We start from the raw sequence: 144,179 nt of genomic DNA, 5'->3' as shown, positions 1-144,179 counted from the left end.
CTTTTAGAGAGATGCTCTGTACCAGACAGGAAATCTCCAATTTCAGATTTGGGGCAGGAACCCATATATGTCACGACAAGATCCAAGCACCCCGCTGACTTCCCCATAAAGCGGAGGTCACTGAACCAGTCCATGTCCTGAGCTGGGGAGATTTTCCTCATTTACACCCTGACTCTGCTGAATCACCAAAGCCTTTCTTGTTACAAACTGCTTTTCAACCCTCAAAGCCCAAGAACAGGGCTGGGAAGGCTATGAAATTGTGGGGTTTGGACTCACAAGCCAAAAATAGCTCAGGACGATCTAAACACAGACCCAATTGTATTAAAATTGAACACCACCCTCTACCATGCAATGTATTTCTTGCACTTTGAGTCTATACAAAGACTAAGTTTTATTTAGCTGTAAGGTTAGATTGTTTTTACAAACTAGCCAGCAGGACCATTTTGACTCCAATTTGGCTGCATTGGGAAGGAAAGGGCAGCATCTTTTGGGTCCGCACAAGCGATCTCTAGCATGCTGCTTCCCAGAGCTCCCAGAACAGCAGCAGTGAAAAAGCCGGATGGCCTTTCTTCCCAGCAGATAGCAAGGAGCAACCTGTATTTTTGGGTATCCCTCGAAGATGTGTTTCAGCTCCTCACACATCTCCGCAGGGTGGTAAGAGGAGCTCAGTGAGCACCAAGCAGCACCCAAGCGATGCCGGGGCACTGTCAGGAGCTGCAGTCGTACATTCCCCAGCTGAGCTGCAGCAGGAGCAAGTGCCCTGGGCTTCAGGAGGTTTGAAACTCTTTCCTGTGCCTTCAAACCTCAGTAGCTAACGGTCTGCGGAGGCTCAGAGAACAGTCCCATCCAAGGGAAAAACAGGCGGATCGCGACGCTGCTAAGAGGCTGCTGGGCTGCAGTTTGCACCAAGGAACCAGCTATTTCCCCATCTTATCTTGTCCTAGAGTTGGGCAGTGCAGTTCTTCAGCTGGCAAGGCTTTCCAGAGATGCTGCTGAATACCCAAGTAAAATGCAACCTCTTAAAATTGAACTTTATCACTGAGTAATGAAGTATACGCAGGAGTTTTGATTAAGTAAGGCAAAACACCCCATTGAACAGAGGTTAAAGGCGTGCAGGTTCCCCTTTGAATGAGAAGGTTTGTACTGCGTTATGAAAAAGCCTATTCTGGTTGGTTTGGGTTTCTTTTCATAATACAAACAGCTACAGGCAAATGATCCTCTACCAAAAGCAAGCACACTGCCAGGCATGATACAAATAGTGTGATTTGTAACTAAAAGGTAGCAGCACGCCATGAGCGAGATACAGCTACGGGCTTCCGCAAGCTTTCACAGATCTGTTCCAAAAGCATAAATACAGACACAACTCAAACTGTGCAAACTCTTTCTGCTGCAACTGCGGTATTGAACACCTCATTTTTGTGAGCATGCGTGTACAGACACGTGGACGGACACATGGACAGAAAAGCAAGGTAAATTGGCGCCCCAGAGTGCAAACTCAGATGCTCCTCCAAATAACGAGGAATTTTATACAGCTCTTTTTCTTCCCGTTTCAGTGTTTCCAAAGTCCTACTTTGCCTGACCCACACATTTCAGAAGCATTCACGTTTCCTCAATAACATGCATGACAAAACAGACACAACACACCCCCAGGCTGCAGGGGCTCCTTGGGCAGCCCCCGGGATGGGGGGGGGGGGTCTCCTCCCCTGCACAGGACACAGGCTTTGCTCCCCGCAGCCAGAACAGCACTCAAACCCACCCACGGGTCCGCTCCAATCTATAGCTCCCTCCAGACCAGTTTGAAACAAAAGTTTCACTTCTGTGCAATAAGGGAAATCTTCCTAATAAAGCAAGTTAGGAAATCCCTTACAACTGCAGCTTTGTCTCAGGGAGGAACCAAGCGCTGTAAAACGCGGGATAACCCCTGAAGTCAAAGCTTCTGGCACAGCTTGATGGAAAAGAGTGAGGGGAGAGAAGAAAACAAAGGAAAAAGATGAAACTGTTTTGCTCCCATTTTCAGCCTACTCCTACTGCATGTTTGAACCAACATTTATTTACCTCTTAATTCCGGACTTTAACAGAACTCACATGCTGCATCAGGCCCCTTACCAATCTACAGAACCAAATTTATTCCTGTAAACCTAAACTTAAAAAGCACCCAACCCAACTTCTGCAGAAACCAACGGAAGCCTGCATTGAATTTAATACCTGGATAAATCCCCGTGGGACACCAAGGGGGGGAAGAGGCAAACAAAGATGTGTATGGAGTCACCTAACAGAAGCTGTTCCCTCTTACTCCCTTCATTTCACAGCAAAGCAGACTCCTAGTCACACTGCAGAGCTTTCAGATGAAGCAAACACTGCTATATCCACCCTTCATTGAAAAAAACAAAGTACAGACCTTCAATTTTCACAGGGGTTAATTTCCAGTACTATGGCCCCATCCTGTCTTGGAAGTAATTTGGTTTCTTAATTATACCTATAAAATAGAGACTTGCTCCTTACATAATTAAGAACAGCACAATTGATAGATATCTATTTCTGGCCAATGATATCACCATGTTTATGTAGGAAAATATCCAGAGGGGTCCAAAGAAAATGATAAAACCCCCCTAAATTACTCCCAGACTTCACCAATATGAATGTATTTATTTGCAATAATGATTGCAGCTTTATGCTAGCAGATGGGCAGTCCCTGAGAGGATGATTTGTTTCCCTTCTTTCCTTACTTCATGATGTATTTTATGATTTCAGCAGGTCAGTGGCTGCCATGTGTTTCTTTCTAATCGGCGAGTGCTTTGCGTTTGCCTCATTCTTGGCAGCCACAGTATTTACCAAAGAGATCAGACACGGACAGATGATGGCAGAGATCCAGACTCCTTGAGAGTTCAGCGCTTGGATGTTGGCAGCAAATAAAGATATATGGGTTGCTGTTGTTGGTTTCAACTTGCAGGGGCTTTTTCCCTCATTATATTTCAGTTTATATGCATCTGTGTGATATATATTTGTATACGTGTGTGTGTGCATGCATGTGTTTAAGTTCTCTTTGCAATACCCTCCCCAGATAGAATACAGATGAGCTGTTATCCAGAGAACAATAGATGTCAACCAGATTACTCCCCCCCCCCCCTTTTTTAAATAGGCCTGGTTTGTTATAAATCCTCCATGCCCATTAACCTCTGAACCACACTGATGATATCTCTTCCGAGCTAAATTGCCTGTATTTCCAGACATTTGTTTGTTCACTTAGAGGTCTATTGGCAGCAGGAGGGGGAGAACAGCCCATTACTGAATACTTCTCATGGATTATAAATGAAAATTCTTGCTCTACTGGTAAGATATTCTGAGACCAGTAGTTAGTGGACAGCTCTAGTTTAGACACTAAGGGTGGAGCATGACAGTAGGAAGTTAATCACACTGATACCAAAAATACTGCAGTAGGAGAGAGTGGGAGTTCTTGGTCCTTCTCCACAACCGAGTCCTAACCAGCAGGAACCTCTGCGCCAATGGCATGAGGTCACCTGCTAGCTCGATATTTCTCACTGCAGTGCTGGCAGGGGCCAGCAAGCAGCCCAGAAAACCAGAATCTGCAACACAGGGGCCGGCAAAAAGGGGGAGGGGGGAACAGATGAGGGGATAGGGTTAGCCCCACAATTTTCTGACCCTTTGGTTGCATGTCTGTTGCCCCACAAGGGCTAGGCCAGCTCAAGTGGCTAATAAATCTGCCAGGAGCTTGGCAACCTGACACAGTTAGCAGGGTCATTGAGGAACCACTGAGGACCATGGGGAAAGGTCCCCTCAGGCAATTCCTTTCCTGCTCTTTTTGCACTCGCTATTGTATAGGTCCAAGCAGCCTGCTTGTCCTTCCTGGATGTGGAGTCACCTGCAAGGATACAGCATGCAAGGCTGCTGCGCTGTGCCTCTGCCAAGGGACCATCTGCATCCAGGCAAGGTCCTCATTGTCTGTTGTGAGGCTCCTCAGTACAGCTGTTCTGCCTTTCCCTCTGTCCACATTTTTTGATGCTATGTCAAATTTGGATCATACACTATCTTTCTCCCTCCAGGAAGAGAAATTGCTTGGTGGCCTTGCTAGAGCAAGATGGTATACATTATATATATATAAAAGCAAACTTTTTGGCAATACCACAATATATGTTAAGATCACAGAATTCAGAAGTGACATTAGTTGTAAATTTGATTTCCTTCCCTGTAGCACAGGCTGGCCTTTGCTACAGCGGCTTTACCCAGAGACCTTGTCCAAACTACGGGCTTTGTCTTTCCAGGTGGCCTTGTACAGAGTTAGGCCACTGGGATAGACATAAAACCCCATACGCATGAGCAGCTCTTAAACAGCCTCTGACTAGACCTACCATCCAGTTTCCTAGCAAACCCTACCTTAGCACTTCCAGGAAGCATTTCAGCTTGTTGAAGCATGCTGATCAGCATTTGCCAGTATCTTGACTTTAAAATAAAACCTCAGAAGCAGCAAGAGCACTGGCATTTCCAGTGTAGACCTCCTGCCTTCTTTACTGTTATAAATATATGCACACATTTAAACATATGGTTCTAAAATAACATTTTTACTCCTACACATCATTACGCCCATTTCAGCATGGCTTCCACCTGATCTGTTCTGGAGCAGAATTTTTAGCCTTTCCCAAGCACCCTGGATGTGGAGCATGTGTCTGCCAAATGCTCCAGGTTATGGGAACAGGAACATTCCCCCTCCAAATTGCTCTGGCACACCGCTTGCAGCAACCCGCAGGGGCTGCTCACCCAGGCTTCGCTGCTCATCCTGCAGACTTCATCACAGGCATCATCTATCTTACAAGGATCATTTATAACTTCCTGCCCCATGCATCCTGGTTTGTCTTGCTCTCAGGAAATGGGTCCTACATCATTCATGCAGAGTCCCACTGAAATTTGGAGAACCTCTGCTGCCTAGAGCTTATCATGCCCTACTCTGACCTGTATTAGCTAGTGTCCATGCCCTGCACAGTACCATAGGGCACCCCAGTTACAATTCATACCTCATCTCAGCTGCTCTGTGGGCCAAAGTCAAAACCCACAACACAGCACAGGTGACAAGCCCAGTTAGTGTATGTACAACTGCACACCTGCTTTCCCTGTGCAACTCTAGCAGCAGCAGCACACTAACATCCGATTGTCAGCAGGTAATTAATTTTTTCCCCTGACTAGCAGAGAGTAGGAAGCTCTAACAATCCACTTTCAGATCATTCATGTTTTTCATGCTCTCTCAGTAACAACTCCCGATTTCCATGGCAACACTTGCATACTTTGCTACGTGTTACTTTTGCTTATGTGGAGCACTATTCCCACACACCAGGATGACCAAGCTCCTCAAATATCTAACAAAAAGCTTTGGCACAAATAAGCACTTAGCTGTCTCCATCCCACTGCCCTAGCCATGCATCTGCACATCTCACACTGCCTCGAAGAAAACCATCTCACATGGACATACACTACTGTCTGTTCCAGATCCAAGAGCTCATTTTAAGCTTGGCTGTGGTTTCTATTTTAATCCTACACACACATTTTTGGAAACTCACTAAACCATTAACACATTTATGTGAAAGGAAAGATAGTGGTTAGCATTCCCTCCCCCACCCTCATTTCTTTTTGTGTCAATTTTTTGGCTCACAAGTTGCAGCAGAACGTGGTTACAGCCATGCATACAATTCTAGCTGGTGTGAATTCCTTCACAGTATAAACTCAACCTACCTCCGCCTAGCTTTGCTTTTCCTCCATTGCTATACTCACTATTCTACCAGCATTCCTGTGTTTGTAGTGAGACAAGTGTCATGAACTTTATCCAAAGCACCCTGAAGCCAACACAAGAACTTCATTTGAGTTCAGCACATTTTGAGATAGGCCTGTTTTAAGGGTTCATTAAGAGAGCCTTTCTGCTTGATCCAACCATTCTGCATCTTTTCTACACCCATCAGAATATTTAAAAATGAGTCATTTCTAATGTAAAGAATAAGCAATTGTTACATTTATTTTACTGTAACTCATACCTCAGCAAGAGCAGGCTTTGATGGCCAAGATGCAGAAGAAACCAGATAGTTCATCAAGTGGACTTGGTTCAAGTTTCTCTCATACGATCAAAGAAAAAAAAACAAGGCTGCTATGAACGGAAGTTCTGGCCAAACTGAGAGCCACTAGTGTTTCTTTGGTGAAAGATAACTCTGAACACATCCCATATCCATTCTGGGTAGTCTGAGGGAGCCAAATTTGGCACTTCTAGACTTAGAGTGAAGTTATACAGGTTGCAAGTCTGTTTTGACTGGTTTAATTTTGTAGTCACCTATAATTTTGCTAGTGGAGAAGGTGATCTTTGGATACTGGCTTTTCCAATAACTGGCTTGCTTTACTCAGATGCCTTTCATGGGCTACTTTAAAGTATTCCACAGGAAGGATCAGAAGGCCACTGATTCAAACTGAAAGACCAAATTTATGGTCATAGCAAGGCAAAATTAGGGTCAATCATCTGCAAGCAGGCCACTAGAGAACAGAAAGCTCCTGGTCATGGAAGCGTCCATCAGCAGTCTCCTATGACCCTAAGACTGTTTGCATCTCATTTTCCCCCTGAAAAGGATGTACATCAACAAGATACGTGGAGGAGAGAGTTTTATATATATAGCCTACTTCATCAACTTTCTTCATGAGTTAATGTAATCAATCATGACAGACAGTAGCACCATCAATACAGAGGGCTCAGCAGAGCTAGAGAACTTAGTGTGCTCTTTACTGGTCTACACAGGGCTGCTCAGAAAACCAATATATTGATTAAAAACCAAGGGCTTTCCCCTTGACTTACAGCAGCTATGAAAATAAGACCCAATTCATTTTGGAAAAAGCTGCTCAACATCTCTGTCACTCCTGGCCCTGCAGGACTCCTACCTGCATTTTTGAAAGCTGTTCCCAGGCTACTACGGGGTGTACTTTGCCATTTCTCTCCTTCCTTGAAGGTTGTTCCTTGGCGCTGGGGAAATTTTGCAGCTGCCAGCAATCCTCTGAGCTGTGCTAGCAAGGAAGGACTGTTTCAGGAGCTGAACTTCAAGAGAGAATAAGCTGAGGACCAGAGAAGAAACAAGCTGCTTCTTCAGCTAGGGCAGGGGGTGTTGAGAAACTAGGCCAAACACTCTGTAGATTAAGGTGAAAGACAGTTAAGGCAGCCAGCAAACATCAGACACAGCTGACAAAACCTTGTCATAACACATTTCTTAACAGAAAGAAGCAATTCAGGCTTACACCAACATTCAAACAAAGAAGTTCCAGGGGATGGGTCTGCATGGCCTCCAAACACAAGCAAGGCTCCAGAGCACAAGAAACACTCTCACAAGGCAGAGAACAAAGACAGACGCTGGACTTTGCACGTGCACATCCCCAGCATATTACCACCAGCTACAGGTGTTCACCACATGAGCAAATGAAAGTGTGCCTGCAAGAGGAGCAACAGGTCCGTATTGGTGAGCAATTTTCTCTGGATGCACTTAGACATCTGTTCCAGGTTAAGATTGTTTTACTTAAAATGAGCACTCAGATATTTAAGCAGGTGAGTGGCTGCAGGAAGACAAGGTAGTAAGTGGACACATGGTCACTTACCGAGAGAGGCAAAAGGCAGTCCCATCATCAAGATGGGCACCAGATCACTTCGCAGGTTATGTCAAGGAACACAAAGACTTGCATTGGTTGCAAATCAGTAGTGCAAGGTTATTGTCACCACAAGATGCAGAGGAGTGAGGATGTGAGAGCTTTGACTAATTGGGATAAAGAGGATGAAAATTGTTAGACTAATTCAGAAAAACTGAGACCCAAGCTTCATAGCTCAGAGGCACAAGTCCTTTGTTATAACGGCAAAAGACCAGCTCAGATGACTTATTTTCTGTAGTTAGAGCACTTTCACCAAATCAGCCTAGCTAGGAAAGGGTCATCAAGCCTAGCTTACCTCAATATTCTGCAATATACGAGGTTGTTTCTAAAGCCCTATGAAAAAGCCTGAAGCCTAGATTAACAGCTATCCCATTCAGATCCATGGAGTACCCAAACGCAACCAATAACCATGCAAAAGAGTGAACTAGACTCAAGTACAAGAAAAGAACAGCTTCAAAGGTAGAACCTTACGATACACACAAACACCTCAAATATGACAAAAAACACATTAGACCATGAGATAACCCAACCTTGAGGCTGAGGAAGCTGGAGGAAGCCACTCATGTGGATGAAGCAAAACAGATGTAAAAGCAGTACAGAAGTTTTCCAAGAGCCCATGAGTAAGGCAGAGGCAAAAGGGCCTCCTTCAGTGCAGCACAGGCAGAGGGTGCAGCTTGTCCTCAAATACCAAAGCGTATTTGTCTGGAATCAAGAGACACTGCTTTTGTTAGCCAATGGTATCCCATACCTGCAGGTACAGTAGGACAAGCCCAAGCCTTTTGTCAGGGTGGAGCTTTAGCTTTGTGAAATCCAGCATAAGGTAACAGGATTAGTAATAGTCCAGCTTATCTATTGCAATATCCAACTCTTTGCTCCTGCATCTGGAGATATCTGGTTCTATTGCAAGGTGTTGCTTGTGTATGGGAAAGACTTTGGAAACCCATCGTTTGCCTTAGTTCCACAGTATAGACACACAGGACAACATATAGAAAGGCAGCTGGCAGTGGCGTGCCACTCGTGGAGCAACAGGACTTTGTGGCCTCTCCACTTCCCTGATGTATAAGCATGTGCCAAGTGAGGTCGCACTTGCTAACAATCACGGCTACATAGCTGGGGGGAACACACTAGACTACCTTATCTGATCACCAGGCTGTAGATATCACTAGGTGCAGAGGTCCAGTTACCATGTCAGATTATACAGCCTGTATTATGCAGGAGTTTAGATTTTATATTCTTAATGGGTCCTTGCAGCCTTTAAAAATCTAATGCACAAAGCATATGTAAAGCCCATTACTGTCAGCAGATACAAAATGGACATCTCTTGCATAGTTCCCATCAGCCTTTTTATTTCTTCAGTCTGAATCACAAGACTTGGACTGCAGTACCAGCCTGTTGTTCTTCAAAGGCGAGAGCACAGGGATTTCATATAGGGTTCTAGTATGGGTTTTCCCCTTTTTCTTGAAAGTACTTTATTCTTTCAGTGCTTCAATTGCAAGATTTTAATACCTTTAGCTCTGTTTCCCCTTTTCCTGCTCTGCATTTGATACTTCAGCCCATAAATCTCTGCAAGCACACAGCACAAAAACAGATAAAGAAAGCTGTATAGTTATAAAGCATATACTGAAAAGAACCAACATAAAACCCACCCAATGCAAAGATTATCGCCAACAGAAGAGGAAGGAAAAGGCAGATTAAGTGTTGCTGTCAATGTTCAAGACTTGGGAAAGGTGTTGTGCTATAGCTTAATTAAGCTACAGTAGATAATAAGCAGAGATGTATCATTTTGCTGATGGAAAAGCCCTTGGAGAACAGATGAATAGAGGCCAAGCTAAGTATGAGATGATTTTTGCAAACGTACTCCGTCCCAGTGAACTCTGGCTCCTCTATGTATATCTGTACCTCTACCAGAGATGCACATTTGGAAGAGGCTTCGCAGATCCATCTGCTTTAAGGAGTGAATGCCCACCTCACCTGGTCAACCTCTCCCCTGCACAGCATGCATGCAAAACCTACCAAGGCATTTCCTTCCACATCTGTGTGATGACGGCCATTATTAGTATTAATAACTGGCACCACTCTATAGATTCAGCTCTTTTCCTCTGGGCAATGATCTTTCTTCCTCCCCCACACTCACTTTGAACCTTTGTGGGTAATGCACAGCCAGCTGATTTTATATTTATCTCAGTTCTATTTGTATGACACATTTCAAGCAAGCTCTGGTGAAAACACTACAAAGCCCAAAAAGAAACTCATGCTCATTAATAACTCACATCACCTCCTCCTTTGCTTCTTTAACATGTTGCTTTTATTTGATCTAATTGCAACTCTTAGCATGATTAATCACAACATTTTTGTGGGGAGCTGGGGAATTTGATACCCCTGTCCTCATATGGATTTGATCACTTTCATGCCGAGTCCAAGCACACTTCCTGTGATCTTAATGTAAAAGCTTAGCATCAAGTCATCCTCCTCATCTGGTACACGCTAATTAATGTTACTATATTCACCTAGGTCCCAAACAGGGATTGAAGTCAGATAACATGATTCAGTCTTGGGAGATAGACTTTCATTAAGAGAAAAGCTTTGTTTTCCTGAATATAGGCTTTTTCTCCATTTCACCTCTGGATCTAGGCCTTTTAGTAGACTAAGGGTTCACAGCAGTCTTGTACACAGAAATTGTAATTGATTCTATTTTCTATAGTGTTTATCTGTTTTAAGTTAAGTTTTCAAACACAAAGATAGCCATCAAAGCAGCCTCCTCAAACAAAACAGCAACTTTCACAATATCTGCAGCATTAAAAGTATGTATTTTTTTCATTTGGTAGTACTACCACTAAGTGAATATATCGGCATCTGAACACCATCTCTGTCTTGCAGGAGGTAGTGGCCAAGCTCCCATGGATTTTAATGAAGCATGAGTTGAATAAAACGTCCAAGAGCATCAGTATATGTTTCTGCAGCATCATCTGAAGGTCACATTTTAATATTTAATGATGACACAGCCTTGCTTTCCATTTTCCTGGTGGGAGCAGCATTACTGCAGTTAGCTCCTCCAGCAGAGGTGGAAATTTTCCCAGTTGAATAGGTGATGTACTGTAATCACTTTTCAACTTCCAAACTAAGAGTCCAGTTTGTTTCTAGTGAAGGGACTTCCCACCCTCATCTACTCCCACTCGCAAAGGATGTCAGATTGGATTAAAACCACATGGACACAAACAAGCATCTCTTGCCCGCTCACCATCCCAGGCTGCATATTCTCCACACCATTTGCATTACAAAGCCCTTTAATTAAATTGTAAAGGCCTACTGATTATCACCTACTCAGAAAAATACCAGTTGAAATAAGGAAATTAACTGCCAGTTCCTACTCAGCAGGCCCAGAGTTTTGTCTTTTCCCCTGATAGATCTCCTACAAGTGCTACTCCCCTTTTGGTGCTTCACCAGATGTTACCACTTCTCCATGACAGGCTGCAAAAATAAAGAGCTAAAACCCAAGATCCAGCAGGGTGTGCTGGGTGGGGAGGGGGCCTTTGGAGAACTATCCAAACCCACATGGATATCCAACACTGCTGCACATGCAAAGGGGCAAGGGTGCAGGTGACCAGGCTGAGCAGTGCTGGTCAAGGGGAGCAGCACAGGAGCCTCTCCTCCACCAGGCCCTCCACAGGAAACCTTTGCAGCATAAGGAAGGAATGAAACTAGAAGTCTGGATTCAAGACAGACCCAAGCCCTCACAGAGACAGGAGACACTCAGAAAGCCACCCTCCCTGCCAGAGCTATGCTCTAAGGACAGACATCAGTACCACAACTTCCCTTCCCTTAGCAGCGGTGAGCAGCAGGGTGCAGACCAGCCTTCAGGAGCAGAACAAGGCAAGTCTCACCTTCCCACACTAGCGGGCATGAATTTGGCCAGCTGCCTGCTTAGCTGCATAGTCACCCATTGACAGTAAATCACTCCTGCTCCAGCCAGAAATAGCTGACTGGGTAAGACATGCACAACTGCACAGGCAGAAGGTGACAAGCGTGTAATAACGGGACATGATGCTCCTCAAATCCTCTGCCTAAAATCTCTACTTGTTTACTCAGAGTTTTACACACACATGGGTCTGCGATTCTTGGTAGCCCTGGCAACAGGCTGCATGCGGAATAGCATCTCCAAGTTTACAGTATTCACCAAGTGACAGATTCCCCCAAAATACAACGAAAACACAGGCTTTGAAAAATCCTGCAAAGTGCAAGATACCACTGCCAAAACTGACACCTCGCAGGTTCTCACTTATCTCAACTGGTCTCTACTCCAATGCATTTTCCAGGTGCCCAGCCTCCAAACCCCCCCCATCAATGCTCAAGCAAGATTCGATTATAACAAATTCTCTTGAAAAAAAGCATCCTTTTCCAAAATCATAGGGTTCCCCCCATCATGTATTTTTGAATTAAGAAAAAAAATTTTGTATTAGAAGTCAAAGCATACCACTCTAAAATAACATTAAAATGCATTTACACGAGCACATATGCCATGCTCTTGACCATTACATAGAAGAAAAAAGCAGGGTCTGTAGAAAGATTGTCACTTCCACCAAAATAAGTTTCAAGTAGCTACAGATAAGTTAATTAACAACATCGAGATACAAGGAATAAAAGGAATATAATTTTACCTCTAGCCTGTAATTTATTATCTAACCATACCCTTTCTCTAAGTTTCCCATTTAGATTTGTCAGGTATAATGGATGGCAAAAGCCTTATGTCTTCTGTTGATACGATATATTCAAAAGGGGTTAATAGAAGCTTTCACACTCACGTAAAATGGGTTGTGCAGAAGAGCATTAGCAGACAGAACAATGTCAAGGCAAAGCCAGGACCCAAGCAGGGTGTTTGCCTGTGGGTCCAGCGCCTGCACTAACTCATTTCACCCAGACCATCCCCATCACTCACAGCACAAACGCACCAAACACGCTCACCAAGCCAAGGAGACAAATCTGCCCAAAGGTTAAGGAGGAGCCAAGGTTGTTACTTTTCATGCAATATGTTATGCTACGTGCAGTCATAAAACTTAACAGCAATGTAAAGCCAATTTTGACTTCTATTATAGATAAGCTTCTGAAGAGCATTTTTGGTTCAGACACTGGTAAACCCCTGCCAAGCCAGCCAGTTGTCAGCTGCCTGCCCTTGTCCCAAAGGGCTCCTTGCTCCTGCAAGAGAAGGACACTGCCAGACAGCCCACCGGTGCAGAATGGGTCCTTGCTCCCACTGCGCATCATATACCACTTTCTGCTGAGGGTTTTTTTTTTTCCCACCCCTTAGTCAGCCAAACATGTACATAGGTGAGTTGCATCTGGAAAGTTTGGGGTGCCTGGAGCCAAGCAGCCAGCAGCAAGGGGGGTGCATGACCATACAGCACAGCAAGAGGCAAAGTCACTCAAGGCACATCACGTGCCACTTCATACAAAATGAAGTGCATCCTCCTAAAGAGCAGCAGGGAACCAGCCTCCCCCTGAAAAGGATAAGAGCCAGTACCGATATAGATGATCAAAAGTATATCCTCATCAGTGGTGGAGGGCAGACCATACACCAAATTCAGTCATCTTTCCTTCACCTCAGCACGAAGGAACCCAAACAAGACACAGCGCCTCACCCATCCTTCCTGCCCATCAGGACCCAGCCCACAAGACTTCTAGCAGATTTTAGATGAAAAAGCACATGAACAGCATGAAAGGTGTCTTCGTTTCCCACTGTGGTAGCTGAGCATCTTAACAGGGCTGACTGTTATAGGACATCGCAGCCCACTACAGAAAGTGAGAAATCATAAAGAAAGGGGAGTACACCTGACCTTCTCAACACAATCCGAATGAAAACGGGCTGTTATGCTCCACCTGGACATACTGCAAGGACTTTCAGGTTTGGGGGAAATACAGTAACACAAGCTGTGATGGTTACAAGTGGAAAGAGGAAAAAAGCAACTCCCAGCATAAAAGAGCTCCTCAAACCAATCTGGTGAGGCACAGATCCGTGCCTCACCCAGGGCAGCACAACCACCAGCCCCTACCTGCAGCCGGGCCCAGCACTGGGGGGAGCTCGTACTGCCTGCTTCCCTTCTGGAAGGGATCCAGCCTATCTGCTCAACACACACCGTGGTCTCTGCTGGGCAGCAGCTCACCTCTGCGTTTATTCTTCTTTCTGTTGAATTCAAAGGAAGTTGCATCTTCTCCATCGCTTGCCACATCAAGCGGTTGCTTTTATGCAGGTTTCTAGTGCAATCAGGAACCAGTCCCTTAAAAGAAAAAGACAAACTATGGTCTAGTTGTTTTGTTCTCCTTGAAATATGAAGCAGACATTGACATACTTGCTGCACAAGATCTACTGGATTTGGGGATAACCAGGACACTACAGAGGCTTCAAGTCGCAATGCTAGACAAAAGTGAAACATTTGCTTATAATCAAGTGACCAGTTCTGCATTTTCACCAGTTTCTCCTGTACCATTTATAAGATTAGGATAAGGTTTTATTTACAGACTCAAACTTTCCTGTTTCACCCTGAAGAAATACTCAAAGGGTCGTATGTTTAGTGTTCCTTCTATTCTTCTAGGCATTTACATTTATTTTGATTCATTGCTGCAGTTAGCCAGCTCTAGGTACCTACAGTTTTAAACACACTCACAGCACATGCATTTCAGACACTTAAATTAGCTTTCCTCTAATGGCCTCCCTAGAGCCAGAATATCTTCATTCCCATGTGAAACCCAAACATCCTGGGATCAAGACCACTTACACTTGACAGCTAACACTAAGTTCTCAAAACCCCTCATGCAACCTTATGCAAGCATGCCTCATAATTTTGGCACATTTATGGGAAAAATCAGAGCTGATTACAATGGACTGCTTTACTATAAGGCTTTGTATACAGGGTCTGTTTCGCCACTACCTTATACCTGGGCATTATTTACTGCCTGGGAGAGCCAGCAGCCCCCCAGCCCCTTCAGAGCTGGGCTGGCTGGCAGGAAAAATTCACCTGCTGGTCCACCAGACAGCAGCACTTTGCATTGCCCAGGTCCCTTCACATTATTTGTATTCAGGACAGAAAGCACAAGCTTTTTGCCTACACCCAAGCCCTCAAATTTGCATGCAGATTTTAGACTGGACAGGCTGTTTAATGCTAATGTAAACTAAAGAATCAGCTCTAGGCTAAGGATCTGAACCATACTGCAGGACCAGGGCCCAAATGAACAGAGCGCCCACTGTGTTTTTGCCAGAAAAAAAATGAATATAGAGCAGATTTCCAACAGAAACAAGGAAGAGTCCTTCCCCTCTTAAAATGCTGAATTTCAGCTTTTGTTGGATAAGTGTTTAACAGCTCTGAGCATTCATCACCAATCTCAACACTAGCAGCTTTCCCTTGAACAGGTGAGATAAGTGCATGCATGTGCCTATATCTTATCTTCAGATTTCCAGTGACTTTTCAGGTGTTATTCTGGTGGAAGAGCATTTATTACACCTCTTGAAATGTGTATGTTGTTCCATAGGTTTGAAATATCACAGGACAAAAAACCCTGCAAATTCAGAGTCCAAAGGAAACGGAGCAGGATTAATGAAGGGACTCTCCCAGAGACATGCAATTTGTTGTTTAGGAGCCAACTAGACGTAAAAATACCACGAGGTTAAGAAGCAACACAAGGACCGCAATCATAGCAGACATGTCACATGCGACAGGGACATTAACAGAGCATACTAAACCTAGCCCTTGTTAGCTATCACTCAGGTTTGCAAACAGAGCATGTGCTCTCGCTTGGGGATTTCTGCAAGAACTCTTCCTGTCTGCTCCAAAACACTGGGTGCACAGCAGGGTCCTCCCTTCCTCCTCAGCTGGGATGAGAAACTCTTCCTTTGTCAACTTCAAATTCTGCCTTTGAAGCCAGTGAAGAAACATGAAGATACAATCCTGGCTACTGCCCTAGAACCAGCCTTTCTTCCCCAGCTTATCTCAGTTTGCATATGCAAAGACTACAGACAAAACATCTCCGAAAGCAAACAGACAAGCACACACTGAATTCCCACCCAAAAAAATCAATGGCTAAAGCAGGCAATTGTAGTTCAGTCAACAGCAAGGTTTTTATTTTTTGCAAAACCTAAAGCAGAGGTGGTTTGGAGCCATTGGTAACACATGCCTCTGAGAAGCTCCCACTCCACCACAAGTTAGCAAGGTCTTGGGGAAGAGGGCAGCCTAAGGCCAGTTTGGGAAAGCCCTGCTCTTCCTTATGCATTTCCCAAGTGGTACCTCAACACCACCTTTGGCAACACAGCACACTAAATATCCACAGAACAGACATAAAACACTCGCTTGGAAAAGAAAAAACAGCCCAGCTTTAGACTCTGGGAGCTGCATACAAAAAGACGGGGCTGAGATTGTCTGAGATGCAGGTGGCAAAGCAGGAGAGTGCCTGCAAACGAGTGTTCCCCATGTTCAGCATTTCTCCAATCATTTTCATATTAGCATATCTAAGTGCATATAATTTTCACATCAAAGAGTAATTTTTTTCTTAGGTATTTAAAAAAACAAAAAACTAGGATTGAAGTAGAAAATAATTTCTTTGCTGAAGTCTTCCAAGCAGCTCCTCTCTATGGTATGACAGAAAAATTACAGAGGAGACAAGCATTTAGAAAATTCTTCCATAAAATTCAGATTATTCTTGAAGCATAAGGTAAAAAAATTCAGCCAAACTGGGGGGGGGAATTCAGTAAAAAGCACCCTGAATATCAGCATCTACTTCAAATGCAGCCCAACATGAATACAGCTGTGGAGACAGCATCCTTGCTCCCAGCAAGCCGTGGTCCAGGCACATGGCCACCCACCTCCCAGTCCATCTTTCTACTCCAGGAGCAACCTGCACCTTCTCCCCCTTGTTTAGGGGCTAAAGACAGTGCAGGCAGAATTATCAGCAGGTAGGTCACAAAGGGAAGAAAGAGCTGGAGACAAGTCCAAGGAGGAAAAAGTTGAAGAGCCAAAGCCACGAGCCCACCTTGCCACCCACCAGCCCTTCCTGGCTGGGGTGGTCTCCATGCAATAGCTGGTAGCATCTCTCCTCTCCACACCAGTCATCCTCTGTTCCTCTTTCTGTGAATAGCCCTTCTGCTTTCTGCACCCAAGCGCAAGCAGCATGCTCTCATCCAGCATGGCATGGACAAGCACCAAGCACTTCCCGCCAGCCCTAATTGGGCCCTCACAGAGTCTGTTACTCCCCATGCCTCTAAGCTTCTCATCTTCAGCGCTCTGGCTCAAGCAATCTCAGAAACAGGGCTCAGGCAGGAACTCTCAGTTAATGAGATTTTATTAAAAGACTCTATTACAAATAGCCACTTAAACAAGTGAACCTTTGGAGCCTTGAGTCCATGATGTCAGTACTGCGGCTGGATATTTCCCAGGAGTATTAAACCTGATGCTAATATAGGTCTGCTCTATATGACAGCTATAAAACTCCTTAAGCATACCAGGCAGGAGGCCAGTGTGGCTTTTTGTTGCCTATCAGAGTTTAGCCAAAAGTCTCATGCAACAAGGCAGCAGCCAGCAGGGGACTAGGCAGGGGTTTAAGCTGTCTTGCTCCATCACTAGGCTGGAAAATCCCTCCTAGGCCCTTTGCATCCCAACCCACCTTTCCCCTCCTCAGGTGGGTGGCCCCAACGTGTGCCCAGCATGTGGGGCTCCAGCCACAGCAAAGCCCCCAAGCAGCACTGCATGGATCCTATCAACTCACCCAAAAGCATCCATTTTTGCAGGCTTGGCTTCTGATCCACACTCCCCAGCTTCTGCTGCAGAGGTTTGCAAACCTGTTCCTCTCTGCACACACCTGCCCAAGGCCACACATGTCCATAGGCGGCCATGTGCCTGTGGCAAACATTTGCAAATCACACCCAAGAAACACGAGGAATGCAAACAATGTTTGCCAACAGTAACTGATATTAAAACTAACAGTCAAACTGGTTCGCCCCACCTGCCAGCTGGAAAGCAATATGCACCAGAGATAATACCATGTATTAATCATTTCAGTCTGCAACTTTCCACCAATAGGTGGCACTAGCAATTTTTGGATACGCTACAACATGGTACTTTCTGTTCCCTTTCCATGAAGCATCAAGCCCAACGTTAGAGAAAGGTGGACAGAACAGCTATTCCAATGGCAGCACCCAGCCCCACTCTTTTTGGTTTTTTGGAGTTAGGGAAAGGTTAAAACACCTTCAAGCCAATTTTTACTCCCGAAATAAACTCACTTTAAAGGAATACGTCTTACTGAGCAAGTCTTTCTGGAAGCAGTAGTCCGATCTACTTGCATGCATCTGTCAGAAAAGTGTGTTTAAAATGGAGGCACAGATTGAGCCTTGATGGAAGGCAAAGAGCATTAGGACAAGTTAAAGCACAGCAAAAGCCCAAACTTCTTGTAACTGAGCAGTCTAGCCAGTAGCGCAGAAACACCTAAGTTATAGCCTAACGTGGTTTAAACACATGCCTTTTTATTATCTTGATTAGGGTATCCTACTGAAGAAAGTGTCAAATTATGTGTGTGCCCAAGACACACATGCCCGATTCTTGCACACACACAGTAATAAAGGAGGAGAAAATTCAGCCAAGGGAAGCACCGTAGCTTTGTGGGGAAACAGGCTGACAAGCAAACTACCACCAGCAAAGTCCCATACAGATTACAGGTGCACAGTACCTAATGACTCCAGCTTACAACTCCATGCAGCTGAATTCAGTCTGTATAAATTATTAAAGAGTCTGCAGAACATTACACAGTTCATGTAGTTAATGATTATAGTTCAGCATCTAGGTCAGATATAATTAGATGTTACATTAAAATAGCTTCACAGAGCCATTTATTCTGATTTAATTACTTAAAATGATAGTATAATGAGCAGTGCTTTCAAAGAAAAAAGAAATCTTTTAATGAGCTCATTTTAAGTTAATATACAGCAAATTAATCATTTAACAAAATGCAGTAAAAAGACAAGTTCATATTTTAAAATATGTTGTTCCCATGTCAAAGGGGTTGGTTTAACGACATGCTGGGAAAGATGCACAAGCGGGTGGCTTTTGAAGCAACATCACATCCGAACTATTGTACATCTGGAACATCTTTAAAACATATTTTCTTCCTTCCCCAGATATACCTGCTCTGTCAAAGCCCTTTGAAATACAACCTGAGCAGCCGATTTATGGCCAAACTGTGTCTTATTCCAGTGTGAATCAGAGCAGTAGCTGTGCCAAGCAGTTATCCAAAGTAGGTGAGCTAGTGATGAAGGGTTAATCACAGACTGGTTCATTAATCATTCAATTGCTGGCTTGGAAAATTAGCTTTCACTTGTTTGTTTGCTCAAGAAGCGATAAGCCCATTTCCTTGGTAGCTCATCTGTTTTCTTTCCTTTTTGCGTTGTTTTAGAGATTTTAATCCTTTCCAATTTTTGTAATCAGTCATTTCAGTCTTTTAGCAGGGCCATTCACAAATAAGCAGCAATTATTAGACAGAAAGCAGACAATTCTTTGTGGGAAAGGCAGCAGGCCCTGGTTCATAACCCTGGTGGGAAGCAAACACATTTTTTGCAAAGCCATGCTCCCTGTGCAAAGCATGCAACAGGGCTGCTGGCTGCTCTCGCTGCACAACAGCTAGCGCCATGCCCAAGCTGCATTTTCCTTCTCTCCATAGCCAGAGCCACTGCATTTCTGCTGCAAACCAAACTGTTCTTGCACAGTCATTCAACTGACCATCTCTACCTGGTTAAAAAGTCAGTCAAAACAGAGACCTGCTCACAAATTGTAACCCCAGCCACGACCACTTACCCTCTCTATCCCTCACCTCCAGCCACAGGATTGCTCATTGCGGCTCAGGTCCTCCTGGCCCTCTCACATCACTAAGAGAGCCTTGACCTTTTATTCTCTGGAGAGAATTTAATGAGATCCAGCTATTACAACAAGCCAGCAAATTAGCTCTGTTCCCACTGCCCAGCACCAGACTACAGTCTCCAGCTATATATTTGCAGGCCCAAGACAGCATCCCTGGCAGCAGCGGGTACCAAGGGTGCCCAGCACCTACAGGCTCACATGGAAACTGTGGGAACAGTGTCACTGCAGAAGCAATTTGTGAACCAGTCCTACCTACACAGCCAGGTCAAATAAGAGGACCAAATGGCTGTTGAGTAAAGCATTTGGTTCAAAATTTCCTTTTGGAAGTGGCTAAAGACTGTGTTCACCCTTTTGCAAGAAAATTGAGTTAGAAGTGAAAAGTTTAGAGATGTTTTTGGAATAGGGCAGGAAGGTTCCTACTCCCTAACCAGATTTTCTCCATATCAATGAGAGCAGCAAAAGCCTCTCAGAGGTTTGCAAATGTTTTTATACAGTTGCCTGCAAAACAAGTTTGGTTTTTGTTTTGTTTTTTTAAGTTCAGACATTATCTGGATACCTTGGCAAAAAATGAGTAGAATTTAACTATAAAGCAACCACTACTCTTCTCCCACTAGGAACATAAATTGGGGCTGCACATTTCTTTCTTGACACAGAGTCTCTGTTCCCAATTAAGTAACACTTTCAAAGGCTTCGCTTCCTCAAGAGCGGACATAAGAGCAGGAGCCAGGTGCCACGACAGTGTTTGCCATCTACCCTACAGGTGGTTACAGCAGGCCAAGCAGCCTTCCCACATCCTTCACCACAGCTTCAGGCCACCATGACTTCCTGACTGCTGGGGTCATAGGCACACCCATGTCATTCTCTTTTTTTCCTCTCTTTTTAAGCCCTGACCCAACAAGGGCTACAAAAGCCAAAACCACCATGGTGATTTGCCCAAGCATTTTGAACAGCACTGGCCCAAAACAGGAAATGCACAGCCGAAGTGCAGGCGACTCCACCTCCTCTCCCAGAGCCCACAGCCCGCGCAGAGCTTCAGATGAGCCATAACCTGGTCTCGAAACACCTCATACCACCACTTCCCTTCTTGTCCGAAATCTGGATTTCTAAGAAAAAGGCCACATTTCTGAGCTTTAAAGCCTCAACATGTCAGGCAGTCATTAATAAGGCTTGCCAGACAAATCGGCCTGGAGAGATAATAGGCTCAGAACAATTAGAAAAAGCATTTTCTACCACAGAATATTTTTCTTGTCATATTCACCGTAATTATTTCCCTAAACGTAGATCATTTTATACCATGCGGGCAGCAGTGTTCCAGAGCTAATCAGGCCATATGTTTCCACATTTGGAAAAGAAAACTAATTAAAAATAAATGAAAAAGGGGGGAAAAACGATTTGTAAGGAGGACTAGTAGGTTTGGGTCAGAGGAACGGTGAAGGAATCCTTTAGGAATGTATACATTTATTCTGCTCTGCGTTTTGTTTGCAGAATTGTTTCTGGCAGAAACCTAAAGAAAAATATGAACCAGATGTACAAGGAAATAGTTTCTTCATCAGAAAGAAGAACAGCTCTCTGGCTGCCAAGAGATTTTAACCTTTACATTTTAGAAAGGTGATGTTAAAAATATACTTCAAACATGGCTTCTTCCTCAGCAGAGCTTTGGGACAGCTCTGTTGCAAGAACTTCTTCTGAACATGGCTACAAAGATGTCAAGAGAGGAAGTCACTGCTTGCAGGAGAGATTCAATACTCCGAAACTTGGTTTCATTCACATTTGCAGCAAGCACCAAACATTTTGATGTTTGCCACAAAGCAGCAGGGCCATCCCATCCCAGATGGGTCCATCCCCAAGCTGAGACCCCACGGTTCCCAGCAGCTGGGCTGCAGCAGCATGTGGTCCCAGGAGCCAGCTGCCCACGGCCAAGCAGCCACAAGCCAGCACTGCTCAGGCAGGCTGCCAGGGAGCTGGACAAGACACCTGGCAGAGAACCAGAGCAGTTGCCTTCGGGTTTTTCCGGCCACTTCTGATGATTTAACACTCAGGGGCTCAGTTATGAGCCACAGCCTTATCACACCAGGTGTTGTACAAAGCAGTAGCAGCCCCTTTCATGCAGGGTTTGGGAGATAACAAGCCAGAAAGAGCCAAGCAGGTCAAGCAAGAAAATGAAGGTGACAAAGGCGAGAGCAAGACCCAGCTAAGCAGCAAGGATGGAGGAGCTCCAGGGCTGGGTTCTTCAGGTGGTCTCACAGGGGACTTGGCAAGCTCTTCCCTGCATCTGGCAGCTTGGAGGAGAGCGTGAAAGAGTTAGTGGAATATCTCATTCAAAACCAGCTGTTTACAAAAGACAGGACACAGAGTGGGAAGAGCCCAGGAGCTTCCTGCCATCTTCTCCCTGCCATCTTCTCCTCGGAAGGGACAGTGTTCAGCCCATTTCTTTTATTGCCTTTTGCATTTACCCTCAGCACACAAAGCAAGTTCCCTCCTACCTGAGGTTATTCATCTCTTGCCTACTCTCCTGGGACCCAGAGCTGCCACAGGTCAGGTGTTCAACTGCATGACCACAAGCTCTGAATGGATGGACACAGCTAGATAGCAGCCCCACAAGGCTAATAACCCAGGCTGGAAGCAGTGCTGCTGTGGTTGCACCATGCAGGATGGAAGCACAAACCACATCTCTGCTGACAAAGATCTTTCCCCATTGCCATCTTGGAAAATGCAGGAAAGCACCCTGAAATGAGCCAAGAGATTTATTGCAGCAGCATCTGAATGGAGAGTGACAAGCCAAATTAACACACAACAATCAAGAGAATAGATACTTCACTGCTCAGGTGCCATCATGCCACTTCATGGGGGCTGCAGTCCTGGCTGTGCCTGAAGGGCTGCTCCCCACCGCAGGCTGGGCACTCTGCACAAACTGCATTTTCCGTGGTGCACCAAGGGATCTCCACTGAGAGGAGATGGAAAAAGCCCAAACCCCCAATTTTATGTCAAAAACCCTGTGCTCCAGCAGCTCTTGAAGCAGATAACAGGGGAGATCAGACATCTCTTCACATCCTGCTTCTGCAGGAAAGGAGATTGCAAGAGAAGCCTCCTCCCCAGAGGAGCCCCGCTGCTCACAGCACTGCCACGTGCTACAAAACCATCCCCTTCTGCCTCCCCTTGCTCCTGCTCCACGGAGAGCCAGGACTGGGGACCCAGGGCTGCGTCAGGAGAAGAAACCACCCTATCCAAATGGAGGACCATCATGGAAAAGGGACCACCAGGAGGCTGCTGACCCATGTCAGGTCAGCACAAGAACCCTCTGGAAGTGGGAACCAAGCTCTTGAGGCTACTGTTGCTCCCTGCACTCACCCTTGCCTCTCCCACTGCTGGGAAAGGATGCTTTTTATCCCAGAAACAGCTTGAACTCCCTGATACTGCCATCCCTGGAAGCATTTGAGGGTGCCTCAGGGGAAAGGGCCTTCATTTCAGCCTCCTAGGCAGGTATTTTGGGCAAATATCCCCCAAGTCTCTAGCTGCACTCAGGTGCTCCAGGCACACCACAGCCTTTGGAGCACAAGGGCTGGCCATGCCCCAGCCTCCCGGAGCACCGTGGCCTGGTCCTACTGGAGGGAGGGCTCCCACCAGAGCACAAAAGAATCAGACCAGGTCAATGGCTTGAAAGGGGAGTTTAACCAGAAGTCAATTAGGACTGGAAGAGAGCAAGCAGGATTGAATGGGGAATTTTAATCCCGTTAAACACACCTCCAGGCTTTAAGTAGCAGTACCTTGTTATTAGTAATTTTGCCAAGGGGAATCTTTCTCACCCTTAGCCTCACTCAAGCCTTTTCTCTATGCAAAAAGGTCACACAGGCTTTCTTGTCTACTTCAGGGAGGTAAGAAACTCTGATCCCTCCTAAGTGCCAAAGCTCTCCCAGTACTGATGGCACTTCAGACACTTCACACCTTCCCAGGCAGTGCAGGACCCATCCAGTCGCACAGAGCTCACCTGTACGTGTTTGATACCCAGGCTTTCCTGCTTCCCTTCCCCCTCAAGAAAAAGCTTTTTTGAATTTAAAAAAGTGCTGACATCTTTGTCTATTGAAATCAGAGTGCTCGTAAGAACTGACATGTTCTCCTGATAGAATTTCTCATGAGGATTTCCCAGACCCAATATGAAGCAGTGGGTCAAACCCAGAAAAGCTGGTCTTCAGGAGTCCAAGAAGCTCAGGTTCAAGCTTCCACTCTCAGGTTAACAGCCTTTCTCACCAAGCCATCACCTCTCCCGCAGAGGTTTGTTTTCTGGAGTGGATGAAGTTCTCTCTCAACTGTTTTTATTCCAAAAAAGTTTCTTAGCTTTAATTTGGATATAGAAATCCTAAGAAAAATCAAGACCTCACTACAGTAGTATTACATTGTCTTTGCTTCCTAGCCAGCCCTGCTCGAAAACAAACAAGTGCTGCAACCTCTAAAGCTGGCTCAGCATATTTGCCTATTCATCTTAAGTCATGACACTGACACAAAAGCCAAGACTTTCTTTTTGTACAGAAAATTGACAGTTTTATCTGTTTGGAAGCCAACAGCATTAGCTTCCCAGGTCTATCAAAACTCCCCATAAGTTTAAAAAGCATAGTTGTATTTCATAAAGCATCTAAAACAAAGATTTCACAGGGGACATCAAGAAGAAAAGTTAAATAGTGCATGTTTCATGGCAATTGGCAAATTATCAGGTCATTGCTCCAACTTCCACAGACATCAGCAGCCAACAGCAATAAAAATACAGGTTTTGGTCCCAGGAGCTTTAAAACTATTTTCCAGAGTTCAACTCCATGACAAGATGCTCACTTCGACACTACAGAAGCACTGAGCTGCTTAATTAGAATAACACAGATGCAGTTTAGTCTTTAAGTCAATCAGAATAATAAATATAGCACCACCAGATTTCTGTAACAATTACTCAAACTTTTTTTGCTTTCCTCATGTTCTAAATGCATTTTTCTACTTTGTCAGTACATAACCCTGAAGAATCTGTTTTTTTTTTTTTTTTTAGAAACAGTGGTATTACTGTACATAAGCACACATGGTTTATTGCTCTTTCAGTTCCTTGGGATTTTTACTATTTAACTGTTCTAGCACCAGCAAAAAAACTCCAGGTGTACAAATTTCTTTCAGATTCCCTATCTGATAGGGCAACCAGCATACTTAAAGGATACATATCTCAAACCTCAACATTTACTAGACAGTAATACCAAGAAAAAAAACAGAGGCTTTTCTAATACAGAAGAACTTAAATCCAGGGATTAAAGGATGTTTTAACCACACCATAATCCTGTAGGGAGGATTTTTCTGTAGCTGGCAAGACCAGCTACCAACAGGTCATTCCCCAAAATGCTCTGTCAGGCCAACCCAGCCTGCACAACAAGGCATTCCCAGCCAGCAACAGGCAGGATTTACCCCCAGGAGGCCCAGCCTGGCACATCCCACACTGCGAGCAGCACTCGGGTTGCAGGCACTTGCCCTCCCTGCTCAGCAGCTCATACCTACCCCACCATCATGGGAGCTTGCCAAGGACAGCAGCCCCAAAAGCCAAGAGGAGCTCCGCTCACAGAGCTCTTGCCACACAGATCAGGATATGAGCCCCTATGGGCACAAGGGAAAATCTACTATAACTGTAGCTTTTCTGGCCAAAACAGGGCTCTGCCCCATGGACCTGCTCAGAGAAGAAAACTGCCTACTTTCTCTCTCTCCCTGGACTTCTTTGAGGGCTGCCACTCACAAACCAGCAATTGCTCAAAGAGGTACCTAATAAAAAAAAAGCCGGAGGGACAGCATCTTCCCTGGCAGGCATTATTAACACATTACATCTGGGTAGGCTGGCAGTGAGGTCAGGACACTCCTGGCCAGCAGCACTGCCAAGACAGCCTGTATTTTTAAAAGGGACTCAGCCTCCCCATTTCACTTCCCTGCTGGAAACATCTGGCACACTTGGCACCTACACACCAGCAAATACAGCATACCATCCTGCTCACGGGCACAGCGCCACCGGAGCAGATGGGCACAAGCACAGGCAGCCAAGAGACCTTGTAACAGCATCAAGTGCGCCTGCTGAGAGCAGGATTTGCAGCCAGAGGTGTTGAAAGAGCTAAATTGCCATGCCTATGGACACCGGCAGAGCAACACAGAGGGGGTTGTCCAACCCTAGCAGGACCACAACAAGGAGGTGCACGGGCTGCAAGTTTATCTTTGCAAAATAGGGTTAGAAACCCACTCTCTATTAACCTTAGGTCAAGCTTAATAGCCATTTGGAGGTGTCAGTATGTCTCCATTAAATATACACCCAGGACAGCTGCGCTCCTCACTTCAGTGGGACTACTGGAGCCTTCTTCTTCAAAGAAAGGGCAGAAGACTAATTGCACTAATTAGCTTTGCCCTCATGATTTTGGTGGCCAAGCAGAGAACAGAGCCTCACAGCGGGTCTGGAAAGGAGACGTCCAGCAGCGAGGTGCACACACAGACCGGGAGATGGTTTGGCACACGCCAGCCCGGGCCTCAAGACCGCTCAGCCCCGAAACGCCAGCAGCAACGCATTCTCCATCAGTATCAGCCGGGAAAACACTGCGGCCAAGAAAGAGCGAGCTGGCCCGTCCCGCGCGCCCCGCTGAGCACAGCGTGCCGCCGCCGGCCCGTTTGCTTGCCTCCGCAGGCCATAATGAGCCCTTTCTGACAAGTGATTGACTCGGCCATTATATTCATCGCCGATCGGAGAAACAAACACGCTCTGCATAAAAAAAAAGATCTCGCCTTTCTAAACCTGCAGGCGCTTCCTGTGGGAAAACTTGGCCCGTCGCTCAGAGCGGGACAGAACAGCACAGTCCGAGCTATTCAGAGGGGTTTGTTAGGAGTTAGGAGCAGGACAGCGATTTCCCTCCTCTGCTCCCATTCTTATACCCTGCTCTGCACTTTCTTCAGCTAGTACTTTAAGGGAAAAAAAAGGCAATGCAACACACACCCAGAACGAGAAAGGAAGGAGAGTTGGCAGGAACCAGCATGCCTGCACTTGTTTTAAATTTTTATATTTATTAAAATACTCTGGAACTCTCCTGCATTCCAGCAGCCTCTGGAACAGCACTGAAATAAGTTACATATTAGGAAACACTCAGCTTTCAGCAGCTCTGGACAAATGCCTTTCCTGAAGGGACCAGGCAGAGATGGACACAGGAGTAGGTCACCTTGTGGTTAAAAGTATCTGTAAAAAATTGATATTTTTGGGGCAGATCTATGGTTTGAGCCCTTTTCAGAGGCAGGAGCCAGCCTCAGTTTGCCTTATTTCTAAGCATGAGGGTGCTGGGTTCAGCATGTTTCAAGCTTTTTTTTTTAAAAAAAAAAAAAAAGGATTTAACCTTGCCCATGCAAGAAGCACTCCACATGTAAGGGTTCCCCTTCCTCGGGCAAGGAAACTGCATTATCACATGCAAGCACCTTTCCCAGGGCAGGGAGAGCAACAGGAGCAGCACAAGGGGAAGACACCTCTTCCTTCTGCTGCCACTGGGGCCTCCGGTCCTTCCCACACAGCAGGACAGAGCCCAGACTTGCCAAAACACATGGGAACAGCAAGAAATGGGGACACAGCAGCAAGCTACACCAGCAGCACCATGCTTCCAGCCAGGAAAGGGCTCCAGCAGGAGATCCCAGCCCACGGTGCCACAGCTCGCCCACGGCAGCATCACTTGGTGCTGGATGCTGGGGCCGAGCCAGCCCTGCTGGGGCGCATCCAGGCACCACTGGACTCAATGGGAACCTTTCCATGCAGGGCCAAAGCCAAAAAAACTAACGAAGCTGATGGGAATCTTTCCTTTGACTTTTAAAGGGTCTTTTCATTCTAGCCAAGTTGTTTCCCTAAACCTAAACCACATTTGATACTGATGCTTATCACTCTCATCTTTTAACCCTCCCAAAAAGATTTCATTTCCCACTGGCTGATCATCCTGTTATCTACAGCAACAGGTTGGGAGAATATTGACATCTTGTATTAAGGCTTTTTTTTTTTTTTTTAAACTGAGTTCTATTTTTAGTGAGAAGTGGGATTTACACTCTCTTGCAGTCATCCTCCTGGTTCCTCAGCAGCAAGCATACCCACCAGGAGGACAACCTGGGAAAGCTCTAAATGCTACCGCTACTTCCATGTTAAGCGCTGCACACCAACAGGAGGGGAGCACCCTGCTATGGGCTCCCATTTCAAGCAACCACATTACAAACATCCAGTCCAGGACACAGAGCACCCACTGCCCTACCTGCAGTAGCTCCTCTAGCAAAAAGAGGAGCTAGAAAAGATCATGAAGAACATAGCTAAACACTGGAAATCCACCAAAAAAAAAAAAAGAGAGACTGACACTACTAGCAGTATCCTGATCCTGAGGGTCTCAGAGGACTAAGAAGTAGCCCAGACCATAGCACAGTTTGTACAGGAAGGCAAAACACTACCCAGACAGCCCAATTTTGGAAAAAAAAAAAAAATATATCACTTGCTTCCAAAGCAGTTTTAAATCTAAGCCTCTGAGCAAGACAGCAAAGAGGTGCTACAGAGATCGTTAATACCTGCAGGAGCACAAACACATGCTGCCCAGCCACCTGCCTTTACCTACCGCCAATCCCCACCACTCCAGGGGAAAACATAACAAAAACTTTCTAAACTAAAAGCTAAAGAAGGAAAAAAGTACATAAGTTTTATTCGAGTGAGCAGCAGAAAGCACAAAACCCAAAATGCAAGTGCAGAGCAAACAGCCAGCTGAGCAGTCCCCTTCCCAGCCCTGCAGTGCCAGACTCACCTCCCACCTGCAGACATGCCCAGCCTCCTCAGGACTGGCCAGCAAGAGGTCCTCACACACCTGAAGGGGCCTCATTTAAGCTGTGCAGGTAATTAGCCAGGTGGCATGCATTTGCAGGCTTCTCCCGCAGAGGAAGAGACGTGATAGCTCAAGATAGGGCTACCAAAGGCCCAGCCTCAGGTGGGGCTTGCTCACCACTTGCAGTGGTCCATGCTGCAGAGCGTAGGGTCCACCTGCTCTGCATGAGCTTTTTAGGGGGAGATATGGGTAAGGGAGACAGCCTAGGCCTCCTACTTTGGTCTGCTGGCCTCTAAAATTTCTCTCTACACTTACACACAGGCGGTGCCTTGCGTTGAGCCCGTTCCAAGGCAAGAGAGAGGCTTGGGTGCGCTTTCTGGAGCGCAGCAGGCAGCGGCCCTGGCCACCAGCATCGAGGAAGAGGCAAGGGCGAAAGATGACGTGGGGGGAGATCGTACCCCCTCGTGCCTCCCTGTGCTGGACATGGGGATGGTACAGCTCCCGTGTGTCTACAGCACCTAGTACGCCGAGTTAAATTCACGGGAGGGCCCAGCTTCCTTAGTCTTTTCCAGAAAGCGCTGCTCTGCCCCAGCCTACACCTGAGAAAGGTGGACTTGTGTCCTCATCTCTCGTTGGAGCCTAAGGTCCACCTACCGCATCGGAGAGGGGCAGGGAGAGGAAAACTGCTCAGGTTTTAAATAAAGGGTATTTGGACTTTTAGATGAGAACGGATACTTTAGAAAAAAAAACATCTTTAGGCATAACCGCCTGTCTGCCTCCCCTTGCCCACCAGAAGAGGACTGGGCTAGAAGTTCATGGCCAGCTCGGGGCCCGTCCTCCCTCGCAGGGGCCGCGCGAGCTGCTCCCTTCTTCGCCCACCAAGCCGAGGAGATCCGGACCTCCAAAGCCCGGCCGGCTGCTCGCCGCAGCCTTCGCACGCAGCGACGCGAGAGGCGAGCGGGGCTGGCTGGAGCAGAAAAACATTTCTTTTCAGTTAGGCTGAATGGGAGCAGTGGGTGGCCGAGCGCCCGGGAGGAAATCGGCTGGAGATCAAAGCGATGCCATGATGTGAAAGCCGCTGTGAAAATAAGCGCCCCCCCCAAAAAAAAAAGTGATTTAGGAAGAGATCCAAAGTGGACCCAAGGGAAGGAGGGAAGGCACATGAGAGAAAAAGGAAATAAAATTGCAGGAAGTTGCTTAGGCAGCTGAGAAGGAGAGAACAGGGAAAAAAAATGTCTGTGAAAATACTGAATGAGGAAGGAGTATTTTACACAGGGTAAAATTTTCCATACCTGAGCAATACAGTTGCTGAAGTCCCTCTGATTTGCCATAGTCCCATTAAAAAAGTGCATCTGCTATCCAAAATGAAAATCCAAAGCTGATTTAAAGAGTACATGCCGATCTTGGAGACATGGCTTAGAGCAAACAAAAGAAGCTGTCTGTAGGTACAGCAGGCAATGGACCTTTCGGCTTTCAGATCAGGGGAAAAAAATCCGGTAGATGGATCCATTTAACTGAATTTGCCAAACGCACGCGGCTGATTTGTATGCATCCTTCACCCATAGCTGACTACTAAAAAACACACTACGGATATCACGAAGTGTCACAAAGTATTGAAAGTATTGAAAGTGCCCAAGAACGAGGCACTGCAATGAGGACACGGATTTCATTTCTTCCCTTGCGATTACTTTCACATGGCTCTATCTTCTTCAGCAGCTTTTTAGTCCCCAAACTTTGGAGATTTACCTCTTACACTTAATTTTCTTTTTCAGTCGTGAGCATTAGAACCTCTAAGATAAAAAGAGGCCGGAAGAAAAGAGAACCCTTTACCTGGAAGAGGTGTGAACAAGAGGAATAAGAAGACCTGAAAAATAAAGGTACAAAGAAGGTATATTAAAAAACTCTATGTTCCCAAAGAGTGATGAAATTGGTAAGCAGTAACCCAAAAAAAAGCCCCCCAATCCTGGGATGTACTTCCAGAAAGCATCAGAAAGTCTGTGATACTCATGACCCAAGGAACTGGGAACATCCAGCAAAGAGCTGCAATTTGTTCTTGATTACCAGACTATAAGCAATTGTGCTACTGTTGAAAAACTAAGAGAGAGACCTACAAGTGAATAAAATCCCTCTAGCTCAGTGGAGCAAGAATCTAACTCAGTTCCCTTCCAGTACTAATAATTAGAAGGACTTTTGAGGCCTGAGGGGGAGATTAGGTTGTTTACAGTTTTGCCTTTATCACATAAACTAAGGTCTATCTGAAGTCAGCACAGATTTCCCAGGAGGTCCTCGCCTCCCGCTGGACGGGTTCTCCACCTTGTCCAAGGCAGCAGGAGTGCACCTTAGACTATTACATAAAATTGCTTTTAAAGGATACAAAAGGGAAATAGACTGAATTAGCCCAGGAAGGAAGATCAGTGTGCAAATAACAGCACCCAAAGCCTGCCACGAAATCACACCTGGAAAAGAGAAGGAGAACCGGGAAGCGTTCCTGGGTCAGAAATGGGACCTCGCCACGGACAAAACAATAACGGTGTCTTCCGCCTCCTAGATGCTCCTCTGAGGTGGAAGGCAAGAGAGGTGGAAATTGCCTTTCCTGTTTTAATGTTTCTCTCCTGGTTTTGGAGGGCTTGTGTTGTTTTCTCCTAAATGAAGCAATATGGGACCTTAATACGAACAGCCCTCGGTGAGTTTTTCCCCCGAGGTGACAGTTAATTGCATTTGAAGGACTGCCCAGAAAGGGTGTTTCTGCAAAAGCTCTTTCTTCAGCTAATCCCCTCCCCCATCCCATGTCATACTTTACATCTGAAATTTTGAAGCTAATTTTTCTGTAGCTTTTGTGAAAAGAGCGAATGATTTATAAAGGTAGTAGTTGCCCTGGAAAGAAGAGAGGGCAGGTCTCTGGACATGACACACTGGCCCTCATTTAACTGTTTTTTACTGCACCGTGACAGGGACCTGCTCACACTATTTTACTCCCTTTGACCAATTTATTCCACCCAAACTAACACAAAACTTTGCTACAGGAAGGCTCCTCCCTGCCCAAGGCATGGAGACCAGCAGGTCACCTTGGCGGGCAGGACACACATGAGAGTCCCGCGTGGCTCCAGGTGGTCCATAAATGTCAGTGCATGGTGGAGCGGACGAGCGGCAGGGCAGCCCTACGGTGCAGGTGCTGTCCTAGGCCCCACAGCCAGCCCGTGGAGCTAAACAGCCTCCTCAAAAGCAGAACACCACTTGATCCTCGTTGCCTGAAACGTGGCACTTTGTTGCATTGAGATGCCAAGCATGGTCCCCCTCTGTCCTACGGCATAAGTACCTAATCCAGATGGTAGCAGGGGGCTTTTGCAGGTCTGGAGCCCAGGTCCACCGGCCAAAGGTTGTCCATGGCTAGAAGCTATATCTGTGCCTGGGGGACAATGACACTGCACAGTTTGCTCAGGGCCTGGGGAGAGCAATGAGATGGAGTAGCTCTCTTTTCCCTTTTTCCAAGTCCCTGCCCAGACTGTGGTCTCCAGGCCACAAGAGCTGGCGCAGCTCCACAGCTTTCCTGGTACCCGCCGCACCACGACAAAGTCCAGCAGGCACGCAACACTCCCGTGTGTGGGCTGCACGCTTCCTCGTCCCTGCCGATGTCTAGGGAAATAAATGCCTTCGCGCCAAACACAACACAACCAGCAAAGTTCAGAGGTGAGCATGGCCTGGTGGGAACGGTTCCTCTTTCAAAACTAACAGGATCCATGCGGAGAGCCTTCGCTTAGTGACCAATTTAACCCATTATCAGCTTCCAGAATTATGACATTTGAGGACTAGGCAGCCGAGAGCAAACGAATTCCCACTGCTCACGTGTGGTAGGTGACAAATGGTCCTTTTTAAGCAGCTCGATCTGAGCGCTTTCTGGGTCCTTGACTTTTAACTTGTGACTTTCGTGATAATCTGGTCTATTTGGAAGCTGAAAACTGACGGAATATTGTGTATAGGTGAAAAAACTCCGGTGACTGAGAAGAAGGGTCTGAGAACTGAGAGGCACGGAGGTGGGAAACGACTTACTGCTTCGCAATAAAAGCTTTTCAAGAAAGGAGAAGGGGGGAGGAAGGGGAGGCCGAGGGAAGAAAAGAGCAGCAGGAGGCCGTTTAACAAAGGAGATTCTGCCCAAATTGCCAGCGAGAGGCCCACAAGTCAGCAGGGGGCTCACAACAGGGGAAAAATGTTCCAGCAACCCGAAGGATGTTGCGAGAGCCGGAGAAAGCAGTTTGCAAAGCGGGAACAGCCTTGCCTGCCGGCTGGGGGCCTTTCCTCGTTTTCTGCAGCGCTGGGAATCGCTGTCGGCCAGGCGTTTTGCACAGGCGGCCCTTTGGCAGCGTCCCGCTGTATGGCCGTCTCCCGGCTTGCCGGCAGCCTGGCCCTCGCGGAGAGCCTGCAGCCCCTTGGGCACCGCGATGCCTCCGGCGCAGCTGCGCAGCTCAGCTGCCCTCCGCGGTTTTCCCTCTGCAGCAGGTGACACCGAGCAGATCCTTGGAGCAGGGGCGGTAGCTTGCCCGAGTGCCACAGCCATTCTGTAAATAAGGCTTCGAAGCACCCTTCTGGGTCGCAGCAATAAAGAGCCTGACAGCAGTGTTGTGCCGCAGGCTTTCCGCCGCCCTCCCATCCCTCCTCGCTGCGCGCCCCGGCAGCGATCACGTCCGAGCGCGCAGCTTGGGAGAGCGCTAAATGTTTAAGGAAGGATGGAGGTAGCCGACGAGCCGGCCCCTCTTCAAAGGCAGAGACTGTCACTCCTGACGTCCTGCGAGCTGCTCCCTGCACAGCGCAAACCGGTGGGTTGCTTCAAAGCCTACTCTCTCATCTGCTGTTTCCCGTGTGTTTGCGGACAGATGCGGCTATTTCTACTGTAGCTGTTACATCAGTGTACATACGTGTTAAAAAAATAGACCTGCCACTTTTTATTGAGCAGCACCCCAGTTCACAAACAGGCCAGCCTGCGAAACGGAGAGTAAAAGCTGACCTGGAAATCCCTGTTTCTTGCTGGCAACTTAAAAATCACTGCGATTCAATAGTGAATATTTCAGCGCTGTCGGAAGCCACGTTGCCCACAGAAGAGACCTCCCGGGCATCGCCAGCCACCAGCCCCCGCCAAAGCAAAGCTGCCAGGGAAGACTTTGAAGTCATGTCCATTCTTCTCTTTCAAAACCCGATTTATAGTCAAGCTTGCTTCCAAGAGACTGATGAACAAAAGGGCTGGATCAGCTACTGTATAGTCAGAGGGTGAAATCCTGGGTCTGTCAAGGTCGGTGGCAAAACTCTCATTGACTTCAGTGGAGCCAGGGATTCAGCCCTGGTCTCTACTTAGTTGAATGCACTTTCGCGTAAAAACCACGTGTCTCGAAGAGACAGATGTTAACTGCGACTTTTCCTCCAGCAAATGTATGCCACAGTGACCCGCTAAATGAGGTGCTTCAAACGGTCGGAGCTGGGAGTCCTCACGCACAAACACCCCCCAGCCCCTTTCCACAGGAGTTTAAACCTCGCAGAGTTGCAGGAAAACCCAGTACATTAAAAGAAAGGAGCATAAATTATTTCAGCCTTGGGGCAGCAGTAACTTGCCTTCCTGCCAACGAGCTCTGTGGGTTTTATGCGTTAGTTTACTCTGGTGATTAATAAAACGTGCTATACTTCATGCACCTTGTCAGCCTCCGCGTCCGAGAGGGCCCGCGTGCCCCGAGAAGCGGCACTCATATGCTTAATTACGCGGTTTGCACTTGACTTTGTGCAAGGAGCTGCACGTGCCAGACTACATGTGCATCACTCACACTTCTCGCTTTATTGATGTGTGAGACAGACCGCACGCCTGACGCCGGTTTGAAGTTAAAACCAGGTGAGGCTTCACTGAGCCGGTGCGGATGCTGGAAGCACCCTAGCTGCGGCAACGGGGCACAGGACGGAGACTTCCCGGCAGGAGGAACCGGCCAGCAGCGGGCTCCAGGTTGCCGCGGCTGGATGGTGCCCGTCGGCCAGCCCTGACCGCCGCGGACGGGTCACGGCTGGAGCTGCGGCGCCCCGAGCTAACCCTGACTTTGCTGGAGAAGTACCTGTTTGCAACGCTGTCGGCCTGCGCTTTTTTATCGGCCGTGCGTTTTCTAGCTGAGCTCTCCCTGTGCCTGCATCCGTCAGCCCCCCGCTTATCTGCATCCCGGCCAGTGCTGACTCCACGTTTTAAAAGCGGCAGGAGAAGAAACGTCACACACGTGTACTCCAGCATCACCGTATGTCAGAAGCTCAAGGTCCTCAAATACACCTCCCCGGTGATTTTTATGCATTTTACCAAGTAAGCAGTTTTGCTCTTAAATTTTCCTTTGCAAACACTTCTTTTGGAGCTAATCTTCGGGCGCGGGAGAGAGACAAGCCCGACGGTATGGGAGACTGAAATTTGTTGACTTCCACAAGAGCCAGCCCGTTGCACGCCAGCAGGCACGGCTGTTAGATGCTCCCGTGATAACTGCCTTATAAACGCCTCCTGGAGACAGCCTGCCGAGCGGTGGGCACGTTTGTCCTCCCAGGGTGAGGGGACAGTGTAGACCGCGGCCATCTGGCACACCGCGCGCTGGCTTCCCCTGCAGCCCAGCAAAGGGGGAGAGCAGACACGGAGCCGGCTGCATGTACTTGCCCCAGCTCTTTCCGCAGGTCGGACTTACCTCCGCTTTCCAGCTATGACTCACTCGACCTCACACCTCCGTTTAAGGAGCGCCGTGGCCAGAAATGAAAAAGAAACGGGTCGTTGTTTAAAGGCGCGCCGGCGGTGCTTTTGATCGGCTTTGGGCACGCTGAAGGAGTGAACGGGTGCTCGGCGGGGTCCCCGGTGCTGGCTCCTGCCTTGCAGGCTCGGGCACCCGTTAACCGCCCAGCCTGCACCCTGCCGGCAGCTCCTACGCTCATTTAGGCAGCAAAGGTTAATTCACAGGCACTGCAGGTTTTCAGCCTTTGTTGTAGGGTTAAATCCAAAGAGGAGATTGGATAATTTTCGTAGGCTCTGGTTTTTCAGATAGGGCTTCCTCAAAGGTGCAGCCTGGAAAGGGGAAAGGTTCGGGTGGATGTTCTTGCGGGCTCTGGAATAAAACACGCTCCGTGCAGGTTTGCGTGGAAATTACGTTTTCTGATGCACCACGAGAGATTTTTTGCTCTGCTGTTACAGAGGATTTGTAACGGAGATTTAATCTATTATTGATTATTGTGTTATTAAAAAAATATAAATAAAATTAAATTAGTCTCTTTGAAGAGCAAGGTGATTTATTTTAATAAACCCTTCGGTTTCACAGCAATTCTTAAAAAAGTCTTTATTGCTGTTCCCTTTCCCCAATACAGCTGTGACTGCCAGAGACAAAGTTTTGCTCCCGCGCCGTGTTATATCTCGTTACTTCAAACGGCGAATGAGCGCTAGAGCTGCCGTGATTAGGTCGCCGTCACCTCTTTCTTCCCTGCCTTGCCAGGACAGCTCTGTCGCCTGTTGGCGCTCTGCGATCCCTTCCCCTCGCATCCGTCTCCGGCCGCATCTTTCCTCTCCTCCAGTGACTTCAGCTGCCACCTGGGATTCCCTTTATCTTATTTTCCATTGGAAAAAATACATAGAAAAACACAGTATTTTGATTATAATCCGATCGATTTATAGGATCTGGTAGATTAAACACTCCAGCTTGAATGCGGCTTTCGCCGGCCTTTGGGGCAAGGACTTTGAGCCGCGGCAAACGGCGTCACGTATCGGTTTGGGGCTCGGGCGGTCGGTGGGCGGCGGAGCCGAGCCACCGCGCCGGTGTGCCCCGAGCCGCGCGCCCGGCCCCCGCCGGGGTCAGGCGCGTTGCGCGTGTTTTACGGCATGCGTTTTTACAAGCAAGCCGATATTAAACCCAGGGTTTTTCAGTAAAACGCGTGTGTTAGGGTTCACGTCATAAAAAGTGCACAGGATATGCAACGCAAGCAAGCCAACGTTGTTGTTGGAACCTTACTTTTCGGCCCACTCTATGGTTTGTTATTTTAACGGCAAACCTAAGTCTCCTTAAAACCGAAGTGCTACTTTAACAGGGGTTTTATTTTGCATCTTGCGCAATTAAGCTTCTCAGCAGTGGCTTGGGATAAAGGTGCATTAGCCATCAAAGCCTTGCAGCTCCGTTTTCCCCCCTTCACCTGGAGGACCCCAAACAAAACTATGCAGATGTAGATTAATTTACAAAAACCTCACTTAAGGTGAAAAGGCCTGTTAGCTGTAATCACTAGATTCCTAACAGATGTTGCGTACCCTTTCACAGCTAACAGCTCCACGCTATGACATCTATTGTGGCCAGACATTTCTTTCATAGCGGAGCTCAGGAAAACACTTGAATCCCAAGGAAAAGAAATTAGAAACCATTTCATTTATAATGCATTTAAAGGCAACTTTGAACGTGGAGCTGCTAAGAATGGGCTTGTCACAAAGCATCTAACTACAGCGCTTTCAAACGCTTCCCTGCCTCTCCACGGGCCGAGCAGCTAAATCCCAGCTCGGGAAGCTGGAGGGGAAAACACGGTGACTCGCAGCATAGCATCACCCTCCTCTGAACCCGCAGCCTGTCCGGGGGGCTGAGCCAGAGAGCCGGCGACAGGCACCGATGCAGACACGTTTCCCGACGAGCTGCGACTTGAGCATCCCACCGCGCCTCCTGCGAACACGCACCGCCTCCAGCTCCTGCAGATGCTGCAGGAAAACACCTGAGGTGCCCAGGGTTGCAGGTAAATAATTGGTCTGAGGGAGCTGATTAAAAATATACATATATTTTTATATATAAAATATCTATCTCTATATATATTTTATATATGTGTGTGTGTGTTTATTTATTTATTTATTTATATATAAAATCAAGCCAGTTTCTGACCAGATTTTAATTCTCAACAGGCAGGCTGGAGAGGGGATGCGTTTCAGCCATTCTGCCAGGCAGACTAACAAACAAACACACTGGAATTATGATTTTGTAATGGGACGATGCTTTCGGAGTCGCTCAGTACGAGCTTGAAAAATGAAGACATTCCCATATCTTGCACAATGAAAACACTGCTGTGCAGAAATCGTTGGGTTGAAGCTCCATGCCATAGGTCTTACCGAGAGGTTTTCTGCCTGTGCAACAGATCCCAAAGCGCCGGTGCGAGGCTCTCGCGAGCGTTAACTCCCCTGCTCCACAGCACAGCACGCTGGAACTGAGGACCTCTGCAAACCCTTCCCGTAGGGACACAGCGGCAGCAGCAACCCAGCGTGTCACCAGCCTGGCCAGCAAGCGGCAACTGCGGTGGCTCTTCTCCGAGTCAGGCTACTATGGTGCAACATGAGAAGAACAAGGAAAAACTGGCATTTTATTCCTGTGCGTACAGATTCCTGCCCCACCTGGAGCACTCAGGTCTGTCTGCTGATGCCTAGATGGGACCTGCAGCAAGCTGCAGCTGCTACCAGACCCCACGCTCAGGAGCCAAGGACACCACAAAACCCACCGGCATCCCAGGCTGGCTTGTGGGTTGGAAGGGTTTAGCCCACATTGTGGGAACCGCTAATAAAGCTCTTCTCTGTCCTCCCCTAAACCGAGAAGCTGAAGGCTTCTCGAACCGAAGAGCTCAGAGACGCCTTTCATCTTTGTTGGCCGCAAAAGAAGTCGTTTTACAGTACAACCTCTTGCTCTGAGTCCCTCGCTGCAAAGCCGTGCGGCACGAAGCCACAGGCAGGCGCAGACCCGGCACCCTCCTCGGGTTCCTCGACCGCTGGGCAGCCAGTAAGCTGTGCTCGCTATTAAAATCTCATAACTCAGGTCAGGTGTCAGGTGGCTTTTACAGTCTAACGGAGCACAGTGTCCTCTTATAATAAGCCATTGAGAGGTAGGGGGCAAGAAAGCGTTTCATAGAGCCAATCTCAGCAGGGTTTTTGCCCTTGCCAAATACTGCTGCCCCCAAGACACTTTTTTGCTGCATGCACCTAGCAAAACAGAAATCACAGGCCAGCAGTGAAGGAGTAACTGTCAGGTAAAGGAAGGGATTGGACTAAATGATCTCCAAGAGATCCCTTCCAAATTGAATTATTGTATGATTCTCTGGAAAAAAACTTATTCCTGACCTTGCTCGCCTGTAGCCACATGCCCAATCCCAAGCAGACCTGCAGTAACAATCTCAGCAGACAGAGGCTCAGCCCCGTCTTCCCAGGGGCCACCACCACCATGACTGATGGCTGCCTCTCTTTCTCTTGGGACCACGACCAGCTTCGGCTCCTGCCCTTCAGGAGTAATTAAATTTCTAGGAGATTACAGAGCTACCAAATATCTCCTTGAAACTCTTTTCATCCATCTCCCCCCTTTTTCCCTTAGAGAAATTAGGAAGACTGAACTTCTTTAGGTTTTGCAGTCTTCAGATAAGCTCTGGTAGTTCTTCTGCACACCTTTTACAGTGTAAATAATTTCTATTTTAAATCACAGACACTAGGGCTTGACCGTTGATAATTAATTGACGATTATGGCTATCAATCCAGCAGCAATAACCTCTCAGTATCTTCCAAAGAGGTGTCAACAGCTGCTCACCTTGGCAAGCAGAGCAAAGGCAGATCTTGGCACAGGGAACATAATCCTGGATGATCCTGTTTCTACTGTTCAGGATGGGCTTTGCTGTAATTTTAAGGACCCCACCTAAGAACGATCAAGACCTCAGAGCAGAAAGAGTAGGGAAGACAAGCTAAATGAACAGTGCAATCATTTCCAAGCCAGCACACAAGCGTCAAAGCCAGTGAGCAATCAGAGGTGCTGGGTTTAAAATGAACCACACCTTGAAATACTCAATCAGTTAATTGTTAACATTTACTTCAAGTATGCTGTTAATTAGTCCATGAATGACTTCTTTCATCATCTTTTTTAAAGGTCTTCTCAACCCCAGCATCTTAATTGTTTACCTGCATCCTGAAGAATATGGAGAAACTATATGGTATTTTTAAGTAGCAACAGTTTTTTCTCTTTTTTCTCCTTTTCTTCTGCAGCATGCAGGGTTTTTTTGTCTTTTATTGCTCCTAGAGTGAAAACTTACTGGATCAATGCTGAGATTTTTATGAGAAGATGTGAAATTACAAATAGTCCCTCTTAGGCTTATTGGGATACTCGTGTATTAGCATGGATGCATACAATAAGGAAGGATTTCTTCCATCTTATGTGTTTATATTTGGAGGTGTTCCTTAATATTTGAGCGTTTGTCTTTGAAAATTAGCAGAGTTCCTGCAGGTAAATATAGGAGAAGGAGACTATTGCAAAGATTTCCTGAGACTGGACAGCCCGGAAAGCAAAGACAGGGGAATACCTCGAATGGGTTGGAAAGTGTCACTCATCTCATACCCTGCTCATTCTTTCCTTGACATCAGCTCAGCACCAGAAGGCAACACAAACATTGAGACTCCATATTTAAATCACTCTCCCTCCTCCTGATGAAATGGTTTACCAGCTGTAACAGGTATGTCAGAGCGCCCCGGGCCGAGCTCGGGTCACGCCAACACCCCAGGATGCTTTACAAGAGCTTGAGCTGGACTCCCGAAAATCAGATCCTTCCACTGACTTCTGTGAACGTGGGACAGTGCAAGTGAGAGAAGCCTCTGGCCCAAACCCACCAAATATTGGCTGGGAAGAAAAACTCGCCTCAGTAGAGCTGCTCCCGTTCCAGAGAGACCAACCTAATAGGTTTGTGCGCATCACGGAGCGATAACATCGATGCCTCTTCTGAGACAGATTTAAGACTGGCGCTGAGCCCGGGGATTTTGCAATTCTTTTCTGTTCTGTGTATAGCACTGCCTTGAAATACATTCGCTCAACAGATATTTTACGTTCGCTCGATAGATATTTACATTTTCCTTTTACTTCAGCGTTAAGCACAAAGACTTTGCAAGGGATAGGTGCCCCCTCTCTGCTTCCTACCGTCCCTCCTCCTCCCTCGCTCCTCTGCCCCCACGTTACTAAGACCTCTTGGTGAAGTTCCTTTCCATGCTAAATCTGCATCCAACCAGTGTTAATGAGCTTTGGCCGGCTCGCAAGGAGTTTTGACAGGCCTGTTGAACCGGTGCCAGGCAGAGATGAATGTTTGGCTTGGCCCAGCACAATGCTCGGTTTGTCTCATTGTTGCGTTGGAAGTGTTAGCAAACGAATGTGACAGGATGTAGACGCACACAACTGAAAAATGGCTGAAAATATAATTCCTTGTCAGCAGTGACTCCTGAAGGATTATTCGTCTCCAGTGACTTTGAGGGAACTTTTTCTTGCGGGCTCAAAATAAAGACAGGTCTGTGTGCTTGGGGAAAGCGATCAATTAGTTTTAAAGCCAGATGCAAGGAGCTGTACTCTGCTCTCGCTTCCTAAGATTTACTTCTAAAACAACCAGTCACTCTACCACATTTTTTTCCCTCTTTCCAAAAAATCACGCAGCTGGCTGTTCCTGCAGCCCTGTTCGAAATCCGCTCTGCTCCCTGCTATGCGCATGTGCTCCAGCAAAGCCCGTGAGGGGGACCGTCCTCATCTGCTGGCGTGGGACTTGCCGCACTAGAGCAAGCGATCTTCAGACGTGACTGGTACCAGCAGCTGGGGGCGAGAGCAAAGGGCCATTTCACCGTGGGCCAGTGCAGGATTCAGCAGAGTACAGAATGTGAAGCATTCTTAACTTTTATTTTTATAAATATATATATATACACACATATCTAATGCAAAGAATGATCCTTATCATTTACCTTTTCACCCTCTGGCACTCTACTGTGTAGTGCCTTCCTGAGCTGGAGGCTCTATCTTCGTACTTAATAGCCATTTTGGGAGCGAAGCCTTTATGCATGTCTAATTTTTTTTTTTTTTGGAACTGATCTATACTTTTGCCTCTGTGGTATCACCTTGCCCTTTATGTCAAATGAAAGATTTTATCTTTAAAAAAGCAGAATTATGTTGAGCCTCATATTATTGTTTTCCATGAGGAAGACAGGCTCCTCCAAGAATCCGTTTAAATTTGCTTCCTGACGTTTGCCCAGAGTTGTCGTCCCCAAACAAGGAGGGGTGGGTCTTGCCAAGCAGCTTCGCTGTTGGGCTCTTGGGCGCTGGGAAGCAGGTGGAAGACAGGAACCCTGCGCCCAAGCCTTCACCTTACCCGTTGAACTCTCACTTTGGACCATGCAAACCTCAGCATCCATAAAAAAAATACAAACTACTGTGCTGGATCAGACCTAAACTCCACGTAACGCAGGGTCCTGTCTCTGGTGGTGGCCAACAGGGCAAACATACAGTGATATTTCCCCAGTAAGTTCTGGTGAGGGAGAAAATCTAAAAAGGCTAAAAATAGTCTAAAAATCTAAAAAGTGTTATCACCTTTGGACGAATGAACAAATTGCTTACCTGTCTATTTGCAGCATGGTTTTGGTTAGGACTAGGCTTGGGAGTCTGCTGACCAAGGTTCCCAAACCTGCTCAACTGCAGATTTCTTGCAGCCTCACCCACTTGCAACGTACGCTTTGCTTTGAGTACCCAGGAGCAATGAATTTGCTTATATGCTTAAGTTAAATATTTTTGTGGAATTGTGACCTTAATCACAGGGACCCGGTTCTCCACTTAGAAAACATTTCTCCCATCTTTTGGTCTTCCAGTTTTGATTTATATGATAGTGGGGCAGGACCTGTTAGATTTTTGAAAGGTATTTAGACTTCTAAAGGTGCAGACAGAAATTTAGTAGGGCTTACACAAGGCACCTAACTTTTATTGAAAGTCAGGAAGAAATGTGAGTCTCACTTAAGCTTTTCTGTAAATCCTACTAAATGCTCATCTGTAGCTTTAGTGTCTTGTATACCTTTGCAAATCTGGTTTGACTGTAAATTATGTTGTTTATATGGAAAATAGGTGGATTACTACCCCAGCTCCCCAGAATAATGAACTGTATATGTACCCACTTACCGAAAGGAATACTCAGCTTCCCTGTGTATTTTATAGTTTGTTTCTTTCGTTTTTATAGCCAGCATTGCATTGATAAATATGCCTGTTTAGCAAAAGTCAATGTACTGGAGGCAGAAGGGAGATAAACCATGCACATTTATTTGGATTCCTGGTGCAATAGTATAAAAAGCCTAAAGTTCATTACAAAAATCATGTAAAATAGGCTGAGTAGAGTCAGGCTGGCTTTGCAAATCCATTTAATTATATCCATATTTTCAGCTGCTTACATGTCAGGAAGAGACTAGCTGGTGCTAAACATGTCCAGTTTGTTGCAGTTTCATTCAACTATTCAAATCACAAAGATTTTTCAAAAACTTGAGTCTTCTTATCTTGTCATGGGCTATTATTTTTTATGCACAGGGTAGTTCTTTAGCAACACAAACTATAAATATATATTTCACTTATATTCTGCTTTAAAACTCTGAAAAGGATGGAAAAGGGTCATCACGTTGTAATTTTGGAGACTTTTACAGATGCTCTCAGCTGTAGCTCTGTGGGGATGACGACTTTGTTGTTGTACGCTCTGCTCATGCAGCGACCAGCACTAAGGGGCTCCAGTGTAATCCTGCAGAAAGGACTACATGCTTGGAAAGAGATTTCATGACAAACGCTGTTTCCATTTCGTAAGCCTATGGTCCCTTCTGTGGAACATTTCCATGCTCTTCTAATGAAAATTGTTTCCCGTGAGCCACATATCACCGCTGAAAGCTAGCTTTTGGGTACGCACTGAAAAAAATTGGTATTGAGTAAAAAAGATAGTGATGGAAAATTTAACAACACCGATTCTTTAGGCTTTGTTCCCTTTTTCAAAATGAAACACTTTTAAAATCAAAACCCCTTTTTCCACCGAGAGCTTTGTGAGCACATTTTTTCACCTGGTTCCAATCTGGACCCTGCTGGAGCACCGAGGACCAGCAGGGCCGTCGGCGGGGGAGCGGGCTGGGGGCGCTTCCAGGGCACCCGCCAGCGTGGGGTTTCTGCACCCTACTCCCAGCGCCGTGGTTCGGCCCAAAGGGGTGCAGAATAAAAATGACCCGACGCATGCCATACACCCTTCAAGGGCACGGAGCGGCTCAGAGGGGTGGTAGCCAAAGGGCCTGTCTCAGATCTGGTGGTTCGAAGGTGGGAAGGCACCAAAAACTCCTTCTCTCTGCTGACCGTTTGGTGAGTGCACACCAAGCGAGATGGCACTTTTGATCCAGTCCCCACAGAGGAGACGGTTCCTTGAGAAGACGCCCGTGTTACCGAAGCATGGAGCTGGAGGGCTCAGAGAGGCTGCCGATCCGACCCTTTGCTGGTGAAGACATGCAGTAGGTGGCCAGTTCAGGAGGGTCCGTAGCACACAGACCAAAACCACTTCCAACACGCTTAGGGACAGCAGTGACAAGCCCGAAGCCACAACTATGATGCACCACAGCAAGACAGCTAGTGAGGCAGAGAGACCACCAGTACCCCAGACCCTAAAACACCAGCAGTTTTGCTGAAACTTCCCAGTGATCCCAGCAAGAAGTATCATAGCATAAGCTAGGGAGAAGGGCAAACAAATCGTCCCTCCAGCAAGCTGGCACAGCCTGGCCCGGGGCAGCCTGGATGCCCAGGGAGAAGAGCAAGGTTAAATAAGCAGGGGCCCTGTGTGCCCCAAACCTCTCCCAACCGGAGCTGAGGACAGGAGAGCTCGTGTCATGCACTGCTTCCGCGCAGTTTGGCGGTCCTTTCCACAAGCTTTCCCAGCTCCAGCTTGAAACAATTTGGGCCTCAAATGGATTTGTAAAACAGCGTAACATGAAGATCAAGGAACGAAGAAGAGGAAAGGCAAAACCAGATTAACGCTGCAGATAGCTTTCGCGCATAACTAATGCCAAATAGCCAGAGGGCAACGCGTCAACAATTTAATAGGGCAGCACGTAAAACAGTGTTTTCAAAACACGCGCTTCACTGAACGCTTCCCTTTCGGATCCGATGGAGCGCGTCGCTGCAGAGAGAGGCTCGCTTTGATCTGGGCTGCAGCAGGAGCTCAAGGCTGTTTAAACCAGCTCTTCGGGGCTCGCGAGTAACGGAGTCAAGTGGCTCGGATGGCTCGACACGCGCCCGCATCAGCAGCGCGGTCTGCAGCTGAGCGCGGCGCCGGCCCCGCGCCCGGCCGCCTCCCCGGCGCTCTGCGGAAAGGGGAGCCCAAAACGCCCGCTGAGGCCCTGCTGGTGTCATCTGGAGGGGCATCCCAGCCCTGGCCACCTAGCAGCTGCTGTTGGCTCACGCTAAATAGCAGGGACACGTATTAACCTGCGGAGAGGTCCCACGGGGCTGCGGGACGAGCACCAGGCGAAGGAAGGAGTTCGGCCCCGCGTTTCTGAAGACAGCATCCCTGTTTCCGCCAACCGTCACAAAGAGCACGTGAGTCCACCTGAGTCCTGGCCGTTACTAGAGACACGTGACGCCTGGCCGCTGTAAGGATGACTTCACTCCGAAGCAGTTTTCCGGGGCACAAGCCGAAGATCTGACGTGCCGTTGGCCACCGGTGGAGCGCCGGGCAGTCAGGGGGCCGCACGCAGGATTTCGGATTCAGCCACCCACCCTTCCATGGCCGGCTACGGGGGAAACGCGGCGGTCGGTGTCCGCAGCCACCCCGTCGCACGATATAAATGAGAGCTCGCCGGAGCCAGTTTTTGCCTGCTGTCGTATTCCAGCGGGCGAGAAACGTGTTTGTGGGCCACCGCTCTCTGGGTGCTTCCCCCCTACGGAAAGGCAGACGGGGTGGAGGGAAATAAGAGGGGGAAGGATTAAAACAGAGCACGAGATAACGTTTCTCGTTGCCGCATGCTAAATCGCGCTGCGGGACTACGCGGTATTTTGCTGACTCTCTCTGCTTTCCCAAATGTAAAATTTAACTCGCGGCTGGGTTAGCCTGTCCAGCGCGTGGGCCATACCTGCCAAAGGAAATGCAGCACAGAACATCTCCAGAAGGTCCAGCACCAAAAGCTGCTGCCTCCCAACCCGAGACACTAGCAGCAGGCTGTCCATCCAACCTGCTCTCGGTGGGGACACTGTAGCAAGCGTGGGCTTGGCACTCTCCCGAAACACCGGTACGTATTTTAAAAGCCAAAAAATCAGGTTAGGAGCTCTTGCAAGCACCCCCTGCCCAAACCCAGCCGGAGGCGCGTTTGCAGTAAAGGAGCAAGCGCAGGAGCACTGTGAGCAGTTTTTGTGCGTCCTGGCCATGGTGCTTACGGGACCGCAGCAGATGTTGGAGCTGGTGCAGGTCCTTGGGGGACCGAACGCGATAATGGGACTCATTTGTCTCCAGGCCATCACCCCGGCAGCCCTGCTTTCAGGGCCACCAGCGCTCGAGGGGCAAGGGGCAGCGGGACAGCAGGACAGTGGGACAGCGGGACAGCGGGACAGCAGGACTGCGGGACAGCGGTCCCTCCGCACGTTTCCCCGTGGATTAGGTGTCTTTTGAAGGCTTGCAACCCTACCTCATTTCAAAACGTTGGGAGCTTTTGGTTGCTTTCTTTTTGGTCTGCTCGCGAGCAGGCATTGCAGAAAGGATAAGAGCGGGAGTGCAGCCCTATTAAAAAGGCAGGCATTTCACTCCGGTCAGCCACGCGTTTCTTATTCGCTTTTCATTCACCTCAGACGCTGGCACCAATCCGCGTTTGTCCGCCCGTCGTCTCCCGGGAAGGCTCAGCCCTTCCTGCGGGCTCGTGCTGCAGTTGTTTGCAACATCTGGCGGCACGTTTCTGCCGGGCCGCGGCTCGGATGCGTGCCCTGAGCAAGGGGGTCGGAGCAAAACCTCCTCCCGGGCCGTCTTGACGCCCGCGGCGGTGGGGAGCGAGCCCGCACTGCTCACCCCTGCGGACGTGGGTTACGTCGGTCCCCAGCCACAAGACGGGGGTGAGTCCATCACCTGCCTTTAACATCGTACGTTCGTTTTCCTGAAGCTGTCACTGTGCAGGCTGCGAGATTGGCCTTATTATTAATTACTATACTTTCTAATCAGCGCATGTAATCAGAGCTTGTAATCAGCGCTGCATTGCTCACATGCATCCAGAAATGAACTGCCCTGGCATTTCTTTGCCAGTTACTGAAATACAATCATTAGCGATAGCTGTAATCAATAACACTGGTCAGAAAGTGTTAGCAAAAGTGCAGTTTTGGCAGAAATAGAAGTTTGTGAAAAAGGGGGGAAAAAATTTCCACTCACTGCAGTAATCGGATACAACTCCACATTATTTACGGCTGTTTTTCAATTTACAGATGCCGGAGGCGAAGCGGGGGTGGGATGCATTTGCACTCGGAAGCAGGCGCTCCGCGGAGCGAGGAGCGAACAGGCTGACGTTAGCTCGGTCCTGGCCCCAGCTGTGCAGCCGGGCAGCTGCCCGGCGCCTGGCTGGTTCCCCAGCCCACGCTCCCGCTGCCGGCCGGGCCGCTCCGCCGCTCGCCTGCCTGCCGCCGGCTGCAGCGGCCTCCAGCCCTGCGTCCCAAGCCGAGCAGCTACCGACACCCCCACCCCGTAACCGTGACCCGAGACTTTACGGCAGAAATTCCTGCAGGGCCCATGTAACCTGGGGTAAAGCGTTTACCCCTCTGCCTCGGTTTCCCCTCTTGTGCCAGACGGCAATCAGTTTTGTCTGACTCCCAGCTGGGTGCCACCTTCAGGGAGGGTGACACCACCCCGTCCTTCATCTGGGGATAGTTTTGTTTCTTGGTTTACAGGCCATTGCTTTTATAGAAAGACAGATAGGCACAAAACGCTCATGATAGCTACTATCTGTCAATGAATAAAAGCTATTTTCTTCCTTTAGTATTATTCCTCTAAGCCATTTTCCCCTTCTACGCACGACAAGGAGGACCTCGGGGGCTGCCCACGAGGCAGCAAGGTCCTTCTGGGACCATCTCACAGCTGCAAGTCTTCCCTCCCTGTCTTTCCCTCCCTGCTGTGCACAGCGTTTGCTTCGTGACGGCTTACCGCAAGGACAGCTCGGGCCGTGCAGACCCTGGATTTGTTTTTTTTTGGTTTTTTTTTTTTGCCCAAAACTTGACCTCTTCAGGCCCAGTTCGGCACGACGAGTAGGGGGCGGCGGGAGTCACGCCGGAGCACCAGGCGCCCAGCCGCGGGCGGAGGGCGCGCGTGGGAAACGCCAGCCGGCGGCGCGCGGGAAAGCGCTTTGATTTCTAGCGCGGGGCGCGTTCGACGGGACAAGCTCCGGGAAAACGGGAGCGGACAAGGCTCGGGGCTGCCCCGGGGCCAGGCGCGTGGCTCAGCCCCACGGGCAGGGCTGCGGCGCCGGCGCTCGGCCCGCTGGAGCGGCCGGGGCGAAGCTCTTCCCTGCTGAAAGCAGCAGGTCGCGGCACGCGAGGAAACGGTTACCTGCAGCCTCGGGTTTACGCGTGCCAGGCTGCCGCAACGCGGGTTGCGTTTGGACGGGGCGTCTGGGTTTGGGGTTGCAAACGCCTCTTTCAGCAGTCTCGAGGATGGGGTTTTTTTTTTTCTTTCTTCCTTTAAAGCTCTCAGCCTGGCAGATATGTTTGAGGAGCTAAAAATAGGCAGCAAAGTCACGTGAAAACCTCCGGATGTGAGAAATCACATAAAAGATACGAGCGCGGGCCCCGGTTTCCTTGGAAATAGTAGTAGTAGTAATTCCTGAATGCGAGCGTGCGACGGCTCGACATCCAGAAAGGGCCCGTTGTGCCCCGAAACGTTCTGCGACCGCCCGGGGCCAGGGCGGGAGCCAGCTGCAAGGAGGAGACCCGGCGACAGCTCCCCGCGCCGGGGTCGGTGGCCTCGGGGCTGCTGGCCGGGCGCGTTGCTGCGGCCCCCCCAGGGATGCTCGGCCCCGGGGGTCTCGACCCGGAGAGGCGCCGTGCAGAGCCGGCACGCAGCGGGAATTGCACGGGTCGCCCCCCGAAAGCACCAGCGGGCGGACGTTTCAAATTGGGATGAGCCCCCTCTCCCCGCAGTCCTTACAAGCCCCTTTCAACCCCCCCGGTGGAAATCAGGCAGCTAAAGGACCGGATTGCCATGCAGTGAGGATCCCTCACCCCCTCTACCTAGGAAATGCATGTATTTCAAGTTTGACATCGGCAGCCTGAGCCCTGAACACGCTCGGCCGCAGCCCTTCCCGAGGGACCCGGGCTCTGCCCAGCATCGCTGAGAAAAACACGGCAACCAGCAGCATAAAGCACCTGAATTTCCCAAAGCCATCCCCAGGGTCCGGAGACGCGGTTTCCCTCCAGCTCGCGCGCAGCGAGCCGTCGCGCCGGCTCCCGCGGCGGCGGAGCAAATCACAGCCCGGCTGCCGCGGCCCGCCGGCGCACGCCAGGGTTTCGGCCCCCGCGCTGCCAGCAGGCCGGCGTCTGCCAACCCTTTCCAAGTGAACGCCGCTGTTTATTTCAGTAAACGCCAGAGTTAGGGTTTTGCAACCTATCCTGACGAGTCAAAGCTTTTGCACTGAAACGCAGAGGCACCCAAAGCTCTTCGTTAAAACAGCTCCTATATGCCAAGTCTAAGGCTTCTATAGAAACAACAGCAAATACGGCTAAAATCCTTTGGCTGTTGAGATTGTGAAAGAAGCCATCAGCAGTGCAAGGACGTTTTTCCAAATTTGGAGGTTTCCGTGAAACATCAGAAGCGCCAGGGAGTTTCGCAAGAGCGTTTCCCGCGACGCTTCGACCGTCTACGGGGCGGCTCGACGTTTTACGGTCTCCGCGTGCAGCTGAGCTCAGAGCCCGGATCCGAGGCAGGGAGCGGAGCCGAGACGTTCGCAGGGAGCCCTGCGGGGCCCGACGGCCGGGTTTCGTGCCGCCACCGGTCGGCCCCAAACGGCGCGACCGCGTGTGAACGCGCGCCGGGGGTCACCGGCGGCTGCTTCACTTGGAGCGGTGCTGCTGCAGGGCCACGGAGGGTTTTTTTTTAACCTGGTTGAAGCCTGCAGCGATGATCCCTTAAATAGCACCGGACTGGGGCTGGGACGGTGTGCTAGCCCGAAAGCTGCGGGGTCCGGGCAGGGCAAGGCTTTGCCCGCTTCCCCCGCGCTTTGGCACAGCTCAGCTGGCAGTGTGAGCGCAAATCCTGCTACGGCATCCTCCGTCCTCCCCGCAGGCGGCGCATCCCCGAGCCGCCTCGCAGGACCGGCCCCGGCCCTCCCGCTGCCGGCGGCTGCTGAACCTCGCTGGGAGATGCTGCAGGTTGATTAGTATTTGCTCATTAGGGCTGGCGCGGGAGTCCCTTGCAGGGGAGCACCAGGGGAATGAAAGCAGCCGCGCGAGCAATAGGGGCTGCACGGGGAGAAACCCAGGAGAGGGCGAAGCCTGGAGGATCTCCGCCGGGTTTCAGGGAGCGCTGACGGGACCTTTACCTGCCCCTAATAAAAACAAGACCGTAGGAAGAACGTCACTTTGAGGCTCCGACAAACACGCCGGCTTTAGATCTGCCGGCTGGGGACTGCACGAAATTTCACCCCAATTCATGCCCCCGGCGCCGCGGACGTCTGGGGAGCCCCGCGGCACCTTGCTTTTTGCCTCCAAACCTCCGGCTGGATGACGCAGGGCCTCCAGCAGTGGAGGCAGCAGGGACGTGTTGCCTGCAGCCTTAAAGGCTCTTGGTTTTATAACAGCAGTTGGCGCGGAGTCATCCTTATCAGCTAGCGCATTAATCTTAATTAACAGATCGACAGCAAGGGTTCCTCCCTGCTGTTCCCCAGAGCATTGGCAGCCTTTGCCTGCTTTCGCAGCCGGGGACCGCGGTGCGAACGTCACCGCCGTCCCCGCCGCCGAGAAGGCCAAATCCTGCGCGGAAGGCGAACGCCGCCTCCGCTGGCTCCGGCACCCGGCTTGGCACCAGCTGCCCTGCCTCCCCTTGCAGCCCGCCCAGGAGCGGGCCTGGGACAAGGCAGGAAGGGGCAGAAGGGGGATTATCGCAGCTGCTCCTTGTGCCCAGCCCGAGGGAGAAGGGACGGACGCCGAGAGCGAGGGGTCCCCCTCTCTCACGTTTGCCTGTGTCCAAAAATTATAAAAAAAAGATGATGTGTATTTGCATATATAAGTATATATACATATATATGTGTGTGTGTGTGTGTGTATATATGTATGTATGTATGTATGTATGTATACCAAAGCTGCTCTATCAAAATGTGGCAGAACCGCTCTGAATCAAAGCTGAGCAGAAGGCCTCCACGACTTCTGCTGGCCGCTCTCAGTGCCGGGTTACCCCTGCTGACTATCCCAATATTGATTCACACGGACGCGCCTACAGCTAATTTGTTCTTCATGCACAAATAAACCCAACGGCTGGAAGCTGTAGCGAGCAGAGAGCTGGTGCTGCTGCTCGACTTGGACGTGGCCCGGGGTTGCTAGCGGCACGTGCTAGGGCTGGGGCTGGCCACCGCGGCCATCTCTCGTCCCTTCACACTGAGCCTGTGTCCGGTCCTAGTTGGCGAAAAATGGAGCAACTCCAAGTAAAGATAAGCCAAAATGGGAAAAGCCTCTGACTTTGTCCATAGAAGCAGTTTAGGGCCCCGTCCCTCCTGCCGGGTAGTTAAAGGCCAAAGGAACAGCCTTGGTCGTGCCTGGCGTGGGGACCGTCTGGACCGAAGGCAAAGCTGAGACAGCGTGGACCCGGTAAAGCCGGAGCAGCCGGTCATTTTGCAAGAAGGACAGACAGATAGACAGACTGCAAAAAAGCAATTCCCTTGCCCGGGTCAGCAAATCCCACCAGCTCTGCCCCACCGCTGGAGGTAGCCCTGTCTCAGCAGAGCAGTTCACTCCCTGCAAGGACAGTCCAGGAGGTCTGATTTGGACAGAGGAGGGTTTGGGGGCTTGGGCTGGGTAGCAGAGCTCTGCTGTCCAGGAGATCTGGCAAGATGCCGCTATCCCACAGCCTCTCTGACAGCTCCCCAAAACTGCTCCAAGCCGGGAGATGAAGCGGGTGGCGTTGAGAGCTCACGCTGAAGCTGCAGCCCGGCTTCAAACCTCCAGGGAAGGCTTCCTCCCCCAGGACTGGGGTCGGACACGCCGTGGCTAAGTACCTGCTAAAGCAGCACCTTTCTCAGAGGAGCAGGAAAAATTACCTCTGTTTTGCAAAATGCTCATGCCGGAGGGGACCTCCGCGCGCGGGGACCCGCAGGGGCGGCCAGCGCTGGGATGCGTTGTCTCCTTAGCAGCCTTGCAAGGAGGACCGGGATCACGACGACCAGCAGGCGGGAATCTTTGGAAAATTAACATGAATTCATTAAAGGCCAACCGGAGCTTGCGCTACGGCCCCTTCGCGTTCCTCGCTGCCCCGCTCCAGCTCTCCCCCGTGCTACGCCCGTGCACGCAGCGAAGGGGGGGTTAGGAAGGCAGCTGCACCCAGGCAGCCCCGCTCCGTTTCCTTCTTTCTTGGCACGGAGTCGAGCCGAATTTGGGGTTGCGGGAGGAAGCGCTGCAGAACCGGCCCAGCTCTTCGGCTTTGGCGGGTTAGGCAGAGCCCGGCTCTGGGCAAGGCTGCAGAGGGGCCCTCGCCGTGCCCCCGCGGGAAGCGAGCATGCTGCCAGCCGGGGAGCCCCCGCCAAGGCGCCCGTCCCCGCCGCACCGCACCGCGCGACGGCAGCTCGGCCCTTGCCCCATCGCTTTCAGCTCCTCGTTATTGCCCGTGTCCTCTTGGCAGCCGGCGGCAGGGCTGAGAAAGGAGGGAGCGAGGGACGCTGCAGGAGCTGCTTCGCCGCACGTGGCCTTGGAGCAAACCCAGCGCTCGGCGTGAAGTCGCGGCCGGGCTCTGAGACACCGGACGAGCCGGGGGTCCCTGAAACACCGCGCCTGGCGAGAGGATGAGCTCTCTGAGTCTCATCGCACAAGCTGAAGGCTTAGACCCAAGATTAAGTTGCTGTGGCTTAATGAGTTGCTGCAAACGAGCCATCCTCAGCCCGAGGAAAGCAGGAGGTGACAGGCATTAACTTAACCACAGCCCCCTCTCGCTTTGGGGAGTCCCCATCCCGCGCGACACGCTCAGCCCGTGCGGCCCGGCTGGTGCGTCACTGGCTTCAGTAGCCGCAACTCCAGTCCTCAAGCAAGGAGCGCTTATAGGTTCCCACCGCACGGACTGTTTTGTTGAAAGAAACGTACGTTCACCCTTGGAGACAACTTTGTCGCCAAACCAGAATTTTCATTTTACAAGTCCTAACGTAACAGTACTGCAACGCAGTTTGAGCTCAAAACATTTTCAAGTATGCTAAACTGCAGGTCAGCTCCTCTATTTGCACTCGCACTACTAGAAAAGCAGCCTGGTTTTTAGAAGCTACTTTCAGAGAGTGCTTAGTACTTGCAGAAGTCAGACCACCAAGTTAGGGCAAAGAGGTTAGCTTCAGGCATTTACTTTTGCAAGCACTGACCTAAGTATTTTTCCAACACAGGGGGAAAAAAAACGTCTCAGCTGAAATACCAAGGCTTTAAAAATTAGTTGCTGTTCATGTGCAGTAGCTCTTGTTATTAAAAACATCATAAAAGTTTTACTGTGCTGACTTAGGGTGCACGTTAAGAATCCAGCTTGTCTTGACAGACCATAAAGGAACTTTTATGACCTATTGGGTCAATGATTTGTGAAGAAAGATTTACACAATAGTCTATGGCTGGGATGCACTGCAGGAGTAGCAATGCACCAAAAGAGTGTTCAGGACAGAGAGGTGGACCCGGTACGGTTTGGCTGGGTAAACAATATATATTATCTCCAGCATAACTACTCGTATCAGCGTACTTGCTTATTGGCTGTGTAGACTGAGCTAGCTCAGAAGGATGCAGGATTACATGCTGAGTGGGCTTAGCTGATCGCTTTTTATTGTTTTGGGGTCACGAATGGAGCTTTAGGAAAAAGTCTTACTAGTGCATCAGTTCAGTTCTCCCTCGGAGCTAAAGCTTTGGAAATCAAGGCTGAATTCCCAGTTCTGTGACTGTTTTATCTTCTACTGCAAGATGTCAGGAAAACATCAGCTTCACCAGGCCAACGTCCAATCTCAATTACACTCCTGGAGTAACTCAAGTAAAAGGAGAGTCTGACTCAGTAAAATAACATTAACTTGGAACGGGTCTACCAGATTTGTTCTGCGTTGACTAAATGGTGCAAATGAAACCAACGGTGCAAATGAAGCGGTGCAAATGAAACCACCACGCCAAGCTGGTGGCCTTTTATGAACGACAAGGCTCATCTAGCTTCATAAAGCACCTGCATCCACGGACTGCAGCATGCACAAGCACAGAGGAGCTCACGTTGGAGCCAACCCCAAGGCCATGAAGTGACCCTAGCAGGAATTGAGGGCACCAAACACACCTTCACGCCTCCCCAGGACCCGGCGCTGCCAATGGGCTGCCTAGCTGGTACCTCCAGCCAAGTTACCTCCAAGCATAACCAAGGACAGAGCGGGGCGATGTCAAGCATCAAAGCAGCCCATGAGAAGCTCATCTTGTCTCACTTGCGTGCAGGGGGAGCACTGCAGAGCCAGGTGTCTGCGGGAGGGAGAAGGCAGCCCAGAAAGATCAAACACTTCAAACGTTTCGCTCCCGAGTGGCAGCGTGGGCTGAAAGGAAAACAGTAAAATCTTTCAAGTGCTGGAGGTTGAAGGGCTCTTTCAGATGTGTTCTTACAGCCCTCACTTCCAGTCGGAGCAGCTCGCTCTCTCGCTGCTCCCTGGTTCAGGCATCTGAAGTGCTTCGGAGGGGTGGAGAAGCTGTCTCGGCCCTGACGCACTCAGAAAAGCCTCAACTCGCCGTGGGCGTTCGCACTCCCGCTGGGATCTTCTTGCCTGGTGAAACACGTGAAGCTGGACGAGACCCTTCAGGACCTCCTCCAAGCACCATCCAGACAACCTTCCTCCAAAAGACCCTTCAGATCACGGTCCCCTTTACACAGACTAGCCAGCCTGGTCTTTAACGAGGTTGTTTTACTTTGCGCACTTCCTTCCCCAGACCTAGCCCCTTCCTTCAGCCCTGGCTATCCAGATGGATTGAACCAGATTTGCTGCACACGTGGCAACCAAATGAAATGGTTTCTTTGGCAACAATAATGAAAGCTCTGAAAAATTCTGCTTCCTCTCTCATGTGAATCCAGCAGCCCAGGTAACGCAGCCTGGGAAGCAGAGAAACTGCAAGCATCTGATTTAAATTACTGCCTCTGATAGGAATCAGACATGCACTCCAGCATGCCTGCTGCACGTTTATTTATTTATTTGGGGTTTGATTGATTTAAAGACTCCCTATTGCCCAGGCAGCAGCATGGCACAATAATTCACTTGATCTCTGATTTATATTTCATGTTCAAGTGAAGCAGGATGCTCCTGCCCAGCGCAGGACTAAGCTGCATATGCCAATATCGTGCTCAGCAGCTTTGGAGAACTTAAGCATGTGCGAAAGTGAAAACTGAGGCTGTATTAAATAGAAGGAAATAAGCACAACGTAAAAGCCCTGATACGGGGTCCCAATGCGCATGGCCAGGGTCACAAATCAAACCAGCTCACAGCTCTCAGTCCTTACCCACCTCTGCCGCTGTCTCTGCCGGACGCCCAAAACCTCTTTGCCCAAAACGCTCCCATTTCCCACTATCTCGGATGGGAATCAGGAGGTTGATGGAGTTAAGCTCCTGTGTTTTCCAGCCTTTTGGGGAGTTGTGCTTGAAGACTTCAAGCTTTTCATAACTCGACAGAAGAGCGTGCCATGGTTATGACATCTCCCCGGGCTCGGCAGACCTACCTACACTTTCTTTCCCCCGCTGTGCCCTAGATTTCCTATTTGACCCTACGCCAACCACGTAGCGAGCTCCGACTCCAGTGGGTGAGGTAATTGCACTTAATTAAGTCCCTCTGTGCTTCTGTCTCCCATATGGAAAAAGGATCAAAGAAGTTCCCACCGTGTTTTAATGGCAGGAAGAGCCCAGGGAAGGGTGAGGTGAGAGGGGCATCCCGAGCACGCGGAGGAGAGCCCTGAACTGAGCGGGTGGAAGGACCCCCGTGTCTCTCCCTTCAAGCAGAGGCCGGGCTGGTCCCCTCCCCTCGGTCCCAGCTCCGAGCAGGGTGGCAGAGCTGCTGGGAGAGCTGGCTGGAGGCACCCTCGGCATCTGAACGCTTCCCTGCAGCGCCTGGGATATCAAAAACACATCTGGTATCGCGCTATTTCCAACCTTTCTGCCTACTTCTTTTCTACAGAGATTATTAGACTGAGCGGAGTTAAAAATCTCCTATTCTCTGCTCTGCTTCCTGCTTGGAAATACCCTATAGAATTTGCGGAGGATAAAAATAGTAGCATTCAATGGAAATACAAGAGCGCTCTTTAGAAGGTACTGTAATCAGCGAGCCAAATTCGGAGACCTCAGTCACAGTGAACAGCGCTGTCAGTTGATTTCCTTGGAAGTATTGTTGAAGGAGGTCTTAGCCTCATAATTTAAGGGGACAAAGTCCTCTCTAAGGAGTTGAAGATCTGGGTATTTTAGATCTATTATTTTCTATTAATTTGTCCTGGAAAGCCTAATTAGACTAGGGGGCAAGCGGTGTTCCCTCATTCCCCACTTTCAGGGGCCTCTTCCCCCCATAAGAAGTTTTATTTGTGCTGAACGAAAGATTTATCAACTGCCTTTATAGCCTTCACTGCACTAAATCACACTCCTAATGGATAGCCTGAGGTAAAAGCAGCACTGTTTAGTTTAGTGTGTTTTTTTTTTTTTAACCCATTTAATAGCATGGTTACGTGCACACGGAGCCGCCGGGCCGGGCTCTGCCTCCCGCTCCTATTAGGGCAGCACGGTCTATTAGAAAGTGTTTTAAGAGTCCCAGGTAGAGTTACTCACGCTAGGCTAAACCACTCACTGCCGGGCTTTGTCTAAGCAAGCGGTTTTAGGAGCAGGTAAATGGCCTTTGCCGAACACATCCTACGTGGCAATCAAACTTTGGCGCGTGCCTAATTTGGAAGTTTTTGGTTCTTGCCAAGGGAACGGGTCCTGTGCATCGCCGGCCGCTGGCAAGGAGGGCTCAGGCTCCCCCGGGGACCGGGCTGCCACGGCGCCTCCGCCAGCGCATCCCCCGGCGGTGCCGGGCTGCCCTCCAGGGCCCCGCTTCCCAAACCGCTGTCCCTGCACGACGCCTCTTTGCCAACGGCCTGGAAAAAATCAGCCACGCGCAGCTGAGAGCTGCTAAGGGAAAAAAAATCCCCAGCCTTTCCTTCAGCCCAGACGTTAGCAAGATGGTCAATAGTACTGAGCTCAAGGTGAGGAAAAGAAGAAACCCCGTTCGGAGGTGGGGATATCCGAGGCCGCGTCCCGCTCGCTGACGCCTGGGAACAGCAAGGCCCTTGGGCAAGGCAAGGTCCAGCCCTCAGTGCACAACCTCTCCTTGCACAGATACGTAACTCAGAGCCATATATAAAACGCAACAGTGGGCACGTAAGCAGGAGCAAGGCAAGCGGCTCGTTGCTAGCGCTTGCCTGCGACTCGCAAAGGCAGCAGCAGCTGGAGCGCTTTCGCTTTACGGCGGGGGCCAGCTGGCCAGGCTGGCACGGGGCGAGCGAGCGTGGGGCCACCTTCACGCCTGCACCCCACATTTGCAAAACTCAGGCTCCTTTCCTGCTGCTTCAAAAGGCTTTTTTGCCGCCAGCGCCGAGCTGGAAGGGCAGCGCTCGGTGGGAGCAGCGCGAAGGCGGAGGCAGCCAACACAGAAAGCGGCAAGGGCTGAGTCAGCCCGCGTGCAGCACCCAAACCCTGGCAGCTCGGCTGCTCGTCCTCCTCCGCCACCCACCGCCCGGCTTGTCGTAGGCTGCATCCTCCCCCCCCCCGGACAAAAGCATCCACAAAGGATGCTCTTCCCCACCGGCCGTGCTCCCTCCGGGCCTGGAGACCCCCCCGGCCCCTTCCCTGCTACAACCCGAAACCGAGGTTGCAGCGCTGTTTGCTTTCAGAAATGCAAGAACCAGCAGCCGCCTCCGGCATTTACAGCGAAAAGCGGGGCAAGCTCACGTCCGAACGCCAGCACTGACGCGCAGAGCGCCAGCAAACCGCTCTTTTACTTCGCTCGGCTTGCCTAGAACGAAGCAGAATTAAAATGATACTTGGGGGAAAAAAACAAACAAGCAAGCAAGCAAATACAGTAGAAAGGCTGCGGCGGTTTGTGCACCGGCGTGCTGCGCGTTTCCACGGCGCGGGAACCGCCGGCGGGCAGTAGGGCTGCACCCGCCGAGGCGGGCGGAGATGGACATCCCTCCAGGTCTGCGGGACCTGGGAGAGACGAGCAGCCGCCTCGGGCTCTCACGGGGCCACGTTCAGCCACCACGCAGGTCGGTTCCTCTCGCTGCTCGAGGAAATTGTCGCGCTTGCAAAGGAAAGAAGTTAATTTGATGGAAAACTGCATTTTTTTTTTTTAACCCTTTCTCCATCTTACTTTTCTAAACCACATCGGGAACTAAAGCATACGAACAGAGAGGTGCAGCCTACTTGCAGCTGAAGTCAATTTGCAAAGTAAGGCGATAACGATGATTTAAAAGGAGTAGGAGGGACGGTTGGATTTATTTATACTTGGCTCGCTCTGGCTACTCCGAGAAAGAGTCAGAGGTGGAAAAACCCATGCTAAAGACTTTTTTTTTTTTTAAAAGTCATGTTTTTAGACTCTGCTATGTCTTACCCTGTCACCTAGGAGATCTCCACAAGCTACTTTAAATCTTATATGTATTTATGTGTAAGATTATATCTAAGACATACAATCTCTAATATAGATATTAACTTGCAGGTTAAAGTAGAAGCAAAATCTCAGTGGCTCTCCTGCTTCTATGCACTAATCTGAGCTTTAATCCCCATCTCCAAAATACACACACCGGCACAGAACAATTCCCTCCTGCAAACGACATGTGAACCGCCAAGGCAGCGTCCCCAAGAGCGCTTTCCGAGGCCGAACAAAACCACGCTTTACCCGTCCCCGTTGCGACGTGGGCAACGACGTGCTGTATCTGCCGCCAGCCAGCTTTCCCCTCGCCACGTGGGTATGTCGTACCCAAACGTGTCTTCTCCAGCAGCCGCAAGCAGCTTACAGCAGCCGATCAGACACTTGGGACTTCCGCCCTCCGACTCTGGCCAGCTTCGGTAGCTCCAGCCAATTAACACTTCCTAAAAAAGCTTTTGATGTGCTGTTATCAAATGAGTATTACACGAGGGATTTCATGGCATTTAAGTGAACGCTATCAGCATTACGTGCTTCGAACGTTTCTGACTCACCTGCTAGCGGGAGGAAGCGAAGACTGCCAAAGCCAGGGAACGCAGAACAATGTGGATTTTCACACTGTAACTTTCTAGCATTTAATGTGTAATTTTAAATCCTTCCCATACCGTTTTCATAAACTAGGTGATCTGCATGCTGGAACATCCTTGCAAGTAACTCAGAGTCGTTCCAAATCCAAATGCTGAAACAAGAAGCTGGAAGAAGTTAGAAACGTTAACAAGTCATGAAATCTTCAGGATCCTAAAAGTGATAAATAGTCATGGTGGAGGGTGATTTTTTTTGTGGGTGGGGGGACAGGGAGGCAAAGAGGAGAGGAGGACAAAGAAGCGCTTCTTGATTCCTTACCTAAGAAACGGCAAATGGCTTGTGCCTGCCGCGCTCCCTGAGCAGCCAGGACTACTGGATCGTCTACTGTTCTGCAAAAAGCGAAGAGCGATCCCGGCCGCTGGGGCAACAGGGAGCTTCCACAAAGAAGGATGAGATTTGCAGTAAAGCAAGAACTGGCAACACTTCACAGGCACAATTATTTTCTAGCTACACTCTAAGTGAAGAGCAGAGTTAGGTAGAGATTGCTCTTTAGTGCTACAAGCTTCCATACCGTTCCTTAAGAGAGTTTTGTAAGTGGGATAATTACATTGGTTTGGCTTGGAAACTGAAGCGCTTTATTTAAGCAGGAGTTTTCAATTTCTGAAATAGCCTTTTGATGTTATTGGCGATTTCTGCATGCACCTTTTTCTTGGCAGAGTTATCTGAATAAGCAATGAGAAAACACCAAAGACGTTTCGAATGTCTTTGCATAAGACGGGTTCAAGTGGGACCAGCGTTAGCCTCAGTCCTGCCTAGAAAAGGAAGCTTTGTAAACGCCGAGCAGTCATCCACCATGAGGTGGAGAACACCAGAGCAGGCGTTGCTGCACCTACCGACACCAAAAGCGAACAGAGAAGCAGGACTCCTATTCATAAACACGACACAAAGAAACAACTCGAGCGAAAGGTGGGAAAACCTGATGCTTCCCTGGTCTTCTTACAACTGCAAAAGCCATAAATAGAATCCAAGTCTTGTAAGCGGAGGCAGTTCTCCCTCGACGAGCCCGCGCGGTTGCCTTTGAGATCCTGCTCGTTGCCTGCGGCTCAGCAGGGAGCCGAGCCTGCCGCCGCGGCTCCCCGTCCTCCCCGCCGAAGGAGCCCGGGCTCGGGCGCGCAGCCCGCCAGCCCGGCCCCGCCGCCCTCCCGCTTCGCCCGGACCCTTGCCAGGCGCCAGAGCCGAGAGACGTTCGAGCAAAGCGCTCCGAGTGCCGCAGCGGAGGCAGCGGTTTCACGGCTTGGAGCTGCCGGGCCGTGCCAAGCCCCGTTTCTGACATCAGGCCTGACGACAGGTCAGACCGCCAGGCCCCGACGGTCGCTAGTCTACGTGCCGGAGCGAGCGCTTCGGCGCACGGCGTGGGAAGGCTGCACAGCCACGGCATCCGGACGGGGAAGCTCGAAAGAGAGAGCCGAACTGCGAAGAGCGCCGATTCTGCAGCCCGGTTTCTTGCAGGTGAGCTCAGACCCTCAGAAACAAGGTCCCCCGCCCCCCAAAACCAAGTAACATACGTGGAAGAAAAACTGTCAGGCACGTACCTAACTCATTGAACAATGCGAATGCTGGTCAGCCAAACTCTCTGAGTTTACCTGAATGCTAATAAAAAGAAGGGGATTTAAAAAAAAAAAAAGTCTTAAATAGGTAATGCATTAAATCCAATCTCAGCTGCTTTTGTCGAAGCAATTTCTTAGGGGGAAAAGGGGGAAGGGAAAAGGCACAGGGAAAAGAAGAAGAAGAAACAGAGGGGTCCACAAAGCAGAATGATTCATGCAGGAAAACCGAAACACTGGTTTCACAATACTATTTTTTTTTTGTTTTAGCTTTCCAGCTCATGAATCAAAAGCTTTACAGCTCGGCTGCGTTTGTAAACCTGAGCCTACAAGGCTGCGCTTAAACAACCAAGTAAGAGTTACGTCAGCCCATCCAGCCTTCAGCAAACCAAGGTATTTGCCTGAAGCTGAGCGTTCAAGCTGCGGAGGGATCCACGTTCGGAACAACGGAGACAGCGGTGCATCATCTTCGTACCCTTGCGCAGACTTTCATTAAGTGCAAGGGAGCGCTCGCCACTCGGCTGCGCGGGGCTGCTGCCATCGACGCGTCTTCTCCTGGACGTCGCCACGCTGCTGCCCAGGGCGGCTGCGGGCTCCGTTTCCTCGCACACGGTATTAAAGAAATAGGGGAAAGAGGTGTTTTCTGGCCAGCGTGACAGGGAAGGACGGGACACAACCGCAGCGACAAGGGCAGTTTCTGCTCTGACGCGGCTGCCTTGGTGCCACCGCCGAGCTCGCCTCCAGGCTCCACCCCAACACAAATCCTGTCTTCTGGGGTTTTTCCTGATTTGACGCGGTACTCAACAGTCTGCATTTTCACGTAACCTAATGCCTTGATACAGCTGGGCTGGAAATGGCCATTTGTCACATCCGTCATCTCTTTTGTGGACGATTTTCAGCTTTGGCCCCTGGAAAATCCCATTGCGACTGCAACGCGCTAAAGCCGCTGCTGGACGCGTACGATTAACCGACGCGAGGGCTGCGTATCTGCCAGCTAAAGAACAAGCACGACCCTGCCACGGCTTTCTAACGCTCCTTCCAGACAGCGAGATATTAGCGCCTTTTCATTTTAATTGTCCCCAAACTCTGTCGGAAAGAAGGTCTGTTTGGATTGCAGCAGCTGGGCCAGCAGACGCCACCCTCGCGCTCTCCCCCGCGCCGCCAAGTCCAAACCCTGCGTTGAACCACACGACAACGCGAGCCAGGCAGCTCCCGCTTCACATCCCCCCGACTTCTTCCACGTTACCTACAGGTAACGAAATAAAACCTTTAAATATATCATTTAAACACAGTACATACCTTTAAAAAGGTATGCACAAGCGGCGAGGCTGGCGGCAGGGCAGGGGCGGCCGAGCCGCGGCGCTCAGGCGGCTCCCGCGGCCCCGCGCTGGCCGTTTTCCCGCGACCGCCGGGGCCGGGCTCCTTCGCTCGCCTGCTGCGGCCCTCTCTCCGGGGACGCGGAGCCGAAGCCCTTCGCCCGCCGCGGCCGGAGCGAGCCCGGCCCCTTCGCTCCCACGGACCCGAGGCAACGCCGGCCGGTTCGGGACTTTAAGGCTTGGAGGCTCTTGGAGGAAAAGGCTGTTTCTCTACTTATCCACCCGGCACGCCGAGCGAGCGCGGTTCGGGGCTGTAGAACAACCGCTACCTTTCCTGTTTCTTCTTATTCTTGGCACAAAGTATTTTGAATCATTTCCAACTGAGGTTAAAAGCATTTAAGAGTCTGTTTGCGTAGTACTTTTTTTTTTAAAGCAACCTCTAGCTGCAACACACGCTTCCCCCCCACGCGCACGCACAAAGCATCCAAACTACTTTTAGTTTAATTCCTCTCCTCGTGTTCCTGAGCAACAACTCTTGAGTAGGACTTTTTTCTTTGCATTTTGCCTATTTCTTGGTTTCTCCATTTTCAACTCTGATTTTGAATTGTGAACAGTTTCATGAGACTGAAGACATTTGATGTTGGGGGGGGGGGGGGAGTCTGAACTAGAAAAAGTACAGTAATTTACATTATATCCACATCTCCATTCCTAGGCCGGGGAAGGAAATACTGCTTGCAAAATATCAGTATTTCAACATTACAAAAACATATTTAGACTTTCAATTAAACTTTAATGATTTTACTCGTGGGAAGTGATTAGCACAGGACAACACAATGAACTCCCAAGGGTTCTCACCAAAATCCTTTGCCCTAAGCTTCACCACTTCTGCAGCCACAGAAGGGGGGAAATGATTATTTCAAAGTAACAGAACCCAAATTCTGCAAACACATCCAATACAAACTTTCCTTATGTGTTAGTGCCAGAGAAAAGGGATTTACTCGCATGACTGACGCTACCTATGGGCACAACCGTGTGTTTGCAGGACTGGGGCACCTGAGCTGTGGCTCACGTCCAAGGTGTGCGGAACGGCAAATTGCTTCAACAATAGGACTCTTCACTTTTTTGAAAACTGGCATCTCCCAAAAAAGAGAGCTTTCAGATTTAATTAAATTTTACTATTTTATTTGTGAAAAAACTACAAGCAGAATTCATAAATAGACATTTCTATTTAAAGCAGGAAAATGATAAAGTGGCTTCTAATAACAGTCGTGCACATGCCAGTAACAGGAATATATTAACATCTTTTATTTGCTAGACAAAGAGCAGTGTCCAATATAAATTTCCCAAAAACATTTAAGACCTGTGAATTTCTGACCAGTTCACAAAACCACCATTGACACTTTAGCATGAAGATTAAAACAAACCTAACAGGACTGTCAGCTCTAAAGACTTTACAGAGCGGAAAAACTTTCAAAAGCGTTATACAAGCTGTCTTTCTGGGCAAATGAAAAATATAGCTCGTATAATACATTAACATAAAAATCCACAAGATAAGATTATGTTTTGACATACTTAAACAAGCATTCTATATTTGTCTCCAACAAACAAAGCTAAGGAAATAATGTAACCATCTTTACACAGTAAATTAAGGTTACAAGTCATACACAAGAACAGAACTGCTTGCGCATTAAAAACTGTTCAGCTCCATTGTCATATTCTAAATGTTGGCTCTTAAAACCATTCGGTTACATACAAGCAAAGGTTATTATATAGTCAGCAATTAATAAATTTTCAATAATTTAAGTTTATGGTAGAGCTTAAAAAAGTAGACTGAGAATGATCTTGATAAGGCAGGTGAAAACATCTCAGTGGAAATAAACTCACAGAAGCTACTGCCCAATTTTAGATCTGTCCAATCGGAAACAAGCAAAGTGTCCCAATTAAAATAAATAGCCCGTTTGTGTAAAATGCCTTTATTTTTCCTTTGCATAACTATGTCAAACTGAGCAAGTCAGGCAAGCTGTGTTGGTGTCTGTGTGTGTGTGTGTGTGTCTGTGTAAAAGTTGAAACTTAGCAAACATAACACTGTGCTTTACTTACCTGCTTTCTGTGCCACTGAATACCAAGAATCTGGTCCTTCCTCTAAACTAGTGTTTTTGTTCTTTTTATTTATTTAAACGTGCTCCCCCAAAATAGCAGGATAACCTAAGGATGCGGAGTGCAAAGGGAATTCCATTTCCAGACACATGCCTTGGGGGGGTCAAGTTCAGCGATTAAGTGTAAAACTAAACACTGTCCTTCAGATCCACAACACAACAGCTAAGAATAAGGCCCGGTTAAGGTCAATGCTTAGCCAGCAATTTCTATTAAATGCAGAATGCCAGGTCACTTGTTCCAAAGAAATTTTCCCACTTATTTATATTTATAGTAAGCTATTTTATCAAGGAGGCACACCCAAAAAAACAGATTTTACTGACTTAATCAGTAGCCTATGAGTAGCCGGTTACTGCGTTAAAGCTTTTTCAACTAATCTACAGGTCCATTCACTTTATAAAGAAACAATTTCCTGGTACACACAATGGGTTTTTTTTTTTTTTTTGCACAATTTCCCAGATTCAACACAGAATGCAAGCACGTGGTTGACTTCAAGCACCAGAATCAGTCCCACGGAAGCCAGAGGGACCGGCCACTTGCTTACATGCTTTGCTGGATCACGGTCAAAATGCACCAAAGCCTAATTGATAACGGATCATTTATAAAGCAGTGCAAAATATACAAGTTCAGGGGCATCTTCAAAAATCTCTCTTAAAAAATTATTCCAATACATTTCAGTAAAATAAATAAATATGGCTGACCAGTTTACCCTCCCTGAGACCCTTAAAGGAACAGTAAAAACTGGAAAAGGAATGTCTCTGCAATATCCCACTAATGTTAAAATGTGGATTGAGAAATTCATAGTATTTAAAACTATGTATAATAAATTGTCATGATGCTCACAGGAAGCATCTGGTTTCCTTTGGTTCTTTAATAAATACTTTAAAAATGCTTAAAAAGGTAAAGACAGCCTATACTGTGAATATAAGCAGAATTAAATTGGGGTGCCCATGCTAACGTATTCAGAAGAAAACCACAGCTGCAAAGGCATTGCCATTGCACGTACCTTCGAACAGAGGTCACAATGGGTTGGTTAATCACAGATTTCTGTCACCAGCGTGAAAAGAACCTATGTCTGCTACTCAAAACCACACATATTTTAAAATAAATTTCAAATCAGTCGCCTCCACAAAGAGAAATTTTTCTTGCTAAGCAAATAATTCACAATATAACAAGCTGGCAAACAGTTGCCAATAAGTGGCCCTCTTTTGTCATACCCAAAAGTTATGTATTCGATGTCAAATAAAGCCACAGTCTCTGTGCCTGAAATTACTGCAAAGCACCTTGGGGCCACTAAATAAGGATGAAAAGCCAAAAGAGGTTACTAAAGGAGAAAAGAAACAAGTTTGTTTGACCTCTTCAGACTAGTGTTTTAGCAGGATAACGCATGGAAGGTAAACTGTAAAGCAACACTAACAGGTCAGGAAAAAAAAAAAAGTCTGAATAGCCTTAGAGCAAGAATGAAGGAGATTCTGGTCATGAGTCTGAGTTGCACTTGTTGCTTACTTGCCAGCATGAAAGCTTTTCACAAGTTTTGTTTCCACAGCAGGATATCCAGAAGTGTCCAAACGCTGACAAGCCTAACATCATCACTGGATGATAAACTGTTAGGGAATCACTCTTGGAATACAGATTAAATTGAAAGAAAAACGTAATCCCCACAACATGGAAAGAGACAGACGGAAGGGGTTGACGGCGAACGACCTGTGCAACATTGGATGGAACAAGAGACAGCTTGCTACTTCAACCCGCAAAAGCTTCCAGCCCTACGGTTCTCTGCTGCCTTGAAATCCAAAGCAAATGACTCCAGTTTAAAGTTACCCTCAGTTATTGATGCAGGTCTGAAAAATGCATGAAATTCATGAAATGAAGAATACCAAACTTCTGTGGGATTGGCTATGCGAGACACAGCACATCACCAAAACGTACGTTAACCTGTGGCATTCTGAAACCAGCCTCGTGCTGAACGCTTACACTCGGATCGGACCAGAACTTGCCAACCGTCACTCCGAGTTACCCTACTGGAAATACAAGCTATCATCTTGAGCAATCTTTTAATGTCAGATCCCAATGGGGAAAATTCAAAGCTGTCTGTCCAGTACATTTTTGCTATTAACTAGAGAAGAAATAGGGAAGGAACAATAAGACAGAATGGGTCCCATCTAGGTTCAAACCTTCAGGAACGCACTTTTCACCTAAGACCAGTTCCATTTCAGTTTCAGTACTTTCACAGAAGGGGACTGTCCCAGATCTTTACCTGTTCAATATTTTTTTCACTTCACAGTGTTTCAAGCACCAGCGTTTCCATGTATTGGTTTCAAATAACCCTTTATATATATTTATTTATATATATATTTATATATAATTTATATCAAAACTGATAGTACACAGTATAACTGGAAGAAGAACTGAACTTAAAAAGGATATGTTGAAAGAGGATGGAGTTTGTGAATGCAATAAATAAAGCCCCCTTCCCTTCCCACCCACTCCCTACCCCAAAACAAAAAGTTGTAATGTTCATGGAAAATTGTGCACAGCAGATATTATAAAAAAGTAGATTCAGGAGCACATCCAATTATAAATGATTGTTAGGAAAATCATATAAAACAATGGAATACATAAAAGTGTCAAGAGTAATCGTTAGGGTGAGAAATTCCTTGGTGGCCAGATGCCCACGGCAAGCAGAAATCATCCTGGTTGCATCAGTAAGAGGTCGATGTCCAAGAAAGTGTGTGTTCAAGCACAGAAGAAGCTCTCCAGGATTTGAACAGCATGGGCAGGTGGAGTGTTTGAATTTCATACCCTGATTCATAGTTTCCACAACTCCATGTGCAATTTTTCAGAAAGATTCGTCGTTGACTGCCGACATGTCCCCCTTTGGTGTGGAGGAGCGGGACGAGCCCTTGTCTGTGCTCTCAGAGCCAGAGCTGCTCTGATTCTGTTGTTCTGATCCTGCACTGGAGGTCACTGTAGAAGACGATGTGGACGAGGAGCGAGTCTTTTCTTTAAAGTCTGTGATAATTACTGTGACGTTTCCCACTGTGACTGCTAGCTGCTGTGCAGTACTTCTGTCCACATTTTTCAGTCTGGGTCTAGAAGAAATTGTAAAAAAAATAAAATAAAAAAAAATTTAAAGAAAGGAAAAGTTTATTATAAAAAAAAACATTCAAACTCAGTGACTTGTCCTCCACTCGCCTGCACAGACAGCAATAAGGCAGGAAGAGAACACAGGTAGTAGCAAATGCTGCATAGCACAGTGCAAAGGACAAAGGTTTGACCTTCTGCTCCCTGCAACAGCACAGTCCGCGAGGGCTGCAGCAGCATGTTCAATCCCAGAGGAAAGACCTGTCTTGCAGAGCTCTGCGATGAGTGCTGCGCTTGCGGATGTTATCTTTAATGCAGCTCAGCCAAAAAGGAGGACACTACAACAGAGCCATGCAGACAGGAGCCAGAGCGCGCTAAGGATCTCCTCCCCACGGGGCAGATGAAAGAATTCTGTTATCTAACTTCTCCATCTCATCATGTGCCCTGATGTTATGAGACAAGGCTGTGACTCTGCAATACAAAACCACATGAAAGCATTTGAACGTGGCTCTTTCATTCCCATATTGGAACTGCAGCTGCAAGCAACACAGGCACTGGGACAACTTGGCTTCTCTTTCAACTGCTTGGAGTTTATACAAATCAGATGCCCAATCAGCCCATGTATAAAATTGCTCAAAATGCTCCCTCTGGAACAAGGCTATTGTAAATAAAACCCAGAACGTACAATGATACTTCTTGCAGCTAACTCTAGCAGTTAGGAGAAAAAACAGGAAAGAACCCACCGGTATTTATAGCTCAGGATTATCTCAGTAATTTGCATGCTGTGCTATCATTCAATTAGTAATGTAGCTAATAAGGGTCTAGACTCTAGGAAGCTGACATTCATGTGCATTTCAGGGCTTGGTCCAAAGCTCTGATAAAGCAAAGTTACTTTAAAGGCGAACTTTAAAGGCAAGCACTGCAGAACATCTTGGACATTCCTCTACCAACAAATTCCAAGTGAGCCACAGTGACTGCAGCAATTTACAGCTTTTGCTCCTAAATAAGGGTCACACTTAAGTAGAGGAATATTCCCAACGGGGAAATTGCAACCGAGAGTCTTTATATATCAGTGAAAAGTAGCCTGCCAAGAACTAATTTATCGGAGGAGACAGAGGGAAGGATAGGATAACTTTGAGATCAAGCTCTAGCTTTTAAAACAAGCTGCCTTTTCTCTTCCACGTACGCTGCATGTTAAGCTAACGTAACGTTAAAAAAAGAGGAAATAAAGCTGACTTCATGTACGCTATAGTTAGCCAAGTGATAGTCTACAACTAGACAAAAATAGAAGAAAATACTAACAAACAACTATATTTTTGCTAAACTTCCTTTAAAAAAAGGATGAAGGAATTACTACATCAAAAATAGTATTTTCCTATCTAACCTAGGAGGCAGTTTCAGGTTTTAAAAAGTACAATGGGGAAAGCATTTATAATAGGTAAAAATATATATATAATTAAAATATTACTGTGCTGGGGTAACCATCACTAAAAAGTCCGACTGGAAACAGCCCTGTCATTTACTGACTAGCCTTTTCAAAACAGTAGTTGTGCTTACTCAATTCCAGCCTTAGTGAGACATACACCCACATGTGTGCGTTGTACATACGCACTTGCAAGAGTTAGCAATTTTAACACATAACCACAGACTTAGATGAAATCATCGCATCACCTTGTTTGTGGGTAACAAGAAAGGCAAACCAGCTCAGCAAATTTAGGGGGTTTCGTCAGCTTTCAGACATTGTCTCAGCAGATCGAGACCGCCCTCAAAGAATCGGCGGCAAACCCAGCAGTAAACATGCCAGGAAGTGTAGTAAGTGAATGTATTTTCCTCCTTAAGCTCCAAGTTCCTCTAGGAAACCCAGTTCTTCCTGTAATTTGACAGGGCCATTTGTTTTCCCTTGTACTCAGTAACAACAAAAAAATGCTGGCCCAGATACTGGAGGAGACCTTACTGCCTGCACCTTTCTCCAGTGTTGAACATGCACTTCTGCTGTTGCTTGTCAGAAGCCATCACTCATAGTTATACTTTGTAAAAAAAATGAGATGACATTCAACAGAGTTCACATGGCCCAAGCTGCATTAAACTCTGCCTGGAAAAGCTCCTGCTACTGAGACCCTTTGAAAGAAACCATGCACCAAGGGCATGAATGAAACTTTCTATGCATCTTCAAGTATAATGAAAAAGTAGCATGGAAAAACTGGAGAGAAACAAAGCCAAGTAGTAGGGGATTCCTGAACAGTCCTGCTCACACAGATTTCCCCCCGCCCAGGTCAGTTTTAGAACTGAATCTCTTCTAATCATTTCTGAAGGAGGTTTTAGGTGGCCTCCTAGTACCACAGAGCAAACGAAGTACGGACAGAAACTTCAAGACAATCTCTCTAGGGCATGCATACAAATTTTTCTTTCTATAGAAAGCAAATCGATCGGCCCATTTACATATTTTGCAAAATTAAACACTCTGATGCTTCATGTCCTCTTTCACAGCTGAAAAGGCCAAACAAGAAAAACGTTTCCAAAAAAGAGATGCAATTCCTATGTAGCTCACATAGGCAAAGTGCACAGCTCAATTCTGTCTCTTGCAGCTTTATAACTTATAACAATATATAACTTTATAACAATATAAAGGCTACTTTGGCCCAGAATTTATTAATTTAAGAAATAAAGCACAAAGCATTACTCAAGAGAACAAGCAGAGAATATCAGTATAGGTGAGACTAGGACTCTCTCCATATATAGCTATTCATTTGAAATTACCTGTTCAACCAATCATTTCAAATCTAGACAAATATGAAACCTGCATTCATATTTTTTGCTGATGCCAGGAATCACACACATTTTTTCCCATAGTCTTTTAATTCCAGAATACTCAAGAGAATTATCTTGACAACTACAGTGCATGATTTCTAAGGGGAAAAAAAAAAGTAACTTCCATTCACTGCTACTGAATGTAAAGGAACAAAGTTAAGAATCTGATAAGAACCACTGCAATTACTGGTTAATTTTGATTTTTTTTTTTTTTTTTGCACACTGTGTTTTGCGATCAAAAACTTTACTACCCAATTCACACTCGAAATTCATATTTTCTTTCAGCAGAGAAACTAAAACTGAGTGGCTAATATGACAAATACTTTCAGTGCTTGAATCTGCCCTCACCAAATGAGGGTTTGAGTGCTTATGCATGGCGGAAGTTCATAACCACTGATGGTCTCGCCATGCTAATGGAGAGACCTCAGTGTTCTGCCGCACCAGTCCACTGCAGGGGGAGGGAGGAGTGTATGCTATTTAATGCAATTCTCAGATATTGAGAACTTAACTTTTTGATAAAGTTACCTTGAAGTGTGATTTGAGTCGCTGGTCTTTGTTGTAGTATTCCCAGACTGTATGCTGTTTGCTTCACTAGGAGGATCTTTCACAATATCTGACTTTGGTCTGTAGGAGTTGGAGGGGAGATAGAAGATTATGATGTTAAATTAACTGCACTTAATCAACGCGCAGTACTACTTAAATCCCTCCACATTAGAGTATCCTTGAAACTTACTTAGTCTTCTTGTTAGTGTTCTTCTTTGTAACACTCGGACTAATTTCTTTTTCTTTGTCAGGTTTTTCTTTGTCTTGTTTTTCCACTTTCTCCTTCTTCTCCTTCTTAGGTGGTGGTGGGGTTGCATATTGCTGGGCAACTTGTTGTGCCACCAACTGAGAGTTTATTCTAGGTTTTCTATAATAAGAATGGGGGGGGGGGGAGAGAAAAAGAGGTCCACAATCAGTTTTTATACAGCAAAAGCGACTTTGCCAAAAGCACTATGAAGATCTATTTCAGCAGTCAGGGAAGAACACTTTGCTTACAAAGAACCAAATGGATGCTCTTATTTAACGTCAAGTATTACTGTTGCTATCAAACACGTGTGAAATTTTCAAATTGAGAATTACTCCAAACAGCTGTTTCATCAGTTTTTAGCCTCTTCTAATATACTCAAGTCGTGTAATGCTCCCCTTTTCCATCCATTTCATAAAATCACAGCCCAAATTTTTGGGAGAATATTGAAAAGCAGCTTTCAAGGAGTTGCTAGCCATACAATGTGACTACACTTTAAGAGGTAACAATAGAAATAAATTCACTGATAAAAATCAGTCTCCTTCATATCTTTCAATTTAATTTTTCAAATGAGTCCTTGTTCCCTGAAGCAGTGAACTTAGCACAGATAACAAAGAACAACAGAAGGTAACTGAGATTACTTTGTCCCAAAGACCGAGATTGAAATGCACTGCAAAGAAAATAAAACACAAACAGGCATTCACTACTCCATTAGGAGGAAAGGCTGTGCCAGCCTCTGACACGCTGTCTTCACACCATTGTCTACAATCTCCAAATAGCGCTCAGTAATTTATACAATGTATATTCAGTTAGACTGAAAAAGAGGCCAAAAAATTCAAAAATATGAGGAGAGTCTCAACAGCCCTACTTACTGTAGGTGCTGCAGAACGTGCCTGCTGGGCCATGGCGTAAAAGAGCAGCCTGTTCCTATCTACAGCAAGGGGCAACGCAAGGTAAATTCAGGCGAAGTTGACTGATTTCTACTACAACCAGTGGCAGAGACTGAGTTTGAGTGAACTAACAAAGTTGAGGGCAGCGCAGGTGATAAGCAGTTCCTAAGAATAAAACTCAGAGGCTGGAGCAAAATAAAAAAAAGGGAGGACAAAATACACAAACAAATCGTCTTGGAAGGAGCATTCATTTCAAATTGTGACTTATACAAAAACATAGCTTGGCATATAACCAATAGTTTGGTCCTCAGGTAGTCTCACAGAAATTTATGCCTTAGTCTCTTCCGCATGCTCATCCAAACTCGCATCTCCTCTTAGCTTAACAACGTGAGCTCTCTCGCTCTGGCCTGGCGCGTTGAGGTTGTTTATACTTTGAATACTCTTGACTATTGTGACTGATTCAACCTCCTCACATGCCAGGAAGATCTAGGCTCCCCGCGTCCACCCAACTTAGGAGGGGAAGCAAACTAGGTTATCAGCCATTTTAGTCTTCAGTTATGAGCTGAACACTAACTGCAACAGTTGGTCACGCTTGTCCATAGCTGCTACATTGGTTACAAACGCAATTCCAATTTTCTGCATAGATTAGACTGCAACAGGTTGTTAATGAAAGCCTTTTATACGCAGTATACAATTGTCTTCTTAAATCTTCACCTGGAACACAGAAACCTATGGGTTAGAGCGCCGCCTCTGCACAAAGGTCTTGAGTTCATCTCTCAACATATAATTTATGCTAAGAGCGGTCATGCCTCTCAGATACCCGTCCAAGATCTGAAGAGACCAGCCACCTTCACTGAACTCCTCACCGATACAGTTACATTTTAAATTTTAAAGCTGGTCGAAATTTGACTTTTAAATTGCAGTTACATCTCTGACCTACAATTGCAACACAAAATCCCTGTTAGCCTGATCCTCACCTACTTAAACCATGCTGAACAGCTGGCTACCCAGCCCTTCCCAAGGCCAGCTCTTCGGCCCTGCCCAGCAGGGCAGAGTACTAACCCCAAGGCACTTACAGATACCTAAGCGAATAGATGGCTGTTCCTCTTCCAAAATAAGGTAGCTCTGTAAACCTACTTTAACAATAACCACCATTATCCTTTAGAACCACCTCTGATGTTTCTTCCTTCTACTACAAGCATCTAGAGAGAGGGATTTTTTAAAGCTGAGTGGTTTCACTTTTTTTTTTTAAATAAACTTACAAAATCCTAATTGCTCAGATGTAACATCTGCGTTTAGAGAAGATAAATACACATAGTGAATATCTAAAAGAGTTATACAACTGCCACATACAAATCTAGACATCTAATAAGCCTCTCTTCGCACTGGTTTTCTGTTTAATGGTACTAAGATGCTCCTACCAAAGCCACAGACGCCCAAGTATTTCGTTGCACTACAACAGGTTGTTGTTGTTAAGTGTCTGCAACAGACAGGAACCAGGTTAGTAATCAGTTTCAGAAACAGCAACATTTGCATTTTTCACCCAACACAGAAGCTCTAATACATTTCTCAGAGAACAAAGATGACCTGGACTTTAGTCCTTCCACTTCCAAATCCCCTCACCTTTTTTTTTTTTTTTTTTTTTTTTTTTTTTTAAAAACAGCCCTGCTGCTGAATCAGCTCAACAAGTTAACTGCTCCGCAGAACAGTTTGCAGAACACTTTGCATATAGCCAAGCAGGGAAACAGGAAATCCTCCCAGTCCTTAGCTTATACACCAACATAACGAAAACTAACACAAATGTCCTTTTTTTGTTTTGCTTTTTGGAGGGGATGGGGAGAGGCAAAAAGTACAGGAGGGTTGTTCACTCTGCAGAGAAAGACTCAAGTTACCAACACTTCTGCAGAAAGATACCACGTATCAACTGACTTCCACAAGCATTTTCTCCTTGGAGGAATTGCCATAAAAGAGTAACAACAATCCACTAAAATTTTCAGTGGAATACTGAGGCTATTTTGCATCCTTGCATTTAAAAACCCAACACACTGCAACTTCTGCCTCTATGACAGTGAAAAAACAGATAAGAAAAACAAAATGTTCTGGTTGTATGGAGGAGGTCTTCAGATCGATGCAATCGCACTAAGCGCTGGCTAACGCAGCTGGCCTAACGCGACCTGGCCATCTTTTACTCCTCCAGTAACGGCAGGATCCTGAAATTGTCCCTTGTCAGCAGTGAATACTGTTAGATAAAATAAACATATGTTCACATCCTGTTTCTTGATCTTCACATCCCTTTTCCTATAAGGATCACGTGTTGAAGAAAACGTCGAGAAATCTTTAGAGAAAGGGCAGATACCATCTCCCTACATGATCAACCTCACTCTTTGAAGCTGCCTTTGCTACCCTGGCTTATGGTTATTTGCTATTTAGGTAACCGTTAAATCCGAAACTCTAGCCGTTTGCGCTTGAGCATTTTATCTTAGAAGCATATCGGGAAATCCCGCCTCAAGAATCTGAGAACACCTTCATTAACGTTTTCTGCTTTGCCCGACTCCGACCTGCGTGTTTGGGGCGTTATTTCCTTGCACGCTGCAACTTTAATGACCACCAAGCTGCTGTTATAGGGTTGCAGCAGCACTGCAATTGCTTGAATTAAGATACAATTTTTTAAATAGAAACTTATCAACTTAAAAAAAAAAAAATAATTACATTGACACTTCAAAATACTGTTGCTTTTCCCTAGAGAAGGCTACTTTAAAAAAAAAAAAAAAACCACACCAGCCTGAAAGTGCTCATGCACAGGCACCTCCCCACACTATCTCCCACTCTTTATCTGCGTTTTTGACAGCACACTACATTTATTAAGTTTTATCATTTTCTGGACAGTCACTGACATAAGAAGTGCAACTTCTCCAGAAACTGTATTTGCATATCCCTTCTTATGCCGTAAGATTATTACGGTTAACAGTAAACAAAACTGAAAGTGAGGAGAGAGCAGGAAGAAGTACGCACAAAACGGGGACCGGTGGGAAAGGGTGAGCTCAGGCTTCTGTTCATACACAGCATGTTTTGCAGTCTGCTGTACTTGAAAAAACAGATTTTTTTAAAAAATAATTCAAAAAAAAAAACTTTCCTGTTCTGAATTTGACTATTTCATTCCCATCAGTAATGATCTTAGGGAGGTTTAAAAAAACAAAACCAGGTAAGTTAAGCAACTGGCATAATAATAATAGGAGTAATATAATCTTCCAGTAAGGTCTTATGCTACTACTACAGCCAAGATTCACTGGTTACAAGTCCTTTACAAAAAAGCCAAGCAAAATAAGCACAGCAGTACGTTTTTAACCACAGCAAACTATAACCATAGTAACCACCATCAACTAAACTATCTGCAATATCCAAAATGTGCTCCAAGTTTCCCTGCCTACCAAACACACACACACTTCAAGGGCTAACACTGACCCAGCCTAGCACAGATTTATGTGCCATTTAGTGACCTTCTGACTACACACACACATATATATGTACACATATACATCATCATTGTCACGCTATTTGTCACAGCAACCACCTGTTTCATGGATTTTGTGCGTTCTTCTCCAGCCATTGTAGCGGAAAACTTACACTGCTTGCTAGAAATTAAAAAGAGCATAAATATAGTAGTGGATTCTATTCCTTCTTTGCAGAATAAGAGCAGGAAAAAGTCAAGGGAGAGAAACAAGCTTCATTTCTACTTGCACTACAATGAATTAACATAGTCTGGCTTCTGCTGCAGAATTCAGCGTCACAAAAACAGAAGGATTCCTTTTTTCATCTTTTCAATACTGTAGTGTGCCCGAGCCTCCCTGCCCCTAGTTTTGTTCCCATCTGGCATTTTTGGCGATCTCCAGAAAGGAGATTGCTGCTGCAATCCAAATAAGCTATTTCCATTTTAAAATGAAAATAGAGCAGAGTAACCTGAAAAGAAACTTACAGCCCCTTCCAAATACTTCTAAGAATAAACAGCCCCAGAAACAAGCATGAACCATTTTTACCCCAAATCTGCTGTTCAACTTACTTTCTGCAACATTAAAACAATTCATGTAACCAAGAATACCTCTAAGCGACAAAACTAAAACCTAGCTCAGCCTCTATTCTATCTAAGCTTTCCGCTCAGCGCTCACACTCAAGGAAAAATTGTCTGGTCACCCAGCACAAGGTAGAAGCGAGAGCATTCCACACACACCTCGGCTAATGAAACTCAACTCCAAAGAAAAAAAAAAATTTAGACAGATACAATGCTTTGCATTACTCTTCTTTCATGAATTCCTAAGCAGACATCACACACTGAGCTACAGTGTTCTGCCGCTTTCTGCCGACCGCCAAGCTCTTCCTAAGGTGAACAAGAACATACAATTTTTTTTTTTTTTTTTTTAAAGTTTCCCAGTCAACACTTGGTTCTCTGACATGAGTGAAGGGCCAGTGACAAATTGGCTACCTGCAGCACTTTTGCTAGAAGAGACTCCACTTAAATTCCTGTTCTGTCTGGATCCCTGTAAACTGAAATGTGCTATGACACGTTGGCAGCTACCATTGTTAAGTCTCTTCTGCATCTAGTATTAGGTGAGAGCTTTCAAACACAGAGAAGATAATACCACACTAGATAGTACCTGAAGTTGTGCAGAGTTCATGGGCAAAAGCTTTCTGAACAGCCCAGCACTGCTCATAGGCATCCTTGAAACAGCAGCTGTAGTGCTCAGAGCGCCAGGTCTTTCATGCTAGCCCAGATATTAAATCAAGGACTCAGTCCTCAAACAGGAATAAGAATTACCAGACTGGCTCAAACCAAGTGAGGAAGGAGAATATGGCAGATATTTTCCTCTAGAAGTACTTAAAGCAGCAACGGGTCACCTCAAAAACAAACACAACTCCCCAAAACCAAAGACACAAAAAACAAAACAAAGCAAAAACAAAAAAGAAGGAAAAAAATTTACTTTTCTTCTAGCCACAAAAGTCATCTCCATAGCGGTCTCAAAAAACACACAAGCTCTACAACATGAACAAAAAAAACAAGATTGCTGATGGATGCCAATGAATGAACATTAGAAGAATTCTTCTGCACAAGAAGAAAAATAGGCAGGTTTCTTCTACCTTAAAATTAACATAAAGTTGTGCTTTGCTTGGACAAATTTCTATTAAAGTAGCAGCCTGGGTAAAGACTTAACCACCAAGACCCAACCTTAGTGTGACAAATAATCAGCATAATCCATTTTCTTTTTTCAAAAATAAAGTGAAGAGGATAAATAATCTCTTCCTTCTCAAAACCTAAGTGCAATAAAACAAATCAAAAAAAAAAAAAAAGTGGTTTCAAAGTTATAGCCGGACTAATAAATTGTTTTAAAGTAGTTAAGCTGTTAAACGGTAGTTTGTGTTACAAGAGCAGTTATTTGTGAAAGAAAAACAATTAGTGACCTTTGCCAAAGGGAAATATTGATGCAGGAAAAAGATGAAATACACCTATCCATCCAGAATGTGGTTTTGACACGTAGGTCTTTACCGCTAATACTGTAAATGCTGCACACAAATACACTCCTTACTACTTTCTGTGCTGGTCAGCTCATAAAAAATGTTGTGTCTGCAAAAAACTATACCCCAAAAACCTATGCCTTAAGATTGTTACGTTGTTACGTTATTTGACACTGGCAAGTTTTGTTCACAGGAAGCAGAATAGATGCAGGAGCTTTTATGAAAGGCTCACTGCATATGACACTGTTTTCTTGAAATCAGAAATAAAACTGCTCTTTTAAGATTCTCACAGTTACCTTCCAGTGCTTCATTACCTGCATTTTCTTCAACATCTCAAGAGTTTCACTCTAAAACCTGTTCCAGGACTAACTATAGAGCACTATGTGCTTCTGATACATCCAGAAACATAAATTCTCCGTCTTTATTCATCATCCCTCTAGTTATTTACTTGGTGCTGCATTTAAATAGGGTATAGAAGGATAATTTGCACCATATTTTTCATGTGACCTTAAGTTCTTTATTTATTTGGGACTTCTTTGGTCCCCACTTACTTGAAAAAATGCAAGCCATCCATCTCATGAAGGCAACGGTGGAATGGAAACAGCAGCTTGCCTTATACCCGCAGTAACAAACAAAGTCTTAAGGGACTCTAGTAATCCCCAGAAACGTGGATCTAATTATAATTGCTCTTACTTTCCTACAACTATGTTATCAGAAGAATGAAAGTAGCATCAAGAGGGATTTCAGAGTCAAAAGCCCCATGTAACACGAAGTACTGAGGATTTGGATAATTTCACGCTGTTCCAGCTTTGATGCAAGTGGTGATGCAGTCAGATCTCTGAGAGGCTTCGCCATTTCTTTGAGGAAATGCCTTTCATATGCAGTGCAGTGCAAAGTCCAAGTGCAAGACTGTTTTAATAATCCTAGTAACGTATGAATAAATGAGTCAAAAGAAAAGAACAAAACTGTAAGTATTTCTGTGAAAGTGTTCATAAAGTATTCAGTGCCAGAACAGTAATACTTCTGAGAGATACTGTAAAGGGTAGAAACCAACTCATGAAGACATTAAACAGAAATTATCATCTTCTTAAGACTTTTATATCTACAAGAACCAAATCTTCAGAGAAAGTAAGCCATAAATATGATGGGGCGAGCACTCATTCTTGTGTGCATATTTTCCAGTTCATTTGTGATGACCACACATTCTTTTTGAGCAACAAGAAAATAGCTCAATGGACAAATTGTCTTCGGTGTACAAGTGCACAGCACTATGGAAGTTGCATACATCCATCTGAGAAGTTCTCCATGTAATACAAGACCACAAGACAACCAGGCAATGACAAAAATCACTGAAAAGGCTATAAGCACAAAGAGCGACAGAAATATGTGATTGAGCAATGTTTTGTTGAAAGAATGTAATTGTCACTTAACGCTGATGTGCTAATGCTGTGTTTTTATTTAAAATAAAGACATCTGAAAAAGTTAATGTAAGGAACATCCATTTCTGGATTGCAGGTTTTAGTTTTTCATTACGCCATCAGCTTGACACAATTATCTTTCAGCTGGAAAGAGAGCAGTATCTGCTACTAACTTCACACACAAGAACACAGCAAAAGGGCATGAAGGACTAGTACTTGTGTTAAGCTTGAACTTTTTTTTTTTTTTCAAAATGTGAAAGAAAATAATAATCACTTTGCACAAACAAAATAATTGTGCACCACAAAACAAAGTACGTTTAAAATCCGTGGCCACCTAGAGAAAACCTCCAGACTCCTCAGCGTACTCCTTGAGTATCTGGCCTGACGCCTCTCACCTCCTCGCAAGAGCTAAGAATAGGCAAGGCAAAGATAAAGTCTCCCCAGTTTTGTGATAACTGTTCCTAGCTAAGACAACAAACCTTGAGCTTTTCAGATTTCAGAAGAGGAGCGTTCTAAGCTTTATGTTTGTCTACCAGACATTTTTAGCCTTCAGGCCACTTCTCACAGCTTGAACACTTTCTGCAATAGTTAAGTTTTTAAACTTGATAAAATTTAAAATTCTTAGCAGTAGTTTAGTTTTTAGTGCTTTCACAAAGCTGTTAGCTCTCCCCCTCATTTAGTGTGAAAATGTGCTTTTCTTCAAAGTTTTTTTTTCTTTTTTTCTTTAAATTAACGATATGAGAGTTATTAAATGAAATGCAAACTTCCACCTCCATTTAACACAATGTAACCGGCATCAGAGAAGAAAGGATTTGCCGCTCACCGGCTCATCACTGCCTATTCATCAGCAGGATGCTACCCGAGGCTCCCTGAATACCTGTGTAAGGGATACTCACAATTTTTACATGGTATCAGGAACGTGAGCGCTGTTTATTTTTAATTACTTGGGAGTATTTACAAACCGAAGCATGTAAGTTGAAGAGCTTTGTTCCTAGATTTGTCACAGCACAGACTCATTCTGCAGCTAATAGTCCTGATTTTTTAAAATGAAAATATCCTAAAAAGAAATCCCAAATTCTATACAACATGGTTGGTCAAGAGGCTAGTGGAGTAGTTTTTGAGAATGTTTACTGTTATTTTGAGGTATACATCATTTGATATAACCCCATTAAAAATAGCTTCAAATCAGCACCGTAAGGTTTTCCTGGAATCAATTTGACCAGAATTTTGCCATGATAAAGCTGTAAGCAGTCACATAATTTGTCGAAGTATTCATTCTATTATAAGACAAAAATCAAAACTGTAAATACAGTTTCTCATAACCGGCAGCACAGGCACGACCGCAAATCTAAACGTGAAAGCAAATCTGAAAGCAAATCAGGGCCATTAACCTCAAAGCAAATCAAATAAAAAAACATCTCACACTGTGCTCCTTACCCTGCCAAACTTAGGACCTGGCAGACTGCCAGCAGGAAGGGAGTCCCAAGGCTAAAGTCTTCAGCTGGAGCTCCCCAAAGGGCAGGGCCGATGCCAGGACCAGAGTACGCTGGCTGACACACTGCCCTTACAGCCGCGTAGCTAGAGAAAAGTATTTGCACAGTGGTTTACCCTGGTCTACCACATTTTGCACATCAGTAGATCCATAAAGCACCTCGGCATTGCGTTCACTGCCCCCTTTTTTTTAATATATATATATATATATAGTCAATCTAGTTAAACATTTCTGATATGGCTCTGTAGAGCACTTCCAGCCACATCAATTGGGCCATTTAAGCTCACCTCCAAACCCCCTGCTCCCCAAAACATAGCTGACGAGGTATCCTCAAAGAAATACATATGACATACATGAGAGCAAAGTCCTTCATGTCACATTTTATATAAAGAAATGACAAAAGGCCTCAGAAGTCTCAAAAGGGATTTGTGCATCTTTCCATTAAGTTCCACGTTAAAGCACAGGCTAAGCTTCGGCAGGCAGAGTGGTGATGATGGTGAGGAATGATGTGCAACACCGGCCACTGAAAGAGAGCTTGAAGTTTACTTAACCGCTAATACAGTAAAATTTAACTTAGTATGTCTGCAGTAGGTAAAACAAAAGTCACATTGAAGTTTAGAAGAAATAATCAATCTTCATTTTTCCTTTTACAGTAAGGGCCTGCTGGGAACTTCACATGGAGTTGGCAGTCTCACACACACTCTAGTCTGTAGCACCAATCTTCGGCTGAAACAGAGGATTTTTCACATCTAATCCGTAGCGGCTAACAGGAGCACGAGGTGAACCCCCCGCGGCCTGCCAGCAGATGCCTGCCCCGCAGTTGCTTTCTCAGACTACTCGAAATCCCTGGCACAGATCCAGCGGGAACCAGGCAGCTGCTCTCCGCCTCCCTCGGCTCCATCCGCGAAGTTACAAGCGGAGGCAACAAGCCCTACGTCTGTCCACACACACACAACACCGAGACAGTTCTGAAGAGCTGTATACAATGTGTAAGATTATGCCCATCTTATTTTGTTAGTTTTACTTCAAATAAGAACATCTAGTAAAGACGAGAACAGTGAAAAGTCTGAATGATCCCTCTGCTCTAATTACAGAATAAAGCACGTTTCCCAAAATAAGGGGTTCGGAATAAATGCACTTCTAAATAAATGCAAAATTAATAAAGAATTGGCAAAACAATACCAAGATTACCACTTTTTAAGCACACATTTTCTCTGGATTAATGGGGAAAACAGAACTGTCCAAATGCATCTGTCCCCTCCCATGAAGATTTTAAACATCTCTAAAACAAACGCACAGAAAAAGGGATCACAATTTCATTATGCTTACAAACATAATAAAGCTATATTAAAACTATTTGGGTCAATATATGAAATTAAGACAAAATTAGACAACCTGAATTACAGTTTTTTCAGATGCATTAATTGATCTTTCCTATTTACATAAAAATAAATCTCTAAGGTTAGAATTTAAGGACAGAATTTAAAAAAAAAAAAAACAAAGAAGAAAGAGTGAGCACACAATACATCTTTCCCTGCTTAATATGAAATCTGTAATATGTAATAAATCAAAATAGCATCAATTCCAAATTCAACATGACCCAAAGCTTTTCTCACTGAATTGGAGCTTAACAGTTCTCCCTCTCTCTGCCTCAACATTCGCTTTCCAATACTAGTTATTAGCACAGCATTCAGGGAAAGAAAGAAAGTGTTGTCTCATACTCATTTGTTGTATTGATACGGAAGAAGTTTTAGAGTAGTAGAAAAGTTGGGCTAATATATACAGAAACCAAAACTGAGTTTTTAACAAACACTGAGGTGCAACTGTAAACGTAAAGATCAAATCAAGCCTGAACTTGAAAAGATGGCCTTAGATTACTGAATCATTTTTCTTAGGTATGCAACTTTCCTTGGTCACCAGTACTTTTAGTTTTATGTTGCAAGTGCCTTGCAAGCTTTATTTTTGGAACTTTTCGCAACCATCATCACACTATTGATACATGCACTGATCCATTCTTTGAGCTTCAGGTACTTGTTAATCCATCACTGAAAATTCAAATCAGTATTTCATCAGACCATACACCGAAACAGCCAAATTTATTGTGCTGCTGCTTCTCCTGTTTTCATCTACAGACACACCTTACTGCAAAATGGCAAAATATCAAATTAATGTTTCATGATTTACAAGGACTTACAAAATTATTATGGAAAATTCACTAACCTCAGCACAAAATTTACTTGCCTGCTACCACCAGGATGATGATAAAACTAAAGTGATTTTACTCACTTGTCAGAAATAAGCTGCTCCCAATAGCAAAAAATTGAAAAATTGTTCATAAAGCTGGCAGCAACCAAGAGGAATATAATAAAATACTGCAGTTTCCAACACAAACCATTCTTTAAATATTTCTTCCTTTTTCACCGTTTATTAAGCTACGTATAATCCTCAAGAAGGCAAACACCCCGAATCAGAACTTCTGAATTAGTAACAAGGTACGTTCGGCAACACAAGGTACACACAAGTCTGACATCAGTTTAACATGCGGATTCCCAAGACCAACTGCTTATAGCCACTGTATTAGGAAATAAAATAATGAAAATCTGAGGAAATCACAATTTTTACAACACTAACTATAGCTGAAAAATAGGAATACCAGACTTGATGTTACAAAAGTGTTTTATAACTGCTGCTAATATGTATTTCAATTTCAGATACTGAAATTTTGAGTAGAAAGGGAAATTGTCAAGTGTATATATATATATATATATAATCATCCTTTAATTTAGCTTGACATGCCCCATCTGGGAGCATCTGCCTTAAGCTTTCTAGACACTTATTATTAAGTTTCATGCTAATTTAAAAACAGCTTTAACTTGATATTTCTTTAGGCTCAGGTGGGGGGGGGCATATTTGAGTCCTTTTTGGAAGCAGAAGATCATCTGATCAGTTCATAGAAGGACATGTATCCCTTTTGCAAATATGTTACAGAGAGGGTTGATAAAGCAGTGTAGGGTTGCTTCAAAGTCACCTGGCTGCCCTCCACACTCCCAGCTGCAGGAGGGTTTCCTGGGCAAGCTGCAGGCTCTGTCAAGCTCATCGACCCAGCTCCCACCACGCTCACCTCCGTCATCGCACACCCAGCCCAGCCACCGACAAAAAAGTGGTGCAAACTCCATGCTACAAGCAACAGCTAGCTTTCTGGCCTGATGATATGGAGGAAGGAGGGGAGGAGGAAAAAAAAAAAAAGAAAAGAAAGAAAAAATAAATAAATAAAGGAGAGAGATACAAACTTAGAAAACTACAAGAAAGAAAAAGGGTAAACGCTGAAAATGCGGTCCCTGCAAAAAAGTCATTTTGCCTGCCAAATTTACTGCCTGAAAGACCTGAGATATAATCAGCTATTCTTTCAAACCACTATAAATATACACAATTCTAAAGTAGCTGCCGTCTCCAAAAGTCCATATTAAAACTAATAAGGAAAATATATTTACAAAAACATCTTTCTTAAAAGTGTGCTATTGGGTTAGTGCAAAGAATAACTTATCTTCCTACAAGGAGAAAGAACAGGTTAGGTTTTAGAGCATTCTCTCTTTAAACATGCCCAAGCACCTCCAAATTTCAAAATGTATCAGACACACAATACCCAGTATTGCAGCATCATAAATAATATCACTACTTAGAGAGCCTCCCAACTTTTTTTTTTTTTTTTTTTAAAGGCAGAGAAAAATTTAACATGGTCTAATCTTTATTTGCAAAAATCAACACTTCTCTAATGAAACTCTAAAACACCACCTGCTACATGACAAGTATTGATTGAGATTTTAACATTCTGAAGTTATGTATCAGTATTACTGGTCCAGAGTTTGTACTTTGACAACACACGATCCCAATACCCATAATTTTTATTAACAAATGAAAGGTGGATTTTAACTCTGAAATAAGGTGAATTTCTATCAAATGCACTTGAAATTTGGAACTTAGAACTGTGCCTCCTGCAACTCAGCTCTGATCCACAGAGATCAAGAGTCATTTTTTGCGATCACTTTGCCACCCGTTTAAATGCTGGCCTAGGATCAGCACTGAAAGGACTGAAACAGCCTGTGGAGCTGTGAGTGATGGACCCTGGCACAAACTACATAATGGGCTTTCTAGTCACTCTGGGGAGCACAATGGTTAAATCTGCATAATACTTGCCCTTTGAGAAACGTAGATAATTTCAATACCTACCCTTCAGACAAGGAAGCGTGATAGCTTTGCTCAAAATCAACTAAGAAATTTCTGCAGAGTAATTTTTCTGCAGAGCTGCTTTGCGATCCTGGATGCGCTTAGTTTATCAAAGCAAAATTTCCCTGTACTCACATGACACTGGAACACTGCATACTTAGAAAAAAGACTTCTCTATCATTTATCAACAAGGCTAAATTCACACAGAAACAAAATGAGAAACTACCTATTCTACAGTAGATGCCAAATAGTCTCTCAGACCCTACATCTCTTCAGATGCCATTAAAAATAAACAAATAACAAACAAGAAGCCAACCGAGCAGGACAATTTCAATTCAACTACTTCAGAAACTGCAAACTTTTCTCAAATAAGAAAAATCGAGTCTTTCTAGCAAGCTAAAACATACTTTTGAAAAAACAATCAGTGATGGGATTTCCTTTAATATGAAAGCAGCATTTGGAGAGTCCTTGTACAACCACTAAGGCAGCTTTATAAACAAAGTCCCACCTTGCAGCACACGCGCACCTTAAGACACAAGCCAGGGCTGCTGCAGTGGGGACTCAGTGGCGCAGCTGCTCCCCATCACTTGATGGGAAGCACACACCATACCAGACAGCACTACCAGTGACCTAATATCCCCATTTATCCCTTCGCTAAAGTTGCCCCTTCATATTTCTGTCACAGCACAATCTGCACCGAAATAAGCATTGCCAATGACTGAAGAGGAAATCTCACCAAATCGGCCTGCTTTCCTAAACCCTACCAGAAATTAAAGATGCTGTGCAAAGACAAAGATGTAGACAGACAGATACTTTCGAAAGACTACCACGCACCTTGGAAAGGCTTTCCTTTCTCATCCAGAAATGTCTTTGGAACAAAATTTGAGAACTGCAGGCAGACATACGAGTGTCCACAAGCCTGGTTAAAGCAGCAGCAACTCCAGCCAGGTGGCACAAGGTGAAGCAATATACTGACATAGGTACTATAGGTGCATATATTTCCACCTGGGAAAGTCCAAAGGGAAATCAGGTGCTCAGCTGCAATCAATCGCTGCTGTTTTAGCCACTGTGTGAAATGTAGCTGATCACAATACAGTCCAAGAAGCACAAAAAACTATTGCTTTCAAAATAGTTACTCTACTGGGCTTGAGAAACTGACTCCAATGCTTGCACAATTTACCAGGAAATAATAGTATGGTATTAAGTTCAGAAGCTCTTCCTCACTCTAACTAGAAACCCTCAGAAGAAACCTACTTAGTTAACAATCCATTTCTTTCTTAGGGTACTAATTATCTAGGCGTGCCTAACACACTGTTGGATAAGGAAACTCAACTAGCCTCATAAACAAAACTAGCAGAGAGCGTTATCCTACCTAACAAAAAGCATCCTCTGCAAGTCAGTTTCTGATCCGTAGATAACAACGATGACCGTTTGTCCAGACATAAAACTATCTTTATTTTATTTAAGGATATTCTTAGATAAGGTAACCTTAAACCTAAAACATTCATTTTATTATATTTTTTGAGCATTCTGCAAGTACGTTACCATCCTAGTGACTACTATTTTGCACTTTTAGATATGCTTGCATGGCTTGCACAGACATACATATAGGCACGTCTGTATATGCAAAAATTATAAACAAAATCCTGAATTGCCATCATCCTGGTACAAGCTCTAAGGGAGGGAAAGTGAGCAAATTCAGACAAAAATTCATTCTTTTGAATACTTCAAAGTAATTCCTTTGCTCTATCCTAAAAAAAGTGGTGAGTCTTGCTGAAAACTACCAGTTAAACCGTGAACCTGTGCCAGCTGTAAATCACTCCAACCATCCTGGCACCATCATTTCAAGTCATTTTCCATTTAAAGAATCTCACATCAATGCCAGAACAGCCTTTCATTACCCATCCCACTTAATACCCACAATCTCTCCACAGCTCACTTGTTCAGTCTCCACTGACCAAGTAGTATACAGAGACTGATGTGTGGATTATTGGGATTCCTAATGCTTTTTTTCCCTGCTGGCTAAATGCTGAGCACTTGGCAGCACGCCTGACCCACAACACGTGTGGAATTGTCAGCCTAATACAATATGTCATCTGGAGAGTCTCAGACTGAAGGAGAACTAACCGACGTCTGCTTAGCAACAGCCTTCGGCTTCCAAAACTTCCAGCTATTGCAGTTTCCAGCACTGGTGGAAAAAAGATAGATGAGCGAGTGTTTGGGTGTTTTCCACTGCTTGCTTTTTGAGACAGGCAAATGCATTGATAAGAACAGCAACAACATTCAGCATGTTCCTTTAACATAAAGCTGCAGAGTTAGTACAGTACATTCCCGTATGAAATACCAGCCCTTTCTTCATTGTTATCTTTCCAATGACTCAAAATCTGCATGTAGATTCCGCATTTGAGGGTTTCCAAGTAATTTTTTCACATAACCCTTCATCTGTTAACTCAGTAGTGACAGTGAAAACTCAAAAATAACAGGCTCAAAAATGAGCTGTGACCAAATCAAGGTCACCCACCAGTTTAAGAAGTTGCTATTAAACCATTGCTATACCAGACATTTGCTAAGGGCAGAAAGAAACGAGGCACAGATATGTTCTGTACCCAAAAGATACACTGATATCTTTACAAGTGTGTGGCAATACATCGACCCTGTAATTCCCACAGCAAAGTCTTACCGGATAAATGCAAAAAGGGGCCAAATAATAGCACAATGTCAATGTAAAAAAATAGCAAATGCGTATTTAACATCATGCCTAATTAAGAAGTGCAATGAAAGTGAAACCGTTTAGCAGATGAATGAAATACAGAAGCGGGTGGATATCTCGTTTGGAAATGGAAGAAAAAAAGTGAACAATGTGTATCTGAAGTTTCACTTCCTCTGTAAAACAAAATACAACAGAAAGTTCAAACACAGCATATGGCATGTCCCTTACAACCTACTCAGACATCACACGCTGTCCAAACACAGTAAGATTTTGTACGTTATATCTGATGTCAGTTTACAGATTGTTTATGTATTAGCATACAAGCACAAAAAGATAAAGGTTACCCAACTACATAACTAAACACAGGCATTTTTAGACAACACATTATAATCCTATTTTTCTGTTAGTAAACATACCCTAGTTATTTTATAACAGAGAACACAATACCAGACCAACTAAATAAAAGCCTTTAAAACATTGCTAAGAAGCAAGATTATGTTGCTTTTGTTTCCATCTTACTACGTTATCTAGCTCTCACTACCACAATATCCAAGGACTTAATCTCAGATGTGGTTATCCAAACACCCTTTCAGTTAGGTTTAATCTCTATTTAACTATGGGGAAACTGAAAACCAGTGACTGGCTTGCTTGAGAACTGCAGTAGAAGAAAATAAATGAAAGTTTTCCCCAGAACCAGGATTATACCGCACTGGCAATACACACCTACCAGATTATTGAAATTACTAGTTTCTACAGATCTGCAAAAATGAGCTACTGAGATTCTACTATTTTACATTGCTTTCTCTTCTAATTTCTTCCTGGATTTGTGTAGGTAACTGCTTATCACAATTTCCAAATAAAAGCAATCTAAAACTAAAGCATGTTTTTACTCAGATACATTGCTGAAAACAATGTGGACTGAGTGGAGCAACCACTTCCTAAGGCGTTCATACCGCACCACAATTGGGGAGTATAAGAGAGTAAAGGCTTACTGGCTCGTTATAATTTTGTGACTAATTACACACATACAAAGCATCCAGAAGAAAATCAGAAAAGTATTTCCTCGTTATCTTCTCCTTTAATAATCTCAGGGGTCATTTTCAGCATCATTAAATCACAGGATTCAAACCAACATAAAACTTTCATGTTAATGCCTCCTCTTAGGCTGTAGTTCCATGAGACAAGGTCCCTGTCAGCAATAGCAATGTAAAATACTCCTGCCACGCTCCCTGCGAGGGGGACAATTGTCTGCAGCGGTTCTGTGATCTGATAGTGGAACTGATCCAGGTTAAAAAAGATACGCAGGGTTTTTAAACCAGTTTATTCTCCCCCTTCAGTTCATGATTATAGCCACAAAACTAGTTGTGCCTATACAACCGAAGCAGCAGCTCTGGCAGTAACAGAGCGAGTAAGTACTGCTGCAGGAACCTTCACGTGATGGAGCCACGGCACAAGTTTTTTCAGCCACAAAGTCTATAAAACATCTTTTAAAAATTCTAAGGTAACTTAGAGAAACAAGCAGGCTTAATTCCACTATGCAGTTTCACTCTCCTAGAAGATTTGAGGCTACATAAGTTAAAAAGGGTTGAGGCAACAACCGTAAGTAAACATTGCAATAGCACAACTGCAAAAAGAACAGTTCATTCTTCAAACAAGTTTCCTCAAAAGAAATTCCAAGGGCAATAAAGTGACACAGCAAAATACATGGAAACTATCCTGGTGGCACAAAAACAAAAGCTGAAAAGCTTTTCTGTATCTCATTTTAACAAAAAAAAAAAAAAAGGTCTAATTTTGAAACAGCTGCTTCACTTAAGCACACACTCCACTACATAGGGGCTGGATTTTGTTTTGTTTCTGTTTATTTCACAGTTTCCCTGTTTATTCAGCTTCTTTCCTCTTCTGGTAGCAGGCAGAGCAGCATGAGCTTCTTACTGCTAGCTGAAGTGCAGGGCGGGCTGCTTCATCCAAAACCAACAAAAACAAACATTACTCTCCACAGACAGGGACAGACACCCTGTATCACTGACATCCTCAGTTCATACTCAGCTCTCAAACTCCGGTAGTATCCCCTCCTACACATGTAAAAAAGATTCAAATAGTTTTTAAAGGAAAAGATAGCAAATTATCTCAGAATTTGCTTTAAAAATTCTTTTTCAGTGTCAGATTAAGCTGAAAGAAGGTCAAGAAAACGAAGAGGAACAAGAGTTATATAGTTCTAGTTCTATGTTGCACCTAGAGCGCTTAAATATTACTTATATAACCGTTAAAAAAGTTTGAGATGGAACAGGAGAAATTCTGTAGTCCTTCTGTAGAGGCTAGAGGCATTTGCCCCAAGATGCTTGAACACTCACTCAATGTTTGGGACACATGCGATTTCTCTGGTTACTGACTTCAGTTGTGTGTTTCAGACCACCTATGGTACGTTTAAGTTTACCCTTAGTGATATCAATTCCACAGGCTTCAACAGAACTACTCTTGCCTTACACATTAGCAGGAATAGGAATGAAGTGAAGAGCAACGACATGAACCTCTTAAACACACAAACACATCTATAGAAGGAAACTCAGCTGAAGAATGTCCTTTTTTTTTTTTAAACGTATGCTCATTTTTACATTAAAGACAGAGCTTTTCTAAAGAGACTTCTGCTGCAAGCCAGCTTTTTGACAGATTCCTTGGTACGAGCCTTGCTCTGCTTCCTTTGGGATCAGCATGCAAAGTGAAATAAAGGAGCAGTTGTCACATAGGACAAAACTAGCAGCGAGGACTTGATAGCAAGGACTGCAGCACAGTCTTAAATGGGAGCTATATTTGCAGGAAGACATACAAATCCTCATTGCCAGCCTGTGCTCCGTCTTGGACTTTCACTATTTGTTCTACAACCACGTTTTTATTTGGCTGCGTAGACACACCTTCAGCCTAAACAATATTTATCCGTCAGCCACGCTTAAGTGACAGCCTCACCAAGTTTGGCATACGTAACACCTTTCACTGTGAGATGGGCTGAAATATAAATAAAATTAAAACAGACTTAAAATTCTTATAATATTTATATTGGGAATCAAGTCCAAAACATTTAAAGAAAATTTATTCTGGAATATCAATTGGCAGCCTGTTTGCCTTATCTGAAGTTCAGCCACGCTGCAGCGATGGCGCAGAAAGCCTCCGACCCCTCGGACACACTTGGCAGATGCCTGCACACCAGTTCAACTAACAGCCAGATCTCTTCACTCTCCTCTTTTTTTTTCCCCAGGTTCATGAAAACCAGTAATGTAAATTATCTGGATCTAGGCAACAACGCGTTCAAAGCTGGTAAATATAGGCACTGTCTCTCAACAGCTCATTTTCTCACAGGGAGGTTTATCTTGAGCCATTGTTTCTCCCACTGTTGATTTCATTCATATAATCAACATCCCTACGACCAGGTCAACACTCAGCATTAATCCATTGAAAGGAAGCTCCATTTCTGCCACAGCGGAATACAAGCTGGGAGAGAAAAACGTGGGCTGTATAGCACTGTGGCTGAAGCCTGATGTAAAACACGGCTTCTCACACCCGACTGTTGGTAGAGTAACTCTGTATTACAAGGGCAGTGACAAGAAGAACTTCTCCGCATCCCCATCCCTATACAGACACACTCTTTAGCGGTCACATTTTTCCATTTTTGGACACCTCCCCACCTCAAGTAAAGGTCTCTAACGCAATAGCTGTAACAAGAGTTTACCAAAACAGATACAAACGCCTGTCAAATTCTGTAATAAAAAGAAGCCATCAAGTTAAGGTGTTTCTCAGATACAAAAGGCTTTCAGAAAAAGAGTGGCTTTTTAATTTAAACAGACGTTGTCCCTTAAAAGCTATCATTTTAATGACTGATGTGTAGTGACATGAAATAGCTGGAAAAAAGTTTAGAAAAAGAACATTAGATCGTCAAGTCTAATGAAGCTGGCCTGTTAATGAACAGCAGAAAAAGCATGCCTATGCGTGCTACCCACTGAAAAATCAGGAGCCAGGCCTTCTACAAAGTCATTTATTCACCGCTTCATAAACACATAAAAACACCACAGTAGTTTCACACAATGCATTCATCTGTTGCTTTTATAAGACAGGTTCTAACGACAAAATTGCCTTTTATTTTCTATTTATTTTATATCAGCTAAAAACTCTGGATCATTTATCCCCCTCTAGTCCATTCAAATGGAGAAATCATTCACATAACATCGAGTCAAAGTTTTTTTCAGAACTTTGCAGATCGGTGTAGCAGAGTCCTCTGTGCAGTTAGGCTATTTTCATCTTACATCCACACTCTCTACACAGTTCGCAGGTGCACAAGCAACCTGCCTGCACTACAACACTCAGTGATCATAAACCTTTTGGAAGCCACAATACCACCACGCTGGCCGACCCGAGCTCCAGCCTCGGCAGTGCTCATAGGGCCTGGGCCAGAGGCAGCAGCCCGTTATCCAACCAGCAGCCTGCAAGCCACACGAAACAAACCCAGAGACACATCCTCAGCTCAGAAGACACAACTTTCCAACATAACTTTCCTGAAGTCAGGATCCATGTGTCTGTACTGGTTAGTGACTCCTGACTCTTACCGGCATTTCTCCTGCTGTGCCTCACCTCATTCATTCCTCAGTTCTTCTGCAAACACACCTAAGAACATATACTGGGAAAAGATGGGCTTTTCTTATTTCTGTGATAGACACCAGTAGCATTAAGTGATTTGTATGTATTTGTAAGTGAACAGTCTTTGGTACACGCATTTTGCTTGAACATACTCCTAGAAAAATAACAGAGTAAGAGATCCTGTGAATAACTAACGCATGTCTACCTACTGAAGTAAACTAATTATAGAAAATAATTGAATGACTGGTTTCCTTTTTCAGGAAGGTGCAGATAAGAGGTATAGGTCTTCTCATATCACAGACACAAGTTTAAAATGCTCTCAGTTGACAGCTAAGAACAAAGGAAAAGTCAGTCACTGGCTGTGACAGCTAACATCTTTACTCTAAGCCTTTTTTGTTCAAGTCTTTTACTCAGACATATTAAACAAACCTTTTCCAATTAAACAGATGCATCCAAGGCAGTAAACTAAAACCTGGGTTCAGTATAAAACCTGTAAGACCCCCAAGGTCAGGAAACAGTCACACTGTATTTTAAGTAGAGGCGACTATCTAGTGCTACCTTCTGTAGAGAAGCTAACTATATTACACATTGATCAGTAGCTCCTTCCTCATATGCCAAATTCATCCAGCAAGACATTGGTTAATTCAGTGGAATTCAAGTCTCCCTAGGCTACCCAAGCAGAAGGTGTTGAGAGGACAATGGCTCCAGTGTCCTTCTACAATCCCAGCAATAGTCCATTATATTAACTCAGAGAAACCTGAAGACAAGACCAAGCATCAGCTTGCAAAGAACAAGAGACACATACTAGGTACCCTGTCCACAAAGGGAGTTATTCTAGAACAAGCGTAGACATGCAAAACAGGACCTAGAATTTTCAGTATAAGCAGTAAATCCTTAAACAAGATGTTGTAAAGTAAAGTATGGATATATTTCAGGTAAGAGGTTGTTTACTAGAAATATTCCAGGGAAAAAAATAGAGACCAATTTAATAGACCTACATTGATTTTATCAACCACACAGTCTTCTCGCTTCATAACCATTTCTCAGAGCTGGATGCATGGTGGGAATTGAACTTCTTTGTGGAAACAGGTGTAAAAGTTAGATCTGTATTCAGTTCTGCCTTATTTGTGTTATAAATAGAATACTGCATTCATTGAAACCTCTCTTCACTAAAACATTTCTGTTGTAGGATTTATTCTGTGACACTTGCTGCCTGAATTAATTATATATATAATACACACACACACTCATTATACATTTTCGTTCTATAACATACTTCACACAGCGGACGGAAAGAGACTGCTTGCATAACAAGCATTATGCAATTTCCCAAATAAATAATATCCTTGCGGGGGGGGGAAGAGTACAAACCGCTGAAGATTTTCAAGGCTGCAGATTTGGCTTCAAAAGCGAAGAGTCCGTAAAAATTGCATGCCATCCCAAACTCTCCCGATAATTATTGACACTGCATCAGCACCCAAAGATCCAATCAGGAACAGTGCCCCACTGTGCACAGGCAAAAGACACCCCAACAAAATACACAATTTACCACCACAGTTCTGTCTCTTAAGGTTGTAAAGAGACTGACATCAGCTAAAGAACCCAGCGTGGATGCAGCTATACTTACAAAGCTGTGCCGTGGTTTGGATATTTTCTTCCTAGTGCCAAGATGGTTTTATTATACCAGAGAGAGAGAGAGAGAAGTAGATAAGAGTAGAGGAGGAAAAAAAGAAAGCCACCTTCATCCCTGGAGTTCTTTGCCAGTGCAAATAGAGCAGTAGAGCATCTCAAGTGAAAAAGCTACACTAAGAAAAAAGCCTAGCATCACCACCATACAAATAAGTGATCGTAATTGAGATGTTTAAAAAACAAACGGTACTCCCACTGTAAACAAGCATGTGCCTTAAGTCACAAGAGGTAAATAACTCATGGAGAGCAAAACCAGAAGTCAGAAAGGAAGTCAATAGGGCAGCACTGAGAAAAAGAGGCAAGAACTCAGCAAACAGATTCCAGTGCCTATCAGTCCCTTACCTTCAAATTCAGAAAAATAACTTTCATAGGCCTGACAAAAAAAAAATCTGGTTCTGCTTAAGCTTTTGCTGCTCTTATGGCTCTGCCTTTCCTCTCCAACAGCACTGCTTTCCACTTGCAGCCCAGCCCATAACACTGGTAGCACTGAAGCTCTCCAGCTCTCAGCAGCCAGCTCTGACGCTACCTCTCTCTTGGAAGGAGAGGAAATCTAGAAGACGGATTGAGCGCACAACTAACAGTAACTTAGAACTCACACTTAAAGTAGACAAGTGATTCAAGAAGTTAGAAAAAGTTCCAGTGAAAATGAATTTAAGTTAATAGGAAATAAAAGAGGTCCACTGCAAGTTCAAGATTACCAGCATCTTCAGGATAGGGGAGCACAAAAGTAACAGAGAGGGACACTAAGTTTTACAAAGGCAGCATCCATTGTACCAGAAACTACAGACCTGAAATTACACAATTCCACAACACGAGCCATATTTCAACCATAAGCCGCATTATCTCCTCTGAATAGCAACATTTTTTTCTTAATTATCTACGGTCAATGGTAGCGCATATTGAACAAAATGGCACATGGAATCCATGTACACACAAAACTGGAGGACAGGCTTTATCAGTTTGCTTATCAGCAGTATCACATTTTAATACAAGTTGCTCTTCTTAGACCTGGGAATTATTTCTTGATATCATCAATCAATACATTTGATTAGGTGCCATTTTTAGAAACAGAAATATCAGGTTATACATCCGCATAAGTCTCTCTCTCTTTTAACTAAGAAGAAAAAAAAAGTCTTCCTAGATGCTGGAGTAAGGTGCAATTATTTAGACAACTGAAGCATTCAGTCAGCCAGTGGGGTCATAATTACACTAATCTTTTATCAAACTTATTCCGAATTATAGCAACACTTGAGAACTTTGATCACCATCTCTGCATGCTTAAGATAGTCATAGAAATTCATACCAATAATTTACAGTAACTGATACCGAGAGCATCACGCACCCAGTTCAATGCCAACGCGATGGCAAGTCTTACTTGCTGCCTAGCTGAAGTACATAGCTTTTCCAGACAGGTTTGAGCTTGTCACGAAAACAATCACTACTTTGGAAATGTCAATAAACATTTCAGCTTCCCTAAAAACACAAGTGGTAAAGCGCTGACCAAATTTTACTAATGCTGTATAACACAAAGGTATAGCACAATTTCCCAGAAACTTCTATTCAAAAAGGCTACAAAAAACGTGTATTATTCTCATGAACTAAAGAGTTACATCACCTAGGATCAACAATTACGCAGCAATTGAAGATTCCAGCAATTAGAGAAGCAAAGAATAGATTTAACCAGTTCACAGTGAACAGGATTCTTGATTCGATACCTGTTGTGATGAGAAAGATCTCAGAGAAACGAGTGAGGGGAAAGGCAGAAAAAGATGTTTCCGCTCGTGGCTTGATGGAATCAACACAACAGCAATAAACCTGTCCTGGTAGCTCAGTCTCCTGAAGAGTTACCACAATATCTCCGTCAATACCACCAAAGGTCTTTGTTAGAGCCATAAAAAGCCATGTGTGGTGGTTGGTCTCGTTCGTGTGCCTTTTCCTGGAACCAGCAGAAAGTAAAGACTGCATTGGTAGGACCACATCCTGCTCTGAAACTGTAATGATCCCGGGAAGAAATACATCATCCTCTAATATACTGTGTTCCTTAGAATATGTAGGGATTGCATATGGCTATAAGGACAATTTCCCTCAAGAGGCTATTTCTTTTCAAGTTACATTCTATTTTCCTAAGTTTGTTGATGACATCCTATATTATAAGTATTAATTACACTGTTCAGCATGATTTTAACTGCAAGGATTCAAACGGCTTCCACTAGTTCACTGTTTCAAAGTACAATACTCTCAACTGAAACTGAGAGACTGAGCATACAGCTTTTACTGAAAGGAATAAAATAGAAACCATCATTTGTCCATTGAAAGGTGGCTGAAAAGAAAAGGCTAATATTCACACTGATCAGATTCATAGTTAAACCAACCCTAATTAAACTTCTGAAGGAATTCCAAGCAGACACTGCGAGTTCAGTCCCGCATCGCTGTCCTGAGCGGCTTTCTTGACCAAGCTAACGGCAGGCTAGGAGCAGCCCAGACCTACAGAATGGTAAAATACAGAACGCAGATGCAATACATGAAAGTTAAGAGAGCACACCAGTGGTGGGCCAGATTAAATGAGAGCGCTTCAGGACTCACACACATCCTGCAATGGGAATCTGTATCCTGAAGAAGTGCCAGCTCAGGGGTTTTCTCTCCAGGGGTTTCCCACCCTTCACGACCACCTACAAGAAGGCAGCAGCAACGCTGGATCTGGCTGGTTGCCCACTCTGCTGCTCCCAAAGGCCCTCTTCACAGACCGATATCCTGCCCTAGTTCCAGCGCTGACCGCCCACGCAGGGCTAGCAGAGCTCCTTGGAGAGAAGCAGCAGTGCCAATACACCATTAGAGCAGACAGCGCAACACAGTGTTTCCACTTTGTTTTTGGAGTTGATCAGGTATTAGTCTGTTCCTCTGAATTTCTAAGCCATACAGCTGACATGAAGCACAATCAGCCAGATAAATGCCAAACATTTTCTGAACTGGAACCAGAACCTCTCATTGCTTTCCTTTCTTTTCTTCAAAGTATGTTTTATTTTTGCCAACAAGCCACATCAACACACTAAGGAGGGAAAAGGCGTCACCATTAGTTCATTTGTTAGCATGGCAAAGAAAGATCTCTTTCTATAGCCTATCCTGAAATCAAAAAGAAAAAGAGAAAAGTGTCTCTTTTGTATCTCTTATCTCTGGCACTAAAAGATTTTAATCATCAGTGGCTATCGGATCCAACAGATCCCCTCCTTGGGAGCATGCCCTGTGTTCTCCCTTTTCATCCATTCTGCCAGCATGAATCTTCCTTGCAAGCTCCAACACAATCCTACATGCATTATTTATCCCTCTTGCTAAGTCATGCAGTGGGATAATTACTTAACTATTGTAATGATATTTTGCAAAGGCTGTACTCTATTATTCTAACTGATTTTCATGGCATTGCTTTTGCTGCATGTTTTGAGCACAAGAACATTTTATTCCTGAAGTACAAAATGAACGTTAAAACTTGGCTTTTTTAAGTCCATGAGCTGGATGTCAAAATTGAAGTTTTAAAAGAACAACTATGTATTTTTACAAAAGCAACGTTGACACGTTACTCAGATTTTCTCATCTCTGCTAACAACCACTGACGATATGAGATTTTTTTTCAGAAATCTAACAAAACAGAAAAATAGTTATTAAATAATTAACGTAGTCAGGAGGAAAGTTTTTTTCCTTACAGTAAGCTTCATTAGCCTTATAAAAGGCTTCCCCTTATAAGGCTTCATTTAGCATAATTACCAAATGTTTGGAAAGTGAGAATTCTGCAACACTTGCAAACTAAAAGCTGAAGTCAAAGCATATTTGCATATCTTGCTTAACAGCATGCTCTAAATTTCACCAAGATAAATGCTCAACTTAGGACTGGGAGAGTTCTTATAGTAAAATACTAAGTAAAATCAGTCCTTTCCATACACTCAGTATGATGTAAGTTACACACCAGAGCAGCCCAATTAAACAGTTATTTATGTCTCCGTACCCCCGGGATAGTCTACAGGCTACGCATGATTTAAGATGAGCTTGTAACAGTTTTGTGAAGAGATAAATTGGATTTCACAAAACATACTAGTCCCAGTAGTTCAAAACTGGTAAGAGAACTTACCGCTTTTTCTGTCCCAAGGCAGAAATTCTTCCAGAAGGAGCCTTACTTTAAAGCTACTGAAAATAAAACTCTGAACTAGACCAGGGAGGAAAAGCAGCACGCGACTGATAATCTAGCTACCTTATGTATTAATAATTCATTGGCTAAATGAGGAAAGGCATGGATACAGTTCTGGAGAAGAAATACAAACTTTTGGACCCAAGTGAGTACGCAGGTATATGATGATATATTTTTTACACTACCATCAACAATCAGCAGAAAGAATAAAGTTAAGACCAATGATAGGCTCTCATCAAGAATTAGGGTCCTGCAAAATTTAATTAATATAACAGATTTACTATGCATTTTGTTTCTTTCCCCTTAAGAACACAAGAAAACATTTGGTACTGGTTTGGTCACCCCCGATGAAATTTATTAACAAAATACAAAGCTTTATCAGTCTCAGCATTGTTCAAACTTTAGAGGCTAGTAGTAGGACTGAAAGCAAAGAGAAATCTGGAGTACTCCTCTGCTTAAATGGATACAAATAGAGTTCTTCCCTGGTGCCTCATTTAGGGCTTTATACAATGCAATTCATTTCTCAATTCTTTTTTATCCTTAAAAAAAAAAAATTCTTTGAAGAAAATAGTCTTGGAACAAAGCAAGATCACAAAAGTTTACTGCGTTAAGTTTGAGTTCAATTTATTCCCTTTCTTCTCGATGCATCAGCCTCAGAGGCCTGATCCAGTTTTTGCAGTTGACAAAGCGCTGCACTGACTTCTGTAGCCTCTGGACACGATTCAGAAAAGATCTAATACAAACAATAACAGACGATGTTATCCACAAATGTCAACTATCTGTCCAACCAGGACAAAATTTCAAACGCTAACAGATTTGGGAAAAAAGGACCAAATGTCATTAAAATAATTTCTTAGAGTAGTGTTCCTTATTCCCACACTCATGACTGAACAAGCATGTTCCTTATGCTATATGCCTCCCTGTAAAAAATATGCCACACTTACTTATAACGACACGCTTTTAAAAACAAATAAATATAGTACATAGCTGTACAATTTCTTAAGTTCGAATTCAGAGTGCCAGCGGGAAATCCAGTCTGGTTTACAATGCAAAAAAGGCAAGAGGGAAAAACTAAAGAGATGGAAATAAAAACAAACTACTGCTAAGTGTTATCGCTAACTCTCCCTACACATTAAACATAAGCCAGCGAACTCTTAAGTGTTGGCACAGAATTTTAACAGGTACCTTATTACGGACTATTTTCCGTGACTTGCTTGACATGACTAACAGTTGGCAACAGCATGCTTTTTTTAAGCACAAGTGGTGAGATTGTCCTCAAAGTTTAAATCTTCATAAATCAATATGCTGAATATTAAGGTGTGATCTCCCACACATTTGCAGCGCAGGTACATGATATGTGGGCTTACGGTTCTACCTCTGCTGATTTTTTTACTTTTATATGAATTGGTTTATTTGTAACTGAAAAAAATTTCATCCTCTTTGTACAAACATGGAAGCTTTTATTTATAATAAAGTTGCACTATCACTTCACTGAATGATGGTTGAGTAGCTGTGAAAATCAGCACAGCAGCTTCACTTCCTAGCACACATTTCTTGCAACGTAAGAGATGCAACCTGTGAATTTAAAAGAAAGAATCACAGGGTAAAACTTCCAAATGCAAGCGTATCTTCCCATCTTGTAGAGGTGCTGTGAAATTGCCACTGTAAATAAATCAGAACTTCACCATTTGAGCCCCGGTTTCACAAACTGCCAGCGTGGATAGTCCCACAGTCTCATAGGCACTAATAACACAACACTGATCCAAAATGAATGAAATCTTCTCGAGCTCAGAAGTTAGAGCGACTTAAATTAGTTTAAGTCACGTCCAGTCCGGTAATAGGTATTTCTAATTAATGATTCTTAATTGCTCCCAGAGTACGGTATTCCCACACCTGTGATTAAGCATGTTGCTTACTCTGTTAACCCACATGTAAAAGTATGCATCTCTAATAATCCCATTGCCTTTAGTGCCCATATAGTACACAGTTGTGCAATTTCACTAGTACTTCACAAGTGAAAACACCTCTATACACAAAAGCAAAACAAAGCGTACAAAGTTTAAGCACCAGGCCATTCCAGGAATCATTTTGTACCTCTATTATCATTTGCTCTCTTCTGATTTTTAAAAGATTATCTATAAGGCTGGAAGACTGAAACATTGTTTTTAAGTCTAACTTCACGTGCAGATTTTTAGAAGATACCTGCGGATTTCAAAGCACTTTCCAAAAACCTCCTATAAGCCTTATGTGGTAGGGGCCTATTACTACATTTGCTTTACAGCCAGGGAAACCAAAGCACAGAAGTTATGCAACTGTCCAAAGTCACAGTGAGTGACACTGACTCAGGTCCCACCACCACGCTCACAACACTTACCGTTCCCGCGCACTGGAGCCCTCTGCTCTTAAGTACATAAAAACACCAATTGATGGGTTTGAATAATGCTTTTCTATCACTCTTTTTGCCATCGTTTATAGTTTCCTTTTGTGTCATTACGGGGTCCTCTCTCCCCACTGGTGGCTCAAAGATGCCAACCACTCAGAGAAGATGAAGTTATCTTCCAACTAACCCTTTACTTTTATCACATAGCAGAATATAGCCTATCTATCAAACAAAGTATCTCCCGAGCGTTCACCTTTCACTTTACACCGAAACCCCACTCTGCCAGACTATTAGAACAACTTTTGTGATCTACAGGCCTCTCTTTCAGCTTTCTCCTCTGATTAAGATGTATTATCCTCTGAATCCAACACCAGCCACCTGGGAAGCTGTTAGTCTTTCCTAAGCGAGTTAAACTAACAAGCACCATGAGTACTCAGAAAAATAATTAATTAGTCCCTGATATTTGAAGAACCTAGAGGTTTAACAAAAGGAGAATGCATGCAAGGAGTTCAGCTTGGTGTGGGAAAGGGAGAAGACAGCCAGCGAGTTGAGGTATTCCCTACAGCACTGGGGAGTTTTGCTACCGCAAAGCTACGTTGAGATTAAGGAGAAAAGACTCCTTCTCACACCTAACTAGAGAGTTTATAGATAAAGGAATATCCACTCCTAACAGTTTGGCATACTAAAAAAAAAAAAAAAAAACACAAGCTACATACGAAGAAAGAAAATGCATGTGAGATAGAATACATTCCTGCAGCTGCGTTTCTCTCAAAAGCTGTAGGTACACTTCTCTGATGCTGAAATAAAGATAGCTTTTCTGAGGGTAGAAGAAATCCCACATACATATTTTTTCCAAAGACATTTTGATGTTTATAAAGACTGAAACCAATCACTGAAAAAACGCTGCCAACAACTTGTGCCATACATTAAAATCAGGAAAAAAAAACAGGGGAAAGAAGCTCGTAGGTATGCCTCTGTTCACCGAGGAGCTCCATTTCAATTGCCACTAACTTGACTACGCTCACAATTTTGAAATGATAATTTCTTACTGGACCAGGTTACTAGAGTAATGTAGGCTACAATTCCTTAGTGACACAATAAAGCTTTATGGGGACTCAGCTGTTCCGTGTTAGTGATGTTTACAATTTTATACCGTAACTTCATATGTAAGCAGAAGACATGATATTTCATTGACCCATAAAGTACTACGCTTATTGACAACAAAAGTTTTGCTGCAGAAGACTTAAACAGATAAATTACTCCTGCTTTATTTTCTTGTAGCAATAAAAGGAGAAATACAAAACCTGGTAATTTTTGACAATCTTTATTCCTTCTATATTTCACTTCCTAGACAAAAGCAGAACCATAGTCCTAAAGTTCTTCCAAAACAGGTATGTAAAAATAATAAAATGTATATAATTCCCCCAAAATAATTCACAGGTTTTACAACAAGCAATTTTATGCGACATAAGCTTGCCTACAGCTAATAACACGTTGGATTTGAAACAACTCTCAAAGCTTACTAAGTACTCCTGGTTAAACTGATCCACACACCCATGACTGTTACAGATCACAAGCGAAGGTGCTTTTGCTCCCCGCCCCCCCCCTTCTCCATAAGGCACCTGTCATAACTCAGTAATAGCAGCAAACGGGCACCAACCTGAGCCTCCTTGCTGTATTAGCATTACAGAGGAAAGCCTCTCCTCCTGCTGCTAATGATGTGCTCTACCCTGGTATCCCCAGGAGACAAACGACTGCACTGGCTGATTGACTCCATCACAGGGCCATCCTTCATCAATGTATTGCTTCTCTTATTGAAATCTCATCTCATCGGAGGAGGACCACTTCCAAAAAAACAGTGAAAGCGCTCTCAGAATAAGAGCTCCTAAATACCTAATTAGAGCCAAATGTTTCAGCAGAACCTCCACATGTTATTTCCAACAACCTGAACATATATGCATGCTTTGTTCAAACACGACACATAAGATTTATGACTTCAGGTCAATCCACTTTTTTTTTTTTTTTTAAATAAAGGAATGAAACATCTTCTATAGGCATAAATTACTTGGTCAAGCTAAAACATAGAATGTGCACACAACCGTACAGATTAAAGAATGGCAATTTGAGGACATTTAACTACACAATTTGCTAAAACGTGAATTCCTCCTCCTTTTACACAGGCTCAAAATCACAATGAGGTCATACTATCCCCATTGACACCCATAACTGGAGGTGCAAGAAAATACAAATCCTTCAATGTACTTAACAATATTATTAATAAAATACAAAACAACATTAAAAAATAGGAGTCATCCTATTCAATTAAGGCCTACCCCTACAATTTCAGAAATGTTGCACATTTTGTAATGGGAACAGGATAAGGGTGGTAACCAATGCTCAAACACTAATTAATCAGCGTTCTCATCAACTTTGTAGTAACATTTAAACTCCTGAATTCTGGTACTTGTACATCTCCTGTCCACTTCCGCGATTCAGTACGTTAACTTGTATGCGGACATAAGCAGTTTCACCCATACAAAAATAATTTAGTTCAGAAAAAATATTTCAGATTACAATCAGTCACATGTCTCTCTAGTCAACAATATAAATCTGAAGAAGGCAGTTTTATCTTAGGCAAGATAATTCGCCTCACTTAGCACTTCTACACATTACAAGCAGTCCGTCATAACTCTGAAATCCTAAAGAATAATCTGCTTGAAAAAGCCCATCTATATATTTATTCCTTGTTTATTCCTAAACAGGATGCAAAACTGACTTGTTTTACTCCCATTTTATTTTAAGACAACCAACCTGATAAGATCCTCAAACTAAAGTTTCTTCAACTCCAACATATTCAAAGGCAAACTGTAAACATAGTTTTTGGAAGTTTGCACCTTTGTATAGCCATATCAGACACGAAGAAAGCATACACTGAATTTACTTAAATACAGAACATTTCAGCTCTCAGCAAATTATTATAAAATGTATGCTTTAAAATGCATGCCAGTCAGAAGGTTAAAATCAATTTAACTACTACAGACCTCCGCTACTGCAGAAAACAATATAATTACACGTTTTTAGTATTTTTTGAAACCTGTTTTATATTATTCCACAATCAGGCCAGTGCCTTAGAGCTCCAAACATGAAGACGTACAGTTCAAAATCAGGTCTCCTGGTTTCAGGATCCATATTTCAATTCCATCTAACCCCTTCTTACGTATTTCCGGTACTACTTACTAAGCGGAAACTAACTCTGGGTGCAATTTTTACTTTCGGAAACATGGGAACACCATCTATAACAAAATATTGTCAAAACAATGCCCGGTTTTATCTAGTTCTAAGTTAGTTTTGTTTTTTCCAAGAAGATTCACCTGATTCTCTGATGATACTAAGTTACTGAACAGCTAAATAAGACACACTAGGCCAAAAAGGAGAAAGGATGCTTTTCCTCTCAATTATAGCTGAGCCAGCCAGAATTACAATCTTTCCAATGTTTAACAGACAGTGAATTTGTTGCTATACCAATTAGCACTTTACTACAAAGAACGTGCTCCCAATTAATAGCTGGCTTATGGGAAGAACGATGCTGAAGATTTGCTCATAACTCCAGACGTACCAAAAGAAGTGCAAACAGAGCCCTGATTGATGTAAAACAAAATATGTTTGCACAAAGAGCTGACCAATGTATTTGGCAGGTGTCATCGTGTAAAGGGAACTTACGTAAATGAAACACAGGGGCATTTTGACATTATTTCCATATCACGTATATCATGTAATCCTGGACATCTGCTTAGAGTGGCATATAAGGGATATTCAGTATTTGTGGCCTGGGTTTTTTTGCTCTGTAAACGTGAAACAGCAGTAATTTGCCCTTACCTGTCTGAAGCACGCACACTTTAAATGAATACTCACAAACCCTCCTGTAAAAACACTTTGCTCTGAAAAGGCCTAAACTACTTCTTTCTTGGGAAAAGCTAGCTCCCTTCCTTGGGAAGAAGGAGGACAGTACAAAGACAGCTACAAAGTACCGCTACAAAACAGAGCTGCATCTGTAGTCTGTATGAATCTTATTTCAGGTCAGAGCTACTTGTTATGAAACTCCAGCGCACCTTGCAAGTGACCTACATTGTGCAATTGAAACCCACTAACCTACAGAACCATCTGAAAGCCCACAAAATAGGTCAGTGGGTTTCCTCATAAAAAGAATTACACGGACAAAAAAGCATGCACGTAATAAAGAGCGTTCAGAGTACATCCTTTGCCTAACTAACATAGGAACACACTGCAAACCGTGTTTTTCACCCTGCGGCTGTATTCGTGTACGCTGTCAGGACTACGCAAAAAGGAAACCGAGCTTCTATCGTTCTTACCAAGGGACCCTAGAAAAACTTGTCTTTCTTCCAAGTATGAGAAGTAGGAAGAAAAGAAGAAGCACTTCAGCAAGAAACCATAAGCCTATCAACAGCAAAGCTATTAATTCACGTTCTTAATGCAAAGAGGGCTTTGCAGTAGCCAGAGTAAGAGTGACACCCGGTTCATAATCAACAGCAAACAAAGCAGCCTGGACTTTCAGCAGGGGTATCCAAGCTAACGCACAAAAGCTGGATATGGCCAGCCACAGGAATTCATCTAGCCCACAGCCCATTCCTGGACATCTCTCATCCCTCGAGGGTCTTGAAGCACGAGCTGTTTTCAGAGGCCTAACAATCCAACCAAAATAAAACCCTACAGCACCAGGGGCTTTCGGGGGAATATTAATAAGCAGTTTAAACAAGTAAGCCAAGACCCTGTAGGAGTCAAGGGTGCCCACAGAGAACTGCTCTTTGCACCCACCACTTCCCTCGTCGCGGTGATTACATAGGGCAGCACTGCACAAACTTTTCTTTTTCCAGTTCATATAATATAAGGTTTACACAATGCAAAGCTTATTTAACGAGTCCACAGTAGGGTGCAAAATATACATGCCAGTCTTACAAATTTAACAGCTTTTCCATAGCCAGCTGACAGCAACATGAAACAATCAGGTCAATTTAAGAAAGGCATGCAGAGAAAGTTGCTCTGCATTCCTCTGCCTACAACTTCTCCACAAGGATCTACAGAGAAAGAAGAGGCTGGTATCCCAGTGGATGCAATGTCTGTTTACAGCAATAAAAGAAAGTTGCATGCCCCCGCCTCCTACATGCACACACATACACTTTGATTTAGATTCCTGTCTCCAGGAGAAGCCATCTACAGAGGAAGGGAAAAATGAACATCCATGCTGCGTATTACTGGTAATAGATTAACATACTCAGTATCACCGTTTATCAATGAGAACTTTTTACGGTCACCAACAGAAATAAGAAACAGGTCTTTTAAGTCCTACCTTCTACCATCACTTAACCCAAACAGGTAATCTGCATGAAAACTACGACACGCATTATCCACGCTAGAGATTTTAGTCTGTCTCATTTAACATAATTTTTCATAGTGAGAAAGCAGCACAATAGGTACAGTGATTGATCCTTAATAGGATCTTCAGAAACAAAAAGCGGTAGAAGAAAAGCGAGTCACAGCAGCCAACACAGTATCTACACCATGCTTGTCACCTACAGCGCTTCAGGTACCCAGATTTGAAAGCTATGCCTAAGAGATACTCCAAGATACTGCAGGTCAATGCTGAGGATACTCCCTGCTAAGAATTATTTCCCAAGGGCACTGAGACCCAAGAGAAAAACCTGCGGTCACGGTAATGAGATCATTAATGCCAGATCCAAACAGCAGCAGAGAGCAAATAAGGACACAACTCCATTTCTTTCAAACAGAAAAAGTACAAGATACTGATCTTATGCCAGTTTATGCTCACAGCAGGATGGCAGATAATAGCTGGTCAGATTAAGTCTTACAGTCTAACTCTGTCCTGGTTTAAAAACAAAAAACAAAAAAAAAGTTTAAAATTAATCCATACCAGCAGACAGCTTATAATGGATCATTACTTTGAAGCATCTGGCTGTGACGTTTTTGGTCCAACAGTATAAATCATGAAGGCAGACTTAGCGTATTGTCAAACCACAGCCTCAGAGTTCAGGTCTTCTTGTGAACAGTCTGCATTTTCTGCTTTTAAAACACAAAATTTGCAGAAGGCTCCTCCTAATTCTTAGCTCCCATGCCATAGTGTGTTTGCCAAATTTAGTACAAGATGTCTTCATCTACAATCCAGTTAAGTGACATCTAATCACTTTCAGATAGCGCCAGTAAACAAGATAGGAGAAAAACAAAGAGCTCTAAAGAATTCCTTACATGCAGACAAATACTTTGTAAATACCTATTGTGAACCTCAGCATTCAAAAATACCTAGGCAGAACTATCCTGTTCTCATTCATTAATGACAACACAGTCCCAGAGGGGGCACGTAGCCATGATCTGGATTACCGAGCACTCCTGCAACTCCAGGCTGGTAGAGATCATGTCCCAGTACTATCCAAATGCCACTTAAGTTCAATGGAGGAAAAAAAAGAGAGGCAATTTTACCATAGTTCTAAATAACCAATAAATAAAACCAATATTCTAGAGTAAAAGCCAAACTTCACCTCCACAACCGCTTTTTCCAAAGAGTCACATACTACATTTTTATAGCTTATCCACTGAAAGGATAGCTAAAACGATAAACAAAACATATGTTAATGCAGGTCAAAGATATGCAACTTGAAAGAACTGAATGAAACCACCTTGTTCCCAGACTACACCACCACTACACACCAGAACAAGCGTTTTTAAGAACAGTCCCACAAACAGATGGCAAATAGGCTAGGCATATTCGTTCTACAGAGGTCAGGATCATGAGCCTGATTCCTCATTCCAGGAATAGCAGGACTATCTAGTGTCTATTCTGGTCAGCTCAGCTTGGATACAGAACAAGAGAATACTTTTCAATAGTGACATGGACAGTAGTTTCTGTCCTTTAAGGCACTAGCTTACATACTGCAAACATGTAAAGAACTTCTCTGGAGAACTAAGAGAGAACGAAGACCGGTATCCGAGACACCTGTTCCTCACAAGAGGAACGTTTCATTTCAAATTCATTCAAATTCATTTCAAAATTATGCTGAAGTTTCAGTTTGGCCTCCCCTCACCTTTAAGGAAAAATAAGGATGCGAAAAGAATAAAACACTAATGATGTATATTCCCTGAATACACCAAAATGAAAGACATGTTCAAATCACTCGATGGGATCTCCAAATCACTCACCTTGGGTTTACAGGTACTAGTGACAAATACAACAGAAATGCTTACTGGCAAACACACGCCTTGCATAGGACAAGTGCGCTACAGCTTGTTATTTTTACACTGAAAAGTCCTGGGGATTTTTAATTTGCATGTCAGACATCCAGTTGTTGTTCTCACACCCTCCGCTGACTCTTTTCAGTACGTTTCTCTGCAATCAAAGCGCATTCATGGTAAAGGACATGAAGCCTGGATGAGGAAAGCGCTTATCCTAAAGTTATACAGAAAACACAACCGCAGAGAAGTTCCATCACCTCCCACATTTGCCTAGATACCCAAACAGAAGACTTGAGAAAATTACAAATACCATTGCTAAACACCCGTTCTTGTCTAGGAGCATTACCTCTGTGAAATCAGGGGGTTTATTCTATTTCACAATGACGTTTTAAAGCAACCCCACTCAGACATATTCTGAGTGGCCACGCCAGGAGGCGAGAGGAAGTTACAAGATGTGCGTACGAACACAAACTACGTAAGCCAAAAGAGAAAGAAAGAGGGAGGGGAGCAACAACACCATTAAGAAAAACAAATGGAAACAGGGAACTGCAGCCTACCTTCAAATAGGAGCATACAACTCCCTGCAGTATCAGGAGGAAATACAACGCCAAGTTCTGCCCTAACATTCTTACAAAGTCCAAAGTAAACTTTCCTTCTGTGTTTGAAGAAGTAATGGATATTGGAAGGGAATGTGTGTTTGTGGAGCAAAGTTCCCAGCAGAAGTTTGAATTCAAGCCTTCTTCTGCATTCAGGAATTGATGGAGCTCTACCAGAGCAAACCACCAGAGCAGCCACAGGACACCAGTGGAAGCAGTGACTAGCACCAGTTCCCTCATCCGTTACACCAACACAAAAACGTCTAGGAAAGAAAAGCACTGTAAACCCCAGCAGCCACATTACCATTATTCACTCCCCAGCTAGCCAGTTAAACTGCCATCTCGGTGAGCTGAACGCTGCGTAGAGCATGGCTTGTGTCTTTCACAGAGGGAAGGCCTTAGAGAACTCAGAATGCTCCATACTTTGGTACACTTGCCTGAACAGAGAGGAGTAAGGTTAAACCATAAAGAAAACAAGAACAGAGCTGGGGAAAGCGAATGAGTGACATACTACGACAAATCTAGTATTAATATAATCACTACAGGTTTAATGCAATCTTCGCATGGCAATTCTGAATTCTCTTGAGATGGATTTGACCTCTTTTTTTTTTTTTTTTTTTAAAAGAGTATACCTGAAATATTTACAAACAGCCTCTTAAGGAACTATTCAGGTGCAATTTAACAGTGCAGGGTCTAGCGATTTTTTTATTTGCCGTGCCAACTGTAAAAATTGCTGTGTTTAAAGCTCCCTTAAATCTGGGGGATAGTTGAATAGAAAGGGGATAGTTGGATCCAGGAAAGCAAAACTTGTAACTGCTGCCAGTCACCCTCCTACACATCACACAAAGATTATATCAAGTCTGTAAAACATACACAGTGAGAATTAGCTAAAGTTCTAACTAGTTCACAAATCAGAGAACATTTATCAGTCAAAGTAAACTCTACAGCAAATAATTGACTTCACAGTTGAGTTAAAAAAAAAAAAAAGTAGGTCATACCAAATCTTAATAAAAAACTGGGCATACTGTAATTGCACACAGTAATTTGATGCAAAAGTTACCTCATCATATCTATGATACCTTTTTTTACTACTACTTTTTAAAACAATGGAGATAAATTTCTGATAAATGTTATCTAAGTAAATCTTAACAAGATGTGGTAGTTTTCAGTGAGGATAAGCATCATCAACTTGTCAAATTACAAGCTAAGCTGCTGATCCAGTATCTTTACAGATTTGACACAAAAACCAGAAATCATCAGAAATCATATATTTCAAGTAATAAATTATCAACCATAAGTCATTAAGTTTCATTACGTTCGTCGTGTATAAAAAAAAATTCTGAAGAATTTCCTAGCCATTGACTCGTACGTCACGTACTGTAACACTCAAAGCAATACCACATCAAAGAACTCTGACCTCTGAGATCGTCTCAACACACAAAGTTCACTTGCAACAGTCAATCACTCCTACTTTCAGTTATATTTATTCAAAAGTGATATTAATATGCAAGAAGAGATGATGGTCCATTGAATATTAAGTACTTTCTCAAATTCTGCAAACAAAAGCAATTTAAAAAGCAGTAAAAAATGAATAGAAAGCTGATGAATTAAATTAATCAAAATTAGAAGCCATTCATAAGAGCCCCTTAAAAGCTAAACAGAAGTACAATGTTCTAGACTCAAGGACCACACCTGCAAAGAAGGCTACATTTCTCAACCTGAAATCGTCAGTTGCCATCCCTCTTAAGGGCCCTTGAAGAGACAAAACATCCCACTGTCTGAACAAACGTTTTAAAACTATCATTAAAAACAAAGCAAGAACATGTGAGAGAAAGCTTCTGCTCTCAAAATGAACATCAGTATGGCGGCCAAATGAAAATGATCCAGTATGATACAAGATACGATCCATATGGACTCCTACATCTCATTAAGCCTCTCCTCCTACAAACACTTATGCACATGCTTGACATTATGCTGTGAGAACTTTCAGCAACTGCAAGACTACATACCGTAGTAGCATGGTTAAATACTAGATAAATGCAGGATTAACATGTTTTACCTGAATCCTGCAACTGGGAAACCACGAAAACAGGATCCCAGAGAAACGAACTGTCCTTTGAAGTTTTATCGCATGACTAAAGAAGACTCTGCAAAACTAATGAAGAATCAGATCTACAAGCATACGCAACACTATCATCCTGAAAGTCGCACCTCACTCAACAATATATATCAATTTTAAATAAGATAGCTAAGTTCAACACCCTAGGATACTCTGCAAAAAACATACGCATACTTGTAATCAACAGGCATCATAAAATACACAGTTAAGTACTACAGCACTATATTGCTATAGCTGATAAGAGTTTCAATGGCCCAAAAGCATGCTCCCCATCTAAAAAAGTAGGCCCTTCACATTGTTTAAAGCACTGTGCAAGTGATAACTAACCGAATATACTTCTAACCTCCTTTGTCAATCCAGTAAAGATACAGGTCGTGAAAACAGCCTGCTCATGAGAATATCTCAATACACCGTTTCACATAAAAAAGGAAAACCATGCTTTTCACAGCTGAAATCTTAAGGACTACTTCCTTGACAAAGAAAAATAACGTGACCTCAGATTTCAAACGCACAGTATTTATAGAAAGAAAATCAGAAGTCAACATTTTAGAATAAATCAGAAAAAAGGAAATAAAAAGCAGAGCACTGCATCCCTACGTTAGCACCCACTGATCTTTCCAGGCCAAACTTTCTGAATCCATTAGCTGGGAGAGTGCAAAAATATATATTTTTTTAATATTAAATTAACTGCTCTATGTCAGCTTCACCATCTTGTAAAGACTTCCACTGTTGCTCTGCACAGGGTAACCGGCAGGAAGAGACAGCTAAAGCTTTCAGAAATCCGTGCCATTCCCACATCGGGTATAAAGCCAATCCTTTTCGGATGACAAGAGACACAGACCAATGTTTCAGGGAGGGAGCTGCTGTTCTTGTGGCATCTTTAGTTTCATCTGTTTCCCTTCGCTCCCTAATCCTCAATTACTTTCAATTATGTTTCCTGTAGAAAACATTGGTAAATCTCTGCCCCAAACACAGAAAACTGTCTGCCCCGGAACAAAACTGATACAAAACTAGAACATTTCTGGCTGCTTGTAGATCCTGAAGAGGTCTTTCTTAAATTAATGACAACAACAACAACAACAACCACACAGAACAACAGAAAGATTCAGGTCCCTGCCACATTCACCAAACGCCTCGGCCAGGTCTAACTTAAGAGCTTGAGAGAGAATTTTTAAAAATCACCTTTTTTTTTGTTGCTGTTGTTGTTTTAAACGGGGACAGGAGGGACTATAACTTGCGGGGATGGGACGGGGCCGGGGAGGGGGGGATCACCCAGCGCCTGGACAGCGGTGCGAACCAACAAGTCCGGGCGAGGAGCGGGGAAGCGGGGCGGGAAGGTGCCCGCGTACCTGGTGGAGGTGCCTTTCCTGACGTCGCAGATGCTGCACTTGAAGGCTTCCGCGCTGTTCCTGAAGGTGCACACGCTACAATCCCAAAAGCCTTCGTCGGCCGCAGGTTTCGCTTGCCTTTTTGGCCTTGAGGAGGGAGAAAGAGAGCGAGAAGTGTGTGTGCGTGCGTGTTTGGGGAGGAGAAAAGCAGCAGGAGGAGGAGAGAGCAGGAGGAGGAGAGAAAGAAAACACACACACACATTAGAAACCATGTTATAAAGCCCCGAAACCCAGTGCTTTTCTGCTGCCCCGGCGCTCCCCCCCCCCTCACACACACACACCGAGAAGAGCCGCCCGGGCCGGGCCGCAGGGAGGCCGCGTCCCCCGGCGACGGGCGGCAGCGCCGGGGGGGGGGGGAGGAAGGGGAAGGGGCTCCCCCCGCGCCCTCCTTTTTCATGTCGATGGCGGGGGCGGGCGGCCGGAGTTTAAAGGCCGGGAGGGAGGCGTGTTCGCCCGCGCCAGCCTCCTCCACCTTGTTAAATCTCCCTTTGTCTGGCAGGAGCGAGTGCGAGGAGAAGCGAGTGCGTGCGCCAGCGGAGAGAGGCGCCGCCATAGCTGCTCCGGCACCAGAGCAGCCCTGGCACCGGCAGCCGGCGAGACACAAACACTTCTCCCTCCTCCTCCTCCTCCTCCTCCTGCCCTTCCACGCTCCCTCCATCTTAGCGCTCCTCGCCAGCGGCCCCCGCGCCGCGGAGTTTCTCTACCTGCCTGGCAGGCAGGCGCACACGGGCAGCTCTTCCTTCCCCCCCCCCTTCTTCCTCCTCCTCCTCCTCCTCCTCACACGCTCCCTCCATCTTAGGAGCCCCTCGCCGCCGCCCGCCCCGCGCACACAACTGCCACACAGGGGCCTAGCCGCCGCCGCCATCCGCCGCCCGGCGCCCCCCGCCGCGCCGCCTCCATCTTGTGTGCGTGTGTGAGTGGGAGTGGGAGTGAGTGTGAGTGCGCGTCCCGCCGCCCGCGGCCGCTCACCTGGTCGGGCTCTTCTTGTCGCCCATGACCATGGATCGGGGCCGCCGCCGCTGCCCTGCGCACAAAGGAAGCCGCGGAGGGAGAGGGAGGGGGACGGGACGGGACGGGACGGGACGGGGCTGCCTGGGCGCAGCAGGCTCCGGCCGCTCCTCAGCCCCCGCGCCGCCGCCGCCGCCGCTCCTGCCGCTGCCAGGCGCCGCTCCAGACTAGCAGCGCAGCGCAGCGCAGCCCGGCGCCCGCCCTCCCTCGCTCGCTCGCTCGCTCGCTCGCTCCTTCCCTCCCTCCCTCCCTCCCCGCGCCGCGCCGCTCGGGCGGGCGGAGCTCGCCGCCGCCGCCGCCAATGGGGGCGGCCCCGCCGCCAGCGCCCGGGGCGGGAGGGGGGGGGGGGGCAGCGCCCCCGGGCGCCGCCGGGCTGGGCACGGCCACGGGGACACGCGGCCACGGGGACACGCGGGGACACGCGGGGACACACGGACACGGGGACACACACGGACACGGGGACACGCGGGGACACGGGGACACACACGGACACGGGGGGACACGGACACGGAGACACACGGGGACACCGACACGGGGACGCACGGACACGGAGACACACGGGGACACGGGGACACCGACACGGGGACACACGGACACGGGGGGACACGGAAACGGAGACACACGGGGACACGGGGACACCGACACGGGGACGCACGGACACGGAGACACACGGGGACACGGGGACACCGACACCGGGACACACGGACACGGGGGGACACGGGGACACACACGGACACACGGCCACGGGGACACACGGAAACGGAGACACACGGGGACACGGGGACACCGACACGGGGACGCACGGACACGGAGACACACGGGGACACGGGGACACCGACACGGGGACACACGGACACGGGGGGACACGGGGGCACACACGGACACAGGGACACACGGCCACGGGGACACACGGAGACACACGGGGACACGGGGACACAGACACGGGGACGCACGGACACGGAGACACACGGGGACACGGGGGGACACGGGAACACACACGGACACAGGGACAAACGGCCACGGGGACACACGGCCACGGACATGGGGATACACCAACACGGAGACACATGGAGACACACGGATGTGGGGACACACGGACACGGACATGGGGATACACACCGACACGGTGACACATGGAGACACACGGATGTGGGGACACACGGACACGGACATGGGGATACACACCGACACGGGGACACACAGACGTGGGGACACACGGACACAGACATGGGGATACACAGACACGGGGACACACATGGACACGGGGACACACGGACACACACAGACACACACAGACACGGAGACACCAACACGGGGACACGGGGACACACACAGCCACGGAGACACACACGGACACAGGGGGACACGGGGACACACACGGACACAGGGACACACGGATGTGGGGACACACGGCCACAGGGACACACACGGCCACGGACATCGGGATACACTGACACGGAGACACATGGAGACACACAGATGTGGGGACACACGGACATGGGGATACAGACCGACACGGGGACACACAGACACGGACGTGGGGATACACACCGACACAGGGACACATGGAGACACACGGATGTGGGGACACACGGACATGGAGATACAGACCGACACGGGGACACACAGACACGGACGTGGGGATACACACCGACACAGGGACACATGGAGACACACGGATGTGGGGACACACGGACATGGGGATACACACCGACACGGTGACACATGGAGACACACGGATGTGGGGACACACGGACACGGACATGGGGATACACACCGACACGGGGACACACAGACGTGGGGACACACGGACACAGACATGGGGATACACAGACACGGGGACACACACGGACACAGGGACACACGGACACACACAGACACACACAGACACGGAGACACCAACACGGGGACACACAGACACGGGGACACACATGGACACGGACATGGGGATACACACTGACACGGAGACACACGGAGACACACGGATGTGGGGACACACGGACACGGACATGGGGATACAGGGACACGGGGACACACAGAGACGCACAGACATGGGGATACCGGACACGGAGACACATGGCCACGGGGACACATGGACACGTACATGGGGATACACTGATGCGGAGACACATATGGACAGGAGGACACATGGGGAAACACGGACATGGGGATACACTGACACAGGGACACACGGAGATACACGGACGTGGGGACACATGGACATGGACACGGAGACACATATGGACATGGGGACATGGACATGTGCATGGGGATACACTGACACAGGGACACACGGAGACACCCATGACAAGGGGACACACGGACACGGGGACAGATGGACAAACACGGACACAGAGACACATGGACACGGAGCCACATATGGACACAGGCACATGGACATGGGGATGGACGGACACACAGACGGGCACAGAGACACATATGGAGATGGGGACACGGACACAGGGACACACGGACACAGGGACACACAGACATGCTCACACACACAGAGACACAGACGCACACAGACGCGGACACGGAGGCATGGACACGGGGACACACGGACACACACAGGGACACATGGACATAGACACACACAGAGACGGGCACGGACACACACACACAGACGCGGACACACATGGGGACACACGGACACAGACACAAACGGACACGTGCACACACAGCCACACATGAACGTGCACACACACACACACACACACAGGGACACGGACACACAGACACACGCACGGACACGGAGCCACGCAGACACCCGGGCACGCACACCCGGGCACGCACACCCGGACACGCACACCCCACCGGCAGACCGCGGGGCGTGAAGACGCGGGTTGGCCCCGCTTTCGGCCCGGAGCAGCGCCGAGTCAACCGCTCGCACCAGGGCAGAGCGGCCCGCTGCCCGTTTTCGCGCCCGGATCCCCCCCCCGGCGCCCCGCGGTCCCCGCTCCCTATTTAAGGGCCACACGTAACCCCCGTTTGCCACGGCCACCTCGCCCGCATACAAACCCCAGGGACTTTAACCCTCGCTCGTACCCGCCGCCAGCCTCCTCGGCTGCGGTTGGGGCAGCCAAAGCCTTCCAACGACGCCGCTGCGCGCAAGTCCCCAACCGATGCACCGCGGAGCAGGCGCACGCCGAGGGCAGAGTTAAGGTTGGGTAATTAGCGCACGTAGGAAGTGTCGTTTTTTCCTGTTGCATCTGCTGTTTTCCAAACGTTTCTGCTCTTTTCGACGGGAGGAGCGGCGCCGTTGGCTTAAGGAATCGGCGCGGGAACGGTGACGCCGTGAGGTTCCCCCCGGGGGCCGCCAAGCGCCGAGTCCTGCTGCGCTCGTGCCACCAGACCTTCGCTGACGTTTCCGAGCGCGAGCCTTTCGGGACAGCAGCGGCGGCCACCCTGGACAGAAACCGAGGGCTCGCCAGCGCCGAATCGGGGACTAGACCCGAGCGGGGGCTCGCTCCCGTTTTCTGCTCCAGCGCAAAAAGGCCGCCGCTGCTTGGCTGAGCTCTGCGTTGCTGCCGTAAACAAAACAAGAGCCGCTACAGGCGCAGAATAAGTTATCGTGGCGACGCTAAGGAGCTGGGGCACGTTTTTAAGAAAGCAATTTATCTCCTCGGGAAAAGTTTCAGGGTTGCTGTTTTCTTTTCGTAGCCCAACGTGTTTTCTTTCCAAAAAAACCTACTACATCCTTTATTATCAATTCCCCTGGAAACGCTCCTTCCTCAGCAAATAATGCTTTCAGAGTCACATGCTCCAAGTCTGGCAACCTCCGTATAGCGTGACTTCATTTAAGCACGTACGTGCAACGGGAGGTGATCGCTCCCGCTTTGTTAAACGCTCTTCCCGGGGCAGTTCGGTGACTGCGCCTCCGTGCCGCCGGGCGGCGAGGCCGGGAGGCTCTGCGGAGGAGCGCCGCCGCCGCGGCCACCATCCGGCGAGGAGCCTGGGGGCCGCTGCCGGGCTCGCCGCGCTGCACCGCGCCCAACTCCCTTTCCGAAACCCAATCTCGGCGCGGCCCTGGCGCCCGCCGCGGCGCTCCCGCCGGAGCCGTCCCTCGGCCCAGCGAGCGCCGCAGCTGCTCCTGCTAAGGAAACGGGCGACCGGCCAAACCCACCGCCCGGGCCTCTCCGCCCAGCAGCTGGCGAGGGATGCTCGGCGGCTCCCCCCTCCCCGGCACCCCGCTGACGGCCTCCGCCGCCCGCCGACGTCCCTGCGACCCGGGGCACCGGGAGCCCCAGGTTGTTTTCCTGCACCTGGACCGCGGGTGTAAGTGGGTTTTAAAATAAAACAGGACACTGCACACGGCCAAAGTCGGTATTTGTGCGTAGGGTTCAATGCCAAGCGCAAACATTAACTGGAGCTCCTCGGCCTCGCTGGTCACTGTGGTAAATGTGCATTTTTGTAATTTTGCATCAGATCTGTGCAACTTCTCAGAAGTGACTGCTGTCTTGAGCAGCCCAAACTCTAACCACTTGCAAACGGCTTTTCTGTGGGTCTAATAAGGAGATTGTTACCCAGGAGCGGGGATCAGGCTCAGGACGCAGGTCTCTGTGGGTTTAGCTCGCGCGGAAAGGATCAGAAGTGACGCCACCGCTCTCTGGGGCGGGAAAGTTGGGTAGCACCACATGATTAGCACCTTTTAGCAGAAGTGGGAGGAAATTAGCCGCTGAGGGTAGCGATGGCGAAGCGGCTACACCGGAGCGCGTTAACAGCCAGCGTTCACTTCCCTGCGGTCGACGTCCTGCTGGAGGCGATTAAACGTGCTTGGCCTCCCCCAGGTTTCCGAGATGGGGAGAAGAGACTGAGGGGCGGAAGCCAAAGCGGCTGTGCGAGAGCCCGCGGCCTTCGCACAAAGGAGCGCTGTGTTTGCCGGCGCACGGGAGAGCATCCTTGGCAAGGGACGCGAGAGCCTGGAAGCCGTCACCGCAAAACAAAACACCAAACCAGAAAGCACACGTTAGCTAAAGACGCTAGTGTCCAGCTGACCTCACCCTCCTCTCCTTCCAGCGCTTTCAAAGCACGGCAGTAATTCCCACTGGCTTTCGGGTGTCGATGCCAGCAAGAAGCCAGGAGGAAACTACTCTTGGAAATCTCACTTGGCACTTGACAGCATCTTTAAAAATGTGGCCGAGGCTTAGTTTGTAAGCTTTTGGGGAAAAGTGTTGCGCTAGGAGTTGTATAAACATAGAACTCGCTGATTAATGGCCCTGGTGCGCAACGGAGATGTATGCCTGCTCTTGCAAAACATACGGAAATAATGAGGGTGTCAGACTAATACAGAAACCCTGAGAGACGTTTCTGATAGTCATGGGAGAGAAACAAGTGATAAGGAAGGGTTACTGCACGCTAAGCCGTTTTCCAGCCTTCAGTAAAGACTCTGATACATTGTCAGACGGGATGTTTTTAGCTAAGCTGGCAGCGCACGAAAGGTAAAGCAGGTAAGGGAAGAACCAGGGAGAGCCACGGGGCTGGAGGAAGATCATCCGCAGAGTTCCTCAAAACACTGATTCGGGATGAACATTGCTTGATATTTTTTCATTAGTGACCCTGTTAGGAAGATGTAGGACTGTGCTGATCACTTGACATGAGAACCAGAATGTCACCTATGAAGAAGAGAATAACTTTGAGAGACAACAAAACAGAAATGGGATGAAGTACAACGTTACCCAACTTACACTGCTGGGTGCTCATAATAAAAACTTCCTGACTTAGAGCAGAAGCTCATCGGTTTGGCACCGGGAGGAAAAAGACCTGTCGCAGCGCTTTGTGCGCTGCTAGTGTGACTTAGCTCTTGAAAAGGCGAAAGTCCGGCAGAGGGTATCAAGAGGAGTACCAGCTAATGGAGACTTGGACACGTGTAAGGGCATTGTGCAACGCACAAGTAGGATCCTGTTGGAGTTACCATTCTCCATACGATTCTCCTGTTGGAGAAGAAATACATTCCAGCTGGAACAAGCACAGAGAACGGTTCCTGGGATGTTCAGAGGAATGGAAAGCCTATTTTATGAGCAAAGCCTCTAAGAGTTTAACTTGCTCAGCCTAGGAAAACAAAGGCGGAGAGGGGATACGACTGCTCTAAAAATACCCCGGGGAAGCGGGGGAAGGAGGCAGTGCAATAAAAGAGCTATTAGGCAAGAATGAAGAGCACGACTGATCTGTGCTGGACATGTAGGCTGGAAATTAGACATCTGTTTCTAACCTTCAGAGGAGCAGGAACAGCCTCATGATAGGAGTGGCGAAGGCAATCAAAGTGGAGATGGACCTTGATCACGTACCGAAGGAGTCGTACAGCGGGACAGGCAGACCGTGACAGCTCACGGGCTCCTTCCCGCCTCTGGGATCCTGCGGAGATCAGATCCTCCTCCTCCGACCAGTGTCCTGTCTCTCCCTCCTCTCCCCCCCCACACCAAATAAGCTTGTCCCACTTATTTCCAACTAAGTAGATGCTCTCACAAGGGAAGGGGAAAGATACCAGGAAAAGAAAACTCCTCATTCAACGTTGGTGACTAGAAATGGATTGCTCAGACTAAAATGCCCAGGGGTTTCCAATTCACTTCTAAATTTGGTATGTGTTTTTCTCCTTCAGGAAATCTTAAAGCTTCCTCTGTTCAGCAAAACAAGGGGTTGTTTTAAGGTTTATTTATACACACACACACACACGTATGTGTGTATATGTGTGTACATATATATATATATATATACATAAAAAAATATTTCTAGATGGTCTTTCATGGATCCGTAGGAAAACAGTTTTAGAACTGAATTAGCCAGTGATCAAATGCCTATCAGAAAACTTCAAACAGCAAGCCAAAAACTCTCTATCAGAAACAGCCCGCCGAAAGAACAATTTAGTAGAGAAGGGATCTGAAAGATGAGGAGCAATATGCAAGCAGTAGCCTGTGCCAAGAATCTCCAGGGTCTGCAGACCCTTAAAATGCCAGACAGACAGGAGCAGAAAGGCAGCCTGAAAAGGTGGAGAGGCATGGAAAACTCGGTGTGCAACAGCGTTAAATACAAAACTCAGCTGAGTAGAAAAGAAAGCCAACGAAAACCAGAGGCACCAGTTAAGCATCCTGCACGCTGTATTCCTCAGCGAGTGAAGTCTGTGCAATTTAAATCTGTACTCCCTTCCCAAGCAAAGAGGTTTTTTGCAATCTGGGTGTCACCAGCATATGAATAGGCGTCTGGGGACCGCTCCGGAGAGCAGAGGTCAAAGTTTCGTGATGTATCTAGTTGTCTCCCTAATGGCTGTTACTGATTATTATCCATAGAAACAACCAACGTCTCAAATCCGCCTCCCCCTCTGCGCTAGCCCCTGGCCACCAAGGAGAAGCGCCTTGATCTAGCATTCAAGCTTGCAATAGGGAAAGACACTAAGTTGCTGAATAGATTTCTGAAAACACGGTGGGTGGGAAATGGTAAACAGAGCTGTGTAACGCCTGCATAGCAGTGATACCTGGGAGCACAGTGCTGGGAATAACTACTAATAAAATGCCCCCCAAAATCAGGAGAATATGAGGGGAAAGAGAGAAGGGAAAATAACCAAATCAGCATTGCTATTTAATCACCTGAGTATAATCACGGGAGTATATCCCCGGTGCAGAAGGGGCTGACAGCCCCAGGACAGACAGAGTCGAATGCACGCCGGTGCAGCCTCAGGCCGCCCAGCACCGTAGCGTAGCCATTGCAGTGACATGGTTGTATTTATGATACAAGGTGCTGCTAGTCGTTTGGTTTCTTCATGGCACAAATGAAGACATGAAACAATGCCGGTGCGGAAACTTCATGTCACGTCTCCACTTTCGCTGCCCCATTGAAGGGCTGGCCCAGCAATGCTAATGCTGTTCTCGCTATTCCAGCCAGCCCTGCGTGGTAGCTGGCCGGCATGGTCAGGTGAGCAGAGTCTTCTCAGCTAGGCCACCGGGAAGCCCTTGAGATGGGGACTGGTGTGAAGAAGCTTGCAGAAGCTCAGAAGAAATCCCACTTGGGTGCAGGTTTGGAAACAGTTTTGGGTGGTAGGGAGGTCCTTGCTTCCTCTGAAGCCATCTCCATACGGAGATAACGGGCAGTTTAGGCTGGCCTCGCAGATGGCATTTCACCGCATGAGTCCTCACCCTTAATGTCGACTGTTTCGCAAGGCTGCTACAGCAACCCCTCTTTCTCCATAAAGCTGGACAAAAGGTTGCAAAGGCAAGAGCCTCCCCAAGGCATTCGGGCTCGGTGAAAACTCAACGCCACAATTTTAAACACAAAAATCTGGAGGGGAGAACCAGAATCCAGACGAGGGCACTTGCCTAAAAGCATCTTGATGCCGTTAGGCTTGTGCAAGCCTTATTTATTTTAGATTAGCATTCATATCATCCTAATCATCTACCAGCAAGTCCTCACGTTGAGCAAGAGGGTCTTCACACCTGAAAAAGAAGAAAAATGTATAAGTATAAGGGAAAGTACCGACTGTGTTGTCTATAATCAGGCCATAGCACAAACCAGGTCAGCAGTAACTGCATTTACTTCAGGGAAACGGTAACAACGTGATACCAGCCCCTGCCAGGGACGTCATTATTCAATTCACAGCTAAGTCACCGAGCAACAACGAGCCTGTCATACGCTGAGTTTTCTCACAGGTACAGCACACTGGGCTTGCTCTGGGATATACGAAGGGAGCAGCATTAGGAAATCAGGGCTGCAGTGCTCAGCGCAGCTGGCACTGGGATCGCCGGCATTTGGTGGGAGTGCAGCTACATCGGACTCACCAGAAAGAAAAAAAAAAGCCTCTCTTTTCTTCTGGAGCACAGCTAAATTCCCTTCCTCCCATTCTCTTAACAGATGTCAGCAAAACCATGAATGGCTGCAGCCCCATGTTTGGCTTGCAGCTTTCACACTTAAGGCAGAGCTGGCCTACTGCTTCTCAATGCAGTTCTGAAAGGCGTTGCTTTTTCAAAAGAAAAATAGAGAGAAAGAAAGAAACCCCACCACCCTCAAATGCTTAATAGTAAACTCCTTCAAAAGAAAACTTGCTTCAAGCCAAAAAAACATTTGCCGAGTTTCAACTGAATAGGAACTGTCATGATGCCATAATAAATATCTCGATATGGGGGGTTCAAAATGAGGATGCGGAGGCAACTTTGCTCTAAGCAGTTCAAAAAAAAAAGATTATATATATATTTTTTTTTCTTGCAGAAAAAAAATCAAGCTACCCCAAGGAGACATTTTATTGTACTTCAGCTTAAATATATACATATATATATATATGTATATATAAATAAATGTGGCACATAGCACTGATTTCTGAGAGCAATACCCAGTTTTCCCTGTAACCCCAAATGTTGCTTGTGCCGGCTGTAGGCATTGAAGGGGCTCCAGCGAGGCTGGTAGCGTTGGAGCAAGTCCTAAATCGTTCCCATGAGAACCGAGTCCTCGTGCCTTCACCCAGAAGGAGCCTACCTGCCCCGGCTGCCCGGAGGCGGCGCACAGCTTTTCACTGCTCAGGCTGGTGCATCAGGTGGGATTAGAAAGCAGAGCTTTGGGTGCAAAGCATGAGCACATCAATGCTTTCTCAGGGTCAAGTTTGGACGCTTGTTTTGCCAATATTCGGAACGTAATTTAGGCATTAAAGGAAAAAGAAAACACGGCCACCATGTGGTAGCCTCGCAGCCCCAAAGGTTGCTGCATCTGCTCAAGGGACGGTGGAGCTGTGCTCATATCCGCCAGGAGTCCTGGCCCACAACCAGCAGCACGATTGCAGCGAGCAACAGCTGTCCTTCAGCCACAGGCAGAGGAGCACAAACAGAAAAGGTGGTTAACGTCAGCAAGGAGGCAAAGATTAAAAGAGCGAGCCCAGTCCCTCATTTGAAACCCAATACAAATAACACAGGGCCCAGGAGAGGAAAGTCCAACAGCCTTATGTCTTTTTAATTCATTTTCTTTCAGGAATTCTGCCTTAAAGCGCAAGAATAGCTCACATGGAGCCCACCTTTATTTTCTCTCCACCAGCTCAATGCCAGATGGAGCCCCGGTATTCACATCGCCACCGGCGGCCAGCCCTGCTCACGCTGGGTCTCCCGCCGCGACCCGGAGGGAAGAAAAATTCTCTGCGGGAAACGACCAGAAAAGCAGGGGCTGGGGGGACCCCGGAGCAAGAGGGTCCATGCTCCTGAATCTCGGCCCCGGAAAGAGGGAGGAAGAGCATAAAGCAGCCTGGGGAATAGGTGGGGAAGAGGGCCGGAGGGGTGACGTGCCGCCCGCCCGCTCCCGGGCAGCATGACGGTGCGCTGTCCGACGCAGGTCGTGCTGGGAGGGTGCAGGACGGGAAGGATGCTCGTTGCTCCAGAAGAGCCTGCATTTGGCACAGAAGCTACAAGTTAGCTAAACTTGTCCAAATAAAGACAGAAAAGCGACTGAAGTTGTTTCCCCAGCTTAGGAGCAATACGTTTCCCTAGGATCAATTTGAACATAACAGGTTGCCGTGTTCAGAGCTAAAATTAATCTTCCACCAGGAGAATGAATTAAAAAATGAACAGGTTGCTGCATTCACTGCTAAAAATTAATCTTGTGCGGAGAGCTTCCTTCCCTACTTTCCAACTGGCCACCTTGCTTTCATTCGAAGAAAGCCCGAGTAAAAGTGTTTCCAGGTGGTTCTGGTTAAAGCAAACAGAGCAATGAATTGTGTCCCTGTCTGGTTTCATGGCAGAAGGTGGAGGGTTAGCCAGAACGAGAGAACCGCTGCCACTGAGATACAGCGGCTGGCCTAATTAGGTGGAATTGCTAATAGCAATTCCACCTAATTAGATAATTAGATTAATTATCTAATTAACTGAGATTGTTGTTAGACAAAGGCAGGTAGAGCCTCAGAGGTGATAAGGAAGACATCAGGGCAAGGTTATTCCATGATTTATATTGATTTCTGTAACAGTTCAGGAACTCCCATGGTTCCCACATTTATTTACCCTAGTCTGTCTCCTCTAGGATTGTTTAAAAGTGATTAATGCGGGAAGAGGGGGGCTATGTTTTTAAAGAGAGAGAAAAAAAAAAAAAAGAAATTCCCCCCTCTAGTTCACCCTGGGTGCAGCTGAGACCCCAGCAAAGCAGAGGGGAGCAGCCACCCCGCACAAGGAGGATGCCTTGGTAGCAAGGGCCACGCGCATCCTCCAGACCCTCCTGGCTCAATTTTGCCCCGCAGTCCTTTTTGGCCACCCAGATCGTCCGTCTGTGGCAAGAGGCGTGATGTGCGAACGGGTTAAGCACTGATACTGAACGGTAGCTGTGGTCCTGGTGGATTTTACCCAGTCGCTTGTTCTTCACTTGCAGGAATGGTGGCAACCACAAGCCAATTAGGGAGGCCTCATTGGGGTAGACACGGCATAAAAGTACCACTAGAGCATCCTGCCCCTGAGACCCTACAGTCCTAAATACCCAAGGGCTAACGCAAGGCAGATTTGTAAGCTCAATAAGCCAAGTCCTCCTCCATCATCTGTTCTCCTCATGCGGGCAGGGGGCTAAGATCAGGTCTGGTCGAGGCAGGAGGAAGGAGGCCCTGTCCCTTGCCCTCTGGCTGCCACAATTGCAGCTGCCTGCTTTAGGTTTTGCCCCGATTGAGTTAGACCCACAGCCAAGTGCGGGATTCGGGAGGCATGGAAAGGCGTGCAACCAGAGTGACCCTGCCCTTCCCATCTGACAACTATTGTTAGATGCCTCCTGGAATTTGACCCACTTTGGGAGTTTCTGTTGGTTTTTCACATTCCATTTGTCCTTTCTGACTAACGTCTTGCACTCATGTGTCACAGCTCTGGCTCTGCTCCCTGTGGTGGATGTTCAGATTGCCGTAAAAAGACCCAGCTGCTGTATCCCACTGTGTTTAAAGCTCCTCAACTCTGAGCAGATCCAAGACGCTACCCACACTGGGTTTGAGGCATGCTCTCCACGTGCCAGCTCCACCTAGCATCCTCCCTTCCAGCAAGCTCCCCTGGCCCAGCCAGCTAATTAATCCTGACGTTACGGATGTTGCGCAGTGTGTACACACTCTCACAACACCACCGAATATGTCAGCTTTGTAGACTACAACATAATCTTTGCACAGTCCCATAACAAGTGCAAACACAGAGGAGCTCCTTCCCGAGTTTCTGAACCCAGCTGGTCCCTGCTCAGGCCCCAAACATGAGAGTATTTAGAAATCTGGTGAGTAAAATATCCTGAGCGTGGGGCCAGCTCTCTTGCCTGCCTCCCTGTAGGAATCCTTGCAGATCTGTTGCGAGGAGGAAGAAAACAGTTTTCGGTTCTTGCTAAGAGTTCAAAGACAACTTATGGTTGGTTTATCTTCTCGAGCTGGGTTGGTCCCGCAGCTCACCCAGCTCCTTCACACTACAAATGCCTCACCATCACTTCCCCTCTCTTGTCTAACGGTTCCTGTGTCCCTCTGAGGTTTTTCTTTTACATGCCCTCATAACACCCAATTTCTTTGTTCTCAATACCTCAATACCTATGTATAGTAACTTAATGACTGTTATAATAGCTCCAGCCTCCCTCCGCAGAGGTGCAGGAATAAACCTGTCTCCCAGCTCCAGAGACTACCTGAACAGGTCTATTACTGGTCGAAACAGAATCAAGAAAATTATTAGCATCTGTCGCCCTGCTCCAGTGAGTGTGCGCTGGCATCCCTTGAGCAAGGCGCTCCGTGCCCGTGCCTTAGCAGCACCCCAGGCAACAGGCTGGAGAGCACAAGTTTTATTTTGCGCCTCCGGTGCCGCGCTGCACCGGGCAGGTCGTGCCCACCCCAGCTCAGGGCATCACCGACTCGCCTGCCCACCCACCCCACACCCCAAAAGCCACCTTCACATGCTCAAGTAAGAGAACTTCCTCTATCCTAACAAAATGTTTGTGTCTCCACAGGAGTCAAAGGGTTGCAAACACAAACCAGCTACACAGCTGTGAGTCCATCTGTTAAGAGTATTGGAGCAAGTGACTTTCAAAGCCAAGAGACACTTTTTACTAGAGTTTTTCCCCTGTAGAGAATATCCCCACAACTCTTTTGTTATATCGTGATATTAGTAACCAAGAGAGCTTTCAGCGTTTTCGTCTCAGAGCATTCAACGAGTTCCGAAAACCCGTCTCAGGGACGGAGCTCTTCAGCTGTCTGCAACACGGGCTGCGCCGGCGAGGGGAAGGCAGCAGCCTCGCTGCAGCCCCGGAGAACTGCGTCACCGCCGCAATACCTCCCCCCAACCCCGGCATTTTTGGTTTCCTTCAAAACCTATCATCAGTGGGCTGGGGCTGACCCTGATCAGCCTGCAGGATGGAGCAAGACCGCAGCCAGATGAGGAATGCCTTTAAGTCATGCCCAGCAGCAGACTTGTGATCCCTATCACAAAATCTGGCTGTTCGACCGCTGCTCTCACTCAGTTCGACAAGTTTGCAGGAGCAGGACTCCGAGAAATCAGGTCACATAACTCTAAGTTGAAGGGCTGGTCAATCACAGGGGCTAACGGAGTTCATGCGTTGATTGTATTTGGCCAGGGTGGGCACTTATTTCATTTTCAGGGCTGGGAAAACAAGCAGCACTTCTGCGTACACCGCAGCGGCCAGTCCACCAGGAACGGCGAGCAGGCGGCGCGTTGACGCTCCGCAGCAGAAATATCGATTTTCACGCGGCGGTCAGGTCCTGGGAGCGCGGGGAATCGGTGTGGCAACGGGACTCTTAAAGAGGTCTGGTGGAGATAATCCCTTTCTAGGGCTTCCTCGGCATGACTTCAACCCTTGCCATCGCTCCGTAACTTCGATACCGCACCGAACCGTAAAGGATCCCCGTGAACAATTGCACAAAACTACCGAGGCTGGAAAGCAACGTTACACCAGCCGAACCCGGCCCCTTTTCTCGGTCGCCTCTCGCCGCCCCCATCCCGGCCGCAGCATCCCCCTTCTCCCGGCCGCATCCACCCCCAAGGGCCAAGTTTATCCCGGTGCCCCTGCCCCGACTTAGCCGGAGGGACGCTGGGGAGGGATTTCGCCCGTTCCACGGCACGTTAATCATGTTACTGCAGCCAGCCGAGGCGGTTCCCAGAGCGCCCGCCGGAGAAGCCTCCCGGAGCCGGCGGGCCTCGCAGCCTCGTTTCCAGCCTGCCAGAGGTTCTTTTATTCATTAATCATATTTGCTTAATAACCTCTTATCTCTCCAGCGGAGGGAACTGACAGGCTCGCAGACGGTAATTGGGGCCGGCGAAGCAGAAGAGGAGCTGGCCGTACCGGCGTTTCGCGCGCGGCCCGGCTCCGGAGGGATTTCCTTCCCAGCCTCACCCTAACGGCACCGGGAGTTGGGGCGCGAAGCCCTTCGGACGTCACATAGCCCCTTCCGACGGCAACGCTCCCTCAGTCTGGCAGCAAACTTTATGGCGGCGAATTTATGATGTTGGAGGTGTGAGCTGCCTCTTGACTGACAAGCCCGTGCTGAGCAGCAGCCTGTTTATTGCAGGTAATTACTGATGATGTCAAGGACAAAATTGCCGAGAAGCTCCTGTATGCAGCCTGTTAATTGTACCTCTTTCTCCCACTAAAAGTTTTGATAGGTGTAATCCATCAAATATGTTTTACGCAACTTCGCGGTGGCTGACTAAAGGCCAATTTTATTGCTTTAGAAATCAATGGGAACAGCACTGTTGGGAGTAGGAGAAGATCCAGCTGGCACTTCCCATCTCTGATATCGGCAATCCCGTGTCCGCGTGCGTGCAAAGGGAAAGTGCGAACTCCAGAGCGTGCGTGTTTCTGCTGCTCTTACTCCCTCTGTGTCTCCTGTCTCTGTCCCAGGAGTGGTTTTCGCTCTTGTGCGCTCTTAAAGCCTCCGAGATTAGCACTTCTGCTGCTGCAGCATGGGGTCTCGCTCCGTAGCCGCCGTTCTGGGACTTCCCTTTGATTATGCTTGCTGAGAATCAGGCTTTTTAAACATCCTGTGATTACAGCACCGACAATCTTTAACTGGCACATTTTCCCAAACTCTCTGCTGTTTGCAAAATGTTTATCAATCAGCCCATGGCTCCCCAGTCCACCTGTTTCCATACAACGTTGCCTGAACGTCAATCCCGGAGCAAGGCAGAACTACACTCCTCCTGGCATCCCAAATGGCACTGCTACATTTCTTTTTATTTTCCCATGATACTGAAGAGTGATGATCGGGGAAAGGAATTGCAGCTGGCAAGCGCTGTAGCTAGAGCCTGGCAGAGGCTGCATCTCTGCTCACTATTACCCACCTAAAACAGGACTCAGTGTGTCCCAGAGAGGATGGGCACAGCCAGACTGCAGACTGGGCCGGTTGCAAACCAGCCCCGGCTGGGCCACCTCCTTCTTCTAGGCAGCGGTGACCCGCTCAGCAGCTTGGTACCCTGAGGTCCCACCACCTTCGCCAGGCACCAGGTGAGGCCCCGCGGCTGGCACGCTTTGGCACTTAGCTGGCGTTCGGTGTGCTAAAAACACCACAGATTCCTTGTTGATCTTCATGCTGACCGCCTGGGACGGACAACAAATTGCATTAATTTCCAGTGTGCAGCCGGGAAGATGAGACAAGACAGGCAGCGAGGGACACCCGCGGACGGCATGGCAGGGGGCACAGCCCAGCGCTCGGCAAGGCTCTCCGTAGCTCATCGGCCCTCGGAGCAGCAACGACGCCAGCAGAGCGCGACAGCAACATCAGCGCGCGGCCCATCAACGGCGCTGAGCCCGGCGGAGGCCCATGTGCCTGGGCTGGGGTCACTTCTCTCTCAGAGACGCACTCCCGAGGTCCCTACTCCGGAAACAGAAGATTGGGGACCTCCTGAAAGACGTGTACTGAAGTTAAGGGAGAACACACTGACGAGAACTTAAGGGAATTAGATTGAGATACTTTAAAAAAACCAAACCCAATCAGGTGCCCAGGGCGAGCAGACACCCTCCCAAGACCAGGAGACTGAAAACTGCCTTGGCTATAGAGAAGAGCTATAAATACAGCCAGGCTGGTTCTGGCAGAGTCATGATGTCATTTAATAACATTGCTTGAAGGCTAATCGCATATTTTAAAAGTAAACTTAATATGCAGTAACTATGAAAATGTTACTTCTTAGGTTACAGGATTATAAGAAAGAAAACTGGTCTACGCTGTACGTTAATGTCTGAATCGACGTACTAGAGCAATAATCTGCACTTGGTCTATCTGTATAAACCTGCTCAATATTTCAGTAGCTAGATATTTTTGCCTGGCTTCTCAGAGCGAAAAATACACTCATTTATTTCCCTGAAATAGCATATTATGATGGATGCCACTGCCAAGCTACAGCTAATGGATGTAACATGATGGAAAACATCATTATTTAGGTGTGGGAAACTGTTCTTGAGGAATCCAGTGTCTGCAGTAAACCCGCGCTCCTCGAACCTCAATGCCACAACACGGTTCAGATGTGGATTTTAAAAGTGAACATTTCTAATTAGTGCATCACAAAGCCCTGTCAAAACACCTTTCAGCAAACGGTAATAACGCGTGCCCAGTTAAAAAGGCGCACGGGGCTCCTGGGCGGACGCCTCTGCCCTCACCCCACAGCTTCGCCCTGCCAGCGGTGGCTCTTGGCACCTTCTGCCTGCGAGACAACGCAGCCGGCAACACCGAGCCGGCTGCTGTTGCCGCACCTGTGAGAGGTGTCTCCTGCGGGCTGTAGGTTTCCCATGGGCTGTAGGTCTGCTGCAGGCTGTAGGTCTCCTGGAGGCTGTAGGTTTCCCGTGGGCTGTAGGTCTGCTGCAGGCTGTAGGTCTCCTGGAGGCTGTAGGTTTCCCGTGGGCTGTAGGTCTGCTGTGGGCTGTAGGTCTGCTGCAGGCTGTAGGTCTCCTGGAGGCTGTAGGTTTCCCGTGGGCTGTAGGTCTGCTGCGGGCTGTAGGTCTCCTGGAGGCTGTAGGTTTCCCGTGGGCTGTAGGTCTGCTGCAGGCTGTAGGTCTCCTGGAGACTGTAGGTCTCCTGGAGACTGTAGGTTTCCCGTGGGCTGTAGGTCTGCTGCGGGCTGTAGGTCTGCTGCAGGCTGTAGGTCTCCTGGAGGCTGTAGGTTTCCCGTGGGCTGTAGGTCTCCTGCAGGCTGTAGGTCTCCCTTGGGCTGTGGGTTTCCCACAGGCTGTAGGTCTCCTGTTCACTGCAGGCACCTGAGGGCTACGCTACGGGGAAGAGACGTCCAGCACCAGTAATAGATGCTACCTGCTACGCAGGGAAATTGTAAGCTCCCCGGTGACAAATGGCACAGGAGAAGGGTTTTTCGGCTATTGCCCGCAGGCACACGAAAAGGAGCCATCGAGGCACGAGCGCTGGGTAGAGAGCTGCACCCAAGCAGCCCGGCTGTTACGTGACAATTCACTGGCGACTTGAGCTGGGCCAAAGGCAGGACTCTCCGCCTGCTGCGGGCTCGGGAACGAGCCTGCCTAAGCCTGCCCAGCCGGGAGCGAGGCAGCCCAGAGCCCCCGGGGCCCGGGGCCGACCGCGAGCGCTCGGCACCTCCCCGCAGCCGAGGAAGCCCGTCTCCGGGCTTGCAGCGAGGGCTCGCGTTCGAGCGCCTGCAGCTGGCTCCCAGCAGCCTGGCAGAGGCGCGCGCTTCGGGTGCTTGACAAATGCTCCTTGCTCTCTGTGAACGGCTCTGCTGTGTATCAAACTTGCTGCTAAACCTGCCTCCCCCAGCCTTAGCAGGGCCAGTCCTGGCCGTTTCTGCCGTGCCCGAATAACAGGCGCTGCTAGTTCAGCGCTCGCGTACGCTGCCGGAGGAGCGCCAGCGGCTCCCGCTGAACCCGGTCTATTTGAGGGGCAGGTGTCCGAGCGCTCGCTGCCCACCTTGGCCACCTTTCCAAGGTGCACGGCACCCGAGGGCTGGGTGCGCGGAGACGCCGTCAAATCATTCCTGCGCTCGAACAGGAGGGGAAACCTACCTGCAGCGGTGTGCGCTGAGCCCTTCCGGTCGCGCAGAGCGTTAGGGCTTGGACGGCATCAGAGCAACCACCAGATCCCGCTGCCGGGGCGGAGGAAAGCAGTGTTTGCAGCGGTTACGCTTCCCCTTCCCAGGCGAGCCGGCTTTGGCTGGCACTGCCAGCCTTGGAAAGGGAACCGGCAACACTGTCTCCCGTTACCCCACGGGGAAATTAATGATCATCAGCTCGTGCAAAAGCTCCAGCTCCTGGGGCCACGTGATGGTCACCGTCGTTTTCAGAGCTCGTCCCTAGTTCTCCACGTTGCCCAGAACAGCTCATTCCACGTGTACCCTTAAGGAGCAGAGAGCAAAAGGAATAAAGCAGCCAAGTCGTCCTTACCGCAGATTCCCAGCTCCTAGACCCCGCTCGCGACTTCTAGCGCCCGCTGTATACTTGTAAGCCCTTGGCATAGCCCGCCCGGCCCTATCCCCAGCCCGGAGAACGGCACGTAGCTACCGTTCCCCGGCCGCGTCGCCCCCTCCAGCCCCGCGGCCGGGCTGCAGGACGGGGTTCCTCCAAAGATGCCGCCGCGCTCACCGCCTTGGTCCTCTACGCTTTGGCCCCAAAGCGCCCAGCTGAGACGACTCAGGCGTCGAGACGGGGCCGAGGGAGGCACGGCGGCGATGCCGTGGGGCGCAGGGGGCGACGCCGCGTCCCCCCCGCGCTCCCCGCCGCCCCCCTGCCCCGCCGCCTTCCCCTCCTCCGGCTCTGGGGGGGCTGAAACCCTCCTGAGATATGCAAGACCCGTGAGTCCCGAGTGTTGATATAATGATTACCGTGTTTGTTATGTTAAATACCACTATTTAAACAAGCAGCGCCCTTAAGCGCGGTGTTTGGGAGCCCGTGTCAATATTAGCTTGGGAGCAGGGCAGGACAGATAAGCTGGAGTGTGTCAGGACACGGCGGTATCGGCCGTCGCCCGCGTGCAGCGCCAGCAACGTCTTGGACTTAACTTTCAAACAACCTTTGATCGCTCGCCCCAACTGTCTCGTCGGAGGAGGAGGAATGTGCCTCTTCATAAATAACGCTTGCTTTGATGTGATGCCTTGACTTTTACGCTGCTAGGCCTGGACTCGGAGCAGCTCTGAGCACCCATCCCAAGCCCCCGCCTGCTGCTTTTCCCCTCGCCAGAGCGTGCTCCAGCCCCGCCGGTATCGCCGGGGAGGAGGCGCGCGCCGCCGTGCTCGGCCAGACGCGGGGAGGACTCATCAGGGGCTGCAATTTAGCCGTGCACTTAAGTGATTTGCTGAACTGGAGCGTTAAATGGGAAGCAGTGATTTCTTTTAACTGCCTGTAAATACCAGAACTTCTTCTCAAAGCTGGAGCTATTTTTTAATGACTGGCGCTTAGCTATATTGAAGTTTAAAACCCTGCGGGGGAGCGGGGGGAGGACCCTACTCCTGCACATGGGTAACACAAAAGCAACGTTTCTTGTCCATATGGAGAACATATTGGCTGAACTCAGCTACGGATTGATATCTCCGCTCGTGAGATGAGACCAATTAAGTCACTGCTGGCATCGCTGGCGGTGAGTTACGGCTCTCCGTCCCGAGGACGAGAAAGGTCAGCGGCCCCGGGGCCCCGAGGGTAGCTCCGGTCCCCCGCACTCACGTGCGATGGTGGTGAGGGGTGCCCGGGCACCCGTGCGCATCCCCAGTCCCGCGCGGTGCGGAAACGGCGCTTTCCTACCCACCGTCTTCCCCGGGGCGCAGGGAAACGTGAACTGTAAATCATGAATCTTGCAATTTAAGCAGGAAAATTAATCGGAGGTGTTAAGAACAGAAAATAATATCCCCGTACTAATTCAGCAACGGGCAACGAGCTTTCACTTTGTGCCCACGCTTCCTCCCATCCTCGGGGTCCGGAGCGGTGGGATCCGGCTGGAGCCAAAGTCCCCGGGATAAGGCAGCGCCGGTGCCGGCGGGGAGAGCGGGGAGCCCCGCGCCGAGCCGAGCCGAGCCCCCTTGCGCAGCCAAACCCCGGGACGGTTTCTCCTCCCTGCTCCAGCCCTTTCCCCACCTGCGGCGCGGCCCGGCTGCTTTTGACCATGTTTAAACCCTTGCGTTTAACCTGGAGGAGCGCCAAAGAGCCCAGCAGCTCCCGAGCCGGCGGCGCGCGGCCATCCTGCCCGCTGGCGCGCACCCAACGCAGCCGGGACGGTCCTGCCCGAGCGCCGCAGGGCATTCCCGAAAACGCGCCGGGCTCGGCCTCGCCTGCTTGCAAGCACGGGGCCGGCTGCAAGGGAAGCACGTTTGCTCAGAAACCGCAGCAGGACCTTAAACCCAGGCTTTGGGGAACATTTCCTGCAGGCAATATCCATGTACTTTGGCCAAAAGCAGCGCGTAGAAATACCAGCACGTTAATCCACTGCTTTTCCACAGGCATCCGGGGTTTTGCTCGGGGATATCCGAGTGCTCACACTGTTCCTCGCCATGGAGACAGCCGCTCGGGCCCTCTCTGCCTTAGTCCTCCTCCAGCTTTGAACAGCAGCCTCTTGCTCGAGCTGCTCTTTCCTAAATTCAGGTCCAGAGTAAAAGCCCGAACCTGCCCCAGGGAAGCCGGGGAGGTCTCGGCGGCTCCTTCCTCCAGCAGTCACCTGCCTGCCTGCTCCTTTCATCTCTGATCGATAAAAGGACATCACGTTAAAAACACAAACCCCCCTCGCAGAGATTTTGGAGGAAGGGAGCTGAAGATGCGCTCTCGGGGCTTACCGACCCTGCAGCGGCAGTTGGACACGTGAGCGCCTTGCTGCATACGGCCCCACGCGGCTGCTTTCTCAGTACTCACAAGTAGGAAAAACAACAAAATCCAAGGCAGCCCCCAAAACGCACATGTGCGTCAGGTCCGCCAGGGACACGGCTACCAGGGCCGGCACAGCCCAGCGCCGCGCGCGGTCTTCTCCCCGGCTCCGGTGAGCTCCCCTGAGGCTGCCAACGCCAATTTGGGCATGTGTCGTTATCCCGGCGCCACAGTCTCTTTTACTTGCTCCGCTATGAAAGTTTTTCTTGCTGTCGTACAGATGCTTTTCCAAGCTAAAAATAGGGTTATCGTTTTACCAATCGAGGCTGTCTTGGATTACGTATTCAAGGAGTGCGATACAGAGACATGGAATAAAGGTTTAATGAATCACCAAATTGAATTCTTTATGGGCTAGCAGCATGTTTCTGAATAAAACAACAACTTAATGTCCTGGGTGTCGTGCTTTACAAACTGGGGCCTAAACTTATCTTATACAAAGGAAATTATAGAAGCAATCATGGGAGGTCTTTTATTAGTATGTCTTTTCTCGCCAGCACAGAGTAGAATACGAACTGATTGTCAAAGATTTTTTAAGAGCCTCTGATTGAAGAGCTGATCTCCGAGAAGCTGCTGGAGTAAAATAGGAGCCAGCAGCTGCTCCATTGAACGTCGGTCAGCCTGCAGCCCCGGCGGTTTGCTCACTAACTGTTTTATATTCCTAGGCACATCCCTGTGTCACAGCGACGCTCGCCCGCACCTCCCTGCTCACGCAGAAGCCCCGTTCGCAAGAAGTTAAGCTGCGATTCTTAAAGCGCATACGTAGGTCCTGCAAGGTCCTACCAGCGTGGGCTCTGCTAATTCGGAATACCCCAGTAGTTTCCGACCGCGATGAATCCTTTCTTAAAGGACATACCGCACAGCATCCTTTCCCGGCTGGCCGAGCCAGGAGAGCCGCGGGCACGAGCCGCGCGGGGCACCGGGGATCCCCCCGGCCCGTGTCCCACCAGGGATCTGGGGCTAGAAACCAAGCGGCGGCTGGGGGCAGCACCCTGGAGGCCAGGCCCCCGCGTCCTCCCTCCGCCGCGCACCCGTCGGGAAGGGAAACCGCCAAGCAGAGCCAGGCGGGAGGATGTGCGCTGCCCAGCTCCGCGCCGAGACCCCCGCGATGAATCCCGCCGCCCGGCTTCGCTGCTGGGTTCAAGGTGCCGCCGACAGACGCCGCGCGACGCGCCTGCGCCGCTCTCCTCCTGCCCTCCCTGTAAAGGAGGGGAAGGAAAATAAAGCGGCTGGATGCCGGCGGCACCTTCCCTGCCCCGGGCGCCGCTCACGCGCCTCGCAGCCTGTTTACCGGCAGCCGGCGTTTGATGCTATCCTTGAAAGACTCCCAGAAGTTCACAGACTCCGTGCTTAGAAGGAGCAAAACCCTTTCCAAAGGCATCGCTTAAAGGCTTACGCAGGAACAAAGCTAAAACGCTTTCTAATTATTTAGTTAGGCAGCGGCTAAATTAGCCGAGCGGAGCCATGACCCGCTTCAGACCTTCGCTGCAAGGCAGCGAGACGAGGCACGTTTCGTGGAGCTGGAGCACCGGCCCGTTGCGAGGCTTTAGCCCAGGCAACGTTAGGTCCCCCGGGCAAAGCGCCCGCTGCGACCGGCAGCATCCTGCGGGACCCCCTCGCCCTGCGCCGCCGAGCGGCTCCGACCCGCCCCAGCCGCCGTTTGCGGAGGGTTTCGCGCCCTCTCGCCCGTCTGCCTGCCCAGCCGGCCGACCCCTCTGCGCCCAGGCCGGCAGCGCTGCTCCGAAACTTTTCTTCTTGGCGGTCCCGCGAGCGACCGCGCCGACTCTCCCCGGGCGGCTGCAGGGGGAGAGCGCGGCTGTGCACCCTCGCTCCCGATGAAGCCTTCGCCAAGGCAGAACCGGCTGCTTTTTTTTTTTCCCCCCCTTTCACGTTAGTAAAAATCTCCTGGATCCTGCCCAAGATTTGAGGGTCCAAAGCTGTCCTAAACCAGACGGGGGGCGCGAGTTGGTTGCAGAGACGGAGGGGAAACGGAGGCAGCACCCGCTGTGGCAGGGCTGAAGCCCTCCGCAACACGAGCGGCTGGGGCGGGCGCCCCTCTCGGCGGCGAGCGCTGGCGCCCAGGGCAGCGGCTCCCTGCACTGCCCTCTTGCTCGCACACCCGCACCTCGCGGGGAGGCAGAGCACGCTACTCTTGCCGAGGTCCCTGAAACACCAAAACAAGCCTCGGGGAGCTGGGTTCCAGCACGCAATTCCCCCATCGCTGACACGACAAACGCGACAGCGGGGAGTCCCCGCCGCCTCCGCCCGGGCTGGGGAGCTGCCTGGCAGACGCGCGCCGCGAAGTTGGGGCTGGGTTTCTGAGCCCCGTAGTTATAGCAACAGGCGCCTGAGTTCGTAGGCGCCGGTTATGCAACGACCAGCGGCACGTCGCAAAGGGGAACAAAGGGCTCGTCGGGAGCCCCGTGACAAAAAAAAGACGCCGGGGTCGGGGTGGGCAGACGGCTCTCGGGGCCGGCGAGCGCCCGCCGCTGCAGCGCCTCCCCGAGACAGCGCATCCGCCGCGGAGGGCCCCGAGGGCAGCTCCTCGCCTTCGCACCACGGCCCGCGAGCCCGCAGAGCAGCCAGCCGGCGTCCCCTCTGCTCGCATAGACCCCAAAACATTAAATCACTACCGCCGGGAAACAACAGGGAAGCCCGCTGCCCTCCGTGGAAGCGAACCTCTCCGAAGCGCCCGGCCAGCAAGGCGCGCCGCTCTCCTTAAATCACGCTTTGCCGACTTTCTGCTATCCACAACGAGCAGCCAGGCTACAGAGCAGCTCCCCGGCCGCCAACGCGGACGCCCTGCTGGACAGTCGATAGCGATTCGGTGGCGTGCTGGCACTTGGCCGGCGGCAGGGCAACGCCTTGGCAGGAGCAGCTCCCGGACGCCGGGCTCCGGCTGAAGCAGCGGCTCGGCCCCGGGCAGACCTTGCCAGGCCAGCACGGCCGCGCAGCCCCGAGAAATTCATCGGAAACTTCAGGAGCCTCCTGCCGGAGCCCAAAAGTCCTTAAATACGAGGCGCTCACCCGTTTTTGGAGCTCCTTCGCTCGGCGGCTAAAGATGCGGTTTGGTCTGCACCTTCACCTGGGCACCTCCTCATCCGGCCTCGTCTCTCTTTGGCCCGTGCGTACGGTGGCGCTCAGGGATGAAACCTGCTGCTTTCTCCTGCTCCCCCCGGTCTTCAGCGGAGACTGAGGATTTCATCTCCCGAGCGACCACCACCGCCAGGGCCAGCGACGGTCCGCACACGCGTGCGAGACCTTCCCGGCCGGCCCTCGAGCTCCCGGCAGGCGCCTGCCCCGACCCCGCGCAACGGACCCGGGGCGCACCCGTAGCGAGAAACGCGGACAGCAAGCGCGTTGGGGCCAGGCTCCTCACGCTTAAACTTCCTCCCGGACTTAGCCAAAACAGTCCGGCTCCTGCAACAGGAAAGCAGAGGCCGGCCTTCCCGGTCGCTGCGCACGCACATCACGCTGCGGGAGGAGTACAAGGCACGAAAAGGGCAGCTGACCCTTTCATTAGCCTGGTTACCCACAGAAACGTAGCGAGATACTTGAACCAGCCACCAAAGCGTACTCGAGAGCTGGGAGCTCACCCTACCTTTCTGCATCAGCCCCAGCGCCCGCTGAAGCCATGCGTTTTTATGCACGGACCTGCACGCAGGACCGCAGACGAGGGGAAAGCGGATACACCGAGTAGCACCAGCTACCGTTTAAAACGAGCAGAAAGCTTAAAACAGATTGGAGCAATCTTGTTGAACCACAAAAACAAAAGCCCGTGGCATCTACGTTTAATGAGGAACACAAATCGTTCTTGTACATGAATTACAGAGCGTGCCAGCAGGGCTGGCCTGCAGCAGGCTCGGAAGGACAGCGTACCTGCTTTCAGCCGCCCGTCAGACCCGCTAGCCCTGCCTGAGGAGCACCACAGCCTCTTCGCCACGCGCTCCCTTCCTTTAACTCCTTCCCGTCACCGCTGATATTTGAACTCCCACAAATTCCTGCCCCTTCCCCAGCTGGGTGCGCTGCCGCCCAGCGCCCCGGACCTGCTCTCGCTCACAGCCTGAGCGGGAAGCAAACCCCAGCGGGAGAGCAGGGGGCGAAGGACATGGCTCTTTCCCCCGGGTGCCGTCGGTGATAAGAGGAGAATTAAGGCCTCCAATGTATTTCTAATGGCGAGGTTACGAGAGGGCATTTTGCAAGCAATTGAAGGGTTAGTAAAGAAACTCAGCCAGGAAACGTATGGAGCCTCGTTCCCTTTTATCTGCCGAGCGCATAAAGTTTGCAGAATCTCTGTTTAGGTTAGAAGGAAACCGCGGCAAGAATTATATACGCTGCACGCGCGCTTATCGAGAGGGAAAGAGCTGCGCTCTCTCAGCCAGCTGCGGGCCTTCGCCGAGATAAAGATATCCCCCTGCCCGGCAGCGCCTCGGGATAAATCATGCTGTCCTCGCTTTGCCCTCACGCCTCACCTCCGCTCGGCCCCTTCCAGTCGTCTACGAGAGCCGGGACGAAGGAGCCTATCTGTGCCTGCCTCCGGCGGCGCGAGGCTCTCCCCCAGCCCGCGGAGGCGGGGAGCGCTTCCTCTGCGACGCGAATCGGCCCCGTTCAGCTCTAAACGCCCCGGTCTAGGTACCCTCCCGAGACGGTAGGCGCACGCGGCCGTCCTAACGCGCCCGGCCCGACAGGAACCCCGCGGAAACGGCCGACGTTGCAAAACCGCGTCGCCGGCCGACCCTCGCCGAGAGCCCCAGCGCCTCGGCGGGAGGCAGCGCCGGCTGGCACGCGCCCTCCGCTCCGCGGCAGCCCTGGGCCGAGCTCGGTCCGGCCCTACGCCCGCGGCGAACAGGGCTCGTTACTCCCCATGGCGGACGGGGCTACAAATCCGCTTGCTGCAAACGCACCCCAGGGCCCTGCGGCTAGCTCTTATTTAATATAATAGAAATATCGTATTAAAGAGCCTGCAAACGGAGCTGGCTAGTGGCAGACACGTAGCGCAAGGCCTGCAATGTCTGCTGCTGGCCAATGCCACCACGTCATGAAAAGTAGCGATGCATATACCCAAAATCCCAGAAAATCTATTCTTTCATGTAAGCACCATATATACACCTGGAAAATAAAACTGCATGTGTGAAATAGAACAAATTAAAATTCAATTTCACCTATACCAAATAGATGCTATCGTCAGTGGAAGGATGGTAGAGATATATTGGTACTAGCATAATTCCTTGGTGAACTTTTATGGACCAATTGATAAAAAATATTCTCATGAGAGCAATGCACATTATTTCTAGAGCGCCAGTATTTTACTACCAAGTCGGCGCAGGGACGTGCGATTTACACAATGAAAACAGAGGGCTACCTAGACACGGGTAGTGCAAGCCTGAGTGCTCCGTTGGGAATTTCCCCCTGGAATCAATGTACAACATCTTTGTTTTGCCTGCAGAGAGATGAGGATCTGAGCCAGGATTTACGTGGATCTCTCTTCTTTAAAAATTAGCAGACACTTTTAAGCAAGACAAAATACAGTGCAATGAAAAACAAAATCCACGGCAGTCCTTCGCCTCTTCTTACCATTGTCTTAAACACCTTCAGCAGAGCAATTTTTTTCAGTACTCCGTGGGTTCATAAAAATGAACATGAAAATCTAGATAAATATATCTGTTTGCCTCTTCTTTCCAGGTGCGTGCCACAGGTTTGGATTCTTGCACAGAAATAAACCGCTCAGATAAGGCCAGCTCTATCCGCTAACGGTGACATTGAGCCTTGCACAGAGCCGTAGGTCCGTGCTGCATGGCGTAGAGTTGTCTTCAAGGTTTCTAGTATTCGAGGATCTCAAAGCACTTTACAGATAGTAGCAAATGCATTCCTGCAGACTGCTTGCCCTGATCAAGCTCTAGGTCTTACAGAAATCACTCACAAATGGTCCCTCATGGGACAGATGATGTTGGCTCAGACCCCTGTAGGTGATTAGTCATTATTTGCTTATGGAGAAACAGATGGAACTTGCACTGTTTAAAACTAAAATGACATTCATTATTTTCATCTTACTGAGTTCAGGGGTAAAAAAATCCAGTTGACAAGAATTTGGCTCCGTCTGGTGCAGGCCAAGATCGTATGCAGAATTCAGAAGTGACACCCGTGCATCTGCAAGGCATTACTGCTGCTCGGCAGCATCCAGAACGTGTTTGCTATATGCTTAAAGTACTAAGTTACTTCTGTATTCTCTGGGGACACAAAATTAAAAAAAAAAAAAAGAAAACGAACACCAGCTTTCTGAGCTTGGCAATCCGGTGTGGTTTCTGAATTCTTCGAATTCACAAGTCGTATCTGTTTGGAAGAAGGCGCATTCATTTAATTATTGTAGTTCACATAGAAAAGAGCATTCAGAAACCAGACCTGAAAAAGCACAGCAAATTTGCCCTGAAACATGGGAATCAGGAGGTAAACGATAACATTCTTGCATTTTACTACCCCCGTGCTGTCTGTCTGCGTTCTGCTGACTCAAGCAAATCGCAAAGGGTCGTGACTCCAAAGATGCTTTTCTACATAAAGCATGATTCACCTTGTCATTTACTGCAGCAGGAGCAGCAGAGATCAAGCTTTTTACCTAGGGCATAAAGCGGTCTGCAAGTCAAAACCTCTCACCCTCCGCGATGAGGAGGGAGATAAGTCACTCAGCTCTTCGTGCGGGAAAGGCTGGGAGGGAAGGGCTGTAGGAGGAGATATTTACTGTGCCTCGGCATTCACCTGATTTTTTTTAATTTGCGCATCTTCACATTAACCCATATCACAGCTCAGCCAACATTGTTTTTGCATAGATTCGTAAGAAAAAAATTCCAAGATGGTTAAAAATATAAGAGTTAAACGTGTGGGTTTTTTCCATCCCAACATCGGATAAACAGTCTTGTTTTTTTCTTTTTCTTTCAAACACTAGGAGTTTCATGGCCTGCAGGAAAAGAGCAGTTAAGTTCTTCAGTCCGCAACGAGGCTGTAGTTTCTAAGTCATGCATCGTAACTACATTTTAAACATTCACCACGAGTGTCTCCAAGGCATCGCTTTCATCAGCGAGGCCCAGGTCCCGGCAACTTTGTGCAATTGGGATAGACGCCTCTACGCAGCAGGTCCCGCTGGCATCTGCGGGGAAAGCTGACAGGACCAGGGCTGGTGTGAGAAAAAGGATCAGAATAAGTCTCCAAGGAAAAGATGCTAAACATAATGACTTCATTATTTTGAGCGAGTACGGTACTAGTCACTGCAATCAGCGCCGCTATGTTTTAGCCTGCTCAGCATTTTTGTCTCTACTCAACTTTCTGTAATAACATATGTAACTATTTTATTAAATTCTAATCCAAATGCAGACTAAATAAAAACCCGATAGTGATACTGAGGTCTAATTAAAGACAAAAACATGTTACTGTCTTTACAGATTACAAAACTGACTTCATTTTCCTTCACAAATTTATGTTTGTGCACACCAGCCCACCAGACTTTTTTAGGCACGTGACCCAACGCTGATCTGCGAACCGACGGGAGGGATGAGGCGCCAGCAAGACACCCCAGGGGCGATACGATCAGCCCGCTGCTTAAGCAGGGGGTAGCAAGTTCAGATGAACGCGCGTTTCGTTTTTCTGATTGCTTGGTGGGCTGCATGGATCACATCTACGTTCCCGGAGGGCATTTCCCATGGCTGCCGACGGGCTTACCCTTTTGCTTCATGCTGTTCACTAGGGTTTTCACCACGAGGGCTGATCCGCCAGAGAGTTCTCTTATTTATTTGATGTTTTCAACAGCAGAAATAGCTGCTGCTTTTCATACATCCCCCAGCCACAGATACAGAATTTAACCTCCGTGGGGAGGCAGAGCCCGTTAGTACTTACTCTGGTACCGAAGTGCTTCGGAGAGCCTATCGTGCCCCCTACAACGCACGTTTTGCCTCTGCCTGCGTAGTAGGTCTCAGGGTTTGTAACTTGACTCCATTTAGGTCCATCAGATCCAAATCAGTTTTGCAGCTCCACGCATGAAGGTCACACGACGCAAGGCCGGAAGTAGAGGATTTCGGGGCTGCCTGTGCCATTTGAAAGCAAATGCCCTTGCGGTGCAGGCTACAGCTTGGCGCTGCAAAAAGCCGACCTGTAAAGAAAAGAAAAAAAAACCAAATAAACAAAAAAATGGGTGCAACCAGACACTTCCTAAGCCCCATAGCGAGCAGCAGCAGAGCCTCAGCCCGCGGTAGCTCTGTTAACGGTACCGGCACTAAAGGGGTTTGCACCGGCTGAGACTCAGACGCGATGCACTTACGCTCCCCTGCGAGGTTGGGGGGTTTCTCTGGCTTCTCAAACTGCAGCAAACACACACAAAAACGTGCCCTAGTCAATAATTTATCATACTGAGATGGCAGCATAATTAAGTTACCAGAGGGCTTTGGGCAAATATCTGGTAGCATAAGGTGCTATGTGCTTTTGGCATGAGCTTTATTTAAACACATTGGATCAATTTGAATCAATCTGACATGTGCACACTTCAGGGCATGGCTAGTTTCAAATCAATTAAACTCCTTATGACTTTATGATTAGAAACCTGAGGTTATAAAACATTAATATAAAATCACAGTTTATAAAGTGAAAAATAAAATCCCAGCGTAATGTTTCATGAAGATCACAGGAATCATTATATAAGCTTCATTAAACAAACAAGGTAAGGGTAATTAGGCTGTAAATTGAGTACAGTAGTTAAAAAAAAGAGAAACTATAATTAGGACGTGATGGCCACTTAAACAAAAATAAGGAAGTATGGCTAACTGGTTCCCTTCTGCGCGATTTCAAACAAAAAAGGTAATTGATTTCTTTATGAGACAGTGCCTCCAAACAAAGCCTTGAGCGATAAAAGTTGCATGCGGCAAATGGCTCTAGGACAAGCTAGCCACAAAAAAAAATGGCAAACAGGAAAAAAGAACAAAGCATACTGCTGGAGAAACAAGATACATGCAGATCCTGCACAAAATCCTGCATGAAAACCTAGATCGTGTTACGGCCGCAGCTCAGGTGCTCCAAAGACATGATTCAGCAGGGCACGCGGGCAGGTGCTCGGGCACCCTCGGGGCCAGGAGCACGTCTGCATGCGCTCACCGCGAGCGGCACGTGCGGGTGCCTCTAACCTGAACAGGACGGGAACGCGCCTTCAGCGCCTGGCTGGGGAGACGTGAATTCACGCTGGGCCTTGAGAGCGTTTCTGGACGGCGGCCCGCCAACGGTTTTTCCCTTCTTGTGCATTTCGCGTAGGCAGCGCCGAACTCAGAAGCGCTGTCCCCAGCTCAGTCACCTTTCGTCAACAAAACCCCAGGTGAACCGAACCCTTCAAACAAGCGTTCAAGCTGCTGAAGGAACACGAAAGGTCTTCCTTCGTCTCCGGCTCTGCACAAGTTACCCAGCTCGACCAAAACCATCCTGAATACGACAGCATCTCTTGGGCAGGTTCAGGCCAACGTGCCTTTTCAAATGCTGTATGAGATACTGTAAGTGATTTTCCTTTAGAAACACGGCTATGATGTCACATGCGTTTTTATCTGACCTACCCAATAAAAATAGGTTAACTCAACAAGTGTTCAATTAAAAAGAAATAAATAAAAGGCTATTAGCTGCTGCAGAAGGGAAAATGCAATGGGCTTTCCAGATATCCCCCTCGCTGGGCTTTCCCGATATCCCCCTTGCTCATATCAGGCACTAATCACCCCCTATAGCACTTGGATGTTTGTGCCAAAGGACAGGATCCAAAGTCCGCTAAGTTAACAGAAAAACTCATCCACTTCAGCGGACTTTGCACCAGGCCCAGAGCACACAGGAATTATCTCCTGCTTTTTGTTTCAATCTGATAGAAACCTAGGACGGTAACGCATAGCTTTTGTATCTGAACCCTTAGCCGCGTTCCTCACGTCCCGCCGGACATCAGTTTGAAGACGTAGAGGGTTTAAAGGAAAAAAAAAAAAAACCCACACACACATAGCGTGGGACGTTGCAAGGGGTGATCGCCCCCGGCACCGAACGCGGCAGAGCGGCTCTCTGGCGTAAGCGGGGCCTGGCCGGATGACTTTGTCCTTTCCCTTTCAGCATCCCGTCATGCCAACCAGCCTGGGAACGGGATGCTGCAAACCAGCCGTGGCTGCCAACACGGGAGATATTTATGAACGTCTCATTGCTGCGCTTAACCGTCTCCCGCCCGCGACCGGAGGCGGAAAGCGCCGGTGCAACGCAGGCGCCCGCCTGACCCGGCTCAGGTGCGTGCCGCGGGGCGAGCTAAGGGGGGAGAGCGGCCCGGGGCCGCCGGCGCTGCGGCAGCCGCGGGAAGGAGGGGAGCCGGCTCGCGCAGGCGAGGGAGACGGACACACGCGTACACGCGGGCAGAAGATAGCCCTGAACCGTTTTACGGGCATTAAAGACCAAGGAAAGGGGGCTGCGAGACCTGTTTCGAAGCAAAGCACCCAGCCGAGCAAGGAGAGTCTTCCAAACCGAATAACCAAGACCTAACGGCGAAGAACGTAAGGGCATCAAGGCTCTCACGAGGCTTAAAATAAAACCTAAATCTGGATCGCTTCAGCCTCGCGTTGCCACTTTGAACTTCTTGGCAATCGGTCCGAAGCCTCTGAAGCTTAATCAGGGCCCTCCGTCCGTCTGTCCCTCCCTCCCGGTTGGAGCGGGGCCGGCGCCGAGCCGCTGCCGGAGTGGCCACGGGGCTGCGGACGGATATTAACGGGAGGTCGGAGGGGAAGGCAGCAGCTGGCAGCGGTATTACACGGAGTCAATAAGCAGAGAGAACCAATCAGCCTTGGCGGGGAGCAACGTTTCTGCGCAAGGCGATTTTACAGCTCGGCCGCCCGGCTGCCTTAAATAACGGGGCGGCCCCAGTCTGTAACACCTTAGAGGCACTATGCTCTTCTGTCCCGTTTCTTTCCTTTTTTAATCGAGTCATCCTGCTACAACCACTGTCCACAAAACGGAGAGCGGGAACATATGAGGGCTCGGTATGGGAAACTGCAAAAAATACAGCTTACCTGCAGCCAATAAAACCAAAGGTTTGCTCTAATCCTTTCCAGAGCACCATGAAACACTTCAAAAGGCAGGAGAGCAGCATCGGTGGATATCTAGCGGTTCTCCAGGTCCACACTCCTGCAAGGAGAAGCGGCTGTCACGTCCTCAGTATCCGAGCCCAGAAGTTTAGATACCCGAGTCAGGCCCCCAAAATCACGGCGCTGCCTTAGAGCGCTCAGATTTTCTGGGTTTAACTAGCTGACGTGAAGTTCGACTTGTTTTCCAGTGTGTTTTTGTTGGCTTTCAAGGTTGGGATGAATCACTTTTTCAAGCTTTCCTCTATACCTAGAAAAGTGAGAAACTGAGATTTAAAAAAAAAAAAAAAAGAGAGAGAGAGAGAGAGAGAAATTCTCCCCACCAAGAAACCCCGAAAGCCTGGGATAGTTCACGTCATGTGTTACGCACACCCCAAACCACTGTAGACAACAGCTTCCTGTGCGTACAGACACGCGGGGGAGAAAAAACTGGTTCCGTTAGAAACGCAGCGCTAAACGTACACCCTAAAAA

At 47.3% G+C, this 144,179-nt stretch overlaps 2 protein-coding genes and 1 long non-coding RNA gene across 3 annotated transcripts; all 3 read right to left on the bottom strand.

Annotated features, from left to right (window-relative positions):
* Positions 1-66,250: 66,250 nt before the first annotated feature.
* RYBP (RING1 and YY1 binding protein) lies at positions 66,251-112,076 on the bottom strand. The gene is made up of 5 exons (XM_068907176.1): positions 111,795-112,076; positions 110,787-110,912; positions 70,304-70,480; positions 70,096-70,194; positions 66,251-66,770 (listed from the first exon to the last, which is right to left on the bottom strand). The coding sequence occupies exons 1-5, from the start codon at positions 111,824-111,826 to the stop codon at positions 66,518-66,520; spliced, it is 687 nt and encodes a 228-aa protein (XP_068763277.1). The 5' UTR covers positions 111,827-112,076; the 3' UTR covers positions 66,251-66,517.
* On the bottom strand, positions 111,945-114,676 carry LOC138060992 (helicase SRCAP-like). The gene is made up of 2 exons (XM_068907449.1): positions 112,393-114,676; positions 111,945-111,980 (listed from the first exon to the last, which is right to left on the bottom strand). Exons 1-2 carry the CDS (start codon positions 114,520-114,522, stop codon positions 111,945-111,947), a joined length of 2,166 nt encoding a protein of 721 aa, XP_068763550.1. The 5' UTR covers positions 114,523-114,676.
* A 3,797-nt stretch (positions 114,677-118,473) lies between these two features.
* Positions 118,474-137,084, bottom strand: LOC138060938 (uncharacterized). The gene is made up of 3 exons (XR_011134445.1): positions 137,060-137,084; positions 129,753-130,082; positions 118,474-120,253 (listed from the first exon to the last, which is right to left on the bottom strand). It is a non-coding gene; the product is annotated as an uncharacterized lncRNA (long non-coding RNA).
* Between the last annotated feature and the right edge of the window lie 7,095 nt (positions 137,085-144,179).

Source organism: Struthio camelus, chromosome 14 (assembly GCF_040807025.1).
Source record: "Struthio camelus isolate bStrCam1 chromosome 14, bStrCam1.hap1, whole genome shotgun sequence".
NCBI lineage: Eukaryota > Metazoa > Chordata > Aves > Struthioniformes > Struthionidae > Struthio > Struthio camelus.
Note: the sequence above shows the minus strand (reverse complement) of the source record. Positions and strands in the feature narration are given on the sequence as shown.

Excerpts from the sequence above, each read along its gene's own strand:
- RYBP (XM_068907176.1), bottom strand. The coding sequence starts at position 111,826 with ATGGTCATGGGCGACAAGAAGAGCCCGACCAG. Across the intron at positions 70,195-70,303 it reads AACACTAACAAGAAGACTAA|ACCAAAGTCAGATATTGTGA; the intron begins GTAAGTTTCAAG and ends CAACTCCTACAG. Across the intron at positions 66,771-70,095 it reads GACTCAAATCACACTTCAAG|ACCCAGACTGAAAAATGTGG; the intron begins GTAACTTTATCA and ends AATTTCTTCTAG.
- LOC138060992 (XM_068907449.1), bottom strand. The coding sequence starts at position 114,522 with ATGTGTGGCTGTGTGTGCACGTGTCCGTTTGTGTCTGTGTCCGTGTGT. Across the intron at positions 111,981-112,392 it reads GTCGGTGTCCCCGTGTCCCC|CGGCAGGAGCGGCGGCGGCG; the intron begins GTGTGTCTCCGT and ends GGCGCCTGGCAG.